General features: G+C 41.9%; 2 protein-coding genes and 1 non-coding gene across 4 annotated transcripts; 1 reads left to right on the top strand and 2 right to left on the bottom strand.

Annotated features, from left to right (window-relative positions):
- The first annotated feature begins 6,801 nt into the window (after positions 1 to 6,801).
- Positions 6,802 to 92,236, top strand: WASF3 (WASP family member 3). Its single transcript, XM_019736523.2, is given in 11 exon segments — positions 6,802 to 6,945; positions 20,464 to 20,558; positions 48,236 to 48,378; positions 69,962 to 70,096; positions 72,541 to 72,694; positions 76,018 to 76,135; positions 80,594 to 80,769; positions 84,870 to 85,136; positions 86,572 to 86,780; positions 86,783 to 86,938; positions 88,974 to 92,236. Coding segments are annotated over 9 exon segments (1,506 nt in total). The 5' UTR covers positions 6,802 to 6,945; positions 20,464 to 20,558; positions 48,236 to 48,245; the 3' UTR covers positions 89,132 to 92,236.
- TRNAS-ACU (transfer RNA serine (anticodon ACU)) lies at positions 38,467 to 38,540 on the bottom strand. The gene has a single exon. It is a non-coding gene; the product is annotated as a tRNA-Ser (tRNA).
- Positions 92,237 to 133,589: 41,353 nt separating the features above from the next.
- GPR12 (G protein-coupled receptor 12) lies at positions 133,590 to 137,674 on the bottom strand. Of its 2 annotated transcripts, none has more exons than XM_074330055.1 (2): positions 137,154 to 137,674; positions 133,590 to 136,030 (listed from the first exon to the last, which is right to left on the bottom strand). In XM_074330055.1, exons 1-2 carry the CDS (start codon positions 137,429 to 137,431, stop codon positions 135,415 to 135,417), a joined length of 894 nt encoding a protein of 297 aa, XP_074186156.1. In that variant the 5' UTR covers positions 137,432 to 137,674; the 3' UTR covers positions 133,590 to 135,414. The 2 variants fall into 2 exon arrangements, with proteins under 2 accessions (XP_074186156.1, XP_074186155.1); XM_074330054.1 differs by having other exon boundaries at positions 133,590 to 136,437; positions 137,154 to 137,666.
- Positions 137,675 to 144,179: the final 6,505 nt, after the last annotated feature.

A 144,179-nucleotide genomic window follows, 5' to 3' on the forward strand; every position in this document is an offset into this window, starting at 1 on the left:
CAGATGAGATCACCAAGGAAAAGGGCCAAATATATAAATATATCTAGAATCTGGTAACCTCATAATTCTCTAGTTTCTGCTATATAAAAAGTAGAAATGAAATGCCACAGAAACTTCATTCTTTCAGCAACTAGTTATTGAACACCTATGTGTCACGTACTATTCTGGAGTCTGTGGATACATCAGTGAACCAAATATTAAAACATTCCTGCCCTACCTTCACAGCTGACATTTTAATGGGAGAACTAGGCAGTGAAAGAGAGACGTTTTAGTCACACACACACACACACACACACACACACACACACACACACAGCATATCAAGATGATAAGTGTTATGAAGAAAAAGAAGTCATTGAAGAAGGGCAAGGGGTAGAGGAGTTACAGTTATATTGAGGTGGAGTTGGAGAAGATAATATTTGAGCAGAGATCTGAAGGAGGGGTGAGGGACAGAGCCTTCGGGGTGTGGGGCTGTGTGGGGAGGAACATTCCAGGAGAGGGCATGGCGAGTGCCAAGGTCTTACTGTGGGGTGCTCCCTGGGGGGGTAGGGAGAACAGGGAGGAGACCTGACGTAGAATGAAGGAGAGAGATTGAGAGCAAGAAATGAGGACAGAGGGGTAAGAGAAGGGAAGGACATGGGTCACGTAGCTCTTTTTGGTCATTGTAAAGGTTTTGGCTTTTACCTGAGGGAGCTGAACAGCCATTGGAGGGTTTCAAGTGGAGGAGAGACGTGATCCGGCTTCCTTTTGGACAGAATTGCTCTGGCGTCCCTGTTGAGAAGAGGCTGTTGGGAACACAGAGAAGAGGCAGGAGACCAGGTGGGAGGCGAGTGGAGCCTTACTCATCAGGTGAGAGCTGCCGGTGGCCAGGGCTAAGGTGGAAGCTGTTGGGGTGGGAGGAGAGGTCTCACGTTGACATATTTGGAAGGTAAAACAGCCAGTAGGTTTCGCTGGTGGGGAGGCATGTGAGGGACAGCAGGTAGAGCTGTCCCAGGGGTTTTGACCTGAGCAGCTGCAAATGTGGAGTTGCCATTAACTGAGGGAAGACTGAAGGCCAGATTGCAGGTGGAGATGAAGGGTTCACCCCTGGGCATGTTGAATTTGGCGTGTGTGTCAGACCTTCCCGTGAAGATGTTGAGTTAGTTGTTGGGTCCACACACACTGGAAGTTCAGGGGCATGGTCTCAGCTGGAGATGGAAATTTGGGAGTTGTCACTGTCCATTTGTCGTCAACACCACGAGACTGGTTGAGATCCTGAAGGGAGGGAGTGTGGGTAGAGGCGAGGAAAGGTCCCAGGACTGAGTTGTGGCGCTTCCGATTGGGGAAGTTTTAGGAGCAGTGGGGCATTGGTGACATTAGCTCTTGGTCACTCCATGACGTACTTGCTTCTCTGCCTGGTTCATTGTGACATTTTAACTCCTGAGTACTCAGTTGGTACTTCAGAATGGACGTCTGACTGAAGGGTATTAGGTAGTAGTTCTGAGGGGCTGAGAGGGAAAGAGGAAGTTGTTTTTCTCTTTTGCTAGTTGTGTCAGAGTGATTCTAGGTTTTTCTGAGCTCTGCTTGATCTCCATACTGGTAAGCTTTGCTGTATTATGGCTTCAATCAAGTTTATGATGTCACCAATCTCTGCAAACTACTTTACTTAATCATCCTCTAATAACACAGTATCGCATTCTGACAATTGATTTTTTTAAGTAATTAATTTAAATTATATTTATTTTTCAGGAAATATTCCAGAATACTAGGAATATTTTTGTAGGTTTTTTTTTTTTTTTTGGTGGGCAGGTTTGGGGGGGATGTGAATCCCAGGAGTTTTCTTCATAGAATTATGCAGTACTTTTACTTTACAAGGGTTTCTCAGTTTATCTCTGGTATGAGGACATTCTTATCAGTTATCTGTAAAGTAATATTTTGAGAATATTTAGCTGTGTATGTATGTATGTGTTTTAGATATAGATAAATTATTTTCAAAGAGTGTTTTGGTAGTATGGTGTACAATTTGGGTTAGTATTTTCAGTGCTTTTCCTCCAGTTTAGTCCTTTCACAAATTGCTTAGCAAGCTAACGTTTTGCATTATGGGAACTGGTCCTTAAGTTTCATAGCGTTTTGAGTACTGTTTCTAGGAGATGTTGTGATTTTTAAGGGAGTCCCTGCCATATAATATTGGTTCAATGAATGAATGGCCTTAAGTGAATGAGAGAGAGAGAGAGAGAGAGAGAGAGAGAGAGAGAGAGAGAGAGAGAGAATGTGTGTGTGGAATGGGGCAGAGGGTTGTACTGTAATGAAAATGGAAATGTAAACAATACCAGCTTAGCTTATATATGGAAGGATCCCTTATCTTGTGAAGTTTTCTACTCTTGGTGTTACTGAGGAGTTCATTTTGGTTCAAAGCAACTCAGAAGCAGCATGGGCCTCCTTACACATGTTGCTTTCCTATCCTTCCTGAGTTTTTGGGTTGAGGGCGAGAAAGATTAGAGGTCGTCAAAGTTTTGTGTCCTGAGTATGCTGAAAGACAAACTCTAAAGAGCCCAAGAACTTTCCATTTATAATTATACCTTTATTTTTCTAGATCATTTACTAAGCCACTTGCTATTTGCTTTGTTTTTAATTTTTAATTTTACATAATTTTTTACTGTCAGCCTTGCAGTTCATTTATTTTAAGTCAATTTGAGATACTTTCACACAATTGATAATATTCTCGTGTTATATTACCTGTTATGTTTGTCTTATTAGTATTTATTTCATACAAGATTCTCTTGTAGATTTATTTATTGCCCCTTTCTGGTTCACTTTCCAGTAGAATCTAAACTCCACAAAGACTTTAGCTCTTTGGAACAGTCCTTTACTGTATTTTATTCCTAGTACCTAAGTACTAGTATACAGTATTCAACAAACAGTCATACATAAATAAATACTGTAGATACTATTTTGTGTGCTTTTCCATTTAATGTCATAAGAATTTTATCACATAATTAAAAAGTTTTTTAAAATGGTACATAAATGTTGTTTAACAATTTATTTTATCCATCGGGCATAATTTGCTTTGAATAAATTCTTTTGTTTGGCATATTTAGTTTCTGCTGTGTTTTATTATTATAAGTAATACTGAGGGGAATATCTTTGTGTATAAATGTTTGCCCACATTTCTGTTTATTCCTTTAGGATGATACATAACTAAAAGGATTTTTAGTTGAAATAGTTTAATAATTTAAGTCTCTTAACGTGTATTGACAGCAAACGTATAACGATTTATCCTCCCACTGACATTTGAACAGAGGCCCTTTCTCCTAGAATTTGATCTGTAATGCTGATTTCTTTCCATTTTGTGTTCACTCCCTGTGGCAGTGCCCTCTGTTGCTGCCCTGTTTCTTTCCTTCAGTTACAAACCAGTTGATGGTTTGTGGCCTCTCACTCCAGGCTTTCACTTTGTATTTACCAGGTATCTGGAGGTGCCCCTGCACCTCAAGTTCACCATTCCCAAGAAGATAATTATTATCTTTCCATAACCGTCCACTCCCTACTGTTCTGCTCCCTTTTGAGGTAAGTGAAGGTAAAGTCTTTTCCGCATCCAAGTTGGACGTGCAGGCGTGAGTCTCAGTTCTTTCCTTTTCCTCTTTGTCCTTAGCTAGTTTCTGTATGTCCCTTTATTTCTCTATCTTTATTTCTCCATCTTTATTTCTCCACCTCAGTCTCAGCTTATTTCCTGGACTATTATTGCCCTCACCTACCTCCTTTATCACTTGTCTTTAGTACATCACTCTCCCTGCTAAAGTTATCTCCCTCAAATGCCCCTCTTCTGTTGCTTCCCTCAATGAAGTTCCTTCAGGTTGTCCCACTTGCGGAAACTCTGCTCTGCCTGCCCTCTCTGCAGTCTGCCCTTCATCATTTCCTCGGGCTTTGTTTCCCTCCTGTGTATTCTCCCGCTGGCTGGGCCCTTGCTGCTCCAGAGAGTCTTGTCTTAACTCTCGTGACTTCTGTGGCCTCTGGCTGGATTCTGCCTAGAAGTGCTCGCACTGTTCACTTAACATTCATCTGCAAATTCAGCTCCAAGGAGGCTTTCCCTGCAGACCGTTTTCCAGTGACAGCTTTCTTCTCTGTTCACGTACTGCTAGGACAGGATCTTCAGTATCACCTGTTGGCAATATTTATTTAGAGGTTTGTATGCCAGTCTGTATGATTATTATTTATCTGTGATTTCATGGCACTTACCGTAGACACTATTGTAGAAAAGATACTTAACAAATATTAGTTGAGTGAATGAATATCTCAGCAGAAACATACTTTGAGTTGATGTCTTTTTGGTGGTCTTTCTTCCTGCTTCTGTCTGGTATCATTTCCACTCAGTCTGAAGAACGTCAACATTTTTTGTCGTGGAGATCTGCTCTGCTTTGGTTTGTCGGAAAATATCTTTCAATTAAAAAGGAATCAAACCTTTTATTTTTAAATAATTATAGTCTCACCAGAAATTGCCAAAAAATTAGTGTCCCATGTACACTTTACCCACCTTGCCCAGTGGGGACATTTTGTATATAGCTGGTAGTACAATAGCAAAACCAGGAAACTGACATTAATATATTACTGTTATTAACCAGGCTACAGACCTTATTCGCTGTTGACTGTAGTTTAGATTGCATTGGTGTGTGTGTGTGTGTGTGTGTGTGTGTGTGTGTGTGTGGTTCTGCAGTTTTATCACGTGTAGATTGGTGTAACCCCTGACGCAGTTGAGATGCAGTGCTATTCCATCATTGTACAAGATCCCCCTCGTGCTGTTTCTTTGTAATCTCATCCAGCCTACCCCAGGTACCCTGTACCCTGTTCTCCAGCTCGATTGCTGTGTCATTTTGAGAATGTTACAGACATGGGAATATGCCGCGTGTGACCTTTTGAGATTTAGCTTTCTCATTAGGCTAAATGCCCATAAGGCCCTTTCAGGTGGTTGTTTGTATCAATAGTTCATTGCTTTTTATTGCTGAGCCTGTACATCATTGTATGGATGTACGAGAGTTTGTTCAGCCATCCACCCAAACAACAGTTGAGCTGTTTCCAGTATTTTCATATTATGAATGAAACTGCTATGAACGTTTGTGTATAGGTTTTTGTATGAATGTAAGTTTTCATTTCCCTGCGATGATACATACCATGAGTATAATTACAAGGTTGAATGGCAAGTGCATATTTAGTTTTGTAAGAACTTGCCACACCATTTTCTGGAGTAGCTGTGCCATTTTACATCCCTACCAGCCATAGATGAGTGATCCAGTTTCTCTGTATCCTCAACAGAATTTGGTATTAATCGCTACTATTTTTTTATTTTAACTCTTCTAATAGGTGTCTAGTGATATCTCATTGTGGTTTAATTTGCTTTTCTCTATAGCTAATGATGTTGACTAACGATGTTGTCCATGAATGGTAATGATTGGCATCCACGTATTCTAGATGGGAGGCCTTTGTTGCATAGTTGGTTTCCAGACATTCGCTCCCAGTTTGTTCGCTTGCTTTTCATCCCCTTCACAGTCTTGCACAGCTCAGGAATTATAGACTGTGATGCTTTTGTTTTTGAAAGTACTTTTGCTGGATAAAAGACTGTGTGTGACAGGGTTTTCTTTGTTAGCATTCTAAACTTGTCAGTCTGTTGTAGTCTGACTTTCATGATTTTTTACAAAATATAGCCTTCTTAAATGTGGTCCTTATTGCTATTCCCTATATCCAATATGGTTTTTTTCCCTCTGTTTGCTTTGAATATTTTATTTTCTCTTTATCTTTGGTTTTCAGCAGTTTGGCTTTGATGTGTCCAGGTGGGGTTTTCTTTGTATCTGTCCTCCGTGGATTTGAGCGAGCTTCCTGGGTCTGTGGGCTGAAATCCTTCAAGACATTTGGATCAGACATTATTCAGGTATTTCTTCTGTCCCATTCTCTCCTTCTTTACCTTATGGGACTCCAATTACACATGTATTCAAGCCGTTTGATACTGTTCCACAGATTTTGGGAAGTTTCATTATTTGTTTTTAATTGCTTTTCTTTCTTAAAATTTGAACCTCCTCCTGTGTCCAGTTTGCCATTAAGCGCATTGAAGGAGTTCTTTATTTCTAAAGATGTGATGTTTATTTCTAGATTTCCTATTTATTTATTTTAAAAAATTCCCACATGTATGAGAGTACCTTTCTCCCCAAATCTCTTCAGCAGCAGGTATTTTCACTTTTAATTTTTGCTAATTTAATGGCTATGAAATGATATGTCATTGTTACTTCATTTGCATTTAAGCAAATATATTTAGCTATCTAGTTCTGATTTCATTCTGCGGAAATTCTTCACTGTTCATGGTCATCTGCCCATCTTTTCCACAAAATCCTTTAGTACATTTATCCTAGTTATGTTTGCTGATTGCAGTATCACGGTTATATATGGGTCTATCTCTGTTGACTGTTTTTTTCTCTTGTCTTTGAATTATGTTCTTCATGTCTCAGAATTTTTTATTGCGTGCTGGACATTGTATATAGAAAACAGGAAAGACTGGGGAATATCTACCCCCAGAAAACGGCCTGTCACGCTGCTAATGTGGGGCACCGAGCTGGGTCTGGACTTTGTAGCAGCTGTAAATTCAGTTCATCATTAGCTTCAGATATTTTGAGAGTGGGGTCAGGACTTTATTTTCAGCAGAGCTTCAGAATGAGCCCCAGCCAGACCTTGGAGATCTCTTTATGCTTTAGACAAGCTGCCAACTTTCTGAGCAATGGGAGATCTCTCTTTGTTTTATAGCTTGGCTGCTAGTTCTTTTTGGACACTGATGAATTCTCTGCTCTCTACGGTCTGTGGTTTTCGGTTCCTCAGGGGATCTCTCTTTGCTGTACTGTTCTTTAGAGGGATTTCTCTCAGTGCTGTTGCCTTCCTCCTGGTATAGGTCTGCTGCTCTGCATCCAGGGAAGTTCACAGGTGCCTGAGATGGTAAGTCTCTCAGCTCTTCTGCTTGTCTGTTCTTTCTCTGTGTGCACTACCCATGTGTACTTGGTTAAGACCGTCGGGAAAGAGTTGGCAGGTAGGTGCAGACTTGCTGTGCTTCGGGGGCTCCTTGAGATTCTGACTCATCATTTTAGCTCACATGTAGACATTGAAAGTTTAACAGTTCAGTTGGTATTTTCTTACCCTTACCTATGGCAGATTTTTCTTCCTGTCACTCTGCCAGGGATGAAAACAACTGTGGATCAGTTCTTTCCTAGAAAGGCCATGTCAGTATTTGGTATTTACTTCACTAAGGTTTCTTTGTGTTCTGAGTTTTCTTATGGGTCTTTTTTCCCCTTAAGTCTTTGGTTTTATGGCTTTATTCAGCGTATACTCATTGTTAGGGAAATTTTCTTTACTAATATTTTTTCTTAGCTATAAGTATGTTTAACATTTTGTTACTGAAGCATTGATGGTATCTGTATTAATTTCTCATCCTTAGGTAACCCGCTGTCTGAAGCAGTGGTCTTCAAAACCTTTTGATTACGTGCCTCACCATAAAGAATATGAGCACATTATTAACCAATGTTACCCCAACAAATTTAATGAAAAAGTAATTTTAAAAATGAGCATAGACCCCCAAAGTATGTATATCCCACAAATTACATACGTTAGCTTATTGAACTGTATTTTCACATTTAAGACATGCATTATAATATTGATAAAAAAATTTTAAATTTATTTTGTTTTCATGTGATACTGTTGATGATAATGGATATAAATATTTCAGTTCATTGTTTTGATGATTTTGAAAAATGTTAAATTGATTTTTTGTAGATCTACTTAGAGCATGATTGTTTTTAATGCATCTGGCTGACAGGAAGAGATCATATATGGACAAGTGTCAACCTTGCCATTTTCCTGTTAGCTTATTCTTGTTTATCAGGATTGCTTTTGATCCTTTTGTTGTTGTTGTTCTAGGAATCTTTTCTTTATTTTTTTTTTAACTCCTCCTCCACTTTGTGAGGCTTAGTTTCGTTAAAACTGGTTAAATTTGTAATTCCACTTGCCTGGGCCCTGTTGCCTGCAACCCTGCAGAATGTCATAACCTGCTGACAACTTTTGGAACGAGCTCTATTTCCTGACAGGGTAGTTTTTTACCTTGTGTGATATGTGACTGCTGACCTATGGCCCATATGAAGACATGATGTCTTACATATATTAACTATGAGTAAACTTCACTTCTTTCTCTCCTCCCATTCAGTCATTGTGTCCCCATCCACCCCACCCCCACCCCCACCGCACCCCCGCTGGTGCCCTGCACTTTCTAGACGGTTGCCCTAGAGAACTAGAGCCAGTTGGGAGCAACTCCTCCTTTCACATTCTCAGAGATTTCATTGCCTTTGTTCAGGCAACTCTTTTATTAACCCTGATAGAGTAGTTGTTCCCTGGGATCCTTAAGGGCCCCGTCTAGGGATCCTTCTGGAAGGATCCATCTGTGTAACGTTATAGAATGGACATTACAGTCATCTTATAGGATTTGCTTTATTTAAATAATGGAGACAAAATATTTCCAAAGGTACCATCTACTATAAATGGACTGAGGACTTCAAACCTTGCCTTTGCCACTTAGAAGCGTGTGGTAATAGTCAGTTACCTGCTCCTTGAAAAGTACTCATTTGTTAATTGGGGGTTATAACTCCCACCTCCACCCTCCTCGGAGGATTAAATGATGTACTCCATGCAGAGGGACACAGTGGACTTCCCAGGGCTTGCATGGCTCATCTAGGTTACTGTAGAGAGAGATTCTGGCATTTACCTGTCGTGTCGTGGTGGAGTACACAGGAAGGTGAGTGGAGTGGATACCTGATAGCTTTCCATTTCCTGAGTTGTCTTTAACAGTGATTATTATTTAATTTCAAATGAAGGAAGATGGGATAGACTACTTCCAGTCTCCGGAAGCAGGTTTTCTAGGTTTGAATCTCAACTCCATTATGTACTGTGGGACCTTGGACGAATCACTTAACTTCTCTGTTCCCTAGCTTCTGCTTATATTTTAAAATGGAGATAATAATAGCGTCTCCCTCAACAGGTTTGTGGTGAAGATTAAGTGAGAGACGAAAGCACATCAAGCACTTAAGCAGAGCACCAGGCTCGCTATGGCAGGCTCCATAAGTGTTAGCTGCTGTGCTTCTCACGTTCTTCTCTTTTAAATGCCTTTCTGTGTGGGCAGATTTCAGTCCAGCAGAGAGTACATGCTACAAATCCCAACTAAAAAGGATATTTTAAATAAGAAATCTCACAATGTTCACAGGAGTTGGGATGCTTTTTCTGTTGTTGGGTTGTTAGTTTTGGAGGCCAGAGGTGTTGGGCTCCTCTTTTGATGCCTTGAATCTCCTTGTGTTGGCGTCATCAGCAAACGAGAGCAGGAGTATCCACCCTGTTCTTACTTCCATCACCTGTTACCTCCCAGAAGGAGCGGTCCACAGGTCTGGTGAATCTGAAGGTGGTTTCCCCTCCTCAGGTCCTCTCCCCACCTTCTCACTTGTGCCTTCCTCCCTTTCCTTAATTGTTACAGGAGCAGGGTGTCTGGTGGTGGTGAGTTCTTTCTTGGCAGCAGGGTAGAGACCATCAATATATAGTAGTTCTTTGAGGCTGACAATGCTTCAATTTATATGTTATGAGGTAGAGAGGACCATAGTTTGTTGAAATGGCATGATTTTGGTGTTTAATTGTAAAGCCTTTTCAGTATTTTTAGGCGCAATCACTTATTCACTTGCTTTCAGAGTGAATTTTTAAATTGCTGACTACTTTTTGTTAAAAAAATTTAAAGGGTCATTAATTTTAAGCATTGAGATTGATACAAATGGTATTTAATTTCTATATTTGCAATACATCCAAATAGATACAATTATACATCTTCGACATCTGAACTATATGGTATTTATTTTATTAAATGTCCTCAGTGGTTGTGAGCGGAGAAGATACAATTGGATATAAAACTTGCTAGAGTACGTTTCTATTTCAAGTCTAGACTATCCCTGTGTATACGCTGGTGCCACTTTAATTTCCTCAGTTTACTTGGTATGTGGAATCATTCAGTTATTTCCTCGTGACCTGTGCCGAAAGGCTCTAGAGAGGTGAGGCTGACCTTTGAGAGAGTGGGCGCTTCTCGACTTAGAGAGCCGGATGCTGTTGACTACTGGGGATTGTGGTGGGTGAAGGAGAGAATAGAGGCAGAATCTGGACCTTTGATACCTTCACGCCTTCTGGGGTGACAGGTTTAGCTAGCGTTTAATGCAGAATTCAAGCTATTAAAAAACTGCGAAAGTAAAAGCATGTTTCCTTAGTTAACATGAGGATTTCAAGTATCAAAATACCTACTGTTCGGCACATTTCTGCCCTTTCTTTGGTGAATGGGCCATCATTCTCTTTACCTGTAGAAATCACAGAAAAACTGGGTCAGGCTCATCCACTCAGTTGGCCACTCGCCACAGCATCTGCTTGTCATTTGGAGATGGCTGAATGCGACGACCATAACTCGAGAATGAGAAGGCACGTGTCCTCTGTATACACAAATGCGACGTATCAGGACTTCCCTGTGGCTACAGCAGCCCAAGTGACACTGCCTATTGGTGGCAAATGTGCTTCTCACCTCCTTGTGTGAGGGCAGGTGCATGCTTAGCTGTGGCAGTAGAGGGTTAGCAGCGACCATGTACTAAGCCTCTGCCGGCTCACTGGGTTCCTTGCCCGTAATCGCTCGTCCTCCCCTTCTCGTTATACTCTAAGGGGAGGCGTGAGGCCTGTTTTACAAGTGGGGAGGTTGAGGGACTAACTTGCGCAGAGTCCAAAGCTTTTGGGGGTAGACCCAGGTGTGGAACTCAGATCTCTGATGCTCACACCTGTGCTTTGCCCTTTCCCATGCAGCCCCTGCCCCGGGAAAATGTTTCCTACAAGATCATAGTGGATGCCACTAATTAAATGACTATCACTTAATCACTAGGAGACGGAATTTCATGTTAGAAATGTTGTAGTTACTTTCTGGGTGACTGAAATGTTACTCATTTCCGGTTGGTGACATTTTCCCACTGTTTCTGTTCTTCTCGTCCATAAGCTCTGGCGTCTCGTGACGCGGTAGTGAGCCACCGTCCCTGATTACTTTAGATATAGTGTACCTTAGGGTTTGACCAGAGGCTCAGGAGAATTGAATGTAGACATGTCGTAAAATGTTCCTGCTCTGTTTGTTAGTCTTGCTTGAACACACGGGGTCCCCTGTGGGTGGAGGTTTGTGGACCCATTTGTTAAAGTGGTTGCTGTTATACTTCACCCTGGGAGGAAACAAATAACTGAGTGGCTTGTCAAATTGCACATGAAATCTTTATGTCAGGCTTTGTATTACATAGCTAGCTTTGAAATGTATTTTGATTCTGGGATATGTAAAAATTGTCATGGTAATGAAAAAAAGAAACCTCTGCAATGCAGCATTTACATCTGCTGTTTCCATCTGGTAATGTGCAGATTCCTAAGTATTTTTGTTCATTTATATCATCATTTTCTTTGTCCAAACTTCAGACTCAGCGTCTGTAATGGAGCCAAATGGTAACCCTCATTTAGTTCTGATCCGTTTGCTGTCCCACAGGGGTCGATTGCTGAGTGTGTGGCATTTTAGTCTGGCTTGGAAGAGGAAGAATATGGGGTCCCAGGGAGTACGAGTGACTGCAGCTGGTCCCTGTGTTACATTTGTCTTTCTCTTGAAATAGCTTTGGAAATGCTATGTGAGCCGAAGGTGAGGCAGAAGGTAGCACCCCTCATGCGGCCAGTCACACAAGGCTCGAAGGGGCCTGAATGGTACCCGTGGTAGGCGGTGGACTGCGGTGGCGGTGCGGGCAGCTCGGAAAGTCAGGGTCAGGAGCACCGAGGTGGGGCTGGAAGTTCCAGGAATGGGTCCTGACATAAACAGAACCCAGGTGAATATCAGAAGTAAGGCAGGTCATATCAAGGAACAGATAACAGTGGATCACGTTCTTGGGGACCAACCATCGGAAACCATGGAGAGTGGAGTGGGAGAACAGCAGAGACTCAAATCATTGTTAAAAAGACATCTTTTACAGTTACTTATAATGGCTTGGGGACGACTTCCAGGGTTTCCTAACCTACTTGCGGCTAGAAGGTGGGGCCAAAGCTAGGAGCAATGCCACAGTCTGGATTCTGACATTCGGAAAAGAGACATTTGCCTACTTGATCCTTGGAGAGGTGGCATCATAAGCAGTAATTTAGTGTATGTCTGTCATGTACATGGTATTATTCTAAACATTAAGAAATATAAAATTACATTTTTACCCTCAAGGGGCTTCTCATGGGTTGAGAAGACAGAGCATATCCATCCAAAGATAAAGCACAGGGGAAAGGAGATGTGTTGGCAATTGCAGAGATGACACTCACCGTGAGTTCCGCTGGAGTGGGAGGGAAGGAGTGATCTGGCTGGGCAGGGAGGTCCAGAAAAGGTGCTGGAGAAGACAGAGTGCGTCATGGAAGGAGCTGAGTTTGGAATACAAGGTGGGACTTAAGGTGAGAGGATGTACGTGTGTACCTCTCCCACCTTTACTTGCTGTTTCACTCTTTCAGCCTGTTTCCTAATTTATAAAATAAATTTTTACCTTTCTCGTTTGTGTCGAGGCTGTTGTGGAGATTAAATGAGATGATGTATGTGAAAGCCCTTTGTAAATGGCATCATGGATTCAAATGTAAGTTGTTAATAATTTGCTATTTGCAGTGGAGAGCCTGTTGGGTTACAGCTTTGTTTTAATTAATTCATCATATGTAAATGGAATCGTACTCTTGCAATCAAAGGTGTTTAATGAAGGTCATGATTAGATGTTAGAGGGAAAGAGTCAAGAGACTTTTTAAGTAAGGTTGTTCTATGTCTGAGATTTCACTTATAAATACATAATTAGTATTGAAAATTAATGTTTAATATGTATCTGAAGTTTTACATTTTTGGTTAATACAAAGAGGAAATATATTTGAAAAGTAAGTTACTGAGCTGTGAAAAAACTAGGAGTCCATTTAGTTAGCAAAATTACATGATGTTTTTTCATTCTCTATTCAGACTATTTTTAGCATCTCTTTGAATCAGTGATGAATTCTAGTTGCAGGATTCAGTAATTAAAGCAGAGAAAAATATAACATCGTTTAGACAAGGAAACCTTTTTCCTTGAGTTGGATCTGTTTCAAGGTTTACACTGTTGTCTTCAGGGGCCTCCCAGAAATCATTGGTCTGTCATCTCTGTGGGGTCTCAAAACTACAGGAAAAGCGTCAGAACGTTAGCCAGGGACACAGCGTCCCACTTCTGAAGAAGGGAAGTTGAGAAAATTCTGGGATTTCTTACCAGGTCAGCTTGTTGCATCTGTATAATCTGCAGAATTCTGGAGCACATTCTTTCGAGGCTCCCTGGGCCTGCCCTTGTTTTCCAGTCCCCGAGCCCTTCCTGTGGGTCAGTTCACCCCCCCATCAGGACCTTCGTCTGTCCTGCTCCTTTCTGTTCTCCATCCTCAGGCTGCCTCTTGAGCATTGCATAAGAAACTGCCGGGAGGATGACTGTGGCTTCCACATTTGTCTGTACATTGTAGCTTGTTCCATAACGTTGCTAAACCGCTTTTTAAAAGCTTGCTCCTAGTCAGCAATCTTTCCACAAGCTGGAAGCCTCATTTTATCTTGAACAAGTTATTATTAGCTTGTCCTTTCATGCCCATTGCACAAAAGCTTATTAACTGTTTGGTTGAATGGAAATGAGTGTTTTGTTGACCCATATTTTCCTGCTCTTTGCCCGGGTGGAGCCCAGCACTTAAAGTGGTGACCGTGGGGCCACCACGAGGCTGCCGGCCACAAGGCAGGTCCAACTTTTACAGTTGAAGTAGGTCAGGAAGATGCAGTGTGATGTTTTTCAATTTTCAATCCTCGCCAGTCAAGAAAGTTATTTGACAGTTTTTTGTGTTTGGCATTGAGCCAGGTACTAGGAATTAAAAAGGAAAATGAAAAATGTATTTCATAGTGAAGAGAGAGAAGTTAGGAGTCAAAAATAATAGGATTCCTAGGGGGCTGCCCAGAGCCAAACCTCTGTACCACAAACATTAAAAACGTTAAAAAAAAAAGAAAAGAAAAAGAAACAAAAAAGCTTAACAGTCTAGCAGAAACATCATATAACTAGGTAATCCATTTTTCCTTTGATAATCGATCCTGTTTGCCACGAATTTCTGAACATTTTCAACCTCTAAATTCTTTGATCGCTTAGCAGGTCAGAACTTTGTTGTGGATGAATAGCTGGGCAAATTTAAGACCAGAAGTAAATCTGAATTTCTTCAGTCACCTTGGTTTTAGTTTGTTGTGTGCTCATTATTTGTTCACTCTGTTTTGTCTGGGCCCAGCATCGATGGAGCGTTCACTGTGAACCCCTTTCTGTGCAAAGCCTTGGGGAGCTAAAGACGCGGGTGACACTGGCCCACCCTGATGGGTGTCGTGGTGGGGACAAGTTGGAATGCCGGTGGTAGAGTGGTAGGTAATGGCAGCAGTGGTCGAGGCCAGCTTCTACCCATGGATTAGCTTAGTTAATTTTTGTGGTTTGGGGAAATTTATACTGAAATGACCCGTCTGGAGTCTTCGAGTGTGTCAGTGGAAAGGGCAGTTTGACCTGGAGTCTGGCTCTAGAGCTCTCAGCACTGTGGTATTTTGTTTCGGCCCTCTGGTTACTAAGGTGGGCATAGAGAAGGGGCACATGGACCCTGCCAAGCGGCTGAGCAGTGCTTTGCAGCCGAAGTGGCCTTGGAGTCCACTCACTAGTCAGAAGGGGCCTGGAGGCCTAGCCAGCGGGGAATGGCAGGTGGAGGGAAATGCAGGTGTGGGAGGCAGTCAGGATGTGATTGCAGCGTGAGAAGTGGTGGAACCCACCCTGCAGTGGCAGCTGGTGCCAGGAGGGCAAGTCTGGGATCGTGTCCCCAGGAATTGGCCTTGGCTGCCCCGCAGGGGGGCAGAGAGGCGTCTTTCTAAGCCCCAGTGTGCCCAGCGTGCTGGCCGTGTCAGGCACCGGCAGGCTGGCTGCGTTCCTGGGAAGATGTGCTGCTTCTCCCAGCTGCATCTGACGTGTGCGGTTCCAGCTCTGGGTCTCGGAAAGCACAACCTGGAAGGCAAAGGCCGGAGGGACCGCAACGTGCGCCCCACCGTCACACACCTGGAAGCTTGTAGAGTTGGAGGGTTTGGTAGACTGATTGCAGTGGGTAGCGCAGAGTGCATTGTTTAAAGTCTTGAAGATGTAGGCTTTACCTGAATACCCAGAAAGCCTCACTTCAAACAGTGTTTCTCGACAAGTGGGAGTGCGAACTCCTGAATTCCGCCTCCCAGCAGCGTGTGCAGGGATGTGGTAGAGCAGCCGGCACTAAGTGGGGCGGGGCTCGGAGCCCCTCCCGCTCTGGTCAGCGCTGCGCCTCAGGCCTGTGGGGAGACTGGCGGGCAGATACACACTCTCCGTTCAGGAGCAGGCTCTGGATCTGGGAACGTCCTTCCTCATGATGTCCTAACGTCCAGGGGGTGATATGGCATTTATCTTTGTAATAACTTTGCATATCTGTGCATCTAAAGGACAGTGATGACCCTCTTGGTGTCCCCTTGTTCCACATGCAAGTTTTAACCTGTCTTGTTTATTGCACCGGAGCTGCGGAGCCTGCTCTTCTCGCTTGGCACTTTGCATGTGTCTCCGTTGTCACTGAGCATTTTCTAATTTTGTCTCATTCATGGTCATCTCTCTTACCCATGGTAGGAAGGCAGTAAGTGTTTGATGGATCGATGAGTGGTTGTAACTGGGCTGTCAGATTCTCTGACCAGGGACTGTTCGCCCAGAGGTATTGGCCATCCATGGATGGGGTCAAGTCATATTATGTCAAGAATGGATCATGCTCTCACCATAGTTTACTGAGCAGTTATTGTTCATTAAGTGAAGGGGAAGAACATGTTGTTTTATGACCCTTGTATTTAAGTCTGTGATAAATAATTTTTAAATGAACAAATTACTCAAAACTGGGAGACTTTGTCTTCCCCTGCGCTCCCCCAGAATAGTTAATGTGCTTTTCTCAATGACTAACAGGAAGTGAACCCGGCAGATGGGCACCCACTGCGTTCAGTGACTATCGGATCACTGACACAGTTGTGCTTTACTTGCAGCAGTGCCCCTCTGCTGCTGGCTGTGCCTTTCTTGGGCTTGTTTACTGTTACCCAGCAGCTGGAGCTTTCTGGGGGCCAAGACCTTGTCTTATTACGTAACATAGTTTTCCCCCTCACCTATGTAAGAACTCACTTACAGGTTGAATTGAATTGTGGGGCCAGCTAAGTGTGTTCCTATGGCTCTGAACACAATGGGAATTGAAGCTCAGATAACTACCTGAGAGGCCGAGGAGGGAAGCACAAGGGTTGCTGTTTTATCGTGGTGTTAGACGTACACTTTCTGCTAAAAACATTCATGTTAGACGTTGTGATGGGATGTTTCTCTGAAGCTAATAGAGGCTGCATGTTCTAAAGTGTCTAACAGTGTTGTAAATAGAGCTTTATAGGTGAATAGCTAAGAACATTAGTGGCACAATCTCATGGGTAGAGAGGAACTTAGAATCTGAGTCTGGTTAAGAAGGTAGCACTGGAAAAAATGGGGAAACAGACATCTGGAATATGTGTGAGTGCCAGCTCCTCATTTCTAGAAAACTGGAATCTGGGAGCTTAAGAGAGATGACAAGGACCAAAATAGGAAGCAAATCCCAATACAATCAGATTAGGGTAATATTGGCAGATTAGCAATGAGTCATTTAGACAACTGGTTCTCGGGCTAAGTTGTTTCGTATCACAATTTTTTTATTTCATACTGACTCTGCATGTTGTGGATAACTAAGATTAAAGGGCATATTACTAGGGAAATTTTTGTTGACCTTTTAAAATGCTCTATAGAACAAAAGAAGGTATTTCATGAGATAAATTTAGTCATTTTTCTTACCAGAGTACAGAGGAATGTAAACTGAATGTAAACTAAACTGCATAGGCGGTGAGTGGTCTGTAGTGTGTTTGAAGTCATCATAAAGCTGTCCGGTCCCTTTCCCTGCCCTCCCCTCCCCTACTCTCCCTTCCCCACCTCTCCCCTTCCTTCCCCTCCCATCCCTTTCCCTCCCTTTCGCTCTTTCTCTCTCTTTCTCTCTTTCTCTCATTCTCTCTCTCTATCTCTCTCTCTGTCTCTCTCTCTCTCTAAGAAAAAGACATATCTACACAGTTACTTATCCTGGCTTGATTTATTATCATTGGTTTATGATTAGTTCCTAAATTACAACTTGCTATGGTTTCATGATAGCGTTTTCACGTTTTGTTTTTTTTCACTGAGTAGCATAAGGAATTTTAATTTAGTAGTACTATTTTAAGAATTGGATTGAGATCTGGAGACAGCATGAATACATTTCAGTGCTACCATACTGAGGGCCATATTCGAAACCCGAACGAGCAAGGATAGGTACCCCTTTGATGAGATTTTAAAGGGAGGAGTCCTGAAAGATCACCCAGCTTCTTCCTCTGTTAATTGACTTGGTCATTCATTTTTTTCCAACAGTTATTTGGGTGTCTATATGCTCTTCATCTTCTCGGGTACTGGTAATAACCCCTCAGCTCATCCTCTCAAGCCTGAAACCTTAAGAGCTGCACTGTCCAGCCACAGGTTGCCATTTAAATTAACACTAATTAAAATGAAATAAAACAAAAAACTGCGTTCCTTAGTCACACTAGCCACATTTCACAGGCTCCATGTGGCTGGAGGTTGCCATACTGGACGGTGGACAGTGTCCACTGTGAACCTGTGCGTCACTGCAGGGAGTTCAGCCAGACGTCTTGCCTCGGTGTTCTTGACTCCACCCTCTGACACATCTCAGCTTCCCATCCCCTCCATCACCCAACACGTTCATCTCAAGTTTGTTCCCCTCCTCTTCTGCCATCTGAACAAAGGCCCTCATGTTCACAGCGCTGAAGCCTTCCCTGCCTTCCGTCTCCAGTGGCAGCTGCTCCCTCCCCTGTGCTCTCTTGATACGATGTAGGCATCTTTGACCTCACTGAATGCTAATCCCTTGTCTTCTGGTGGACCAAGCGGTTCTTGAGGGTGCAGGACTGGGCTTTGGTTCCCAGGGTAGGGCCACACACAATGCCTGACACGTTACCACAATAAATACGAGTGTATTGAGCAGGTGGGTGAAGGAGGCTGACCTAGGTTGCATTCTGAAGGTGAGGGACAATTTGGTGCTTGGAGACCAGGAGAGAAGAGGACATTCACGGGGGAGCAGGGAGCATCCTGGACGCGAGCCCAGTGATCGGAAATAGCAGGGCAACTCGGCTCCTAGACTGAAGCCACAGGGGAGCGTTTTTAGCACCTCTCAGAGCTTCACCACGGCACATGAACAGAACTTGAATTCCGGTGTTGCATATAAATGTGTTTCCCTGGGCTTGCTAACATTACACCTCTTAGTAGACATGCTGGGGTGCTGGGTTTCAACTTAGTAACCTTAATCTGTACCTTCAGAGGAGTGAAAAATAACTTTCCCCTATAAATTAGGCAACACTCTCACAGAATCTAGTTAATTCTTCAAGATCTTTATGGTTATAGTTATAACTATAAACTATATAAACATGTTTGTGGCTTATGTCAGACATGTTAGCAGCGCAGTAGGAAAGAAAAATGCATGTGTACGTGTCCAAAAGGAAGCGGTCGAACACAATAATGAAAAAGTGTGACTGTGGCCAGACAGACCTATCCTAACCCCGCCTCTTCCAGCTATGTCATCCTGGGAAAGTCACCTGCCAGTCCTTCATTTTCTCATGTTTAAGTTAAAGATATGTCACATATTAGCACTATGCTTAGTCCTGAGTTAGCTAGTAACACAATAAGTTACACAGTCTTTCACAAAACGGGAATGGTCACAGTTGTGCCTCCCAAAGGAGGAGTTAACATGTGATTGGTAAACACAACTGGTCATGCAGAAAACACATATACCAGACACTCTTCTGGCCCTTCTGCTCAGTCAGCTTGATAGAACCATCTCTAGAGTGAAGTGTGTCGTGCTGATTACTTTCAAAATTGTGCAAATAAGATGATCTGATAGAAGTCAGATTTGCCCCGGATAATCTAAAACCCAGGGATAATTCTCCGTATTTGGAAATAAGGTGAACACGTGTGCAAATCACTTAGGAAAAACTCACTTTTTTTCCTTTCACTCTGTAATCAAGAGCTTGCTGTACAGTACAGCTTCTACCGACGGGGAAGGAAATCATGTGCTGCTTTTCATTTTAAATAAGCCACCTCGTAGGACGTCTGTAAATTGGAGTATCATTGATCTTTTTATTTTTCCCCCCACACTTTTAAAAAGATCCTGACAGTCTTGACTGTGTAGGTTCTCGTTATCTACTAGCCTACATATAACTCACGCGTACCCAGGTAGTTCTCTGTAGTAGGCTTAAAGTTGCTTTTCTTCCCCATGCAAATGGCACCCTTCCCCCTTCCTCTGCCGGCCTGGCCTTTCCCTAATCTCACTCTTCACCCCTGTCGACCTCCCCCGGAGCTGTTTGATAAACCCCACCCCACTTCTGGGTGCCATGCTCTTGCTTTTGAGCCTGTACTTGATGACATTATAATTAGTCACCTTCACTAGACGGTGAGTTCTTTCACAAGCAGGCATTTCCTTATTCATTCTTGTGTCTGCAGTCTTTAAAGGGGAGGGCTCACTCCTACAAGGTGCTTGGTAAAGTTTTGCTGACTGAATGAATGCTTTATTCACTAAATTTTTCCTGTATGTGTTCTTCCTCAGTCAACCATAGCTCTGTTTGGGTAGGAAACTGTATCGTACTTTTTGGTCCTTCCAGCACACTGGTACACGATGTCAGCTTGTTCTGTACACTTGCTGTTAATAACAGTTGCCCTGCAAACACTTTATAGGGTCCATCATGCAGGCGTTAAATCTTTGTTACTATTTTATCCCCATATGTGCTATTAAGATATGTATAATGTGATCACCAAGATTTTTACTGAATTTAAGTATTTTTGTGTGAAAAATTAATACAAATGCTCATATCTGATAGAGTTCTTATGTGAGTGATCAGTCGTGAATTCATTATGGGCAGTAACAAAACCTAAAATGTATGCATTGTTGTTGGGTAATTGAATTGAGCAGTCCAGTGGAATAAGCCTATAATATACTTGGCTTTTTGTTTTTCCGTCCGTTAGCTATTATTTACTATGATTCCTTGAAGTTAATTTCAGAGCTTATTCCAGGATAGGGAGTTGGAATTAATACAGGAATTCACATACCTTACTAGCTTCTTGCTCAAAGTAATTTAAAAAGAGCTACTACTGGGACTAGAGCTCCCTTGATGAAGTTGTTGAAATGTGAAATTTGAATTTAAGACATTCGTGAAGACTTGAATGCACTTTGCTTACCAGTATTTAATTCTTGTTTTCTTTTTAGCTCTAATTTTGATTGCTGTTACTCCTGATATCTGAGCCAAAGCGGTGATGCTACCTGAAGGAAATTTTGGCAACGCATAAGTCACCACTTACACGGTAAGTGTGTGTGTGCACCTTTTACTCTTAAAGCCATTTAATTTCTATAATGTTATACTTTAGAATTTTAATTTGAAATAGAATAGGATAAACTATTTTAATATTTCAAAATATTAATGTATTTTAATATATAAGTATTAAGACATAATGTTATAGAGTATTTGATCCTAATTAACAGTAAGAATTTGAAAGAGAAAAAAATTTAATTTGGTGTGTGCATTTCATCCTAATTTTTGGTATGAACGACAAATATGGCTATATAATGTATTTCTTATGAAACTGGGGTCTCGTTTTCCTCACTGTATATTTTTCCTATTTTCTTTTTATTTCCCGGGGTTTAACCAGTTCCTTAGTGTCTGAACCTTGCTAAATAATGAATGGGTATGAAAAGTCAAGATGATAAAACTCAGGCCTGGTCGGTTTTTACTATAACTTACTCTGAACTGAAGTGGTGGCGATTCCAACAGTGGCTAATATGAGGTTTTTCATTATTTAAAGATTTAAATTATCTATATTCTTCTATCTTTGAGGGATGATTCAGGAGTAATGAGACACTGCTGACTAGTAATACAAGTTATTCCTTTGAGCTTCACTTTCCTCGTGTACAAAGTGCCAGCATTTATCTTACATGTTTTTAGAGCTGCAAAAATCAAATGAGATGATGTATGTGAAATTGTCCTTTTCTTTCTTTCTTTCTTTCTTTCTTTCTTTCTTTCTTTCTTTCTTTCTTTCTTTCTTTCTTTCTTTCTTTCTTTCTTTCTTTCTTTCTTTCAGAATAGAGGGAAAATAACAAAAGACTTTTTGGTTTTGAGAAGAGTACTGAGAGAGAACATATTGCTCTAAATACCCTTTAGAGGAAAGGATGTTGGAAGACTTGATATCTAATCCTATCTCACCTTGATCTTGGGCATATTATATTAATTTACTATCAGAAAATGGATTTTGATTCCCATACTTTCCCTTTGCAAGTACTTTTTCAGGGGTATATCTCTCTTCTTTGACCACAGTGGAATTAAGCTAGAAATCAGTATCAGATATCTGGGAAATCTCCAAATATTTTGAAACTAAATACCACATTCTGAAAATCCCATGGGTCAAAGAGGAAGTCACAAGGGAAATTAGAAAATGTTTTGAATTGAATGAATATTAAAATACAACATATCAAAATGTATGGGATTCAGTACTTCAAGGGGAAAATTACAGTGTTAAAGGCTTACATTAGAAAACAGAAGTTTTGAAAGAATAATTTAAACTTTCACCTTAAGAAATTAGAAGACAAAGAGCAAAGTAAACCCCTAAAAAGCAGAAGAAAATAATAAAGAGCAGAAATCAATGAAACAGAAAACAGAAAAACAATAGAAAAAAAGATCAGTGAAACCAAAAGCTGGTTCTTTGATGAGATCCATAAAATTAATAAACCTGTAGTCACACTAATTAGGAAAGAGAGAGACGAAGAGGGAGGGGAGAGAGAAAACGAAATTGCTAATATCAGAAAAGAGAGGGAGCAGAAATTTCTAATATCAGAAAAGAGAGACCATCAATGTAGATCCTACAGATACTAAAAGGAAGATAAGGGAATATTATGAGCCACTTAATACATTTGCTAACTTGGACAAATTTCATCAAAGACACATCTACCACACCTTACTCAAGAAGAAATGGATAACCTATATAGCTCTTTATTAAAAAAATTGAATTTGTAGTTACGAAAGGAAGTGCTATGCCCTGATGGACTCACTGGTGAATTTTACCAACCTATTAGGAAAGAAATAATACCAATTACATACAAACTCTTCAGAAAATAGGAGGAAGGGCACACTTATTTTATGAGGCTAGTATTACTCTGATACAAAAAAGCCAAGATGTTTCTCAAAAAAATATTAGTAAATTGAATAGTTTATGTAAAAAAGATAATACATCATGCCAAAGTACCATTCATTCCAGAAATGCAAGATTGGTTGGTTCATCACTTGAAAATCAATCAGTATCAGCCAACTAAACAATGGAGTTTTTAAAACCCACATGAATATTTCCGTAGATGTAGAAAAAAACATTTGGCAATATTCATTATCATTCATGATTAAAACTCAGGAAAGTAGGAAAAGGAGGGAGTTCCTCAACTTGCTAAGAGATATTAATGACAATATTATAGCTAATACTATTGGTGAAAGACTAAATGCTTTTGCCTAATATTAGGAGCAAGGCAATTCCTATTTAAAATTGTCCTAGTCAGTGGAGTAATGTAAGGAAAACAAATAAAAGGCATGTAGATAAGACAAGAAGAAAAGTCATATTCAGAATTCCCATGACAAGAAACCTGAGAAACGTAGATTTTAGCCTTCTAGTCTCTGTGATATAGGGGAAAGGACAGGAGATGGGAATAGATGTTGAATGCCAGTAGACAATATCTACTATATTTTGGTTTCTGTGAGTGTGATCTGAAAATCATAAAAAGCAAAGCAATGTTTATATAACTTAGCGTTTTAAGTTACTGTTTTCTTTAAAGTTTAAAGTCAGCATAATCTGTTGGGATAGTTTTATTTCAGCATTTTCTTGTTTCTACTGATATATCCAGAAAGCTGTGTGTAGTACTTCAAAGTTATGTATTGATTTAAACTTCATTAAATAGCTCTTGTTTTTTTAATTTAAAGAAAAAGGCTATCTGAAACAATGTCAGGGTGTCCTCTTAAATCTGAAGAGGGCAAACAGAATTATTTGTTAAATCTGTCAACCATCATTTAGTTTTGGATGAGTTCAAATTGTTTTGTATACTTGCTGTTTGTATCTTAGAATGCATTGATATGTTCTGTATAATAATATAAGCCACGTATTATGCTCATTGGTTTCTGTTAAATAATTTCCAAATTCTGGCTTATTTTTACCATGGTTCGCAGTGTAGAATGGAGGAGATCTTGTGTTCTAGTCCCAATTGCCTGGGATAGTTATTTGACAAGACAGTGTCTCTGGATGGTTTTGCTGGAATCATTTCTAAGTCTCAGAATAAAATAGTTTTTCGGCCTAAGGAGAATGCTTACAAATTTACACAAATATGTAATTTAATAACTATGCATTGCTACTTTAATTACATATTAGTGACCATATCCATTAGTGCTGAGTACTTGGTATGGCAGAGTGGTGTAGTAGAGGGAGTGTAAATTTAGGAGTTAATAGGCAGTCTTGAGTTCAAATGCTGAAAACATACAAGCTTCAGCTATTGAGCAAAATCTACTTAAATCCTTGATCCTCATTTCCCTCATCTGTAAAAGGAGGATAGTAATCTTTTTATTTCCAGTTTTATTGAGAAATAATTGACATCCATCACTGTATAAGTTTAAGGTGTACAGCATGATGGTTTGATGTACATGTATTGTGAAATGACTACCACAATAGGTTCGGCTAACATCCATTTCCTCATATAGATAAAATAAAAATAAAAGAAAGGAGAAAAGAAAAAAAGGAAAAATTTTTCTACTTTTCATGTGAATTGTTAGGATTTACTCTCTTAACAACTTTCCTATGTATATCATACAGCAAAGTTAGCTATAGTCACCATGTTGTACATTACATCCTTGTACTTATTTATCTCATAACTGAAGTTTGTGCCTTTCGAGGATAATCTTGACGAGCTGCTGAAAACATAATACTCAGAGCATCGAGCAGACAGAGGGTATTCAAATGGTGACACTAATAGAGAATCTTCTTTGGAGAAACATTGTAAGACTTTGGCATCTGAGAGATTTGGTTTTGAGTTGGCTTGGAAGAATTAATATTGTTAAAATGCCCATATTACCCAAAGCAATCTACAGATTCAGTGCAATCCCTACTAAAAATATTATGGCATTTTTCACAGATATAGAACAAAAAAATTAATGAAATTTGTATGGAACCACAAAAGACCCCAAATAGCCAAAGTAATCCTGAGAAAGAACTAGAACGATACTGCAAATAGTAATCAAAACAGTATGGTATTGGCATAAAAACAGACACAAAGATCAATGGAACAGAATAGAGAGCCCAGAAATAAACCCACACATATATGGTCAATTAATTTATAGCAAAGGAGCCAAGATTACACAATGGGGAAAGGATAGTCTTTTCAATAAATGGTGTTGGGAAAACTGGACAGCCACGTGCAAAAGAGTGACACTAGACAGCTGTCTTAACACCATACACAAAAATTAATTCAAAATTGATTAAAGACTTGAATGTAAGATCTGAAACCATAAAGCTCTCAGAAGAAAACATAGGTAGTAAGCTTTTTGACATCAGTCTTGATGAGTTTGTGGATCTGACTCCAAAGCAAAGGCAACACTGCATTTCGTATTTGAAAGTTGCTAAGAATAGATATAAAGTCCTCGTTACAAGAATAATTTTTTTGTGTGTAACTATGTGTGGTGACAGGTGTTAACTAGACTTATGTGGTTATCATTTCACGGTACAGCTGACCCTTGAACATTGCGGTCTGAGCTGTGCAGGTCCACTTACACACAGGAACCCAGGTTGTTCAAGGGTCAAATGTGTTTTCCACCCGAGGTTGTGAATCCGGGTGTGCCAAGGGCCAACTTAAGTTTTATGAGTATTTTTGACTACAGCGGTGGTCGCCGCCTTACCCCGTCCTGTTCAAGAGTCAACTGTACATGCAGATACCAAATCATTATGTTGTACACTTGAAACGAGCATAATGTTGTGTGTCACGTATACCTCAAACAAACAAACAGACAAAAAAACTGACATCTGACTGAGTGGGTTTTGAATTTAAGTTCTTATGCTTACTAGTGAAGTCGTTTTGGACAAGTTATTTTTGAGCCCTGATTTCTTTATCTGTTAAGTGGGGGCATTACCAACCTATAAAGTTGTAATGGGACCTAAGTGATGTAATATATATAAAATGCTTATGTTTGTAAGATGTTTCCATTTATCCTCTTTAACCAGTGTACCACCATTAGCTGTATGATTTAGTTTCTTTGGTGATTTTTCTATAAAGTTACCTGGAAACGCTGACTGATCTCTTTTTGTGGGTGACCATACATAGTTTGTTGTTGGAATGTGTTCAGAAGAAAGGAGCTGATAGGATGCCCGACTTGATGTTTGGAGATCAAGGTCACAGGTTGCAAATCTGAGTTATTTTACTATTTAGTAGCTCTCTTCCTGCTTTCATGGCTCAAAAAATTGGGAATAGTTACCTAAAATAACCATTTATCTTAACTTGTTTTCATGAGCATGTTTTCAAGTTGCCCAAAATATTGGCATCAAGATGCTTTTTGTTTCTAAAACACAGCTACTCAAGTTTGGTAGCATGTGTGCTACAGAACAGTTGGTAGATTCCACAGCTTTAATGCTGTTTTGACTTTATCTTGTTTTGTTCATTCATATGAAATTGACACGATTTGGCGATTTTTGACCAACAGAAGCTGTAATTTCATATTTCATATTCTCAGTTTGATATTTCAGGGTACAGTGACTGTTTTCTTTACACACTTGGCCAATCATCTAATTTTGTGTCTTATAATTTGTTTCTTCTAGGAACTTACATTTATTTTTTATGCATTTTGGACTTTCCTTGTTAATTTTTTTTGGTGAATGTCATTCTCAGATAATTGAGGCAAAAGAATAAAATAGAAAACAATATGTGCTATGTCTTTCTTAACAAAAAAAGAAGCTAACTAACTTTTGAGAAGACTTAATTTATGGTTAACTAAGTAATGAGAAACAAAAACTAGTGCTTTTTGAGAATGAAATCTTGCGGGTCATAGGTCATAACAGGTACTTTTGAGTACCTAAAAATTCGTTTTGAATTTTTCAAATTCTTTGAGATCAGTGTTTTTCAGAAAGTAACATCTCCCTAGCAGATGTTAAAATACTGTTGAGGTTTTAGCTTCTGAGTGTTATATTAATGTATTTTATATTACAAAAACATGCAGTGTTAGCTTAATTTTAAGGTTCTGTTCGTAGGTCATATGTTTATTGTACTTTGAGTAAGGAGCTAAGAGTTTTAGTTTCATTTAAAAGGGCATTAACGTAACACATTTTTAGTGTGGATTATAAATAATAATAATGTAGTAAACAGCTTATGAGCTTTTCATATTGATCGCAGTGTGAATATTGGCTGATTGGGGTGCTGATAACTGGCTTCTTATCCAATTAAAGTGAAAAGGTAATAGTTAATTGTTTTTAATTCTTCGGGTAAGCATTTATTTTTTCATAGGAATACTGTCAAGTGTTTGAGTTCCAATTTAGGGTTTTCGGTGGGTTTTCAGGTGTATCATCTCATCACAGCCCTTTGAGGGCAGCGCACAGATATTATTGCTTCCGTATTTTAAGTAGGGTCCTGGGTGTAGTGGGACTGAAGGACCCCCCCACCCCCAGGTCTCAGCTCTTGAAGAACTTGGGGCGCCCACTTGCTGTTCTGTCCCCACCCCTTGGGCTGCTCTGGGTGGGGTGCTGCTCTGTCCCCACCCCCATCGACTTGTCGGGCTGCTGGGCCAGGGTGTCAGGCCCCTGAAAAAGTTGTTCAGGCTGTTTTAAGTGGTACCCTCTCTGATTAAGTTGGTGGGGGGGCACATTCCCTTCAGATGAGGGAACGCTGTAGGAGGAAACCCTTTTCTTAGGGATTAAGTTAGCATTTCTGTTTGCCAGTTTGATTATGCCATTAACTGTGGCCTTTTGTAAGTATTCTTTTGGAGCTGTGCCTGGATAATTACTAATTTTTTTTTTTTTTTCTGTTTCTTCTGTTGTGATATTTAGTTCTATGTCTGAGGCTAACAATAGAGTTTTCTACTTGGCTGTCATGTTAGACTCTAGATAGTCAATAAATGTTTTATCATTTATTGATAAAATGATATCCCAATTTATCTTCTGCTCTTACCTCTTACCCACCTCCACAGATCCATTTTTAAATAGCTTTATTAAGGCATAAATGGACATGCAGTAAACGCTGCATATTTAAAATGCACAGTCTAAGTTCTGACATGTATGCATATACGCATGAGACCATGGTCACAAATAAGATAGTAAGCATACCATTACCCACAAAAGTTTCCTCATGGCCCTTTGTCATCCCACCCCCAAGTCTCTCCCCCACCTCTAGGCACCCACTGATCTGCTCTCTGTCACTATAGATGAGTCTGCATGTCCTAGAATGGAATGTTATTGTAAAGGAAAAACACGCTTGTGTCTCGTGTATTCTCAATGCTTCACTGCAACACTGTGTTACTTCAAATCCAGGTGTGTGGGTTTTCTACACATCAAGCAATTTGGCGACACCAGCTGGGTGTCCTGCAGTTTTCCTCAATTCTGACATTTATCTACCTGGGGATAACATCTGATCCCAGGTGTTTTCCCATAAGTCTGCTCCGTGCCCCACCCAACTTCCATTGCAAGTCCAGGTTGTTACCTGGGTTTCTGACCGACTGGCTACAAATTAGAGGTTCCCATGACTCCTCCTGGTTTGATTAATTACTTTCAGCAGCTCACAGAACCTAGGAAAGGAATTTACTTATTAGATTACCTGTGTATGACAAAGGATATTAAATGTTACGAATGAACAGCCAGATGGAGAAATACTAGGGCCAGGTCTGACAGGGTCCCTAACACAGGAGCAGCTTCTGTCCTCGTGGAGTTGGGGGTACACCACTCTCCCGGTATGAGGATGTGTTCTGGTTCACCAACCCGGAAGCTCTCTGAACCCTGCTGGATTTTTATGGATGCTTGTAATGAAGCCTCCATAAAAGGCTTCACTGGTTAAAGGCTCCCTCCATAGACTTGATCGATTAAACAGTTGGCCATTGGTGACTAAATTCAATCTCCAGGGCCTCTCCCCTTCCCTGAGGTGGGGGGTAGGACTGACTGTTCCAAACCTCTGATCACATGGCTGCTTCCACTGGCAACCAGCCACCATCCTTGGGGACCTTCCAAAAGTCGCCTCATTAACATACTTAGGTGAGATCGAACAGGGATTATTGTGAATATCAAAATTATAGCTCTTAGCACTATTCCAAGTTTGGAATAAGAAATTCCAAGGGTTTTAGGAGCTCTGTGTCAAAACGGGGATGAAGACCAAATACATATTTCTTATTATAAATCACAATATCATAGTAATGTAAATGGAATCATACCGTATACACTCTTTTCTTTTTTTTTTTTTTTTTTTTTGGTCTGGCTTTCATTCGGCATGACTATCTTGAGATTCATCCATGTCGCTGCACGTATAACAATTCATTCCGTGGTATTGTTGAGTAGTACCGTTGGTTTATCCATTCACCTATGGGTGGAATTTTGGGGTTGTTTTTGGCTTTTACAAGTAAAACTGTATGAACGTTCATGTACATGTCTTTATGTGGGCATATGCTTTTGTTTCTTTTGCATAAATACCTAGGAGTGGAATCGCTGGATCGACTGGATAAGAAACTGCCAAACTGTTTCCCAAAGTGATTGAGTTATTTAACATTCTCTCCAGCAGGGTATGAGTTTCTCCACATCCTTACCAACACTTGGCATGGTCAGTCTTTTTACATTTAGCCATTCAAGTGGGTACATAGTGGTACCTCATTGTACTTTTGGTTTGCATCTCCTTAGTGACTAATGACTGATGGTGTTGAGCTTCTTTCAGGTGTTTATTTGCCATCTATTTTCTGTGAAGTGTCTGTTCAAATCCTTTGCTCATAAGTTTGTTTTTTACTGAGTTTTGTGGGTTTATATATTCTGCATATAAGATCTTTATTAGATACATGATTTGTACTTTTGTCCATTTTATTAGCCTTTTTTTCCCCCTTTTACCCCAGAATGAAATTTTGGGGAGTGATGTAGGATTTTTTCTGTTTTTATTTTTGATATTTTCCCCAACCTCCCCCCAAAAGAAGTTGTTACTCCCTGACATCCTCTTCATTTTTTTCCTACCTTTTCTTCCCCTTTATGTCAACTTTTTTTATTTATTTTCTCTTTGATTAGGGCCAGTTTCTCAGCTAGCTGTACAAGAGTTAATCCCTTTCAGGGTGTTGCCACCTCTTTGCCATCCCTAAATTAGTGAATGTGTTTGTTGTCTATGGGATGCTCAGTGCATTGTTTCTTGAGTCTGGAGAGCTGCCATTCCAGTTTTGATCAGTATTGACTTGGTGTCCCTGGGGCAACATCAAAGCAGCCTAGGCTTGGCCCGAAGTACCCCAAGGTCCTTGTCAGAAGACAGAGCAGGGGTCTAGAATCAATGGTGAACACGCTGGAGACAGAACTTAACCAACATCCCCTTTTTAATTAAATGTTGTTCATTTCTAATTTAATTGCATTGTACTTACTGAGTAATATCAACTTTTTGGAATTGGTTGGCTTTTTAAAAATAATTTTTTAACTTTTCAATTACAGTTGTCATACAATATCATATTAGTTTCAGGTATACAACATAGTGATTAGACATTTATACAATTTACGAAGTGATCACCTCCCTTCTTATCACCCTGATAAATCTAGTACCCATCTGACACCATACAGTTGTTACAATATTACTGACTCTATTCCCTGTGCGGTATTTTATATCCCCATGACTATTTTGTAACTATCAATTTATACGCCTTAATCCCTTCCCCTTTTCACCCATCTCCCAACACCTCTCCCATCTGGTAATTATTTGTTTATTTTGTGTTTTAGATTACACATATGTGAAATCATACAATATTTGTCTTTCTGTCTGACTTATTTCACTTAGCATAATATCCTCTAGGTCCATCCATGTTGTTGCAAATGGTAAGATTTCATTCTTTTTTATGGCCAGGTATTATTCCATTGTATATTTGTACCACATTTTCTTTATCTAATCATCTATTGATGAACACTTAGGTTGCTTCCATATCTTGGCTACTATATATGAAATGTCCTTCTTTTTCTCTTGTTACAGCCTTTGTTTTAAAGTCTGGTTTGTCTGGTATAAGTATTGCTACGCCAGCTTTTTTTTTCACTTCCATTTTCATGAAATATCTTTTTCCATCCCTTTACTTTCAGTCTGTGTGTCTTTGATCTGAAGTATGTCTCTTGTAGGCACCACATGTAAGGGTCTTGTTTTCTTATCCATTCAACAACCCTATGTTTTTTGGTTAATATATTTACATGTAAAGTAATTATTTATAGGTATGTAATTATTGCCATTTTATTATTCAAATTTTTATCTTTCCTCCTTCTCCTCCTCCTCATCCTCCTCCTCATCATCCTCTTCCTCCTCCTTCTTCTTCAAGGATTTCCTTTAGCATTTCTTGTAATGCTTGTTTGGTCGTGATGACCTCCTTTAGCTTTTCTTGGCTGGGAATCCCTCCCATTTCTTAACTCCTACGCCGTGGTTGTGGGACCAGCCTGTTTCTCCTCCCAGCTTCTCCTACCCAGCTCAGTGTGGCTTCTTCTTTATATCTGTAGTTTTAGGCGTTCTATTCAGCTAGTCTTCAGGAGGTTTTTCAATGACCGTTGTACTGTAATTTAGTTGTAATTTTGATGTGGCCATGGGAGGAGGCTGAGCACAGCATTTATCTACTCTGCCATCTTGACTGGAAGTCTTGTTGACTTTTTCTGTTCGCTGATTTATGGCCATTTTAAAACAACTTTTCTGATCCTATTGCCTTTTAGCTATTGGAGATCATGTCATTTATACTTCCCTAATATTATTGCAGATATTTTAAATATAGATCTTTTTGTCATTTGGAGGGGATTTGAAACTTAAGGAGAAACCTAGACCAGATGTTCTGTTTATTCTCCTTATCTAGACTTGTTTCTTTAGTTCTGCTGTCTAATTATGTAGCTTTTGAAATGATTTTCTATAGATGCACTAACATCACACATATAGGCACACACCCTAGTTCTTACAAATGTCTCATTTTAACTGAGAAGTATACTTAGCATTGCCAGGGCCTAAAAAGAACAGTAAATTACATCTGATCCCAAATTGAAGGAAAAGGAGACAGTTCCTTTTCTCTTAGCCCAAAGATCATGTTAAACTGTAATTTTCCTTACCTTATGCATACACAACAGCACTTCTCTAAGTTTCTTTAGAGCCTGGGTATGTACTCATAGTCTTACACACACAGCTTCCAGCCAGACATCAAGTGGGATTTCAGTTACCAGGTGTCATGCTGAATCATGGTCAGCAGAATGCTTCCCTGGCCTGGGAAGTAGGGCAGGACATACAAATCTGGAATTCCACAATGGTTAAGCAAAGGCCAGCTGTGATACGAAAGTCATGTATATCAAAAGTACAAACCAGAATAAGATGAGGGGGGCTAAAGTTTATGCACACAGCAACAAGGAGCATCAGGAGTTGAGGGGCCAGACAAAACCATCTCTTTAATAAAATAGTAAAATATCTTCTATAGACGGAACCTTGGGAATGTAGACATTTTACAGAGTCGACTACTCATGATAGATGGTCAAGTGCTTAGACAGTACAGTATTGGGAGTGTAGAGGGAATAGAAGCATGGTTCTGTAAGTCAAGGATTACTTGGATCCCGAGGCAGACAATTTTTGCTACCTTGGCTGCCTTTATATCCTGAGAAGACACAGAAATGAAGTAGCCTTGGTTTGTTAGTATAGTTACAAATGGGACTTGGAGAGGGGACATTTACAAATGGGAATGTGATGGGTAGAACATGGGTGGAAGTCAGAGATTGAGATTCTAGTATTTATTCATCCTTGGCAAGTCTCCATAATCCGGGAGGTTTGATATTTCTTTGTCTCACTCTGACTGTAAAATGCAGAAGTTAGTCTAGATCTCTCCAGTTACATTTATTTAAAACAGTTTATTATTTTATTAAATAGTGGGTTTTATCTGGGTGGTCAAAACAGGGAAGGACAGATAGTTCCTGGTAAAAACATCTCCGTAATTCCTGGATTAGTAAATGCATCAGAATAAACTTTTATTTGTAACAAAGGAATATAAAGTAGTTGTAGGCTGAAATATAAAATCTACAGTCCCAAATGTGCTGAATATCTGGTTATATGGATACCACGGCCATAAAGGGACTTGTAAAATATTTAAAATATATATTCATATTTTATTTCCATCTAATTGGAGCTCAGTAATTTATTTAAATTTAAAACAATCCAAAGTAAAAAAGAACATAGAAGCATAAAAATCAATTTAAGTATAAGTAAATAGAAATAAATGATGGAAGGTTCTAGAACAGCAGCTTTTTTTTGAGCCTCCATCTTCCTCCCCCATGATACCAAGAGAGAAGGGGGGAGAGAGAGAGAGAGAGAGAGAGAGAGAGAGAGAGAGAGACCCAAGGATTGTTCTTTAGCAAACACCCACTTTGCTTGTTTATATTCCCTCTCAGGATAGATTATTTTTCTTCACATGCACTGGTTTTGAGGTTTCCTATCCCAGCAGAGAAACTACAAGACAGGAGCCAAGGGTGAAAAACTTGGTGGAGAGAAATCTCAACCTACATCTAATCTGCATTTTCCATTAGAACCAGATATTAGCTTCCACCCGCAGTGTCTTGAGGCGCCATCTTGTAGCCCTCAAAGGTGAATTATCACTTATCTCTCAGTGTCCTCCAAAAATAGGTTAGGTACTTAACAGAGGTTTCAGATGTATCATTAGGTTATTCCATAGACATAAATCTGCGCCCCCCCCACCCCCACCCCCTGGGATAGTTATTTTTTAGTCGTTGGGGCTGTTTAGCAAAGACCAGATGATTTTTTAAAAATAATGGAGTACTACTTCTTAGCCTTCAGTAGGAACTCTGTTCTTCCATCTCTGATGTTTATTGTGTAGCTTCCGTTGCCAGACCTGCTGCTCCTGTCTGCGACGCATCCACACTCCCAAGGGGGTCTTTCTGGTTGTGTTTTAATTTCCCAGGTATGAGAAGTACCTTTAACGTAGTGCTCATCACACTGGATTGTAACTTTATTTATATGTCTGTCTGCCTCAGGAAACCATTAATTCCTTGACGGAAAGGGATTTTGTTTTATTTTGTATTTCTACCAGCTGAAGCATAATAAAAAAGTGCAAAATGTTTGGAGAGCAGGTGAATCCAGTATGGTCGTTTCTGAAAGCCAGCTGAATACCTAACTGAAAGGAAGCAAAGCATATCAGAGCTGCAGGGAAACTGAGGGAGAGGAAACTGAGGCCCACCTTGATTACGAAACTTGCAAGGGTGGAGCAGTGTTAGTGGAGGCCTGGGACTAGAGTCAGGTCCCCAGCTCCTAATCCAGCCTTGCTTCACTTTGCCTTTCTCTCTCTCATCATGCAGAGGTGTATGGCCCATGTTCTAAACAGCAAAATGTAAGCATTGATCTCAATGACATGCTAGTGATTAAATTTTAGGCAGTCTTCCTCCCCTCCCCCCAGATGCATCACAGCTTTCCTCTAAGGCTTAACTGTAAGAGGGAGTGAGGCAGTGTCGCTCTAGAAGGTAGAGTAACAGGTGGGAGTTGAGGAAGCGCAGGCTCTTCTTTGGCTGTGGGAATGGGGCATTGTTGGTGAGGAACTCCTGGGGAATGTCAGGAGGCAGGCGGGTGCCACGAAACTGAGTTAAGCAGACATGGCCCTTGCTCTGCAAGATCAAAAGGGCACAGCGGGCAGTCAGAGGAAGAAGCTTAGGCAATATTGTGTCTCTCAGCTCTGTATGGGCACGGGGACAGGACCACTTCTGCTTGGATCACTTGCATTCTCATTACAAAACTGGTACATACAAATCAACGTGATTAAAACGCCAACCATCTGCAGTCGACACACATTTAGTTTGGTGTGTATAATATAGTGTCGTGTGATTTAGTTCTGCCACGCACTGCACTCTAATTGCCCAGCATACAGCAATCAGAGCAAAGGTTGCCAGCACATCAAGAAGAGAAAAGACAGAATCGTTAACCCTGTCAGGTTCTGCAAACTGTGCATGTGCTCAAAACTCAGGATACTCTCTATGGCTGCAGAGTGAAGAAAGAAATCCATCATGAAGCCTATTCAGTCAATTTTGTACACTCCACTAGCTCTATCAATAATACAGTTTTAAACTATGTAATAAGGACTTGTTGTAGTTAATATAAGTTTCTCTGCATCCCATCAACCCTTTTACAATCGCAGTATAAACTGGGAAACAATCACAGTTGTGGGTTTCAGTTTATACTGCCCATTGAAGTATATTCTATACATGAGAGCTATTACCTGTACTAATATTAGTAGTAGTGTTCTTTTCTTTCCAAAATAGTTTGTTCACTTTGGGGTCTGCGCACACAGATACTCAAATGTTTACTCATCAAGAACGTCAGTTTACTTTCTTTTCTCCTTTGTGACCACACTTAGCAGGTCAGCGTCTTAACAAGAAGCTGATCTGTTCACCTTGTTGTGACTATGATGGCGGAGTTTCTCTTCCAATTAGGATGTAAAAATTGCAAGAGAACATTGTTTCCAGCAGTAAAGAGAAGAAGCCAGATCATCGAAAAGCAGTAACTTTTCTAGACTTCTAAAGAGGGACACGCCCTCCTGAAGAGGGACAGGATTCCAGCTATTTTCTGTTCAGCAGAGCATGGGAGGAACAGGTGACCACCACAGGAGTAGGTAAAATGAGTTCTTAAGGGTGAATGTGAGTCAACACATCAGTTTAGAATAACCAGACGAGTTCACACTCACTCAGTTGTTTTCTACAGGCCTCTGCTAGGTCCTCATAAGAAAGAGTAGAGCCAACCCTGGAGATTAGACAGAACCCCCTTTATTGGTACAGCCACACAGGAGGTGATTGTACTGGGGGACATGCACGATACAACACCTGCTTCCCCAAATTCTTCTTCCTATGACACAGATGTTGCCGGGAAGGCAGCAAACCCTGCAGGCCCCAGGACCCAGGCAAATATTCACTGCTTCTGGTGGAGGGCTGGGAGATGCTTCTCCCTGCCCTTGGCAGCCAACAAAGATCCTCTGCTTCTGGGTCAAAGCATGGTACAAGAGCAGGACAAGCTGTCAGGCCCACGATCTTTCACTGATACAAAACAGAGTTCTGCTTCTCCTGATGAGGGGCAGGACACTTCCTCGTGCCTGAGACAGGGACAATGACAAGGCAGAGTTTAGCTTCCATGGTGGGGAGAGGCACAGATGCTGAAGCAGCCTCACCTGGAGGTCCAGGTTCATAGAGCCTCCCTAAGATTCAGGCTGGACCAGAAGAACTGAGAACTTCCCCTGCCCTCACCATGAGCCTTGCACATAGAAACAAAGCAACAGCGTCCTCTGCTGGGAGACAAGAGTGTGGGGAAGGGTAACCTTTGTGACATAAATATGAAGGGACTGTAGGCACGCTAAGAAAAATCTAGCATTCCAGACCCCACACAAGGCTAGGGGATTTTCTTTTTTTTTTTTTTTTAATTTTTATTTATTTATTTTTTTAATTAGTTTCAGGTGCACAAGACAAAGCAAAACTTAGACGTTTATCATTTATATCCCTCACACTGTGTGAACCCCCCTCCCCCCATCCACTATCCCTCTGTACATCACAGCAACACATCTGTTCCACTGAGTAGGTTGACTCAATAGCTGATAGGAATGGCATGCCAGAAGACCATTTCCTGGAGGAAATACTGTTTGCCTCTGTTGCTATTGTTCTAGCCTTCAGCAAAAGTATTATGGCACAAGAAAAAACAGAAGGAACAACTCATCGTTAAGGAGATAAGGCAATCAACAGGAACAGACTCAGAGATAACCCAGACGTAGGAGGTTTCAGACAGGGACTTGAACGTAACTGTGATTAGTGTATTCAAGGATGTAGTGCGAAAGACGGACAACGTGCATGCACCCATGGAGAACATTAACAGAGATGGACACTACTAGAAACAAAACACGTAAGTTGGGTTTGTTAGCAAACTGGTCATAGCTGAGGAAAGAGTCAGCTAATTGAAGCTTAAGTCAACAACATAAAAAGAAACAGAGGCAGGGAGAGAGAAAAGGAGAGTGTATAAGAAAAAATTACATTCCTCCTGTGTTTTCCCTCTACTCTCATTTTTTTACTGCACACATAACACATCACTTCTGACAACGCATGTGTGGGTTTTCCACACATCAAGTCTCTGCGACGCCAGTTGGGTGTCCTGTAATTCAGTTCAATTCTGACACTAATTGGAGTTAGTACAGACCCCACAGATTAAGGGCTCAGTCCTCCAGTTGTAAGTCCCAGGTTGTCACCTGAACGTTATAAATCAGGTTTCTCACAATCCCCTCCTTGGGCTTGCTCATTTGCTAAGACGGTTCACAGAACTCAAAGATACATTTGCTTATGTTTACCAATTTATTATATAATAAAGGATGTCATAAAGGATATACAGATGAACAGCCGGATGAAATACATAGGATGAGGTCTGGAAGGGCCCTTAGTACAGGAGCTTCTGTCCCTGTGATTTGGGGTATGCCAGCTTCCCAGTATGTGTTAATCAACCTGGAAGCTCTCCAAATCCCGTACTTTGGGGATTTCTATGGAGGCCTCATCATAAAGGCATGATCGATCATTAACTCAATTTCCAGCTTTTCTGCCCTCTCCAGGCAGTAGTGGGTAGGGCTGAAAATTCCAAGGTTCTAGTCATGGTTTAGTCTTTCTGGTGCCTAGCCCCAATTTAAGAGCCCACCAAAAATCATTTCATTAGACCAAATGACATTCCTATCACCCAGGAATTTCTAAAGCATTTAGGAGCTTGGTGTTAGGAACTGGGGTCAGAGATCAAATATTAGAACAAAAGATGCTCCTAGTGCTCTTATCACTTAGGAAATTACAAGGGTTTTAAGAACTCTGTACAAGGAAACGGGCAGATGTATATATTTCTATTATTTCACAAACAGGAAAAGGAAGGAAGGGAAGGCAGAACAGAATATCTGATAGCTTTGGAACAATATCAGTAGTCTAACATATATGTCATTGGAAACCCAAAAAGAAAAGAGCAAGTACGACAGAAGAAATACTTGAAGAAACATTGCTGAGAATCATCCAAAATAATGGAAGGAAAAAACAATTAATGAAATATGAACAGATCCAAAAATCTTGAACTCCAAGCAGGATTTGAAAAATGGGAATCCTGCTGCCCCCAATTCTAGAAACACTATAACCAAGTTGCTGAAATACTAAAGATAAAGAGGAAAAGTCTTAAAGGCAGCCATAGCAAAAAGAAACATTACAAGCAGAGGAACAAAGATAAGAATAACAGTGAAATACCATCTTTAAAGTAGCAAAAGACCAAAAAAAAAAAAAAAAAGACAAAATCCTGTCAATCCAGAATTCTATACCCAGCCAAAATATCTTTTAAAAATAAAGGCTTTTTCAGACAAACAGAAGCTGAGGGAATTTATTGCTAGGATATCTGCAGTATAAGAAATGTTAAAGGAAGTTCTTTAGGCAGGAATACTGCTAGCAATTTGGATATACACAGAAATAAAGAGACCCTAATATGGTAAAAATGAGGGTAAATATAAATGTTGTATTTTCCCTCATTTTTAATTGCTTTAAACAATAATTGTCCAAAGTAAAAGCAATAACAATGCATGGGGTTTATAACACAAGAAGTAAAATATATGATACCATAGGACAAAGCACGGGAGGGAGAAAACATATACTGTTTTAAAGTTAGTGTTTGCACACTATGCTTGAAGTACTTTAGTAGTATTTGAAAGTAGACTGTGATGTGGTAAAATGTATATATAAGTACATATATGTATATGTACATATGTATGTATGTGTATATTTATATATAAATATATATGCATATGACCTGGGCAACCACTGGAAAAAAAGTTTAAACAAAAAGTGAATAAAATCTAGTTATAGAGATTAAATAATAACATAAAAGTAATCAAAAGAAGGCAGAAAAAGAGGCAAAAAGGAACAAAGAACAGATGAGACAAATAGAACACCACTAGTAAGATGGAAGGTTTTTTTATTTCTTTTTTAAGGAGGGCGCAGCTCACAGTGGCCTCTGCTGGGATTGAACCAGCAACCTTGGTATTAGTAGCACCACGCTTTAACCAACTGAGCTAACTGGCCACCCGTAAGATGGCAGGTTTAGATTCTACCATATCAACAGTTACATTGAATGTTAATCATCTAAACACACTAATTAAAAGTCAGAGATTGTCAGATTGGATAAAAAAAGCAAGACCCAACCACATACTGTCTCAAATAAACCTATTTTAAATATAAAGACACACAAAGGTTAAAGTTAAAAGGAAAAAAAGTTATACTATGTAAACACTGATCAAAAGAAGGAACGACTGAATTAATAGCAAAGTAGACTTTGGGACAGCAATTATTACCAACAGCGGATGGAACATCACGTAATGATGGGGTCATTTCACCAAGAAGATATAATCTTAAATGTGTGTATACTTTCAACAACAGACCTTCAAAATACATAAACTAAAATGGATAGAACTCAGGGGAGAAATTGACAAATTCACAGCCAGCAGCTTCAGCATTCCTCTCAATAATTCATAGAACAGCTATACAAAATATCAGTTAAGGGTACAATCACATTGTCAATCATTGCAGGTGAACATACATTCTTTTGAACCGCAAGTGGAACATTCACCAAGACAAACCATTTTCTGGGCCATAAAACAAATTTTAACAAATTTTAAAAAATTAAAATCAGATGGAGCATGTCCTCTGAACATACTGAAATTAAACTGAAAATCAAGAAGAGATCTGGAAAAATCCATCAGTTATTTGGATTGCTAAAATGATTGCTCATCTCAGAGACATCTCCTAGATGATTCATTATGGACAGGCATGAAGATGGAAAGGGACATTCAGAGAACTTCATCCTATTTTCAACGTTTGTTGAATTCTGTAACTTTTTTAGAAAAAAAATTCCAATTAATCATGCTACAGGAAAACTTAAGAGTTTCAGTATATGGAATTAAAAAGATAGAGATTAAATAAATCATTGGAAGATAGGAAAGTTGCCTTAAAGTAGAAAGCACATTGATATGATTTTGAAATTCTTTAATCATTTGACTTTAATTTGAAGAGTACTGCTTGGAGACGTTAAATGCCAGTGTTCAGGCATTTAGTTGCATAATAAATAAAATTCCAGTAAAAATTCAGGTTTAGTTTATTTGTACAATAAATAAAATTAGAGGGAATATATTAAGTATCCCATTTTTGTAATGAATGTGATATTAATATTAAAAGTAAAGTAATAATATCATTAAGTATCTTTAGATTTTTTTTGCCTAGCACACATTTTCATGTGACCATCTCAGAAACCTGTAAAGAAGGCAGGGAAGGTGTCATTAGTATACACAGGAATTCACGGGGTTAATTTGATAAAGTGGTACATAAGTCAGAGTTGAGTGTACATTTTTGCTCTGTTTTCTGTAATATCCACTTTATGTCATTCTCCACTGGTCACCTGTTGTCCTTTATCAGTTTTTCATTGCACCTAATCAACTGTTGATATGTGTCACTGTTCATCATTCAAGATACATTTGAGGACTATACTGGGGAGGGTCACGGGGACAGTGAAACATGACGTGTGACAGTAATGAAGGGAGAGTCAGAGCGGAGGCTCGGGATTCTTAAGAGATTCCTCACAAGCGCCATTGTGAAGTGAAAATAGCTCTTCTAGTTGCTGTGAACGCATACATGTGCCAGATAAAGTATAACAAGTGTGTGCATTTACATCTTTTTAAAAACACCACCGAGCTAAGAAGAACGAATTGGTACCCCCTCCATGGGTGTTAGAAGCTAAGGGAGCTGAGAGGGGCTGGCTTCTGAACCGGGCACTGGAGGCTCGGTTTTCCTGCTGCCGTGAGATGGGAATGTGCCTTGCGCCAGCCTGAGGCGGGAGCTGGAACTGAGTCCTCAGAGTAAATGCTGGCATTTTCAGAGGGCTGTCAGGTCCTTAAAAGTGAAACAGAAAAGCTGCTCACCAACCCTGTGAAATAATAGCTTGTCATCTGCCTGGGGCTCCAGGTGTAAGGAAGAAAACCAAACTCTTCAGTGAGAAATTGGAACCCCAGTCCTGTGCCAGGGTCTCAGTAGAAGCAAACCCAGAATTGCTCTATATGTGATATCAGTATTAAAAGCGATATCATTCGTATCTTTAGATTTTTGTTTTGCCCAGCATACATTTTCATGAAACGGTGCAGAGAACCAACCCCGCTGTAAGAAATACTAAGTTTCCAGTACTGAGTATGGCCCTCTGGGGAGTATCAGCGGGAGCAGCACACGCACGCACACGGGACACACAGCACACTGAGTACTGGACATCAGTAAGGGAGCCGATCCTCCCGCAGCAGATGCCAAGATGGGATCGCACAGGCGTGGATCCCAATGGGCCAGCTGGTGTCCACGCACACCTCTCCCGGGCCCCTTGGTGGCCTCCTGGTGGCCACAGCGTTCTCTGAAAGTATGGTGACCCCTCTTTTCACTTTCTGCTCCCTGGCAGAGTGAGTCCAGAGAACCGTCCAGAGCCGAACTTGCAGATCAGTGGGACCTTGGCTGTGACCCTGGCAGGAGTCCCTTTTGGGACGAAGATGCCCAGCCCTGCATAGTCTGGTGGGCATGGATGGAAGCACAGGCCCCTCGGGGCTCTTGGCAATGATAAGTGGCACTGTTTCTGCATCCACCACTTGGCTCTTAAACCCAGATGTCCTCCTTGGGGATAGTGCCATACAGAGGTCTCTAACTTTATAAGCAGACCGGATCACGGAGTGTGGCACCTGTACTTTCAGTCTCTCCAGCTGGTGCTTCAGTGTCCCTTGAGAATGCCATTTATCTATTGGTGGCATGGTGTGTGATCCCCCTGCGGTGATGGGCCCACTTTTGAACCCCCCATTGTGTAATGGGCCCCTGGTCAGATGCAGTGACGTATGGGCCCATCAGCCAGTTCTGGGGGGGACCGGTGCTGTAGGCGGGCGAATCTTCCTGTGTCCAGTGCCTTTTCCGTGGTGGGATACTTAGCAGTGTTATTAGCATATGATCCGAAAGTCTTTACACTATGCCCACTTGCAAGTTTCCACTCACATGCCACTTCCCAGCCCTCCTTGTCACTGATACTCCAGTCCCTTCCTGTCAGTCTCCTGTCCACACAGCCAGGCTGTTGATGGCTGTCCAGGTATCTTCAGCTCCGGCTGCTTCTCTTCTGCACAAAGTGGGGTGAACGGGTGGACTGCTCACAGCTCCACCCATGGGACAGACTTTCCTCTGCATTGTCGTCAAGGGCCACCCCTGAATGCTGTTGTAACAAGCTCTGGGCCGTATGTCAAGCTGACCTGTCTGTAAACCACGCTCAGCTGGATGTATGAGGCAGCTTGTCGCTGGTGGTACGAGGCATGGAGGGCACAGCAGCACGGTGGGTGACTCGGAAGTCTGAGCTTCCTGCTCGTGCCACTCGCTGCTCCTTCCACGCTGGTTCCATCTGGGATGCACCGTTCCATCTCAGGGTGGATGCTGCCTGTCAGTAACTTGGCTGACAACTCTGCTCATTATGGGGAGCCTTGGATGCCTGGTCCCTTGTGTTCCCTGGTCTCTACCAAGAGCTTTTTCTCAAAGGGCGTCACGTTCTCTGCTACGATGGCATGGCCTTGCTCAGAATCCCCGGGGCATGCATTTGATTCTCCCCGTGGAGCTTGCCATGGCCCCATCTTGCATCTTTTCCCAGCACTGCCACCTCTGCACCATCCAGGGTCCACAGCCAAAGCAGCCAGGCTGCTCGCCCCACTGCCTGGCCCCACTGCAGTCCTTCCTTGCTCCAGACCGCTCTCAAAGCTGGCAGCTGCTGTGTCTCCCAGTGTGTGGGTCAGAGCACTATTCCCAGGTGTGTTGTTTCCAGGACCCCACCTAACAGGCACTCTGCTTCCTTCTTCATGGTGGAGAATGCAAAATGTGTCTTTTACTTAGGGGCTATCCCAGCATGCCTCTGACCCCAGGGCCCCTAGAAACTTCACTGTCGTCACCAGACCCTGCGTCTTCCCAGGGTTAATCTCCCCCAGGAGGAGCATGTGTCTTACCCAGGACTCCCGTGTGTTAGCTGCCCACCACTTGTTCCTTCTGTGCAGGCAGCATGATGTCAGCCTCTTGCCTCCCTCATCAGGGCCGGTACTAGTTATCAACCTGGGAAGAGATGGGTGCTGCTGATGCTGACTTGTGGGGGCGAGGCTCCTGCAGCGTCTTCCGGCTCATTGGTGTGCTGACCACTCCGGAGGGGCCTGGCGGGGTGGTGGGGAGGTGCTTGGGTCACATCGTCATGCGCATCCACCAGAAGCCCCATGATCCCGGGTTTTCTCTACCTGCCACAGCCCCGACCTGCATAACGGGCCTGTCTGACTGAGCATTCACACGTGCTGAGTTCTCCGGCTCAAACGTGGGTCTTTAGCCTGCAGTTGCTTGCAGGTCATGATGAGACCACTTTATACCCACCAGGAAGGCTCTCAGCTTCTCACACTCAGCTCCTGACTGCTTGTTAACAGCTTCCAGTATCTCATTATCCTTGTGGAGGCATCAGTACTACCTGGCAGTAACGAGCCGACTCTGCTGTTTCTGTAGGTGTTTTTCCTTGTGTCTTCCAAGTGTGTGCATTATTATGCCTGTCACAGCGTTTCCCTCCACCAGGAGTTTCCAGGTCATTTACCAGTGAAATCTTTCACAGTTGAACCACGACCTTGAGCCAGGACTGTCCGGGCCCCACCTACCAGTGACGATGGCATCCTGGTCACCTGCTGAGTGTGTAGAGCAAGTCCCGAATGCCATCTCACTACTTGTTTTCTCAGACTACTCGGTGCCACTTGTGTTAGTCTGGGTCCTTTGAGAAACAGACACCAAAATGGGACCTCACCTGCAAGGATTTGATTAGGGGAAGTGCCGTGTGAAAGGAATTAGGGAGGAAGCTAGAAAAGGCTGGAAGAGACATCCATCCACAATGTGAGTCTGACACTTAGTGCAGGGGAGAGGGGAGAAGATTCCTCCTTCGTCAGCTGTTCAGTCTTACGGTTAAGCCACTGGGGAGTCCTTGACTTTCTCTTGTCTTTGCCAGTGCGTCTCAGTTATTTCATTCTAATTTCTTGCTGCTGACTAACTTGGTCAATGTCCACTTCATGTGACAGAAGAGTTCCCATCTCTGCTGTTCAGGAGAGCGACTAGTCTGGATATCTGGATATCATGGTCGCACTTCCAGATTCCTAGGGAAGGACTGGCTTGGTTCCAGCTGTGTCTGGAATTTACCATGTTTCCCTGAAAATAAGACCTACCTGGACAATCAACTCAAATGTGTCTTTTGGAGCAAAAATTAATATAAGACCTGGTCTTATTTTACTATAAGGCCTAGTCTAATATAATATATAATATAATATAATAATATAATATAATATAATTAATATAATATAATACCAGGTCTTATATTAAGTTTTGCTCCAAAAGACACATTAGAGCTGATTGTCCTGCGAGGTCTTATTTTCGGGGAAACACGGTAGTTCATGGTTGTCTCTCTCTAAATTGAAACATTTCCCAGAAAAGTTGGGCAAACCACAGGTTTAACAGTAGTACCTTATATAACCTCTAATAATCCTTAAACATTTGATTAGCAATTCTTTGATTTTTTTTTTTTTTTTAAGCATAGAGAATGACTGAAGAATGATTCAGAAGGGTGACAGTTGTCCCAGTGAGGGATCCAATGGCATACTTAAAGTAGTTCATCAGTGACTAATTGGGTTAGTTCATTACATGTTTGTTTTTATAATGGCAAAGCATTTTCAAGAGTAGTGACCTGCCCAACATTTTTTCCTTTAGCTCTCCCTTTCTGTTCAGTTTATTCAAGCACGGATTAGCATCAGATAAAAGAAAGGCTGTCTGGGGAAAAAGTACATCCATTAGAGTACTTCACACTGAATGGGAAAGCCATGAAAGTCATTGCTAGGTGATTAGAACTTTAAAAAGGAGCTATGAAACTCTTTGTAAAACTGTAAAGACAGTAGCCTGTCTTCTCTCTGTTGTGTTTTGTATGTAGACAAGTGTGGGAGCTCCAAATAAAGGTGTCACGACAGTGAGCAGTGTAGTCATAGCTGAAATACTGCAACAACAGGCCCAGTGCTGAGGTGAAGGCCGAATGAAATATGGACGTAGGCCACGTGGGGGAGCATCAGATGGCAGAGGGAGCGAGGGGGGACTAGGGCCTGAAGGAACAGGTGAGGCGTGGTAAGCGAGTTAGGGTAGGCTGGCTTGAATCATTTCAGCAGGTGCGATGTTCCTAGTTGTCAGTCACTGGCTGTGGGAGGCAGGGTATGGTGGCCCTGAGTGTGAGAGCTCTGACCGAGGTCAGGTGTAGGTTTGCATGTGAAAGGCATGCTCCTGGGTGACTTGTTCACTAGCTCACGGAATTGGCTACTCCTGGCAGGGGCAGTCCTGCAGGGTCAGTAAGGCCCCGAATGTCAAAGCATCAGAATTCGGAAAGTAAGACAGGGTGCATACACCCGTGCAGAGTTCAGCTTTCTCTCTCGTGTTCCAATGCCATCGCAAGTCTCCACGTGAGCACTTTAAGCAAGGCTGTCAGGTGTGCATGGGACCTTCCAGTGCCTCACATGTTATTCAGCAGTTCCCTGGGGCACAGGGAGGGGATATCTTAAATAGACAAGTGAGGGCCTTGGGCAGGGCTGCGGGTGGGTGTCAGAGCAGGGTGTGGGCACTTCTACCTGAGAACAGCAGGAAAGTTCTGTGAGCGTTTTCAAGATTCCCCGTGTGGGAAACAGCCTATTCTAGCTCCCGGATGTGCCTTAATGATGCCATGTCTAATATTTGGGAAAGAGGGAAGGAAGTTATTTAACTAGCGACATGCTAGTGGGGCCTCTGTGTGGTATGTGTATAATTAGGATTCTGTGCATTCGAGCAATTACAGGTTTGATGTAAGGCTGGGGAGATGCTGTGCTGGCATGTTTCTGGGCACGTCACAGGTTTAAAAATAAGGGGAAAGGGTGACATTTCGTCCTGAATAAATACAAAATGAACGTGGAGGGAGAAGAATATTATATACACAGTCAGCATTCAGCTTCTAAATCTCATGTGTATCCCAAACCCTTGCAGAGCCCTCTTTTGAGAAATTACTTAGAAGCTGATTCATGCTTGGGCCAGTCTCACAAACCGGCGTCACAAGGTGACTGCTGATGAATTCAGGGCCTGTGGTCCGTCCGCTTCCTTAGCTTCTTGTGCCGTCTTCAGATGCCCCCCTGCTCTGTGCTGCTTTATGGACGTCGTGGTTTTGTGGCCTCATTTCCTTCTAGTCCTCGTGGAGTGAGTTCCTGCTGATCAGTTCTCAGTATTTTTCTTTCCCACACTTTATGCTTTAAGCTGATTAATGGTTTTTCTTTTTTGTGTGAGGCATCCTGGTTTGTTGTACTGTGATTAGTTACCATCCTATTATCCTAGTTGATTCTCCCCGAAAGAAGTGACAGCTCACAGTAAGTCTTGCACTTCCGCCTGGAGACTGTGTATCTAGACTCTCCCTGTCGTGCCGCTCCCCCCGTGGTGTGCACCTCTTCTTTTCCGTAATTTTTATGTAAATATTGTTAGCTATTTGCCATGGTTCAGTTTTATCCTCAACCAAGTGAACCATTCCTTTTCTATTGTTATAGTCAGAATAATTAACATTATAACAATATATAAGATACATTAAAATTAATATCAGTCACAATTTTTGAGTGTTACTATATGCCAGGCACTGTTTAAGTGATTATGGATGTGCTAACCCATTAACTCCTCACTCTGTGAGGCAGGTACTGTTATGATCCCCATTTAACAGGGAGGAAGCATAGGCACAGAGAGGTGCAATGATGTGCCCTAAGCAATGGGTGAAGGAGGATTTGAATCTGAAAATATGGTCAATATGTTTAACCCCCACCTTAATGGACATGAGGCAGAAATTGCTAATGAAAATATTGGATAATTGAACAGAACTTTACAGCTGTCACCCACTTTGCCCCTCTCTGCTTCCTTCTCCGCACTGCCTCTGCCACAGGGCCCTTTGTGAGTTAGTCCTTAGTCAGCCTTCAGATTTCAGTCCATCACGTCCACAGAGGGGCCGCCCCCCAGCACACACATGGCTTCAGAACCCCACACCCATGAACCTGAGTGGCTGGGCCAGGCTCTCCCTTCCCCACTAGAATAAAGCCCCTTTGGGTCCTCATCACCTCGCATGCTGCCAGCTATGTGGCAGGTGCTCAGAAAGTGCTTCTTGGATGCATGAACAAAAGTTACGAAGGAAGGAGGAAGACAAGCCACGATTTATCGTATGCTGACCGCATCCTAGCTCTTCCAGGTACAGGTGTACCTCAGGTACAGGGTACAGTGATTGTACCAGGGAGGAGTCGGTTTTCCTTCATGTTACAGACAGCCCAGCTACAGCAGCTTAGACACAGACAATATGATTTGTCTCACACAACAAGAACTCCAGGTTGGCGTTTCAGGGCTGGTTTGACTGCTAACAGATGTCACCAAGGTCTAGGCTTTTCTGGGTTTCTGCTCCTGCAAGTTGAGCAATATGACAGTCTTGTCAAAATGACAGTCATTGGATTTCCTACTGTGGTATGAGCAGTAGCTTGTTGTATTTAAGTAGTAGGTTTGAAACTTTGTACCTCCTTAAACAAAAAGTTTTATTTCATTTACAATGTACTTTTTGAGGAAAGAAGTGAAAGAATTCCCAGGATAATGGGGAAGACTTTCTTGCAGTGTGTGGTGAGCCTTCACTGTTTTCACTTAAGTCTTAAGGTATTAAAGCTGATAGGAAACTGCTGGGCGAGACTATTGACAAGTGTTACTGTAAGGCGACCTGGTTGGCAGTTTCAGCAGGTGGATGCCCTGCCTTAATGTCGGTGTTTATGGATCTTGTCTCTTCAAACATTTTCCAGAGAAGAATGTTCTGGTCTGTTTGGGTGGGGAGTAAAAACCAAGCCACCAGTGTTCTGGGAGCCAAGTGGAGAAGGGTGCTGGGCGTGGCGGGGAGCAGATCTGTCTTACCATCCAGAGTCGCCTTAGATTTAATACTCCTGCTTTCGGCACATTTCCTACCTCAACCTTCAGCTACGCCTCGCGCCTCAAGTCCAGATCTTCAAATTTACCTTTTCCGGGAGTAAAATGTTCAGGGTGAGGTGGAGGAGGGGCAGCCCAGGAAGGGAGAAGGGATCCATAGATGGATTTTTAAAAGCCAGTCCTCCTGTTTTCATACCCCCCAGCCCGTTTCATAGGTACCTGGCAACTCCTGTTCCCGAGCTTTGTGGAGGAGGGTGGGCGAGGTTCTGTGGCACGGGTGGGCTTACTTCCTGCCTCCTTCCACTTCCTGTTGCCTAAGTATGGCTTCTTCTGTGTCGTGATGTGGTTAAGCTCTGCCCACAGTTTTAGCGCCTTTGTGTCCTGCTCTTAGTGCTTCTGGGTTTATGCCTTTTCTATCTTGCCATTTCAGTGAGAGGGAGGGAAGGTAAGAATCATGTATTCATTCATTCCTGCTTAACTGGAAACGGTGCATGTATTATTTTTCTACAAACTAGGGTTGTACTATACATCTGTCTTTAATCTCTATAAGATTCATTTAAGTAATTTAACATCTGTTGCATATTTAGCTGGTTCTCTCATGTAAAAATGATAGGATAATGAAAATTTCTCGGAAAGGGAATCAGTTTTCAAGGGAAGGAAGGCTCTAGATTTGTTAAAATGTGCAAAGAGCCTTTTTCAAAATATGTCCGTTTAATTTTCAGATTGTGAGCCATGCCTTTAGTGAAGAGGAACATCGAACCCCGGCACCTGTGCCGGGGCGCCCTGCCCGAAGGAATTACCAGTGAACTTGAATGTGTCACCAATAGTACCCTTGCTGCTATCATTCGCCAGCTAAGCAGTCTGAGTAAGTCCTCTCGTTTCTAGGAACAACTTTCTTCTGATTACCAATGGCATTTTGTTAATTTTAATATTAGTGCATTGATTTCACTTCAGTAGTTATGTGATTGTCCAAAGACAAGATTGCAGTGAAAACTTTGAACTACTGAAGTGAAAACTTTGAGGGAAGACCGCCTTCCCCCCTCCTGCATGTCCCAATATGAATGAACTGGCACCCTCTCTGGTCTTGTGACACCAACTTTATGTGATGAAAACGTAGTTAGAATTGACCAATTCGCACATTATTAGATGAGACCAAATGTGTGCATTTACAGCAGTGTTACACACATTTTAAATGTGGATAAAATAATTAGTTTTTTTAAAAAACTAGTGAACTATTTTGTTAAACTTGGACAGGACTGTTTTATTTAAAACATAATTATAGTGAATGTCAACTGTAATTGAAAAATAAAACAATTTTTCAGAGTTAGGAAGTGTATATTATAAACAACTTTTTCTCTAATAAATTGAACAGTTTAGATTAAAAAAATAAAATAAAATGTAATAATGAAAATGAATTCATACATATAATACAGCTGGCGCAGAAGATACTCAATAACCATTTGTTTATTCCAAATGAATCAAAGAATAAAGCCAGAAAGTAGTGAGAGTTGCTGATTTTAGCCTACTAAAAGTAACAATGGAGGTACTGACTTCCAAATTGAAGTCATATGTGATTGTGACAAACATACAGTACCGTCTGTGTATGTATTATATACATAGATTATATAAATAAAAGCAAATCAAACTTAAGGAAGGAAAGACTTTCTCTGTTATTCTGATTTTGAACATTAATATGAAATACCCAAGGAATATTTCATGTTTTAAGACTCAAATATGTATGAAAATGGTTTTTCCATTAAAGCTCTTTGAAGTTGCAGTGTTTTTTCCCTAACTTTTCCATTTATACCGTCATCTGGTTTTCTCACTTCATCCCACTCCTTTTTGGTTTAGATGGTTTATACTGCATTCTGGGTGACAGGTTTTCACAGTTAAATTTTTCAGCAACTCGGTTAATAACTAGAAAATCCTCCACGAAATTTCACGTACTGGTAGTCTCAACGACAGTAGAACGTTTCCTTAAAAAACTCAAGTACTTTGTTTTTAAGAAGAAACACTCCGGATAGATAAGTGTGTTTTAAAAGAATTGTAGTGCATTATTACTCATTAATTTTTAATATATCTATAATCATTGGCTAAGGCACAAATAACTTGGAAATTACGTTAATGTATTTTAAAATAGATTTCTTCTGGAATCTAAACTAATTACAATTGATTTTTGGTAGTGGTTGTTGATAAAATGTGTAAATTCGTATAATTACAGGAAGATACCTTGCAAATTATTGAAGAGTAAAATGTTTCTGTTTGCATTCATGTATTTTTGTAAGAATGCTTTAGTATCCTGTTTTTATGGCTGAAATATCTATTGGCATAGAGTATAAGTGATGAAAACCCACACAAACTGTTAAAGTTTTAATAGTCGAGCTGTGGCTCATACTGAAATACCCAGCATTGTGTTACGTGGGTCATGTTTATGGTGCCTGCTTGGCCACTGTCACTTGTAAGTGAGACAACCCACACAGTGTATTTGTTCCTCCACACTGCACTTGTAGGCAGGATAATAACAGCCCCTCCAGACATGTCCACATCTTAATCCTGGAACCTTCAGATATGCGGATATACATGGCAAGGGAATTAAGGTTGCTAGTCAGCTAACCTTAAGAAAGGAGATTATACTGAATTCTCCAGGTGGGCCAGTATCATCACTGGGGTCCTTTAAATGTGGAAGAAGCAGGTAAAAGAATCAGTGTCAGAGTTGTGATGTGACAGACTCAGTGGGCCATTGCTGGCTTTGGCCACGAGCCAAGGCATGCAGGCAGCCTCTGGAAACTGGATTCTCCCCGGAGCCTCCAGAAGGAACACAGCTCTGCCAACATCTTGAGTTAGGCCCAGGGAAACCCATTTCGGGCTTCTGACCGCTAGAACTGTAAGATAATACATGGTGTTATTTTGAGCCACCAAACTTGTGGTGATTTGATGCAGCAGCACTAGGAATGCAATGCACCGCTCAAGCCTTGGTTGTGTTTTATCCACATCGTCCACTGCAGCCTCCCTCACGTGAGGCTGGCCCCGGGTCAGTCAGCCTCCACCAGGCTGCCTCAGTGGATCCCACCCCTGTCTCCACTAGAATTACTTGGGAGCTTTAAAACAAGATGCTGGGAATCCCTCCAGAGATTGTGACTGAAGTGTGCCCCAGAGATGTGGCCTCCGAAATTAGATACCGTGCATCTGGATTGAAGGGGAGCTGGATCGGGCATATTCTTTCAGGAGGTTTGAACTAAGAAACACAGTGAACTTGCTAGTTTATCATGGCCCTCCTGCTGCAGTGTCATCCAGGACTGAAGAACTCGTGATGGCACCTGCAAGCCGGAGTTGTGGAGGAGGCAGAGCTTACAAGTAGGCAGAGGAAGCCGCTTGGTGAGGAACGTGCAGAGAGAAACGGGACCTGAGCATGAGAGAGACCCCAGGGCCCAGCGAGGTGGAGAGCACCTGTCCTGCTGCAAGGGACACCTTTCCAGCTCCCGTTCAAGGGGCCGTGCTTGGGTGTCTTCAGAGCAAAGCCCCTTCCTTCACGTTCCTCGAGTGCATCTGTGCACCTAACCCAGAGAGCCTTTCAGAAAAGGGAGTCTGGTGACATGTTTTAGACAGCTAGGATACTAGGTTATTCATTGGTGGTAGAATAGCAAATTACTGGTCACCAGGTATTCATTTATTAGTGTTTACTCAATATCCCTCTAGGTGCAACATACAGCAAATAAAATCAATTTGGTGCCTAGTTAGAAGTTTAAAAAGCATATACAATTTGACGTGAATATGGTCATAAAATAGGAAATGTATGAAATTATTATGACCTGCTACAACATGGCACATAATAAATGACACCTGCGTTTTGTTTTGTGTTTTTGTGTGTGTGTGTGTGGGGGGGGGTGGTTTCCACTGAGTAGAAATATAGTACAAGAGATGAAGTAAGTTATGTGCAAAATTTTTTTTATGATCTAAAATTGTTAGGGAGATTAAGAATTTAAACGAATGTTTTTGTTATTTTCTAATTTTGTAATTACCAGGTAATTTTAAAGTGAAATTGTAGGAATGCATGACTCTGTCATATTAAAAGTATTTTACTGAGTATTAATCCCCAAGATAATATCAAAATAGAATCTATTTTTTCATTCTGTTGAGTATCTGGAACATTAAGGATATGACCCTAGACTGGTCATACTTGCCTGAGCAGCTAAGACTTGCCCTGGGAGACCTTCTGTGGAATCCAGAGTAACTGATTCTCTGGTGGGTCTAGGGAAGGAAAGCAGACCAGGAGGCCAGAAGGAATTTCTTTGGTCTTTTTTACAAAGGAAGACTAACAGTTGAGGCCCTGGATCCCCAGATCATTCTCTGTCTCATCTAGGGGCAGTTCAGGGTGGTGAGGATGGAAATGAGGCATAAAGCCAGAGAAGAATCTGGGCCTAGATACCAAATAGACCTCTAACGGCCCTACGACTCTACTTAGTCTTGGGGGAATCTATAGGGTTTTTTGTGTTTTTTTTTTTACCAATTACCATGTTCACATTACATCCAAGTTAGATGTTTGATTTTAAAGGGCCAGAAATTTTGTCAGCATTAGACTTTTACCCGGCTTTTTAGGTAATTGAAATCTTTTCAATGAGAAAATATTGTTTGTTGGTAATGAGTTTAGGAACAGTCGTTGAAATAAAGGAGAAAATTTGTAAATTTAAATAGCCTTACAGTTAAAGAAAAAGGATCAAAAGCTTTCAAAGCTTAATCCTATAGGAAAAAAATTAGTCTTCAGTAATTTTCAGATTTTTTTCTTTAAGTGTTACTAACTCCTAATATGAGTGATTTTCAGGGACTCAGAGGGGGAAGGAAAGCCGTTTTTTAAAAACAGTTTTGGTTAATAGCGTATTAAAAAAATCCTCGATTTTATCGCTATGGAATATTGCTATTTTTTTTCTTCAAATAATGACAGTTTAACATAGCAATTAACATTAAATCAGGAGTGTTTTTTCATCATTTTCTTGATTAATAATCTGAACGTTCTCATTCCTATCAGCTAGTTGCTCAGTTAAAATTATAGTATCTTGCAATCACATTCCTACTGATATTATAATGTAGTTTTAATGTAATTTGTTTAAAAAAGGAAATGAGAACAGGGCATTTGCGCAAAGGTTCACAAAAGTTCTTTTTAATATGTCATAGATTGTTTTTTACCCTTCTCTAAGTTCTTGTAATAATAACTGCCTTCCTTTTCCCCTCTGAAGTCCCCCAAGATGTCACAAAGGAAGGAGTTGGAACTTTAGTGCATCCCAAGGTTTTTGGTTATATTTGATGGTACTAATAAGAGCATATAGAGAACATATAGAGCACAGGGAAACACAAAGGAAACAAATTACAAAAGTTTCATTAATCAGAGAAAATCATTGATAACGCTTTGTATATATTTTTATAAAATTGGTATTTCCTTATATATACACTTTGTAGCCTATACTCAATATGTAGTAGACATGTTTGTTGATTCTTCTAAGACACATTTTTTAATAGCTAGAGTGTATAGTATTATATTGATATGCCCTAATTATTTACCATTTTCCTATTGTTGGACATGTACATTGTTTCTTTATTTGGGAGGGGAACTATCATAAATTCTTGTATAAAATTGGCATACACAGATACCTCTGGTTCTTTCTGGCATCTTTTATTTTTAAGATTTCTTATATCTTACAAGTCATCCACCTTCCTCATAAAGAGCAAAGGTAGTTCTTATAAATGGTCCAAAATTTTGAGACTCCATTAATTTTAACTATGCCTCTTTATTGAAAAAAATTATTACAAATTTGATTTTTCCATTAATTTTCATGTTTCAAGTAATTGTGTAAGAGAAAGGAAGTCTGTTTTCTTCTCACAGATTTTAATAAGTGATTAATATTTTAACTAATACTCCTTCTGGTGCACATTATGTTTCATATCAAATCAAATGCTGAAAAAACATAAAAATGCTTCTTTAACAGACTGCACTGTAATACATTTGCTTTATGTAATTGGATCAGAAATTGGGAGTTGTATGAATTGATTGTACTGAGTACAGTTCTACTCAGAATAGAGATTTAAATATTTTTAAGGCATGCACTGAATAGATTTCGTGGATGTTTTCAGCCCAATGGGATTTGGGGGCGGTGGAGAGGGGAGATTCAAAGAGATAGATCACAAGTATGTTCCCGTGCAGGTTAAGGGTGTGTTAAGAGGAAATGTATAGATGTTATCTGGACAGAAGTTTACTGGAAGAAGCAGCAGGAATTTTTAAAATTTTAATGCTTCAAACTGAGATACTTGTATTTCTCATGAACAAAAATAGAAAGAAAGTGAAGGGGGGTAAGAAGTGATGTATACATAGGAAACTATAAAAGTTCTGTCAGCAGGGGAGTTGGAGACAAGTGTCATAAGAGTGCCGTCCCCACCAAAGGCAGAATTGTTGGTAATGCAAGCACTTTCCCAAGCCATTGATTGACCTATAATATCAGAAATACTTCCTTACAGGCTCTATAGGAGTAATTATGAGTTAAGTTGTTTTTCATTCCTCCCTTCCCGAGATAGGTTTCAACATAGCAGGATATAAACATAGAATAATTCTTAAGAGCACAGGTTGGAGAATGTTCAGTCCTGCCTTAGTGGTAAAGTGTCTTAAGTGATTTATAGATTTTTTTTCTGCTTGTTTTGATTTACACTGTTATTAAAGTAGACCATCTAAAAACTTTGAAGGAAGATTTTAAAGTTTTTTAAATATTTTTTCTAGAAATGTACTCTGATCATTCTCATATCAGGTACACGATTGTGATTACCAGCAGCCTAAAGTAGTATTCTTCCGTAAAGCATGCTCTTTTATAGGAATAAACATTCTCTACTTCAGTCTGAAACTGTGGAAAGCGAAACCATAGGTAAGGGGGGAACTACCTGTATATATGCCAGGGGTGCCAAAAAAATGAATATACATTTTAAGAGATGTTATCTGTGTATTACTTTTCGAAGTTGAATTGAATTACGGTAACAATGTGTAGTATGACGTTCGCTCAAAAGATGGCTTTAATCAAATGAATGCTAGCGTCACAATGCGACAGACAGGCAGGACGGTCAAAGAAAATGGCGGAAACACGTTTGTCATTTGAGGAGCACAAGACCATTTTGAAATGCTATTTGAAATTTGAGAACGTTGTAGAAGTACAACAGTGGAGGCGTGAGTATGCAACAGAACCTCCAACTTAACACCCCTTGACTTCTACCTACGGGGAACTTTAAATGATGTGGTGTACTGTAGAAAACTGGCTACAATGCCAGTACTTCAGGAAAAAAATTGAAGCAGCATGTTCAGTGATACAAGTGGACACTTTGGTCAGCGTTACTCAAGCAGTAGTTCACCGTAATCAGAAGTGTCTAGACACTGATGGTAACCACTTTGCGTACCTCTTGTAATGCAAAAGTCAAACGTGACTAGTATTCATCTTTTGTTCTTGGTATATATTGAGTATTACAATTTTAATACAATTATTTTCCTTTCTTAAAATATGTGTACATTTTTTTGGCATCTTCTGTATATGCACGCATGCACACACATGCACACACAGACACAATGGAATATTCAGCAATGGGAAAGTAGGAAATTCCACCATTTGTGACATGGATGAACGTAGAGGGCATTATGCTAAGTGAAATAATTGAGACAGAAAAAGACAAATACTGTATGATCTCATTTATATGTGGAATCTAAAAATAAGTTGAACTCATGGAAACAAAGAGTAGAATGGTTATTACCAAGAGAGGAGCTGAGGGAGGTGGGGGAAATGGGAGATGCTAGTCAAGGGTAGAAGTCTTTAGCTATGATATGAATAAGTTCTGGGGATCTAATGTATAGCAAGGTAACTATAGTTTAAAATACGGTATTGTATATTTGAAATTTGCTAAGGGAGTGGATCTTAAGTGTTCTTACTGGTGATGATGTGTTAATTAACCTAATGACGGTAATCATGTCACAGTGTATGCATATCAAATTATCACACTGTACATTTTAAATACATACAATTTTATTTGTCAATTATACCTCAGTAAAGCTGGAAAAAAGTCATATGACAGTAGAACACCTCCCTTTCCCCCACACCTTACCAATACATCACTAAAGGCCTGCATACCCCAGGTTCTTTTACCCATGTGATGATTGGCTTTCAATTAAAAAAAAACAAATTAAAAAGCATATTACAGAGCAAAAAGCAAAAAAGTTTCAAGAGACAGAATAAGCATCAGAACCAAATTGAGATATGTCAGGGATGTTGGAATTATTAGATCATGAATGTAAAATAAATATGATTAATATGCTAAGGGCTCTAATGGTAAAGTAGAGAACTTTCAGGAATTGATGGGTAATGTGAACAGAGATATGGAAATTCTAAGAAAGAATAAAAAAATACATTAAAGGAAAGCATGAACGAGGTGAACAACATGCATGAAGAAATAAGGAATTTCAACAAAGAAATTGAAAACCCTTAAGAAAAAGAAGAAAAATACAGTATTAGATATAAAGAATTCACTTGATGGCCTAATAGCAGACTGAGCATAAGCAGAAGAGATCAGTGAGCTTGGAGACAAATCAATAGGAATTATCCAAACTGATTCACAAGAGAAAATGAATAAGGAAAAGACAGTAACAGAACATTCAAAATATAGGCCAATATCAAATGGTTTAATACATATGTAATTGGAGTTCCAGAAAAAGAGGAGAGAAGGAGAATAAGGCAGAAGAAATATGGATGAGAATTTTTTAATATTGATGATAGATATCAACCAGCAGATCCAAGAAGCTCAGCAAATTTCAGGAAGTATAAATTAACGAAAACCACATCAGGTCACATCATAATATTTCTAAAAGAAGAAAGATAAAGAGAAAATCCTAAAAGAAGCAAGAGGACAAAATAGGGCGGGAACAATTTTAGGATTGACAGCTGACTTAATCATCAGAAACAGTGGAAACCAGAAAACAGTAAGTAAAATGTCAAAAGAAAAAAAATGGATGTACGTCATCAAAATGGCGGCATGAGGTAAGCCTCTGTAAAGCTCCCCTGGAATTTACAACTAATTGAACAACAATAACTCCACAAAGGACTCACTGCACAGCAGACAGGCAAGACAAAGAGGCCCACTACTGAATTCACCTAAAGGTGGGCGAATCGCACGAGCGGGGGAGTAGAGACAGGAGAAGTGCGGAGACGGAGCCGTGCAGACACAGACCTAGCTCAGTGCTCCGAGCTCGCTGCATCCTGGAACTACCGCAGCTGTGGGAGAGGGAAGAACTCGGACTGCTAGGGCTCCATTTATGACCCACAAGGCTGAGGGGACAGCATATAACACAGCTGAATGCAATGCTCACGGCAGAGACCTCGGAGAAAAGACTGAGGGAAGAAGGCTGAAAACGGTGGTTTAAGCCCTCACTGCCAAGCAGAGAATGGAAGCCTTAGGCACTGAGACTAGCCGCCCCCTCCCTACCCTCCCAAAGCTCTCCCCGCCCCCACCTGCCCGGTGCTAGAAACAGAACAGTAGCAGTGTCAGATCAAAAGAACAGAATATTTGCTGTTTTGAGAACTGTGGACCGCAGACACAGATTTGCAGCCCAGCTAGTTCCGGCGAAGGGGAGGGAGCTGTGGAAACAAGACCAGCTGTCATGGTGGTCACCGCCATTGCTCTAGGTCACCTCTCACAACTCACCCCGCCCCTGGCCCCACCTGTCTGGGCAGATCCCTGCAGGAGTAAACAGAACTGCTGAAACATACGGGCTCTGCATCTGATGCAGGAAGAGCTTTGGAACTTCAAAAATTCTCCTCATACCAACACGGACACTGTGCCCTGTGACCCAGGCGAACTATTAACAGAGGAGAAGCCCATCTCCCAGGGAACCCCCCCCCCCATTGGGTGAGAAGCTGGAATAGTGCAGAGAAAACATAGCACTACCATGTGAGAGAGAAAAAAAGGCTGTAGTCGGAGAGAAAATAAAACATTCTACCAACAAGTGCTAGAAAACGAAAGATCTCTTCCTATCAACCTGTTGCAGAAGCCACTCCTGTAGATGTCTAGGAAGAGAAATAATAAATCAGTAATTGCCATGAATAACCAAGGCAACAAAACAACTCAGAAAGAAAGTGAAAAGTCTCCAGAAAAGGAACTTAAAGATATGGAAATATGTGACTTAAATGACAGAGAATTCAAGATTGCAGTTATGAAAAAACTCAACGAGATGCAAGAAAACACAGAAAGGCAGTTTAATGAACTCAGAAACACAATCAAAGAACAGCATGAGCATTTTATGACAGAGATTGAAATTTTTAAAAAGAACCAAATAGAATTTCTGGAGATTAAGAACTCAATAGAAGAAATTAAGAATGAAATAGCCAGCTTAGGTAGTAGAGTTGACCAGATGGAGGAAAGAATCAGTGACATCGAAGATAGAAACATGGAAATGACAGATGGAAGAAGAAAGAGACTTGAGACTTAAAAGAAATGAAAGAACTCTATGAGAACTTTCTGACTCCATCAGAAAGAGCAATATAAGAATAATGGGCATACCAGAAGGAGAAGAAAGAGAGAAGGGAACAGAGAATATATTCAAACAAATTGTCGATGAGAACTTCCTGAACTTGTGGACAGAATTGGATCCTCGAATCCAGGAAGCAAATAGAATACCTAATTACCTCAATCCCAACAGGCCCTCTCCAAGGCACATTGTATTGAAGCTGTCTAAAATCAACGACAAAGAAAAAATCCTCAAGGCAGCCAGGGAAAAGAAGACGGTAATCTACAAAGGAAAGCCCATTAAATTATCATCAGATTTTTCAGCAGAAACTCTACAAGCCAGAAGGGTGTGGAACCAAATATTCAAACTATTGAAAGAGAGAAATTATGAGCGAAGAGTCATATATCCAGCAAAGATATCCTTTAGATATGAAGGAGGAATAAAGATCTTTCCAGACATACAGAAGATGAGGGAACTTTCTAATACACGACCTGCACTATAAAAAATACTACAGGAGGCTATTCAACCACCGTTGACAGGTACAATTTATGGTAACCAAAATATAAAAACGGGGAGAGTAAAGGCCTGAACCGGAATATGGGAATGGAGAAAGTAAGTGTGCTGAAGAAAATGGAATACTCTAAATATCAAACTTTGTTTTACATAAACTTAAGGGTAACCACTTAAAAAAAAACCAGAACTGAAATATATACTGTAATAAAAGAAGAAACAGAGGGAAACATCATAGAATACCACCACACAGAAATAATAGACAACAACAAAAAGGCAAAGAAACAATGGAGACACAGCCTTACCAGAAAACTAAAGATAGAATGACAGGAAATCCTCACATATCAATAATCACCCTAAATGTAAATGGACTGAACTCACCAATAAAAAGGCACAGAGTAGCAGATTGGATCAGAAAACTAAACCCAACCATATGCTGTCTCCAAGAGACACATCTCAGCTACAAGGACAAGCATAGACTCAAAGTGAAAGGGTGGAAATTGACACTCCAAGCAAATGGTACCAGAGAAAATCAGGTGTAGCCATAATGATATCAGATGAAACAGACTTCAGGGTGAAACAAGAGACAAAGATGGACATTTCATAATGGTAAAGGCGACTATACAACAAGAAGACATAACAGTCATCAATATTTATGCCCCCAATCAGGGAGCACCAAATATACCAAGCAACTACTAACAGAACTAAAGGGAGAAATTGACCAAAACACAATTATACTAGGGGACTTAAATACATCATTGACAGCTATGGATAGATCATCCAAACAGAAAATAAATAACGAAATAGCAGCCCTAAATGACACATTAGATGAAATGGACATAATTGACATATAGAGCACTTCATCCTAAAACATCAGACTATACATTTTTTTCTAGTGTACATGGAACATTCTCAAGAATAGACCATATTTTGGGACATAAAATCAGCCTCAGCAAATTTAAGAAGATTGAAATCATACCAAGCATATTCTCTGATCACAAGGCTTTGAAATTGGATATCAACTGCAAAAAGAAAGCAGGAAAAAACACAAATACATGGAGATTAAACAACATACTTTAAAGAATGACTGGATCAAAGAAGAAATTAGAGGAGAGATCAAAAGATACATAGAAACAAATGACAATGAAAATACATCCTACCAAAATTTTTGGGATGCAGCAAAAGCAGTTTTAAGGGGGAAATTTATATCATTACAGGCCTATCTCAAGAAACAAGAAAAACCCAAATAAATAACCTCATGTTACACCTTAAAGAACTAGAAAAAGAAGAAGTGAAACCCAAGGTCAGAAGAAAGGAAATAACAAAAATCAGAGCAGAACTAAATGAAATAGAGAATAAAAAGACAATAGAAAAAAATTAATGTGACAAAGAGCTGGTTCTTTGAAAAGATTAACAAAATTGACAAACCCTTGGCTAGACTCACTAAGATAGAAAGAGAGAAGACACTAATTAACAAAATCAGAAATGAAAAAGGGAAGTTATCATGGTCACCACAGAAATACAAAGGATCATCCAAGAATACTATGAAGGACTATATGCCACCAAATTCAATAACCTAGAAGAAATGGACAAGTTCTTAGAAACATATAGCCTTCCAAGGCTGAACCATGAAGAACTGGAAAATCTAAACAGACCGATCACCAGTAACGAAATTGAATCAGTCATCCAAAACCTTCCCAAAAGCAAAAGTCCGGGACCAGATGGCTTCACTAGTGAATTCTACCAAACCGTCAAAGAGGATCTAATACCAATCCTGCTCAAACTCCTCCAAAAAATTGAAGAAGAGACAGTACCCCTAACTCATTTTATGAGGACAACATTACCCTGATACCAAAACCTGGTAAAGACAACACACACAAAAAGAAAACTACAGACCAATATCTCTGATGAATACAGATGCAAAAATCCTAAACAGAATTCTAGCAAATGGAATACAACAATGCATTAAAAAGATTAGTCATCACGACCAAGTGGGGTTCATCCCCAGAGCACAAGGATGGTTCAACATCCACAAATCCTTCAATGTGATACATCACATAAACAAAATAAAGGACAAAAATCATATGATTATATCAATTGATGCAGAAAAAGCATTTGACAAGTTACAACATCCATTTATGATGAAAACACTTAATAAAATAGGTATAGAAGGAAAATACCTTAACATAATAAAGGCCATATATGACAAGCCCTCAGTTAATCTCATAATTAATGGTGAAAAACCGAAGCTCTTTGCTCTACGTTCAGAAACACAACAGGGCTGTCCCCTATTACCTCTGCTTTTCAACATAGTGTTGGAAGTCCTTGCCAGAGCAATCAGGCAAGAGAAAGAAATAAAAGCCATCCAAATTGGGAATGAAGAAGTTAAATTGTCACTCTTTGCAGACAACATGATGCTATGTATATAGAAAACCCTAAAGACTCCACCAAAAAGCTATTAGAAACAATCAACGAATACGGTAAAGTTGCTGGCTACAAAATCAACATACAAAAGTCCATTGCATTCCTATATACTAACAATGAAATCTCAGAAAAAGAAATACAAAAAACAATTCCTTTTGCAATTGCAGCAAAAAGAATAAAATACCTAGGAATAAACTTAACCAAGCAGGGCACGCAGGCAGAGGCACACCAGAGAAGGGATGTTTTGTCCTCCTCTGACTACTTTTCTTTCCCCAGTGAAACGAGAAGCAAGGTCATCAGCTCAGTGGGGAAGTTTGAGGTGGAAAGAGATGATATGAAATAGGCACTCTAAGAGCAGGAAAACTAATTCCGTAACAGGAATCATAGCAGGACTGCTGAGCAACAGAAAGCTCACCTGAGACTTCCAAATTTGTGTCCTCAGTTCAGACCTGTCCCCGAGATTTCAAACTTGCACATACAACTGCCTGCTGGCCATCTTCACTTGGATTTCTAACGGTCATCTCAAACGCAACATGTCTAATAGTGAAGTAATGGTTTCTTTCCTCTCTTTGCCGCCCCTCTTTTCTATTAGCAAATGGGAACGCTACTCTTCCACTTGCTATTGATTTGTCTTTCCCTTCTGTCATACCAGCTATTTTCAAGATATGTACCAAATCTGTACACCTGTTAGCAACCCCACTGCTGTTCTTCTAACCCAAGCCACGAGGTCTCCCACTGCTCTGCAGGAGCCCCTGTCTGACCCCCCACCCGCTTTGCGCTAGTCACCTACCCCTGAAGGGGAGGGCATTTATTTCTCTGTCCTCTTCTCCCACCTGTCCCTCCACTCAATGGGCTCCTTGGGGCTGCTCTCCACCCAAGCGTGTTTCTGCCTTCTGCCTCGACGGTGTCTCCCCAGATACCCACATGGTTCCCGTATCACTTAGGTGGCATTTAGTGGCCAAGTACCAACCTCTTTCTACCACTCTCTCTTCCCTTCCTGTCATATTCTCTTCATAAGGCTTATCATCACGTGACACATCGTCTGCCTGTTTGTTGTCTGTGTAGGATGCAAGCTTTGTGGCCGTATTCACTGCTGTATCTTTAAGTGCCTGGTAGACAGTGGGTGCTTAATAAATATTTGCTGAATAAACTGACAGCAAATATTTAATAATCAACATCTTTTATTTTAGATCTTATAAAATGCTTAGAGTATTATAAAGAAGTATATTAAAAAGTGCACTGTAGTTAACTATGGGTCACATTTTTTACTTTTTATTTTTCTGAGTTTTCCAACTTTTCTACTATGAGCATGTATTACATTTATACTCAGAAAGACACTTCAAAGAATTAGGGTGTAATACTGTGTTTTCTGACTTTTATACAGGCTTATAAACACAGCAAAGACAAAAGAAATCAAAATGTTAGCAGCAGATGTCCTAGATTGGACTTTGGGCCATTTTTCCTACTGTTTACTTTTCCATATTTTCTATACATATAAGCATGAATTGCTTTCATAGTAGAAAAAAACAAAACTTTAAAAACAAAAAAACAAACTTAAGGCCCACTAATTATGGCTTGTTATTTTGTGGATTTTATTACAAGTACTATAATAAAATTTCTTTTTTAACTTTTTATTTTGAAATGATTTCAGTCTTACAGAAAGCTCAAACACAGTACAAAGAATTTTCATAAACTTTCACCCATATATTATTTTACCACACTTTTTTTTAACTCAGAGACTCCTCTTTTCCACCTACCCTCCTTTCTCCTCCTGCCTCTTCCCCAATGTGTGTGTGTGTGTGTGTGTGTGTGTGTGTGTGTGTGTGTGTACATATATATCCTTTAATCTGGAACAGTTCCTCAGTCTTTGACTTTTGTGACTTGATATTTTTGAAGGGAGTCAGCCATTTATTTTGTGGAATGTCCCTTGGTCTATATCTTCTGATGTTTCCTCATGATTAAATCAGATTTAGGATATGGCAGGACTATCAAAGTGACGACACAAATTGTCTGCTTGTCCCATAAATGCCCGTGTTAATTTGGATCACTTGGTTAATGTTTTGTCTGTAGGTTTTGCTAATGTGAAGTCCTGTCGTCCAGTCCTTCCCCCACCCCAACCCCGCCCCAGTGTAATTAATTACTAAGTATCTATGGGAGACACTTGGAGACTATGTAATATAACCTGTTCCCATCCCACCTCTACCGGCTAGTCTGAGCATCCATTGATGACTCTTGCCCGAAACACATTATTGCAGTAGTGGCAGACTGGTGATTTGTGTCCTTCCCTAATTTCTTCTACATTTACTACTTGGAATTCTGCTGTAAGTGCTTTCACTTCTTTCCTGATTATTCATTCATTCATTCATTTATAGCCGTATGGACTCGTGGATTCTTATTTTATTGTATGAGTTATAATCCGTTATCTTTATTAGGTATTTTCATGCTCACATTTTCCCAGATTTGGCCAGGTGGAGCCCTTTCAGGCTGGCTCCTGTGTCCTTTTGATATGTCCTCACCACTCTCTGAGTATTTCTTTACTTTTTCTTTTTTTTAGAAAAGCACCGTAAGACATTTTAAGCTCATCATGTACTTTTCCACCTTCAGCCCTAGAACTAGTCATTTTCCAAGAAGACACATTTCTTTTAGTGGAGAATGAAAAGCCAAAATCTTGACAAACCGAGATCTAGGTGCTAGATGTGTGTGTTAAAATTTCTGAAGGACCTTGTTATGACTGGTTTCTTGTTCCACAGGAAGGGACTCATAACAGACACACTGGTTGTTTCCACTGAATCTTAAATACAATTGAAAATCCATGCGTAATTTTATGCTTTGGTAGTGTGGAGGCATACTTCTCGACCTGACATACTTGGACACAAGTTCAAATGGTCCTAATAAATCCACACAGGATTCTTTGTCACTAAAGAATGAATAAATTGCACTTACCTGAGTGTGGTCCTTAAATCAATTCAAAATTATTGTAATTTAGTTATAAATAGACTTGTCATTGAAAGTGAGTAAAATCAAGCTTTGCAAATGAGTTGCTGTTTGCAAAACCGAATACTGTAATTGCAACATTTTATTCTTGTTCATCAGTAAATATAGTTCCTTCTACTTTCTTCTCTTTAGTCACTTGTCAGCTTTCAGCAGCTGGCGAAAGCTTTGGTATGCAAGTCCTTAATTTCTGTTTCTTTTTATAAATCGAGAACTTCTAATGGGAGTATAGTATCAATTGCATTTTTTTTCAAATAAGGTTAAGCCCTGAAGGTAGAATGCACATACTATTTATCCTTTATAACTTATATAGCATATCGCAGAGGGTGGGTTGTTTGTTTGTTTGTTTGTTTGTTTTGATTGATTAATTTTAAGGAGGGCGCAGCTCACAGTGGCCCATGTGGGGATCAAACCGGCAACCTTAGTGTTAGCAGCACCGCACTCTAACCAGCTGAGCTATTCGAGTGTGGTTCTTAACAATAGTTTCTGTGGTTTGAGAATGCTGGAGGGATTTTTGTAAGAGACTGTTAGTTACTCCCATATGCTTGGTGGTATATACTGTCCTTATTAACTAGATTTCTGCATAGCTGAAGGGAAAAGAACGGGATTTTTTTTTGGAGTGGCACTGGAATTTTTTTTTTTTAAACTATGAACGGTCAAGTAGAAAAACATAATTTAGTGGGTTACATTTGGCTATGTCTGACATTCAAAATCAACCACTGATGGACTTGGATTTAAAGCATTATGGAACGCGGTGTTTGTCTACAGATCATCCATTTGACGGGGCAGACTTTTCCCCAAATGGGCTTCATAAGACAGTAGTTATTAGGTGTTTCCAGGCCCAGTCAGTTTGAAAACATGGTACGCTAGATGCTTCCCTGGCATTCCTAATGCACATTAGCACAGTAGAGATTTTGTGATGCCCCAAGGCATAGAAACACATTTAATCTTTTTAGCCCAGCATTTCCCAGACTTTACTTGAACAGGGAGCCTCTGTTGGGTGTGTAACCTGTTAACAGGAAAACGCTGGAATATACCGTGTGTTTCAGTGAAGAGATACTCACCAAGCACTGGCTCAGCACAGTGCCGAGCTAACAGGCAGAGTTCATACCTTCAGAGAGCTTAGGATTAGAGTTATATGATGAGGTCTGTGATTGGGGTATGTGTAGGGTATTGTGGGAACACGGAGAGGGGCACCTGACCTTACAGAACTCAGTCCACATCCTGAAGGATTGATTTTCAAGTTAGTGCATTTTTATTCATTTATTCCAAAATCTTTTTGAGCCTCTATTATGTATAAGCCAGGCATGCCCTAGACCTTGGGGATTGATACAGGACCGAAGAGAGCCCTTGTCCTTTTGGATCGTGCATTGTCGTGGAAGGAGACTGGAAATGAGATGAATAAGTACAAGTGTATAATTTATTCCATGTTGGTAAGTACTAAGGCGAAAAATGCAGCAGGGAGGAGATAAAGGTGTGTGTGTGTGTGTGTGTGTGTGTGTTTTAAGGTGACTGCCATTTAGCTAGGGTTGCGAGAGAAAGTCTCACTTAGAAGGTGACATTTGGGTAGACCTGGATGAGGTGAGGCAGCAAACCATGTGAATCTCTGGGATTAAAATGGTCCAGCAGCAGGAGCAGGAACAGCAGAAGCCTGAGGAGAGGGGATGTGATCGGCATGTCTGAGAAACAGGAGGAGCCAGTGTCTCTGGAGTGGAATATGCGACGGAGAGGGTGATGGTTGACGAGGCCGGCAAGGTACGTGGAGTTAGAGCACAGCACCTAGGACATTACAAGCTGCTACCTGGCCCTTGGCTTTTATGCTGAGTGAGATGACAGGCATGGAAAATTTGATCATGCAAAGGTGTGTCAGGATCTTTGAGAAAGTGGGGAGGGTTTAGGGACTGCAAGTGATTTTTCTGATTGGAGCACAAAGAAAGGGCAGAGATGAGGTGCCCAGGGCCTTCTGTATCCCACTGAGAGGCTTAGATTTTTATCTTGAGATGATGAGGGACAATGGGGGATTTAAATAGAAAGGACCCAGTCCAATCTTGCTTTTCGAAGGAACAGTTAGCAGCAGTATGAGAGTGGGAGGCGAACCTGAAAGCAGAGAAAACAAAACTGCTGATGTAATTCAGGAGGGAAACAAGGAGGGTGTGAGCTAAGAGGGTGGCGGGGATAGAAGTGATGAGATTCGGTGTTCTGTGAGCTGTAGAGGGAGGGGGCAGTCACAGGTGGCGCTGTTTTTTGCTTGGGCTTCATTTTGGATGGTTGATGCCTTTCAACATGGGCCGTGCAGGTTGGAGTCAATGTGAAAATGAATTCGTACTAGAGCTTGTACAGGATTGGACATGGACATAACATGGGAGACCTCCATTAGCTAATTAGATACACAGGTCCAGTGCTCAGGAAAGAGTTTATAAGGCAGCAAACATTAATTCCGGATAGCACATCTAGCTCTAGTGTTTAAAAACATATAATTTGAGTGAAGACTTTATTTCTTTGCCTTTTTGGAACTATTTTGTATATTGTAGGGGTGGGAAGTGTTGGCAGAATTTTAAACGACTGCAGGGGACCATACTATAGATACATCGCTTTAAGGAAACAGCTGAAATCTGGAGTCTGGGATTTTTCCCCTATTTTTGGCAGAGGATGGAATGGGTTGGTGTTTTTATTGGTGTATTTCTTTGTTGCTCTTATTTTTTTAAGAGAAAGTTCCGTTTGTTAACACAGTTACACAATTAGAATTTATAAAATCATGCTAATTTTAAATTCATAAGAAATGCTTATCTAGTGTCTATAAGACCACTTAAGCAGCAAAATATTGTAGTTCATTTTATTAAGTAAACAGGAAATTACCAAGTGTCTTGTGGCCTGAAATAATTCCTGGAAGTTGCTAATTTCTAGCCAAGGAAGTTCATGGAAATACATGATAAAAGCGAGGAATGAGAAGTTAAAAGACCAAGTTTTTGTTTCTTCTATTTCTCCCACTTACTAGTCATGAGGTTTGGACAGGACACCTTTCTGGTGCTCAGTTTAGCCATCTGGAAGATGAAAGCAGTAATTCCGTGTTTACCTCATGAGCTCACTCAGTCCTTGAACACGTGTGTGCCAGGAGGCATTGTTCTAGGGCTGGGCTACAGCTGGGACAGACAGACATGGTTCTTACTCTCACAGAGGGTGTGGTATGTGGATTACAGCAGAGTCTGGAAAGTGGAGATGAGAGTACTGTATAAACTGTGAAAAAGCATTACAGTTATTCTGGCTCCAAGGAAGTTTTCTTCCTAGAAGGTTCAGGTTCTCTTTTCATTTGAGAGATAAATTGATACAATACGCAAATAAAAAAAAATGGTAGGTCTACACATGGACCTTACACCCTTCACAAGAGTTAACTCAAAATGGACCACAGACCTAAATATAAAACTATAAAACTCTTAGAAGAGAACATAAGAGACTATCTGGATGACTTGTAGTGATGACTTTTTTAGATATAACACCAAAGGTGTAACAAATGAAAGAAATAATTGATAAGCTGGATTTCATTAAAATTAAAAACTTCTGCTCTGCAAAAGACACTGTTAAGAGAATAAGAAGACAGCCACAGACTAGGAGAAATATTTGCAAAGGACATAATCTGATGAAGGGCTATCCAAACATAGAAAGAACTCTTAAAATTCAACAATAATAAAATTAAGCAATAAGAAAACTAACAACATGATTAAACAATGGGGAAAAGACCTGAGTAGACACCCCGCCAAAGAAGATATGAAAATGGCAAAAAAAAACATAGGAAAAGATGCTCCTCCTCATATGTCAGTGGGGAAATGCTAATTTAAAAGAGAACACTGACAACACCAAATGCTGGTGAGCGTGTGGAGCAACAGGAACTCCCATTCATTGCTGGTGGAAATGCAAACTGATACGGCCACTTTGGCAGACAGTTTGGCTGCTTCTTATAAAATGAAACATACTCGAACCACATGATCCAGCACTTGTGCTTCTTGTTGTTTATCCACACAAACATCTGCCCCCAAATGTTTATTCACAGTTGTGACTGGAAGCAACCAAGATGTCCTTCAGTAGGTAAATGGATAAATGAATGGTGGTCCATCCAGACAATGGGCCATTATTCAGTAAGAAAAAGGAATGAGCTTATCAGCCATGAAAAGACATGGAAGAAGCTTAAATGCATGTTAAGTGAAAGAAGCCAATCCAAGAGGCTCAATACTACGTAATTCCAATTATATGACATTCTGGGAAAGGCAAAGCTATGGAGACAGAAAAACATCAGTGGGTGCCAGGGGCTGAGTGGGGATGAGGTGGAGCATTGGGGATGTTTGGTGAAACTGCTCTGAGTGATACTATATAAAGTCAGACAATTAAGTTCACGAACTCATCCTAGAAAAAGTGCTGCACACCTCATTGCTGAATATCACTACAGTCACCTTCGAAGTACTGCCCTTCGGAAGCTATGCACCGATGCCAGTGCCTAGTCCACCTTTCAAAGCAATTTTGGAAGTCTTTTCTAGAATGGCCATCAAAGCTGTCATCGTATTACCCTTGATGTCCTGAATGTCATCAAAATGTCTCCCTTTCATTGTTTCCTTTATCTTTGGGTAAAGAAAGAAATCATTGGGGGCCAGAGCAGGTGAGTAGGGAGGGTTTTCCAATACAGTTATTTGTTTACTGGCTAAAAACTCCCTCACAGACAGTGCCATGTGAGCTGGTACATTGTCGTGATGCAAGAGCCATGAATTGTTGGCGAAAAGTTCAGGTCGTTTTTGTCTAACTTTTTCATGCAGCCTTTTCAGCATTTCCAAATAGTAAACTTGGTTAACTGTTTGTCCAATTGGTACAAATTCATAATGAATAATCCCTCTGCTGTCAAAAAAGGGTTAGCAACAGCGTTGCAACAAGTTCGCAAACTTAATTGTCAGACCTCGTAAAGGTGGGATCACACCATTCTGCATATGTCCAGACCCACAGAATGTACGACACCAAGAGTGAACCGTAGTGGAAGCTGAACTTTGGATGATAATGATGGGTCAGTGTGGGCTCATCAGTTATAATAAATGCACCACTCTGGTGGGGACGTTGACAGTGGGGGAGGCTAAAGGGTGGGGCAGGAGGTATATGGAACTCGCTGCGCTCTTTGCTGAGTTTTTCTATGAACCTAAAACTGTTCTTAAAAATAAAGTTTATTTTAAAAAGTGGTCGCTCTGTCAGAGGAGATAGGATGCAGAGGTGCCTGGCACACTCAGAGTAGGCAGTTATTAAATGTTTGTTGAATGAATAAAGGAATGGTGTTGGGATGTGGAAAGTCAACATGAGCAGATATAATGCCTGTCTTGCTGTCAGATTTTCAGAAATGTTACCAATTACACTTTAAGAAAAGTGATTGTGTCCAGCATTCACAAGAATGTAGAGGTGATCCATACAGAAAAATGTAACTAAGCGTTCAAAATACGGATTTTCCCGGAGGGCCAGAGTCAGTGCTATTTGCCTAGATTTCCGAATGTGAATTAGAACAATTTAATGCCATTGGAACGTGTTAGGCACAATGTAAGACATCTAATGTTTCCAGTCGTGAGATAAAAACACTGAAGTTAGAAACTAACGTGATTTATTGAATTATCTTGGGAAGAAAGAGGAAAGTTTAGGTCCTGAGATCCTAGTTAGACATAAAGCATGCAAAATGAGAGTTACTTTTTTTTTCCCAAAGAAGTTCAGTTTAATGGAAAACAACTTGGGTGATGGCGCATTTAGCAATTAACTAAAATTTCTATACTATTTGGGGTATTTTTAAATTCTGCAACTTCAAGTCCATTTCGGGTATGTATGAACATCCCTAATACATTTTCAAAAATTTCTAAAGGCTGTTGACTGTGACACTATTTTTATAATCATTTGACAGCATTCCGTGTGTTGCCAGTAATCAGCTTTAGTGAGAAGGTGTGAAGGCCATTGCAGCAGTTAACGCATGGCTTTCTCCATTCGTTTTCTTATATAGGCAAACATGCTGAAGACATATTTGGTGAGTTGTTCAATGAGGCTAACAACTTTTACATCAGAGCCAATTCTCTTCAAGACAGAATTGATCGCCTTGCTGTCAAAGTTACCCAGCTGGATTCAACAGTGGAAGAGGGTAGGTAATTGCGTGAAAGCAATGAGTTAGAAGTGATGTTGACAAGACAGTAGTAATTAATTGCAGGGTAATTACTGCTTTTTCCTAGGGATAATATGCTGATATTTCATCTAGTCTTTCACTAGAATAATAGTGGGGGTTGGGGGAACCCACAATATTGGGTTAATTAGTGATTAAAAGAGTCATATCTTGTGTATCTCATACTCTGTTTAAAAAAAAACCACACATATAGTGTTTGTTTTAAAGAATTCTTTGAATGCATTCAATATTAGAAAACATAATGTAGGTTATTGGTAGTTATGTTAAAGATTCTTTGTTTTAACCTAAAAATAACAGAATCACTCCCGAGAGTCCAACTAAAAGGGCGGGTTTTGCATGGAGAGCAAGGGAATGGAGGCTTCCCCCTGTATTCTTGTTAGGGTTAATGCCTGTGAATAATCGTGGCGATACTGCTGACTTAACTTCTCAGAAATAGCATTTACTGAAAGCCTTTAGACTTCGGAGTCTTAAAATAATGTTAACATTGGCAAGCACTGTGTAGTTAACTGTAATCATTTTGGTGATAAACCCTGAAATTGTGGCCATTTCAACAAAGTTAAAACTCCACAATTCTGTTTTAAAAGTTTCACTTTCTGTATCTTTTGAATAAAGGCTTGAGATTAGATGGGGGGGAAAAATCTGTAAAAAAGTACAAGAAATGCCATTTCATATTTACTTTAAGAAAAATGTTCAGATTTAAAATTATTTTTTCTTTTATATGTTAGTTACAGTTTCTCTTACTGAATTAAAATGATCCTAGCATCTGATTTTTCCATCTATAATAATATTAGTAAAAGAAAATAAAAGTTTTATTTTTTTTAATGTGGTTATTTATGGAATTCATCCTTCATTCTAAAAAATGTCTGCTTATGTTCAGGACTTTTTCAAAGCTCAAAATTAAATTAGTGAATTAAAAATTTAACAAAAATGTATAACATTGAAATTTTAACATTCATTATAAACATTCTCACTGACTTTTCCACCAATAATTGGGGAGCGAAAGACATGCTCTTTTTAATGTGATGTTTTAAATTACGTTTTATTTTTAAAAATTAAAATCTTAATAACTACTTGGTCTATTCAGAAAAAGAATTTGTAGCATCTTAAATCAATCATTCACTTTTCAAATTTGTATCACAAGTGATTTTTAAGTATTTATCTTCCTTCAATTTTTTTGCAATTGAAATGCTTGTGATAAACCTTACACTGGAAAAGGTCAATCCGTATATTAAATTTCATGGATTTTGCGGTACAGTTCATATCCTTAAACTCCCTTTCCAATCAAAATGTTACCTTATTACAGATGCCCTTTGATTTACAATGGGGTTACATCCCAACAATCACATTGTAAGTGGAAAATATCGTTAAGTTGAAAAGCATTTAATACACCTAAACTACCGAACACCATAAGCTTAGCCTAGCCTACCTTAAACATGCTCAGAACACTTACATTAGCCTACATTTGGGCAACATCGTCTAGCACAAAGCCTATTTCATAATTAAGTGTTGAATATTGTTGACCATCTCGTGTAATTTATTATAAGTATCACTTTTGCATCATCATAAAATCGTAAGTCACACCATTGTAAGTTGGCGATCATCTCTACTTGGCATGGATGTTACAGTTAAAAAAAAAAAAAGGAAAAAAAAGAAAAAACGCACTTGACTAAGGTAGGAAATCTCTATTCTACTTGGGGCCTGCCACTTTTTTGCTGGGTGATGTTGGAAAAGTCACTTAACACCTCTGATTGCATTGGTCAAGTAGGACAACGAACCAGTGGGCCCACCTCAGAAAGTCTGTCAGAGTCAGTGGGTTAATACATGAGATGTAAAGTTTGTACAAACACAAGAAATAAGCATCATCAGCCCTGAGTTTCTCACTCCTCGGTATAGTTTCATATCGTGCTACTTAATTTCTCGGACTGTATGTTGAAAAGTTTTGCTATCTTTAATGTTTGTATCAGAAAAACTTAATGCCTTTTTTTTTTTTTTACAGTTTTTTGTATGTTTTGCAGAAGGCTTTCCTACATGTATTATATTTAAACTGGTATTATCCTCCCCCCAGGATACCCAAATCTATGTGTTTACATGCCTGTTACACTCATAACTATATTCCTATGTGGTTTCTGAGAAATGCTATTTAAATAAAGAATGATGCTCTAATATTAAGTTCAATGAAGTAATGAGGTCACTACAAAAAAAAAAGACATCATGTCAGAGATAATTGTTACTTACAAGAAGGAAGGAATGTACATGCTACTTCAGCATGGTTTTAAATGAAAAACAAAAAAAATATTATTTGGTTATTCTAGGAGATGTTTATGACTGTGATTCAAATTATACTTATTTCTAAACAGTGAAAATCTTTCCATATAACTCACCTTGGGGGACTTTTCTCCAAATAGTGTCACTACAGGACATCAACATGAAAAAAGCTTTCAAAAGTTCCACAGTCCAAGACCAGCAGGTGGTTTCAAAGAACAGTATTCCTAACCCGGTTGCTGACATCTACAACCAGAGTGATAAGCCACCTCCCCTGAATATTCTCACACCCTACAGGTACGGCCCCTCGTGTTCCCAGAGCCTGGTCAGTATCGGTGAGTTGAGAGCAGTGGGCAGTGCTGTGAAAGTATCTTTCTACCTTGGAAAATAAGAATTGCAGTATCTCACACAAAATGAGAGTAATCATTGCTGCAGAATTGTCAAAGTTTTAGTATTTCAAAATACAGATAAACTTATCAAGAAAGGTGTGAGCTCCAACTTCAGCTTTTAAAAATGTAGACATCTTAAAGTAAAAGTGAGCACCTTACATAATGATATTGTGTGTGGTTATACTGTTCCTCGTGTTCAAAGTCAATTTTAAAAGGAGTTGCATGATTCAGTTATAATGCAGCAAAATAACCTCTCTCAGCATTTCAGCACTGCAGAGACATTTGTTACTTAATTCAGAAAAACGTATTCTGCAGCGTTAGTGGTTTTTAAGAGTGAAAATACAGTCAACAAATTAACCTTCTGTTATCGTAAAATAGTAGAACGCATTATGAAGACCAGACTTCCAAGAAAAAGAATGAAAAATACATAGTGCAAAAAATTAATATTAAGAAACTAAAAATGCTTTTTTAAAAACATCTGTCCTACCTCTTAGCACATCAGTGCTTTCTATATTCTCTGTCACCTTCTTTTGCATCTTCCTTTTTCATATACTTTCTCACTGCACATTGAGTTCCTCTCCCATCTCCGTACCCTTCTGTGGCACTTCTTCCTTCAGCCTCTGCTGAGCACAGACTGTGGTGGGGAGCGGTCCTCATGGCCCCCAGGGTAAGCCCCGCCTGCTGGTCCCGTCCCCTCCACCCCTCCAAAGGCCTTTTAGAATTCAGTGTGTTGGCTTCCTTTCCTGCCTCTGGGGAACCCCTGGCCCAGAGTTTTTCTTGCTCTGAATTCCTGTCCCTTCTCAGGGTCCAAAAGTCAATGTTTGAGCCTACAGCTCTGCTAGTAAAGCAGCAGTTCAAACTACATCCCTTTCAGCATGGACAGAAAGGGAGGTTCTCTCAAAAAAAATGTAATTGAGAACCAATAGAAACTGATGGGCGAAGACCAAGATGCCCCATTTTTCTATGAACAGGTATGCTTTTCTGGAGGTTTTAGCACTCATTTAGAATTAATGCTGTAAATGAATAGTGGTATTTTAAACCTCATGTTTTAACTTGTGATTTTGCTTGTTCAATATGTATTTTTCTGTGGCAATTTCAGTTTTACTTAGCACTGGGAGCTATGAGGACTCGCTTAGTAAAATTTTCCTAAGAAACTTCACTAAATATTCGTTCTACAGGGAAAGAACTCAGAAAAATCGGTTAACCAATTACCGTGTTTCCCTGAAAATAAGACCTAGCCAGACCATCAGTTCTAATGCATCTTTTGGAGCAAAAATTAATATAACCGGGTCCTATATTATATAAGACCCGGTCTTATATTACAGTAAAATAAGACCCGGTATTGTATTGTAGTATAGTATAGTATAGTATAGTATAGTATAGTATAGTATAGTATAGTATAGTATATTAGACCTGGTCTTATAGTAAAATAAGACTGGGTCTTATATTAATTTTTCCAAAATACACATTAGAACTATTTCTCTGAAATACCGTATTTTCAGGGAAACACGGTACATTTGATAAATCAAGATGAATTACTTGTTTGTGATAATTTAAAATTTTAATTACATAAAAAATGAGTTGACTTTCATATATATTGTGTGTATTCAGTATTATGGAAAATGAAAAATGTCTTTGACTTTTTAATAGTGTATTTAAGAATAGCAGTGCCAATTCAAATCTTTTTGTTACTACAGTAATATTTGGGGTATATAAAGCACAAACTTTTGCATTTGAGCTTAAGTATGACACAGCAGTCAATATACAAGAAGTACAGTATGACTGAAAAATCAAGTGTTTAGTTGCTATAAACATAGGACATTTCTGCTTATGTTTTTATATCAAGGTTCACATTTGTTTATGTGAGTTTCAGCCTTCATTTAAATATTAGCTCCATTTTTTTTATGTGCATTTTATCTTAAATTTTGCAGCAAGTTCATACTCAGATTTTCTATATCTTCATCTATATTGAAGGCCTAGTATTTTCAGGAAACAAATTATATTTTTCACAATAATGTTATTGATTTTATTAATATATAGTTTTTAGCATATAATATATATTTTATTAATATATAGATTTTATTAACTATAGTGCAGGTTGCTTATCGGGAAATTTGGAAAAGAAAGGAAGGACTTTATGTCATCGAAGGTTGAAGCACAGAGTGCATGGCGTTGGTTTGTTAGTGCTTTTCAGAGCAGCCAGAGTAGCCCTCATGGGCACTGGGCCTTACTATCTGATGAGGAGACGCTTACAGCACATGGCTTAGCAGGAGCTTCCCAGACAGACAGGTTTACCCGCTGGAACACGTCATGTAGCTTTCTTTGACTATTTGGGCATAAATCGTCCCTACACTCATTTCACTGGTTTTTGCTTCCTCTATGTACCTTAAATGACTTACTGAAATACTAATTTGAAATGTCAGTTTTCTGCTTCCTCTTGCAAGTAATCTACAGGCCAAATACTTTCTAAAGCATTAGTAGAATAGAGTGTTTTCTTCATATCATAATTATTTTAAGGTTTACTATTGATTAATACTACAACTTTGGATTCATGTTGTCTGTGTTGTTATTGGTTTATGATAAATGAGTAACATTGGTTTATGATAAATGCAAGTCTTATATAAAGACTTGCAATATTCCCTAGACCATAGTAATTGTAATGGTGCTTGAAAATGGAATGGATACAAGTGAATTTTCTTTGTGGGTTACTTCCACATTAAAAATAATTCATCACTTTTTGTCTTAGTCAATTACACACCATGACTGTTTTACTTCCTTTATAAATGAATTTTTAGATATTGGGCAAACCTGATTGAAGAAAAGGGACAGAATACATACAAATCCTTATCCTAATAACACTGACACTCCAGAGTAGAAGTGAATGTCTATAAAGAACCCATGCATTTCTGTGTATGGCCCTGTTGGAATAAGCAAAATATTTCTTGAAACAGGTATTAAAATTTTGCTGTGTATGAGCCATACTGTGATTTTTAGTAGTGCTTTTCTATACTTAAATCTAAATTTGCATGAGTACTTTGTACCTAATTATTCTAGAAAAGGTTACTGTTCTTTAGTGTTTTGCTTTATTTCAAATAAGGAAATCTGAGAAACTTAATAATGTCCAGGACAGTTAAAATGCCCCATATAGGTGTTATAATCTCATGAGTTGAAATTATGAAACTGTCTAACAATGTTTTCCGCCCCCATAACTTGCAATACCTTGATTTATAGAGATGATAAAAAGGACGGGCTGAAGTTCTATACTGATCCTTCCTATTTCTTTGACCTCTGGAAAGAAAAAATGCTACAGGACACGGAAGATAAGAGGAAAGAGAAAAGGCGTCAAAAGGTAAATAATTCCAGGAGGGGAAATGTGCATGTAAATATGTAAATGGGATTCTTTTATAAATAAAATAGTTTATAAATAAATCAGTAAGTTCTTTAGTTAAATGGTTGAGAGGTTAGATTTAATGCTGCAGTTCTTCAGAGACTGTATTTTTTACATGAAGATACTGATAAGTCAGTGTAGCAGAGGAACACTATTTTTCAATAAATATTCTTGATGTGTTCTGTGACCCTTGCTTTGCTTTCACAAAAGTAGTGGCTAAAATTTCAATTTTGTCTGTAATCATGTTTTAGAACTTCTCTCCTACTGCTCTTCCAAATTTCATAAAGCAGTCAGCATTCCATACCAGAAATCATTACCTGCTTTTGTCTTTCTAAAGCTTTCTTCGTTGTTGGGTTGCCCCCTAGTAGTAATTAATGCTTTGGTGAAATGTTCATATGGGATTGAAAAGCATGCATACCGTCCAGAGGACGGTATTTTCTAGAAATGAGATGCTTTGGTAGGTGGCAGTAGGAGCGGTCACTGCAGGCCTGAAGGTTAAGGGACCCGCATGGTAAGCACTCTGGGACAGATAGGCCCGCTCCGCTCACATTTTGAAAATGGTCCCTTTTGGGCCCAGAAATTAGACTGAAGCCACTGAGAAGAGTGAATGCCCCCAAAGACTTCTGCATGTGAGCTATGTTTTTAAAAAGTGCCACCTGGTTTGCTTGGCGAATATTAAGAGTGCTTTAGTTAAGAGAAATGCTTAGCTTTTTGTGGGTCAGTGGCCTTAAAGTTTTGAGGCATCTCGGTATATTGGCCCAGTAGGAGTGACAGTTTGGGGTGGAAGAGAATTTGAAATTTGGAAACAGGGTTTAAGAAAGGGAACATGGAAACAGTTTGCACATGTAAGATGTTACCCCTGAGTTCTAGGAAGGAATTCCGAAGGCTTGGTTAGTCATCCTCCCTTCTTGTGCTGGTGGGTTGGGGAGATTAACTGGGAAAGCTTGGAAGCGTTGCTGAGTGTTCAAGTGGAGAAAAGGAAGATGCCATTCTCTTAAACAGAAAAGAAACGTGTGGGTCTTAATCCCCACAGCTCATAGTAGTAATGGGGCAAAACCCCAGGCTTTTAAGAGTAATTTCCTTTACAACATGCCTGTCCTTTTAAATTACCTTCTAGGATTCCCTTCTCTGTGGTACTTTGGCAGAAATACTTAATTTTTCGCCAGTGTTCTTCAGGGGAAAACAGTCTTAATCTACACATGATTATTGTGTCTTCAAAATTATTTGTCATTTCCTTGGCTGTTTTGTCTCCTTCCGCTTTCCTCAAACACAGAAAATTCTGATAAGAATTTCTTATTCATTCATTTATATAACGATTCTTTTTAAATACCTTTAAATGCTGGATAAACTGGTGAAAATGATAGGATTGTCACCCTCATGGTGATTGTAATCACCATGGGAGAACAGTGGGAGAAACAAGCATTAAATAATCGTGCAGCCTTCTGGAACTCATAAGGAGGGGAAGAAATTTGGAAATTGTACTACAAATCTGCTTTGTGTAGGAAGAGAGAATGAGGCAAGATCTCCTTCATTCTGGAAAGCCTCCAGGATTGCAGAAATGCAGGTTGCTTTGAATTGGGAACTGACAAGTCTATCTGAAGGAAAAATTAAGTTAGAAAATTTGGGGATGAGAAATCCATTGTTTGTGAACTTTGATTCCTTAATTTGATAGTTTAAAAACAGTTTTTAAATTACGCAAATAAACATGTAAGTCTGTAGTTACCATGCTGGTAAGTGTTCTGAAGGAGAATTATGGTGTGCTGGGGGTGAGATGACACAATGGGGTGACAGTGAAAATGAAGTGGGGTGTCAAGGGTGGCCTCTCAGGGTGTCACTCACTGAGATCCAACCATGGGCAGTGGAAGTTAGCTCAGGTCAGCATGTGGGTGCGTGTGTTTGGACGTGTGTAGGTGAGAGGGGTGCTGGAGGAGTGGGGGAGCTTCAGAATTGGGGAGCCTTCTGAGTGGAAGTAGTTAAGATCTTTCTGGGCTTGGAAACAGTTTGGCATTTTCTTGGGATGTTACTGTAAGTGTAGTTGGAGTATGGTTGCATCACTGTTACCATTTTGTCATAGGTAGTTCCCGTGTGCGTGTGTGTGTGTGTGTGTGTGTGTGTGTGTGTGTAGTGTGCATGTTGGTGGGTAGATTTGGAGGCTGAACCATTGTAAAGAGTTATTATAACACTTAATCATTAAGTGTGTCAACATACATCTCTGAAAAGTAAGGGGGATAGTCTAGTATAATACAGTGGTTCTTAATCAGGATGTGTATTGGAATCCATTGAAATCCCTCTCCGTTTTTTTCTTTTGGTTTTTAAAAGTATACTAACAATACATGTTGGTTGTAAAATGTTCAAAGGACACTGAAATAAATACTAAAGTTTAGAAAATTTGGGATGTTTCTCCCTTGCCCGGCATAACTAACCACTGTTAACATTTACCAGTTGGGTGTGCATATTTTTAGATTTAGCTTTTTTATTTTTGAGCTTTCATAAATGTATGCAAACACATTTCACAGAGTATTTTTATATATATAGGATTGTACTACACAACTTACACACACACACACACACACACACACACCCATTTACAGACATAATTGAAGATGTACTTCTTTTTAACAGTTGTATAGTGTTCCAACATGTGGATGCTTCATAAGCAATTTGCCCGTTGCTGTGTTAGTAAGTATCTAGGTTGTTTCTAAACTGTTGCTATTACAATACTGCAGTGGGTATCCCCGTACTCACGTGCAGATATTTCTTTGGGGTAAATTCCTAGAAGTCAAGTGTGAGTTTTAAATTTTGAAAGACACCGTTCCCCGACTCCTTAAAACACGACCAGTTTATACTCGTAACAGTCCTAGATATTATCATTACTATTATTTATTTTTTTGATGAGCCTCCCTCCCCCCAAAATCTAATTTGCATTACACATCTTTTCATATCTTTATTAACCATTTATACATGTTCTGTGAATTCCATGTTCACATTCTTTGCCAATACATTCCCTCTGCCCTGTTAATACCTCTGAAAACAGTCTAGTCGTCTGTCTTCACTACCACCCGTGAGCCGTCTACCATCCTTTCACGTAGCCCCTGCATAGCTCTCTAACTGGTGTCCCTGCCTTTCCCCTTGTAGTCTGTTCTCCACAACACGGAGGGATCTTTCAAATGCTTCTTCCTTTTCAATAGTCATCCCCTCCCTTCTCACTTCTCAGTGGTTTCCCATTGCTCTTAGAACAATGTTTTTAACGTAGCCCTTGAGAGCTCGGGAGTCATTCACCCTCATTCCTCACTCAGCATTTTTCATTTCTCTTAACGTGATGCTGTCGCTCCTCAGAGCCCTTGCGCACTCTTTTCCCTCCGGCATGTCTCTGACTCAGACTCCTGTGCAAAATGAATGCCACTCACGCTACAGATCTTGTCTCTTATTCTAGGATGCTGTCCCTGACTTCCAGACAATACCTTCATGTTGTGACCACATTGCATAATTACACATTTATTTGTGTGGTTTGGGAGGCTTCCCTCACTAGACTGCAAGCTCCACGAGGGCAGACACCTGTCTTTTTTTTTTGTTGGTTTGCCATTTGTATCATCAAAGCCAGGCATGGGCTGCGACCTGGTAAGCTCACCTGGATTTGATCACGGATTGAATGTGCGTGCACTCTGTGTAAAACCGTGTGTGGAGGGAGTGTAAGAGGGTATAGGACTTAGAGGCACACAGTTCTTGTCCTTAGAGATCATAAAACATTATTAGGGAAGCAGGAAATACATAAACACACAAAGAAATAACTGTCCTCGCCTTCAAAGAAGCATGTATGTGGGACCCAAGTTTTTTTGGACACAGTTTTGCTGGCAAAGCAGGGCTGGAGCAAGAATGAGTCTTTGTATGGGAAGGTAAGTTCTTAACCTTGCTTTTGTTTGGGGTTAAAATTGTTGCAGGATTAGCTTAAATATTCTGTAATAATCTTTTAGAAACTGGAGATAGAACTTTTGAATTATTTTTTTTAATGTTGATTTGCTTGTTAACAAGCCAGTCAAAATTGTGTAGGGGTGGGAAATGATATGGTGTTGTCACATATTTCATCTGTATAGTATAGCTCTAAAAGGTATATGGTACATTTAAAATGTGCTGAAAGCCTAGTAATGTGAGAATTCTTCACTAAAAAATGATGGTAACCAATTCTGGTAGTTGCAGTAGAGTAACTTTTATTTATGTTAAATCGTTGAGTATCAGTTACTTTTGTTGGGTCTGTTGGGTAAGAGTATATGCTGTGTTAGAATTTTCTTAACATTCGAGTGATGGAAGGGGAATGTCTCTTGTCTGCACATCAGGCTTGTTTCCTGAGCATTATGACTGCATTTAACCTGTTTTCCTTTCCCTTCTGTCTCGGCATGCTTGCTCTCTTTTCCTGGACATCAGGAGCAAAAGCGTATAGATGGCACAACTCGTGAGGTGAAAAAGGTTAGAAAAGCCAGAAACAGGCGCCAGGAGTGGAATATGATGGCATATGACAAAGAGCTTAGACCCGACAACAGGTTGTCTCAGAGTGTGTACCACGGAGCGTCTTCCGAGGGATCTCTGTCCCCAGACACTAGGTGTGTGTGTGTGAGTGTGTGTAGCAAAGCCTCTGGGTAGAGCTGGGTCATTTTATACACTGAATATGACTAGTGGCTTTGGTGTTTATGTGACTAGTGGCTTTGGTGTTTATGTATCCCATAGTATGTCTCAAATCTTTCCTGAAAAATTAATTGTATATATTTTGTTTCAGATTTTGAAATAATACTTTAAAGCAGTTTTATTTTACATTGGTTACGTTGTATGATTTTCCATATCTCTGACTTAAGTTTATTTTCAGTTAATCTAGATGTGTTTTAACATCGATTCTAAATTTGGGCTTAATAACCACCAGTGACTTATGTTTTTATTTCAGTAATCATTTAATTCTTTCTCTTCCTCGTTAGCTTAGCATGCTGAATTTCTTTTGCCATTTGGTATTAATAAACGATTGGTTGGTGGTAGCTGATGTGATCGAGGATACCTTCATCGTTCTTTTTGATGACTTTTTCAAAAAGTGATGACCAAGAGATATTTATTTCTTCAGTGCACAATCTTCTGTGGTCTAATTTCAGGAGAAGAATTCTGTTGGAGTTTACTTTAAGATGTGTTACCAATTCAGTAAAAATATTTCTTGCAGGTGTGAATGTTATGGCATTTAAGTCACATGTTTCAGAATGGATTCACTGAGCAACAGGAACTGACTAGTCAATTTTAACTTATGGTTTAATTGCCTATTTCTACTTTTTTAAAGTTGTTATCTTCCATTTTCATAAACTTTCAATGTCTCCCATCAGCATTTAAATAATTTGAATAAAAAATCTTTGTATGATAAAAGAATGTTTCAAAAGGGGCAACAACCAGGACCTTTCCTTATATCTGTGTCCTTTTTAAAAAAATTTTTATCTTTATAACCTCAGTGTTTAGCACAGAAACTGCTTACGGAAGATGCTTTATATTTGGTAATAGCTGCCTGTAAATATTCCCACCCCAGAAGGGCTGTAGGTTGGAGACGACTTACAGTTCTATGTAATTTTCTGTACAGGATGTTATCTGTTAAATATTAGAGAATTATTGAAGCGTTAATGAGCTCTCGTCTCAAGATTGAATCTTTATGTCAGTTTATTTCTATAGAGAATAAGCATGGTGATACAATTCTGCCCGTAGTCCTTTGGGTGGGGAGGAGGGAGTACTAAAACTTGATAGCTCTCAGGATGTCAATGTGCTTTGTGTTTTTTCCCAGCTAATTTAGTTGTGATTGTTCACTCAGGCGAAACATACACTTTATTTTATAATACTCCATATGTACTCTTCTATCTCATTACGTACGAATGGAAAAGTGATTTTTTTAATACCTCAGTTTGAATGATTGATACTCATTCTAGCATTTGAGATTAGATTGCTCCACGCTGGGTATAAAATTGGTGGTCATTAAGGTGATTTAGTGTTCTGCCTTTGGATGTATGTTATTTAGATATATCTTCATTTCTTTTATTTTTCAAAAGGCAAATGGAATTATAACTTTTGTTTTTTCAACATTTCCTTTTGTCTCATACTGTTTCCCATGGCTTCTCACTATATGCATGCACCTGATAAATATTAATAGATTGTAATTTACGATTGTACTTGGCTTATCTCCCTTAATTTAGAAATTTTTATTTTACTAAAGTGTATCACTTTTTTTTATGATAAAATAAGATAAATTTTTTTTGTATTTGGAAATTACAGAAAAAATAATTATTATTTTTCATAATCCTATTATCCAAAGAAACCACTGTTCATTTTAGTGTATTTCTTCTTTGGTGTTTTTTTGTACAGGTATACGTTTTTCTTTTACAGAAATTGAAATCATGCTCTATGTTTTCAATCTTGTGACAATTTTATTTTTTATATTCATGTTTTAAGTATTATTTAGAAACATGGTTTTTAATGGGTGTAGTCATGATAACTGAGGGAAATTTGAATATCAAGTTTCATGCCACGAATATAAGCTGTTCATATATGTAATATGTTTCACCCACTTCACATAAGCTGATAATAAATTTTTGCTCTCTCTATAGATCATCAGGAATGGTTTGTTTATAAGTGTAAATTTAGGATGAGAACTGATGAGATGCTTCCCCCCTGCTCTCTTTCACCATCATTCAGGAGTGTGGTACCTCCATGCCAGCCGTCCTTGTGCTTTTTCTCATCTAACCCTGGGCCCTGTGTTACAGCTCTCCAACTGCCTGCCTGTCTACCCACCAAACTCTGGGAGAGTCATTGGGTTCTCCCACTGAGGGTCCACTGTTTATACTTCTTCTTCCTGTTTCCATATCGTCTTCACTCCTCCCAGTTCTCTTTTCTGTAACAGATCATTGCAGGACCGCCCCACTCACCTCCACATTGGTACAGTGTCTTCTGTGGCTGATTTTTACCTTCCTGCAGGGGGTCTTTGTATCCCAGCATCACCCGACTCCTCTCCTCTCCTCCAGCCACTGGGGTTCCCGTTAGATGGGCCGTCACTCTTCTACTGAGCAGCCCTCTCTCCTGCCCACCTTCCTCACAGTCCTGCCCTCCAGAACTCTCCTGCTGTCATTCTCGGATTCAGATGTTTCCTTACACCTTTGTCAATCTGGTTACCCGTTTTTTATTGGCTCCTTTTGGCTCTGAGTCACAACCCTCCTTTGTAAGGATAGCACTCCAAATGATACCAGAATGTTTTCAATTCCAGGCTCCTTGTCTCATCAGAAGCACTCCATACTTTGCTAGATAACTTTCTTTCCTTTAGCAAGTTTTACACACCGCCCATGACATAGTCACACCACACACAGTCGAGCACATGTCACCAGTAACTCCAGAGTTTTAGGTATTTACATAGTAAAAATACGCTAATTCTAAATACAGGTCAGGTTCCTCCCCCTTTAAAAATATTTTTAACTCACTTGCCAGCAGTTTGCATAGTTCAAAAGACATAATCACGTGTGCTCCATAATCTAGAATTTATACTGCAATTAGGGAAGAAAAAAGTGAGTTATTATTATACTGCAATTAGGGATGAAAAAAGAAAGCAGCAGCAGTCTCTTTAGGCAGAGGGCTTCGCTGTGCCCTGCGACGTTCCCGTTAAGAACAGCTCGTGAATTCCGAGAAGGACATTTGGTTGGTGTCTGCCCTGCCCTTGCACGTCCCCATGTGTGTCTGCCTGTTTCCTTCAGAGAGAGAAGCACAAGCTGAATCCTAACCGAAACCAGCAAATAAACGTGCGAAAAGTCAGAACAAGAAAAGAAGAGTGGGAGAGGAGGAAAATGGGCATTGAGTTCATGAGTGACGGAAAGACACTGGAGCAGGCAGGGAGCACGAAAGAGGACAGAATGCCCAGAGGGTTTGTCGTTTTGCTTTCTTGGATTGCCAGCCTCGGGCTGCCCACCGCTTCGGCCGTCATGCGAGGAGGCGCAGTCCCTCGCTGACGTTGTGTCCTGTAACCCGGCCAGGAGCGCGCTGTCTGTTACTAACGCCATGTGCAGCTGTGACGTTCACGAGCCCTTGCGCCCCCTCACCAGGGCCTCGCTGGCGTTTCCCTGAACTCTGTCAACTAATACACGGTTTATTCCTTCAGAGTTTCACCCGCAACTGGGCAAAGAAAACAGGAAGGCCTTTCCGTACAGCCCCACATTCTTTCTTTTGCGGCTAAGTGCATTTGTTGTGTTCCAGACAACTTTGATTCAGTTTTGCAGTCTTGTTTTACTGTTCTAACTGTTCATATGTATCCAGTTCACCTGCCATCTTATAATGTCTAAGTTCATGCTGTCAGTTTCATCGCCACTGAAGCCCTCTGTCTTCGATGGTGTTTGTAAATCAAATGGAATTGGTCTCGTAGCCTCCTCTCAGAGAAAAGTGCGCTGACACTGAGATGTCTCTGCCGTTTCCTGCTTGCCCGTCTGTCTGACTTACTCACCTCAGAGCTGTGAATCTGAACCCACGTAACACTGGGGCTCGCTGCTAAAGTAGTGACGTTGCCTGAAAGCTCCCACGGGGCTCGACCTGGGTGACAGTAAAGGAAATAAATGTGTGGCCTGTGTGCGTTGGCAATGTTGTTATTCTAAGAGATGCGTAAGGGACGTCTTTTTAACTTACATTTCTCCCCCCTTCTCTTGAACGGCAGGTCTCACGCATCGGACGTGACAGATTACTCTTACCCGGCCACTCCCAACCACTCTGTGCACCCGCAGCCCGTCGCCCCTCCGTACGCCGTGGGCGACGCGGCGCCTCTTGGGCCCGCGAACCAGGCCCCGGAGCATGAGTACCGAGCGGCCGCCGCCTCGGCGAGGCACATGGCGCTGAACAGGCCGCAGCAGCCGCCCCCGCCGCCCCCGCCGCAGGCCGTGGAGGGGTCCCAGGCCGCTGCGCCCATGGCTCCCGCGGACTACGGGTAACTCGGCGTCCTCATCGCTACTTCGTATTGCAGTGGAGTCTTGGTCTGTGCGTGCGGGCTAAGGATGTGAAGCGAGTGGTCACCGAGGCCACAATGACAGACAGACAGATTATGGGTTATGACAAATCTTGTGTTAGAAAAATGCAGTGTCATGCGACTCCCCTTTTTTATTACACATGAGTCTCAGGGCGTGTGTGTATTCCTGTGTACACACTCCCTTTACACACGTGCCCCTGTATGTGGCAGTGGGGCGGTAAGCTAACACATTGATAAAGGGTGGGATGCCAGTTTTGTGAACCTGTCCCAAATCTTCAGTTTGCTCCATGTGTCCTGGGGGAACCACGGAGAATTTGGGTCACAAATGAGAAAGCTGTACATCGCAGCCCTTCTTACACTTGGCTGTGTGACCCCCTTACTCCACTTCGGTGCCCAGGTGTCGTTCTACCACCTTGTTTTCTGTCATGTGGGTAAAAGCCAAACACCCCCTAGAAAAGACCCTCATGTTCATGTGGTTAGTAATTTGAGCACCCGCCTTTGTTTTGATGGGCTGCCCTGGCTCTTTTTTGTTGAAGAGTTGGGCCCCTCAGAGTCAGCGCCCAGGAAAGTTGAGCACTCATATGTGAGTCCGTTTGACAAGTGCATTCTTCATTCTGGAGCAGCTTGTATCACTTTCTAAATATGTCTCCCTCAGCGTTCAGAGGTCTCCTTCCTGACCACAGGATCGGGTCCTGGATATTTCCCATCTGTGGGTTCTCTTTAAGTCAGGAATCCCAGAGTTTGTTCTGAGGCTCTAAGTGTTGGGCACAAAGAGGGCCTGGGGTCCAGGAGCTTTGGAAAACCCTTGGCTAAATAGAATTCAGCAGATTTCTTGGCTGTAGGAGTTTCAAAGCTTTTGACAGATATTGTAATGGGCATTGTGGAAATTTCCATGGGGATGGGATATAAAACACAGAATTTTCCAAACCTGATTGGACACAGAACCCTTGCAAGACAAATTTGTAAATCCACCTACTTTTCAGATTCTCGATATAAAGGATGCCTTTGTGTTGCTATTCTTATCTCTGCAATCAACTGTTTTACTCCAGCATTTCACAGAAAATTACTTTTTTGAGTGGTTCTCCTTTGGGTGCCTCTGGAATTCAAGTAGATCTTTGGAATTCAAGTAGATGATCTTGAATTCCATCATAATGACTTATGTAGACCTATGAAAATAACTGACCCAAATGCGCATATTTGCGTCCTGCAGTGTTTTGAATCCCAGTGACGTGCTCGCTTAGGCAGCACATATTGCCTAGGTCCACATAATAGCACATAACACAGATGGCAATACACACAGTGTTGTGTTTGGGGGAGGCCTTTCTGTTTGGCATGTCGGAACTTCGGGTGTGTCCCTCTGTTGCTGTTTTCATGACTCTGTTTCCTCTTTCCTTAGGATGCTCCCAACCCAGACCATGGACTATTACAACCCCTCAGGACCGCCTCCTCCCCCCCCACCCCCCATGATTCCTTCAGCACAAACTGCGTTCGTTAGTCCCCTCCAGATCCCCATGCAACCCTCTTTCCCAGCACCAGCTGGCTCCTCCTACACGGCCCCCCCTCACCCCCCCTCCACTGGGCTGGTGGTCACAGCCCCGCCTCCTCCGGCCCCCCACCTCCCCCTCCAGGCCCTCCTGGCGCAGGCTCTTCTCTCTCATCCTCCCCCATGCATGGCCCCCCAGTCGCTGAGGCAAAGCGACAAGAAACTGCACAACCACCCATAAGCGATGCTCGGAGTGACCTCCTTGCTGCTATTCGAATGGGTAAGTGAACCCCCCAAATTCACCATCTTCTGCTCAGAAGGAGAGTTCTGTGTCCAACCAGCTACAGCCTGGTCTTCAAATGACTGCTCGCTACACTAAATCGTTTTCTGGAGTACGGTTAAAAGAGCCTTATTTGATTGTTTTTTTAAATAATAGATGTGTCTCTGCCAGTGTGAAGTAAATGCGTAATGATAAAGAATTGAGAATTTGGGAAAGCTTTACTTGACTACAAATAGATAACATAAATGATTAGTCGACTCTTTTCTCTGCATTCTACTCTAAGGGTAAAAGTATAAATGAAAGAAAATGATCTCATATCAATGATACCATTGTGTTTTTTTTTAAATCTGGGGTATGTCCTAGACTTTCCATATTTTTAGCTTGATGTGCTAAGCCAGTATTGATGTGCTAAGCCAGTAGTTTTCACCATTTAGTAACAGCAAACTTTTTATGAAATGAAAGTCCCACACTCCACCCAGAACATGAGACACCAAAGTAGAGCATCTCTGGTCAAATCAGGGTGAGGAAGCCTGGACTGTCACCCACGGTCGCCTCCTCTCTCCCCCACGTTCACCATCTGTCTACTCCACACCGTGTATTCTTCACGTCAGGTCACAGCCCAGGATTGGGAAATATTCCAAGAGCTTCTCTCTCAGACAGTGGGGAGCTGCACAGGCTCTGGGTCCCATCTGAGTGGTTTCAGTCTGCAAGTGACTGAGGGAGTCTGGCTGCAGCATCAGTGACGTCCGTCACAGGACAGCTGGGACGTCACAGCCTCTGCTCTCCACTTGAGCTCCCACAGATCAAGCCTAAGTGTGGCACGCGTACCCTCCTACAGACCCTGGGTTCTATTCTATCCTGAACGTCAATGACATTCTTTGATTTTTGCCGAGAAAAATATGTGGGGTCATAGGTGGACAGTGTTTGGCTTTTTGACACCCGTGAACCCTGTCCAGTAATACGTACAGATACCTAATCATGAGGAAACCTCCGAGGAGCCCACATCGAGGATGTTTTAGAAAAACATGAAGGTCATAAAACATCAAGGCTGAACAACTGTGAGGGATGTCAGTGAAACACGACAGCTAACGGAACGGGGGTGATCTGTGTTGGATCCCAAACCCAGCGGAAACCTTTTTTTATTTGCTATATTAGGTCTCTTGGCAAAATTTAAATAAAATTTGTATAGTAGATGTGCTAATAGTCTGATTTTGATACATTCTTTTTTTTAGGAATTATAAATGAAGTAGTTCAGGGGCAAAGAGCAAAGTGGCAAATTCCATGCCACTTATTCGCAAATGGTCCAGAAAAAAGTGTCTGTGTGTCATCGACAATGATAGAGAAAGACTGCTGAAACAAATGTGATCAAATGTTACCAGTTGGGGAATGTGGGTATAGGTTATATGGGAATGTTTTTATACTAGTCTTACAGCTACTCTGTAAATTTGAAATTATTTCAAAAGAAAAAGTTCAAAAAATTACACATTAAATCATCACATCCCATTTTGTTTCTTACTAGGTTAAGAGCGCAGGTGGTTGTATTTTATATCCATTTTCAACAATAATGGTTTAAACAGAGGTTCCTCAGTTACCTCCCCAGGTTAGCCACGAGCTGTCCCAGCCTTTTGATTACAGTGCTGTCCAGAAAATGTTCTGTATTTACACAGTCCATTGTGGAAGCCACTCCTACAATCAATTTACCTTTAAATACCACACGTGGCTAATGCAGTGCAGCTCTAGAATTTTCTTCAATGATGTTCATGTGCACTGAAATTATAACTAACATTTCCCTATTTCAATGTATTACTTTGCTATAAAGAACGTTACAACTTGGAGTGACCATTCTTTTTTTTTTTGTTCCATGAAACATGAAACTTCTTTTTCCAAGCTTTTCTCCTCTCAAATTCCCAAAACTGTTTATTTATCCTTAGTGTCAGTAGGAAAACAAAAACATCAAGTAGACTTATTAGTTTGTTTTTCTTTAATTTGAAGGAAGCAAAGGGATTGAATTCTAAGCCATATATTTTGTCTCCAGGAATTCAGCTGAAAAAGGTACAAGAGCAGCGTGAACAAGAGGCCAAGCGTGAGCCAGTTGGGAACGACGTGGCCACCATCCTATCCAGACGCATTGCCGTGGAGTACAGTGATTCTGACGATGACTCGGAGTTTGATGAAAATGACTGGTCTGACTGAGGTGACAGGGCCTGTGGCCCACCAGGAGGCCGTGTGTTGAAAGTGTATTGAAAATTTTAAGTGGTCTCGACACCCAAATAGTCGTATTATAATCCTGTAGCGTAGCAACTTTTGTATTAATAATGTGACATTGCTTTTGCACATCCAAAAATTCTGGGTTTTTTCAGTATTTACTGTGTAATACTTAAGTGCCACTAAACATAGCTGCACATGGGGAAATATGCTGTAACTATTGCATTGTCCTAAAACAGCATTTTGCTTCCTTTTTCTTGGCCATGAAAGTGTTTAGTGCAGTCTGGGTTTACTCGTTCGTACCAATCCTTATAATTCTGCAGATTTGCTGTGTGTTTGTGAAGCGGCTTGGTTTTAGGCCTTTGCAAGATTAATGACTGTGTGTCAGAGTGATGTCTTCCAATCAGTAAGTGATACTGTTTCAACTTCTTTTGTGTGTGTTTCAGAAGTTGGTTCTAAAGAGAACGCTTTAACGAGTAAGGAGAATCGCGCTTCTGCTTTCATTTTCTTGGCGTGGTAGCCTCTGTGAATCTGAATGTCCTGTTGAATAATTTCATTGCCTTTGCACGCTCTTGTGAAATGTGAAATTGAAAGGGCCCTTTTCAGGCAGAATTCGCAGCAGGCATTCACTTAGTCAGTGCTTGCTGATGAGTTTTGTAGGAGGTAAGCAGCTTAGCAGTAATGAAAATGAAGACCAGGGTCCTTTTCCCTTTCGGGGCCATTGGTGATGACCCGCCAAACACTCGCCAGCCCTTCAGCTTGGGCACTAGCCAGGCAGAACAGACATGCACAGTCTGGGAGCTGCAGGGTCAGGATGGGCAGACCTGCCGAGTGTCAGCCCTGGAGGAAAGGAGGCCTGTGCATTGCGTTTCCCGGGAGCCATGTCCTGCGCGAGGCCAGTGGGGGGGTCTTAGGTCCCCGGCGTCCCACAGAAAGTGCCCCCGATGGCGCCCACTCCAGCTGGTCTGAACTCCAGCAGCCTGGTATACACACGTATGGACGCTGCCAGCTGTTTGCTTTTCCTGGTGCTGTGGCCAGATTAGGGACCCATCACCGAGTAGGGCCTTCGCTCTATCCTAGAAGCACACAGTTCTCTTCTCACATTGTCGTCAGCACATTAAATTTTAAAAAGCACCTCAGATGAGATCAGACGTGTAGCTATAGCAGATCGTGTTCCCTCACCTCTGCCCTTCCTGTTGTCCTTCCCACGCGGCAACATGAGATACCCCTGGGGTCATATTCCTGGCGAAGGCAAACCATGGGGAATCTCGTGAATGAGAGCTTCTGTTTTGTAATTTGGGATGAAGGATAACTGCTTATCTGGAATGAACAAACAACCCAGGCTTTGCTTATAGATAGGACTTCGCAGATACACTAAGACACTTTACTTACTAAGGAGTTTGTACGTAAGTCCAGCATTTCAAACAGATGGCAGGTACTAGTGACGCTCAGTCATGATGAAAGAATCACACATTAAATCACCTTTAGCTAAAGACAGAGTTGTTTGGTTTGATGGTGGGAATGTAAACAGGACTTAATGGAGTTTTGTTAATGAGTTCACCTGAGGAAATCAGCCGGCCCTCAACATCACGTCCGTGTGTCCCTGAGTGGACACTTGCTTGGTTCGGATAAAGCCTGTAGATTGGGTTTTAGTCACATCGATGTTGAAACTCTGAAAAGCCTCCTGTCTGCATCCCCTTTCCAAGACCGTGCTTATACCAGGTTGTCACGTCTTTTCAGCTCTTCTGGCTGTTTTGCCGTGTGCTTCTTGGGTATCTGTTTCTTGGAACCAGTCACCATTTGGCTGTCACCATAATTTTGTTCAATATAAGTAACAGTTATTAATGAACTTTTAAACTTCTCTTTAATTTCTCTTTTTCTTTTTTTCAATGTAGAAGCCTACTCTGTTGGCATTATTCTTGGGACTTTTACCATTTTTCAGTCTTATTTTGTCTTGATAACAGTATTTTGTCTTTATTACAATATTTTGTCTTTATTGTTACTTTTGGGTTAGGAGTTACTGTATAATTCTAGAACATTTTTGGTGATGCTTCTTTGTTTCTTATGTCCCTTCTGTTCTCAGGATGGAGAGAACACATAAAGCTACTATCCATGTCAGGATTTCTCCTATTTATATCTTATTACCATAAAATCAGTGGCACTTTATTCATAAATATTCATAAGCCTATTAGTTATTAGTTTTCTTCCTGTAGTTTAATCAACAAGTTATTTTCAACTTGATTTTCTGACTAGTGAAAAAGCTTTTGCCCTGATGTGTTATGTAGCCTGTAAAAGAGTAGAAAAAGGACTAAAATCCAATTTAGATTATTTTTGCAGTATTTTTCTCAGCAAATTTGATTTATTCAAAAATTTTAATCGACTTTTTCTAATATGGTATTATATAAAAAGGAAAATGTGACTATTTTAAATTCTCCATTTTCATTTTCAAAAGTACCAAAACAAATGGAGAAAAACATTTAAAAGCATATTTCATATCTATGAATTTTACCTTTTGAAATACTTATATATTGCAAGGTTATTTTAAATTGTCCTCAGTCTTCTCCCCTGTGTGTATTTTAGTTTAATTTCTTACAAGCTTTTTTCTCATATCATAGATGAGCAGAGAGATGAGAAGGTCACACCACATGTTAGCAACAGAAGCATGATGTGGTTGATTTTCTATTGTTAGCCCCAATCCAAACCATAAGACTTGGTACACTTACATTGTTTTCTTTAGTAAAAGTATACTGTTAAGAGAATTAACATTTTCATTTCAGTAAATTTTTAGAATATCCAGATCTCTTCAGAGCACCAAGTGGCTGGGTTGTGAAAGTTTTGTAATAATTTGCAACTGAAATACATGACACATCCTAATCCATTAAAGACTAGTGGGAATGTATCAGCCAGAGTAGCAAGTACTTTTTGTTTTCTAAATCAGAGTATCTGTCATCTTGCAGTATTACCAATGCTGTTGTAAATTGAATTTAAAGTGGTATTAAAACACCTGTTAAACAATTTTTATCTGTTTGTATATCTTAACTATAGATTATGTACAAGTCACATCTAAATAAAATTACACTTTTACCCCTAAAAGGTTTGCTTATTTATAACAGCGTTGTGAATGTAAGCCATTGCTGTTGTCTGCAAGTCACATGCCGGAGATGAGGTAAGCCGGTCTCTGTCCTCTAAAGAGAAGGAGAGATGGTAAATGTTGTCAAATAAGGAACTGAGATCCTGTGCTTTAGTTGGGGGTAGGGTGGGAGGTGCCCAATCTAGTCTATGGGCCAAGGGAAGCCGAGGGCTAAGAATGAGCTGGGGAACAAGGGGAGGGAAAGGAGTTTCCTAACAGCAGCAGCCACATTTGCACCTCCTAAGGTAAGAAGGACAGTATGGGTGATAATGGAACCAAAGGATCAATAAAATGGAAGGAGGAAGAGCAAGAGGAAGTGTCATGAGATGGGATACAAAGATGGTGGAACCCTTCCCCTGCCCAGCACTCAGGATGGAGGGAGCTTATTGAGCCAGCAGCCACCGCCATAGCTGCAGCTACAAACGTACAGAAAATCTCTCCATATTTGCAGCCTGTTGGTTATTCATTGGTTATTCATGACAGCTCCATGCCTTGGACGGCACTAATATTCTATTTAGGAGGCATCTTAATGTTCAGCTAGTCCCGCTCCCTGGTGTTAAAGATAGAGTAACTGGCCATCGTTTGCATTGGTTGGCTCTCAAAGCTTTTTCTCTTTAGCTCTTGAATTTTCAAACTATAATCGCCCTGTGTCACAGTAGACCTTCAAGACTTAGGTAAATATCCTTCTGTCCCAACATTTTATTATGGAAAATATTGAAACCTACAAGAAAACTATTCTATAAAATGCCCATATACCCATATCTGTCTCTCCATACATCAATCCACCTTATTTTATGCATTTCAAAGTACTTCCGGTATGCTTCACCCCTGAACACTTCAGTGTACATATCATAAATAAGAGTTTAATGTTTGTATTTAATGTTTTTAGGGTAAAAGATACTTAGAGTGAAGTACACCTTTAGTATGCCATTCAATGCGTTTTAACAATGTAATGCTCGTGTGACAAATCCCATCGAGGTAGACATCACTGTGACCTCAGAATGTCCTGTCAGAGTCGAGTCTCTTCTGGTCCCTAGGGCAACCACTGCTCTGAGTTTTTCGTTTTGTTTTTTTACTACAGATTAGTTTAGCCTGTTCAAGAACTTCACATAGGTGGAATAAAACGGTATGTATCCTTTTACATCAGGCTTCTTTTAGCATACTTTTTGAAATTCATTTATATCATTGCATATCTCAATTCTTTATTCCTTTTTGTTGCTGAGTAGTGGTCCATTGTAGTATAATATACCACAGTGGGTCTATCCATTCTCTTGGATGAGACTTAATACAAGTCCTTTCTGGACATGTATTTCCATGTCCTATCTTGGATAAATACCCAGGAATGAAATTGCTATGTCATGGGTCGCTGTATGTTTAGTTTTATAAGAACCTGCCAGACTTGTGCAAAGTGCCTGTGCTATTTCACACTCACCAGCAATGTTGCTTCACATCCTTAGATTTTATTTCCTTTATATTTATCCTGCTTGGGATTTACTGAGCTTGACTCTGTAAATTTATGTCTTTCATCATATTTGGGAAATTTTTTTTTGGGGGGGGGTATGTTTTTCAAATATATTTTCTACCCCTTTTGTTCTGTCCTCTCCTTTTTATACTCCTATTACGCACATATCAGACCTTTTGAAGTTGGCCCACGAGTCCTTGAGGCTCTTTCATTTAAAATTTCTTTTTCTCTCTGTTCTGCAGATTGGGTGATTTTTATTTATCCATCTTTAGGTTCACTGACTCTTTATTCTGTCATCTATAATTCATTCTTAAAGCCCATCTAGGAAATCTTTTATTCAGATTTTGTGTTTTTTTTCCATTTTGGAGTTTCCTGTTGGTTCTTTTTTTATTATATATAGTTTTGTCTCTCTCTGCCAAAATGTCCTACTTGTTCATTTTATTACAAGCTTATTTTCCTTTACATCTTTGAGCATAAGTACAATCGCTCTTTAAAATCCTTGCCTGTTAATTCCAACATCTGGATCTTTTCAGGATTAATCTCTTGCCTACCTTTTCTCTTGAGTGCATGCCTAGTAGTTTTGGATTGTATCATAAACATGGTGAATCATACATTGGACAGATTGTGGATTTTGTTGTGTTCCTCTGAAAAATACTGACTTTTTCATAAGGGAGACAGTTAACATGGCTAGAATTAAGCTCCCCACCTCTACCCCCACTATGGATAGCCGTAGAAATCACCTAAGGTCTTGCCATGCTGCTCTGAGTTTGCCTTGCTCATGTCTGGTTACAGGATCAACCAGAGATTTGGGCAGTTTTACACAGAGTATTTGGATCCCCCTCTATGGCTCTCCTTTCTAGGATCCCCCTTTACCTTCTATCTGCTCTGGTCACTCTGTACTTAGTCCTCCTTTTTTTTTTTTTTTTTTTAAGTCAGACTGTGAGGTAATCCAGCAAGATGGTGGGTTTTCTCTTCAAGTTTAGCTGCCCTGCTTGACAGCACAGAATCTGTTCTTAGGCAAAATGCCATTAAAAAACTGGAAATGCACCCCCCAATTTTTTCCTTCCGAGTGTCAATTCTCCTGTAGTATCTTTCTGTTTTTCATTTCTCTCCTTTGCCTTCAGTAGTTATGTGGTGTTTTTGTTCAGTTTATAATTATCTGTAAAGAGTTGATCTGGAATGGGGCTAGTCCTTCATTCCCAATAGCGTCGTTCTATAAATATTTGCTGCAATGTTTATTTTTAAAACGATTTTAAATATAAGTTTTAAAAATGCAGGTTGTTGTTGAATACCAAGTTATAACAGATGACCAACATTTCAGTTTTTCTGCCAAGTGAATTTGTTTTTGCAGGGACCCTGCAATAAAACCTGTGACATCTTTTCTTAACTAAGTGGTGCCCAGGGATTCTGTGGTGTGCTTTGCACCAACTGCCCTTTACATTGCTTTGTGTCCACGAATCAGAATATTCTCGAAAATGCAAGCAAAACACCGTACGTGAATAACCTGGAGATTGAGACTGCTCTAACAATAGCCAGCCTTAATCCTAGTCATAAATTTTCAGGTCCACCAAATAACAGTGTTTCCACAGAGTGTTATCAATTGAGGAATAAATCTGTACAAATAAAATGATACTTCTATTTTATTATTGGGGTTCGTTTGGAAAAAGAGTCCCAGTCACTAAAAGTTTGAAAACCCCTGCTTGATGTCATCACTCCCTGATTTTCTTATCTTTAGACTAAGATACAGATACAGCACTGACACTGTGTCTACTTTTGTATTCTGGGAAGACGCCACTAACACAGAGGTGTGTCAGAAGCTTGTGAAGACTTACATATTTAATTTGGAGGTGTGAATAACTTGTATTTGGAGGTGTAGAAGTATCTTGACAGGGACTTAGATATTAAAGAAACTTGCTTTCAAGGTATGCTTTCTTCACATTGCTGAACCTGGACATTTATTTGCCAAAACACAATAGCTCTCTATTGTGGATATTTGCATCTGTCACCATTCTAAATCCCACACTGCCTTCATCCTTGCACTTGTGAGCTGAGTAATTAGCTTCAGATATAACACCGTGATTCGTTAGAGGTGGTGAATTGGTAGACGGTTTACCATGAAGAAAAATTAAAATATGCCCATGGAGAGTCATTTAAAACCTACCAAGTGGTACTTGCCATGAAGTGACATTTAAAATCATTTAATATTCTAGGATGTGCTCCAGCTCTTCTGGCCTAAAATCAGTTTAAACAGAAATCAAGCAATTTGAGAGCACGTGGCTTACACATCCTGTAAATGTGAGTAACTCAGGTTTACGTGGGTAAGACGTTGCCTTTCGTGTGTGTACTTGAAATGTACCTTCTGCCCTTCTGAAATCAAAACTCAATCTTGATAATTAAGTTCAGGTGTCAACTTTCCGCTCCTTTGAAATGTCTTTTAATATTTCAGAGGCTTAGGCCTTCATTTGATTTGCAAGTTAGAGAGTTGCAAGGACATGTGGCTCCACATCTCGGGCCAAGTGGGTCACCCTGGGTAATTCCCCATCGAGAGCCCCTGGGTCACTCCCACCCACAAGCGCCCACGTGGCAGCTGCTCTGTCACAGGCCGACCTGGGTGTTTGGCGACATTTCCACTGGGACCAGAGGCAGCACTGGTGCGGCTCCAGCCAGTCCTACGCCCTTTCCTTCCCCGTTTGTGGTGGCTCCCATGTCACTCTGTTGTAAGTCGTCCTCCGCCTGCACCACTCTCCTGTCAGCCAGGCTCTGTCCTCTCCGTGGCTGTCCATCCATGAGCCCTCACACCCCCACCCGGCATCATCCAGCCTTACGTCCCCCACTTGCACCCCCCAGCTGCTAGCTTATGGCTCCTTCATCCCCCCATGGCCTCCGTTTCCTGCCCGGCCAGACCCTGCCACACTGGGTTGGAGGCAACACAGGGTGCGGAGGAAGCCCAAGGAAGTTAACAGAGGGGTGAGCCCTGTCAGCAACGGCCATGAAATATGTCTGAGTTGAGATGTCCCTGAATGCCAGGAAAGGAGCGAGGTCAGGCGCCCCCCACGTTGCCTCACCAGGTGAGACACCACCCACATCAGAGGTGCGCATTGCAGTTCAGATCTCCAGGCTCCCTCCCAAACCTGCTGACTGAAACCTTGAGCGTGGGGCCCTGGAACGTACCGTTTTTTCTACCACCCAGCGTGACCCTTGGGAACACCAAAGTTGAAGAAATGCCAGCTCAGTGCCTGACTCTGTGTAGCTGCTGTAAGCCCAGGGATGCCACCTGCAGCCATCAGCCAGCTGGGCACCAAATGGACTGAACACTGGGCCCCAGACCACCTCCCCCCCCCCCCCGCCCAGTCTGCGGCTGTCCATCTCTCGTGCCTGGTTGGTGGAAGTTGAGCAGCCCTGCTGCTCACAAAGGTGAGCTGACCTGTGTCCTGGTCCTTCCATCTTTGGCCCTCAGGTGCAGGCATGCAGAATTGCCACCCTTCGTTTCACATCTGGTGGTCCACGTCCAGGTTCCTGACAGCAGCTATCCCTTCATTTCCAGACTGTCCACCTCCCCTAGCCTCTCACTGGCATCTATCCATGGGTCTCGGTGATACAAAGGACCTGAGAGACTATGGTCCTGGACCAGATGGTTTACAAACTCCTTTTAGCTCTTGTCCTCAGTTCCAGGGACGAGACATGTTGGGCCCTGATCTTTGCTGTCCCCATCGATGTCACTCACTGGACAGGCCTTTATTTTTCCCTGGCTGGAGTGGGAGATGTATCTGATTCTACCGCTGTGGGGTCCTTGGGGCAGGAATAGGGCATGCTTGACCCCCGGCAGCTGGGGATCGCCAGGGCTTTTCTTGTGGATGTCACAACACGCACTCTCAAAACTTGCCTGTCTTTCTCCATGGCCCGTATTTCCTTTCCCTGACATCTTCCCTGCTCTGTTTGCTTAATGGATGTTTCTCCCAATCTAGCTGCTCCTGGCTGCACGGTTCCTCCTCCCCAGGCAGCTGAGATGTATGAGACGATAAATGACAGTGGCAGGAACTCTGACCCTTGGCCCCTATTGGGACAGGCAGCATCAAAAGAGGCATGAAAGAAAGCAAAGCACTTCATTGATTTTTGGGGGGTCACGCACTTTACAAAGGTGCCGTGGTTGGGGGCTGGCAGTGGTTTGTCACGCTGGGTGGTGAAGGGGGGAAGGACGGCTCCTGTCCCTCACATGCAGTCTGGAGCTGCCAGTTCCCTGCAGGGTTCCCTAAGGGCTCTCTTTGCCCTGTAGTCAACTGGGAAACAAACCTTCTTGGATTGACCCCACACCTGGTAACCATGGTTATCTACCCTCTGCTAAGATAAATGGCCAAAGAGACTGATTTACACCCTGGTGGGCCCTCAGCCTCCCATGAGAAAGACACATCTGTATGCAGCCTGGTGACCCAGGGACGGCACAGGGAGCTTGTGGCCGAGGGGCCTGGAGCTGGAGCCTGCCCACCACACCCCCCTTCTGACCTGCTGGACTCATTTCCAGCCACGCACTGAACCAGAGAGCAGCGCTGTCTATTCTGAGGCCCTTTCAAGAAAGAGATTTTGAAAGTAGGTTAGCGCCAATGTCTCCCCTGGGACTCTGAGGCCAGGAGGTGGGGCTCCCTGTGTTTAAATTCCTTAGTGGGTGTTAACTAGGGAACAGTGTGAGGTCAGACAAGGGGAGGAAAGGAAAGAAGGCCACCCCTCTGGCCAGGGTGAAGCCAGCGTCGCATGTAATCAGGAGTCACCCAGTGATTGGCCCTAATTGGAGACAGCACTCAGTGCCTGATACGCAGACCGCTACCCTGAGGGACAGGTGACACAGTGAGCCATCACTGCATTCCCCCCCACCACTCCAATCCACATCGCTGCAGAGAAGTGTACCTGGGCAGCTGGAGGGGCCCGTGACCACCCGTCAGGGTCAGAGGTGCTAAGTCTCAGCCCGACGTCTCTGCTGTGAATATGACCAACATGCCTGTGTTTCCTGTTTGGACCGTGTCTGGGCTGCAAGGTCAGGGAAGGGCAGGCGTGGCAGGAGCTGCCCATGGTGCCCCTCTGCGCCAAGCATCGTGCTGAGATGGCTACATTTGCACTCTCATTTACTTCACAACATGATTCTATGAAGCAGGAACCATGATCCGTCTCCTGGGTGAGGAAACTGAGGTGCAGTCATCCGGCCAGGGTCACAGAACTGAGGTTCAAAGCCAGGCCTTCTTCATGTGCCTCAGCCCCTCCCAGGCCACAGAGGGCCACCTCACAGGGGACGCCAGTGGCAGCTTGCAGACCTTCCCCACTGCTGTGCCTCCAAGCTGAGGCATGACCGTGACATGGAAAGTGATGGGTTTGGGGCCCAAATGGACTTCCACGCATCAAGGAGCTTAATGCAAGTGACAACACGACCTTACTGGCAGGCTGCAGGGCTAGCCAAAGAGAACTACTGGTCCGTTAATTTGGGCTAAAAGTAAATTGGTGAACATTCAAGGACCCTCCACTGCTTCCTGGGAACTGTCCCCGAAGTGGACCTGGACCTCAGTGGCTTCGCCCTGGACCTCAGTGGCTTCGCCCTGGACCTCAGTGGCCGAGGTAACATCGGAGATGGGTAGGGGGACATCTGCCTTCTGCCATCTCACTCGACGTTTTTAGAAAACTCACATCCAGTGGAATCATTTTGACATCCAATCTACCTTGTCCAAATGTCCTGCTTCCTTCATGTCCTGCCGCAGGTGAGAAGTGGTGCTCGGCAGGCAGGAAGCTGGAAGTGGACCGGCCGGCCTGCCTGGGAAAGGCGAGCTGGCTGCTCACCCGGCCCCTCTGTGGGTGGGGTCCCCATGTGAAATGTGTGCCACTCACAGCCTGTGCACAGGCCACCTTTGTGCTGGGGGGCACTGGCTGTCTGCTGTGCACAGGGAGGGAGGGAGAAGGAAGGTGGATGTTCTGGAGAGGGAGTCAGCTCCAGACTGGGGGGCGGGGGGGCTGGGGGGGCGGGAGGTGGGGACGCAGTCAGGAAATGGGCAGCCTTGTGAATGGATGACCTGAGCGGGCTTGGGGGGTCTCAGGATGTGTTCCGCAGACAAACCATGTGGACAGATAGAGAAGCAGGGTGGGTCTGCACGATGGGAGACCTGGGACGGCAAAATCTTGCTTGATGTCTCCAGGTGCCTTTGGCCCTCCCTGGGCAGGGGAGACGAGGCAAGCAAGACGCAGGTCTTGGTAACTTTGAGCTGTCCCTGGAGGTGACCAAGGACGTGAAGGAGGGTGTGGGGAAGGAGAAACCGCCCCAGAATCACTCTGGGAGGTGCTGGAGGGTGGGATTCAGCCTCTCTATGGTCTCTGCAAACCAACTCCAGTTGTCCCAGGCATGCAGGCTCCAGCACTTGTAGCCTTAAAACTAAAACCTTTTGGAAATCTGCCTTTGAAAGAACTGCCGCAACCCCGGTGAGGCCCCTAAAGAAGACAGCTCCGTTCTGAGTTCTGGGCCTGTGGTTCTGGGTGGGCTTTACACAAAGATCCGAGGCCACCTGTACTGTAAAGACCAAAAGAGATGGAAAGCTGTGATCCTGTCTGCCTCTTCCAGTGTATCGAGGGCGTCCAATGAGGTACAATACCATAACACAGGGGACCTGACCTAGGGAGACTCGTGGCCTCCCCCTCCTCCAGCAAATGTCACCGAAGTGCTAGCAAACGTTTTTTCAGAGGGGGCCGCCCTTTGCTTCTGTGGGAGCACACCGCCCTCTAGTGGCGCAATGATTAAGTACTTATCTGAACGCCAGCCTCAGTACGTTCGTTCAGCTCACTCATTCACTCACTCATTTCTTCTTTCCTTCAGTCCTTTCATTCCTTCCCTACACAAAGATGTGTTTCTCATGCACTGCTACTGAGAGTGAATTTGTACCCATACTAGAAAGGGCAATGAGCAAACATCAATCAAAATTTAAACTGCATACCCATGATTATGGAGCAAGTCCATATCTAGAAACATATCCGTGGTACACTGGATTTTCCAAAAATGTGACAACAGTATTACTGGGCCCACATTCTGCTCCAGAAGGCTGCCATTCCATGTCAAGACAATAATATTTCTCTCCCCTTGAAGCTGGATGCCTGACTGTATGCCTTAATTACGAGGCTAGGTCTTAAAAGGCAGTGGGCCTGGGTCTCTTAAAATGCCACTTCTGGGGCCCAGCCACTGTTATGAGGAAGCCCAGGTCCCCTGGAGAGCCACATGCCAGGGTCTGGTTCCAGCCAAGGTTCACTGCTAGCCCTGAGTGGGCCAGACTTGCCCTGACTCCAGCCCCCACCCTGAGCGGCCAGAGCCCAGCCCAGGGCAGCAGACACCATCCATCCCACCCAGCCCTGCCTGCTGAAATTGCAGGTTTGTGAGCAAAACAAAATGTCATCGTCATTGGCGGTTTCTCAGATTTGGGGTGATTTGTTATACAGCTTTCATAATCAAGAGATATAGTTTCGTAACTGGGACAGGCGTATATTTCAGATTTATTTGCACATAATTTGTGCAAAAAATATGGGTGCACATGTGATATAGTCACCAGCATTGAAATAAATGATTAGAAATATCCTACTGTTCTATCAACATAATATTGATTAAATTATAGTATAGACACCATGAAATACTCTGCAAACTTTCCAAGAATGAGGATGTTTAAAATGAATCAATATGATCTTCAAGATTGATCGTTAAAGTGAAAAAAAATGAGCTGAAAAATGTGCATACGTGAGAAAAATAATGTATGTCTTTATTTGTATGTGCGTAAAATATTTGTGAAAGGATCCACAAGAAAGGGATAGCATTACCTCGGGGGAGGGCCCCTGGGTTTCTCAGAGTGTATGGGGGGGGAAGAGAGGGGGGCGGTCTCTATTGCATACCCTTTTAGTATCTGCAAATTTCAAAACCAAGTGAATGTTTACCTATCTTAAAAACTGACTATTTTTAAATGTGTGAGGCCTTTTTGATATGCTAGACATGATGGTACAGAGATGAAAGACACAGCTCCTGCTCACCATTATAAAATGTATCTTACCGCTCTACTCTCCAGGCAAAATAGCAAAGCAGGAGGGTGCAGAGTGAAGTCTCTAGAATTAGGCCTCTGGGGTTCACATCAGGGCCCTGCTCTGCATCCTTGGGCAAGTTACTCAAATGACCAATTCTTTGGTTTCCTCCGCTGCACAGTGGGGGAGTAATAGGGTTAATCTCAAGGGGTTGTTGAGCTTTGGACAATTCGCTCTTGAGCTCTTCAGATTTTCTGCTTCTTGTGGCAATTTAAGCATTTTAAAGTTTTACAGAAATGTGTCTGTTTCATCTTCTGTTTTTATATTTTTGCTTATTTGAATCTCCTCTCTTTTTCTTGATTAGTTTTACTACTGGCTTGTCTATATTGGGAGTCTTTTCAAAGAACCGGTTATTAGATTTTATTCATCTGCTCTATTGTAGTGTTATTCCCTATTTCATTTATTTCTACCTTTCTCTTTGGGTTTTTTGTTGGTTTGCTTACTTGCTTGCTTGTTTGGGTTTACTCTTACTCTTTTTGGAGCTTATTGAATCAGAACTTAACTCATTTGTTGTTTTCTAATGAATGTATTTAAAACTAATTTTACCTCTACACATCACTTTAGCTTTCTTGGTTCTATACATTTTGACATGCAATGAGTCATTCAATTTCAAATATTTAATAATTTCCTTTATTTCTTCTTTATTCCAAAGATTATTCAGTCATACTGTGTTTTGTTTTTATTTATATGGGATTTTATAAATTGATCCTTTGACAGTGATTTATTTTGTTTTATATAAGGTCAGAGAAGACCGTCTGAATGATGCTGATTCAATGCATTGAGGCTTCTCCCTCTGTGGCCTTATGTTGTCTGCATGTGTGAAGGTTCTGTGTGCAATTGAAGGCAATGTATATTCTTTCTCTAATACCTAATTGATCAAGCATAGTAGACACATGAATCAAATTTTCCACACCTTTCATTATGATTTGTCTGCTTGTTCTGTCAGTTTCAGAAAGAATATTTAAACATCTCTAACTCAATTGTTGGTTATCTTTTTATTTATTATAGCCTTTCTTTTTCTTCCTGATTTTTAATATTTGCTACCAAAATTGCCACATTATTTGTTTGGTTTATATTTGCCTAGGATGTGTTCAATAACTTTTTAAAAAAGACTTCCTGTGTCCTTTATGTTCATCTGAAAATATCTTTATTTTACCCTTTGATTCAGTCATTGAGTGACTATCTCTTATCTCCAAATGCACCCCCCAACTCTACCCTACCCCCCCCCCCACACACACACACACACACTCTGCTCTGTGCCCTGGAGCCCAGACTCTGCCAGCAACACCCTTGGCTCTGCCAGCATCTCCTTGTTTGGCTCTGCTGGCAGCTCGGTCAGTCAGGGTCCAATCAGGAGACAGAAACAATACCAGTTATTCGAACAGGGATATTTTAATATAAAGAATTATCACATAGAATAAGACAAGGTGGCTAATTACTAACAGGAGCTTGAGAGGCCCTCGGGGAGTCCAGAGGTAGGTGGTGTGGAAGGGCAGCGATTACTTCTAGGCAGAGCCCAGTGCACAATAGGAGCTAAGGACTCAGAGAGGGACACCTCCCACACAGCGGAGGCCTCTTCAAAGAGGGGGATGGCTGCCACAGCCTCAGGCAGGTTGCTGGTGGCAAAACAAAACAAAACAAAACAAAACAAAACAAAACAAAACAAAGCGTGGTCAGAGAGTGTGGGCTGGCGCTGGTCTGTAGAAGCAGCCCACCATCCTGGAGCTGACGTGCAGCAGCGGGCTGACCCAGCTAGAGGGTGTGGATGTGGGGGGACTGGCCCCCAGCTGCAGCCCGCTATCGGTAGAAGGTGTGGATGGCCAGTGCTGGTCTGCGGAGCAACAGACCCAGGACAGCCAGCAAGCGCGGTATTGAAGGAGAACCAAGACAGAGACTGACTCCCCGACTTCAGACTTATTATAAAGCTACAGTCATCAAGAGTGTGGTATTGGGAAAGATGTAGGCACAGAGGTGACCCGCTTGCACTAGGGGTGCAGGGACACTGGAGGTAGCATGATGGAAAGCGAAGGGCCCTGATCTTGGACCAGTCGCTGGTAGCCCTTCACTGATTGCACGGCCCTAGTTGTTAAGTATTTCTGAGCCTCGGTTTTCTCATCTGTAAAGTGGTGAGAATGACACCTACCCCATGGGGTGGCTGGGAGCACCTGGGAACCTAAATTCAGTGACAACCGAGTACCCTGCGATGCTAGACGTATAGATGTAGTTTTAGCAGCCGCTGTGCTTGGGGCTATGAGCTGAGGTCACTGCCACCCTTTCTGGGAAGGTGATGGATGAGAAATTCAGAGACTTTCCACCCAGTGTCTGTGGTCGCTCAGTGCCTCCTGTGTCTGAATGCCTTGGAAAGGACTAGGCGTCACCAGAGCCCAGGGGCCCTCAGCACCCCTGCAGGTCCCGGAGTGCTGCCTGTGGCCTTTCTACCTGCTCTCAGTTGCCTGGCCTCCTGTCCCCAGGTGGGTACCACCACTGGTCCTGGCCTCCCAGTCACAAAGCCAGCCCGCCTCCCAGCCAGCTGAGCCTGTTAACTGGAGGGCATGAAATTAGGGGGACCCATCCTAAAACTTCTGTTTCCCAACGCTATTTCCGCTTGAATATAGGCTCTTCTCACCCAATGCAATGTCTACTTGGCGGAACTTGGGAGAGAGAGATTGTGTGTGCTGGGGGAAGGGCGGAAGCTTTTGGGTTCTCTTTACCTAGTCTACCTGGGTCCCCATGCCTACCTGAGAAGAGCAGGTATCTAACAGTTGTCCTGTACATGTGAACGTCGTTAGTTCTGGATACAGACAAGCATCTTACTGGGCTCAGACGCCCTTGACTTCGTGAGGAACCCACTCTGGAGGCGGACGCTGTGTGCTTACTGGTCACTCTGGCTGGACAAGACGGCCTCCGAGGGGTGCTGGTAAATGTCCAATGACCAGGTTCCATAAAAACGGAGAATCACAAAAAGTCCTGATTTGTAGCTTTTGCCAATGACCGTGAGTTGAGTCCCACCCTGGTGATGTCATGTTCTCAGCAGGCATCACCCAACTTGGACTGGAGCCAGGCTGCCTGTCTCCTTGTAGGTGGAATGGGAGTGACCTACTCAGGGTGAACCTGGGGGATGAAAGAGTTAATACATGCAATGTGCCTGGCACAGGCCTGGCATTTACCGAGCGCTGAAGAGATATTGGCCGTTACTGCTAATATGGCCATGAATTCTGCCATTTCCACCTTGACCTCTGGCCCCTGGATGGAGCTTATCCTGGTTAGACCCCCTAAGCACTCTGCATCTCCTCCTTGCCTTGTGGGCACCTCCTTCCGCCCTACAGCAGGATTACGTCTCCCTGGGTCAGAGCAGGACGATGCTGAGATGGCTGTGGGCCAGGAGCACCCGTGGTTGGGCCCCAGCCCTGCCACTCACTGCTGGGTGCACTTGCGCAAGTGACTCCACCCCTTTGCCTTAGTTCATGCAGAACGCGCATGACCTCAGTTGGTGTGAGGGTTGTTGTGAGACTTACAGGAGTTGACACATTTCAAATGCTCACATTTGTGCCTGGCACACAGGTGTATCAGGTAGGAGCCGTCGCAGTCAGACGCAGGGTGTTGTGTCTCCATGGCCTGCTGGTGATGAGGCGTGGAGGACACTGCAGCGAGACGAGACCTGGAGGGAATGCAGGACTCTGTGGACAAGCGTGTTCAGCCAGGTGGCTGTCACTTCGGAGTAAGCAGCCAGGTTTGTGCAGCGGCCCCTCCCAGCTGGGAGCTTCTCTCCACAGCACCCTCTCAGTTCCCAGAAGCTGGGGAAGAGCTGCTGACTCAGAGAAAGAAGTCCTAAGAAGCACGTAAGTAAGGCCAGGGCTCAGGGCTGCCGGCCTGTTGTAAAAGACAGAAACGGAGGCCACCGGGCCCATGGCTGGGTGGGGATTGGGAGCGGGTGAAGGAGAGAAGTCACAGACCTGCAGCTGTGCTTTGGGACCCAGAAAGCGCTCCTGGGGGGCTCGGAGAGGAGGAGGAAGGACAGCAGCGGTGGCTCCTTTCCCTCCTGAACAGATGGTGATGGGAGGATCCAGCTGTGGCGTCTCTGCACCATCCCTGCCACTTCCCTCACCTCCTCTGTCCCCTGCACCCCATTCGCACTCCTGGGCCTGACAGGAGGAGGGGAGACCAGTTACAGATGGAAGCGTGGAGGTTCTGGGCGTGGTTACATCATTTGCTGCCTCCTAGACCCCAACTAGTTAAATGGCCAAAAACAGTTAAAGTAAAAAAATAAATCGGCTCCCACCTTTGTGTGCTACTGACTTGGGCCTAAGAAATCGTTCTGTATATGATATAATCTTCCTGTCAGCTGTTTCATTGGGGTTCCCTGGTTTTGTGCTTCAACTTCTTGAAGATTTGGGGTATCCCTCTTTCCTCCCAGAAAGAGAATTAAGCATGTATGTACGCCTAGGCAATCAGATGCTGGAAGTAAGCCGTATTTCTGTAGCAGGCAGGGTACTTCCATTTAAGGTTTTGGAGGATTTTTTGTTTCTGAATCGATGGGTTTGCTTCTCAATATGTGACAGTGTGGAATTCTCAACAGAGCTGCTTCAGTAGTAACACAGCTCTGTCTAAGGCAAGGCCAACTGAGATTAGCATAATTGTTTCCAAGTTCTAGTCTCCTTTGAAGCTAACCCTCCTGTGGAAGTCAGCAAACATCCACAGGCTGTTGCCCTGCACCCATCAGTTCTGAGGATTTCTCACGGTTTGGTTCTAGGAAGCTGACATTTCAGTTTTGCTCTTGAACGTGGTCTCATCAACTCGCCACAGGCACCCTCCCTGGCTGAGCACACTCCTGATGGCCCGTGTCAGCTCTGTATCCTGAGAGCCTGGACTCATTCACTCCCAGCAGTGAAGTCTTCCAACTGAAGCAGCTCTTCAGGGCCGGAGCTGGGGCTGTCTGGTGTCGTGAGAAGTCTGTGCTCAGGAAGACAGCTCAGGCAGTAAAGGCAGGAGCCAGGGGCCTGTTCCGCATCCTGGTCCCTTGTGAGACCTGACCTTGGCTGGCCCAGGAAAAGCAGGATTGGGAGTGGGGGGTTCTGGGAGCTCCAGGTCGATGAGGAGCTTCGCTGCGGACACATCTGCTCCCTCCTGTTGTCACACGGCAGCAGCACCGGCCGACCCAACAGAACTGAAGCAGTGGGTCCGTGATCACTAGCCAACCAAGTGAATGTTTGTAGTGTGAGAGGAGCGATCTTTCAGAAGGAAGGGCCCCCTAGAGCTGCCTGGAGCAGGTCTCCTGAGTCCTGTGTCTACTCGGACTTTGGCGGTTGCTATCTGACATGGGCACCTTCCCACCACCCAGAGAGGTAGGTATGTAACACAGCGTGAGCCTGTCCAGAATCATTGCTGGTCTCTTCATGTCCCCTGTTGGTCAGGCTTCTCCAGAGAGACAGAACCACTACAGCCTTGGAGGAGTGGTTGAGTGGTGGAGGTCTGGTTTAATATTGGAGGAATGGTTTAGCAATGAAGGAATGGTTTTAGTGACAGAGCTATGGTTTAGCATGGAAGAGAGAAGCCAACTTGGAGCTTATGGGCATAGCTTGACTTTCTGATAAAAGGAATGAGTTACTTGAGAAGTTAGTAATTCGCTTGTACTTTCTTCACTCAGGACTACATCAGTTCTCCAGCCCTGTATCATAATTAGCATGAAGAGACCTTGGACCTTTTGATATCATTGTGGGAAGGAGCTGTGGCAGCCAGTGTCCATGAAACTGACAGGCTGATGAGTTTGCAAGTCGGATAAAATATCAGACTCTTCCCAGTTCTTGACAAGAGCCATGTTCATGGCGCTTGTATTCACCCGAGCCACTGAATCCTTTAATCCTGCAATTGCCTCCCTCTGGACTACTTATTACACATAACAACCAGTGTCCTTACAACTTAAGCCACTTCCATTTGGGTAATCTCTTTAACTCAACCAAGTGCATTTTTGGAAGACAGCGCGGATTGACTCAGTCATCCCCATTTCCTGTCCCTGCTCAGTCGCGTGCCTCACTGCGGCCCGCAGCTGGACTGCCGAAGATTGCAGCCCTCAAACTCTGTCACAGCTCAGAGTTTCACATGGGGCTTCAGCCTGTACCATCTAGAAGTGCAAGGTTTTGTAAGAAAAAGTGAGCATGTCGAGACAGAGGCCGCTCTTCTGCTCTTTCCACGTCCCAGCAGGTGGTGGAGGCATTTAGTTTGCTCAGATGTGGCAGCAGAGGCCCCAGCCTCTGGTCCCCAGCTCCACGTTTGCAGGCAGCGTGCCGTCCTGTCACAGCAGAGACTGTGTGGAAGCAGCAGTGGCAGTGGCATTTTACTGACCCCGGCTTCCTGTAAGGGGCAGAGGCAATAGCTTTGTCAGTTGTGGAAGGGTCCTGAAAGCACAGCCTCCAGGCGGCTTCCCCAGCCTCTTGTGTGATTTTATGACAGCTAGCAATAACTCTTAAAGCAGAGAACCCCTCTGCTTGAGGTAGCCAGAGTGGGTTCTGGTTGTTTGCAACTGAACTCTGAGCAGTACAGCGTTATAATGGATACAGCATTCTACCAGATCACCACTGGGTCAGAGATGGAGTCAGAGCGGAAGTGGAGGCCATCAAGGTGTCCTGCCTCCCTCTGTCCCTGCCCCCACACCTTCACTTCTTCCCACTGCCAAAGGAAACAAACACGGATTCTGTCATATCCATTTTTGCTCCCTTTGGAGTAAGAGAGTTAGATAATAATTTGTTCCTGGACACAAAAATAATATTTATTTTAGAAGACTTGTAAATTACAGTAAGTGAAAAAGAAAAACCATCTCTATCTCTTAATATTTATATATATATTATTCCCATATTTTCTGCACCTGATTATGCATTTTAAATAATTGAAATCACACATTATATGCTGTTTCATACTTTTCTTTTATCACCTTAGATATTTTGTGCATTTTTTTCTCATGATCATATTATTCTGAAAAATTATTTTAAATTGCTCTATAGCACCATGTGGATATATTGTAGGACATTTATGTGGTTTCTAATTTTTCGTTGTTACAATGCACCTTCATGTATGTCCTTGTATAGCTATTCTGTTTAGACCATAGGCATACAGTTCCCTCAGGATAAATTTTAGGAAATACATTGCTGGGTAAAACACAACTTTCACTGCCGAGGCTTTTGATGTACGTATACTGCCAAAGTGTCATTCACACAGACCATGTCAACTTTTCCATAAGCAACGTGTAAGAATGTCATTCTGAAAACTGTTAACAATATTGTACTTTATGACTCTGCTAGTACATGTCAATATGGCAAGTGAAAAATGGTATCGAATATTTTAATTTGCATTCCTTGAGTTCTGATGCAGTTAACATTTTTTTCAAGCGTTGACTGTATTCCTTCTTTCTTGACTTGTATATGTTCTTTGCCCATTTTCCTATTGGTATGTTTGGGGTGGTATTTTTTTGTGGTTTTTTTTTTTTAATCTTACTAGTCTGTGGTAACTCTATCTATTATGGACATTAGCTATTGATGAACTAAAATTTTGTGAATATTTTTCCCCAATGGTAGCTTACATTTCCATCTTCTTAAGGGAATTATCTGAGGTGCACATTTTTCAAATGTAAAATATGCTAAAATTTTTTTGCATTTGTATATGTATAAAGGCCTTCCCAAACCTAAGTGATCTAATATTTTTTCCTTCAGAGAGAAAGTACATAATGAGAAGAATTCTGCATTAAGTGTCAGAAGACCTCAGTAGTATGTTCTGTGTGATAAATAACCAAGAAACGATTATATCAGTTATTTTCAAAGGAATGGTAAAATCTTCAACTCTAGTTTTGGATTTACCATCATATTTTAGGTGTGCAGTTCAGTGGCATTATGTATTCACACTGTTATGCAACCATCACCACCATCCATCTCCAGAACTTTTTCTTCCCAAACTGAAATTCTGTTCCCATTAAATACTATTCCCTCATTCCCCCTCCCCCAACCCCTGGGAGCCACCATTCTACTTCCTGTCTCTATGAATTTGACTCTTCTAGGGACCTCATATAGGTGGAATCCTACACTACTTGTCCTTTTTGTCTGGCTTATTTCACTTAGCATAATGTCTTCAAGTCTGAACTGGTTTTTGATCTCAGTGAGAACTGTTATACCAGAGTGATGTAGATCGAATAGAGCCCTGGCTTTGGACTCAGAGGGACCCAGCTTTGAGTCCTGCCTCTGCCTTTCCCGGTTGTGTGATTTTGGACTATTTACTTAATATGCCTGGGCCTCAGTTTCCCCAGAACCGAAGCAAGTCTTAGAATATTTACCTGATAGTGTTGCTGGGAGGACTGGGAGGCAGCAAAATAGGCACCTGGCCCTGTGCCCGACACCTGTTTGGTAGCGAGAGCCAGTGAGCTTCTTTCTGTTTCCCACCCCGAGGGAATGGAGGCTTCCTGGGGTTAGGCGGCCGTGGCACGCTCGCATCCTGAGTGACGCTGCTTTCTGGGCCTGCGGGTTCTGTTTCCTGCAAGCAGAAATCTTGTTCCTACAAATCGAGCCTGGGCTATACCCACGTCTGCAATGCTGGCGTGTGCTTGTGCCTTTTAGTGCATTTTAAAATGAGCTATCTGCTCTGTCCTTTTTTTTTCGTCTCCCTCTCTCATGTTTAAAATGCAGTGCTAACACAATATTTTTGGCATAGTAAGCATAATATATTGAGAGATTTTTATAAAGGATTACTGTAACTTGGAATCCAATTAAAATCAAGAAAGCAGTTCTCATTAAAATTCCAAATTATGCCAGGCAGTACAGTTGTATGATGGTTCGGCTAGGCATAATGGCAAGATAGCTGAATTCTCTTCGCATGATACAAACCTGATATTACGATCATTTAAAGCTGTCTATGGTTTTTTCCCTGTTCATCGGGCCTTGGTGAATAGGAAAGGGGTGTCCTCCGTGCCCCAGGATTGTGGTCACTAATGTTGGATGCACATAAAAATAACCTGGGGAGATTTTGAAAATCTTTAGATATTACTTCTGGTGTTTAGCATCCATTCCTGGTTCTCTGGCCCTCTGGGAGCTTCCTAATATCCTTTTTTTTAAAAAAAAAAAGTCTCCTTTCTTCTGAAACTGGTCAGAATTGGGCTTCTATTTTTGCAAATATGATGAAACTTGACTGAGAGGAAGTTACTAAGACAAAGACGCGGGCTGAGAGCAGAGACACGAGTCCCATTGCCAGGCCTGGGCCTGGATTGTCGCCAGGGTAGCCTGGGCTGGGTGTTAAGGCTTCATAGTGGAGACTGAAAGGCAAGAAAAGAGCAGAGGCGGGAAACCAGGAAGAGCCTGGCCTTCGCTTGTTAGCTATGTGCGTTTAGGGCCAATGAAAACCTATCTTCCTGGGCAGATCGCCCCAGGATCTGGGCCAGTGAGAGGCCCACTGCCCAGAGGAGAGGACACACAGACGCAGAGGCAGAGACTGTCTGTAGTGACGCTGCCACAGCCAGGGAACACCAGGAGCCACCAGACGCTGGAATCGGCGAGGAAAGGTCCTTCCCCAGAGCTTGCCGACACCTTGGTTTTGGACTATTGGCTTCCAGCACGGTGAGAGAATAGATGTCTGTCATTTACCACCCCACCGCACCCCCGCCGAGTTTGTGGCCATTTATATGGCAGCCCTAGCAAACTGAAAGATTGCCAATATACTCAAGTTTTCTAGGGCCGGATGGACCCCCAAAAGGCCTGGCAGCTGCAGTATTCCTTGCCCAAGCTGGCTAAAATAAGCCTACAAATTTAATTAAAAGGCATTATGCAAATGTCTTCTGACAGCTATCCTCGCTGTGTGAACAAGAACAGGGTGAGAAGGGTCCCCACCTGCACCCCCACCCACTCCCACAGTTGTAGTTTATTTAATTAATAGATTCAAGGCCTCCCCATTCTTAGGTCATTTCCTCTTGCAGGTTGGGCGAATGCTACATGTGAGGGCAGAGCTTTGTGGACCTGTGCTAGTAAGATTGAGTTCAGTTGTGAATTAGGAGAAAACCAAAAATATCAAATTGGATTTACTTTACTTTCAAGCCAGAGGTATGTTAGCACTCTGAATTCAAGAGCTCCATCTTCTCCCTCAGGCCCCTTACCTAGGAAGATAGTTTTTTCCAAAGGTCTCTTTCCCCCAAAAGATACTTGGTCTTTTCCTTGACAGCAGGGTAGGGAGGCTGGACTGTATTATTATTCAATGCTAGTGTTAAATAACAAGCATTCACCTGAGTAAATGTAAAGATCTAATAGGCTTCACTGAATGATTCATGAATCAGGCAGCAAACCATCTAGCAAATAGAAAAGTGCTCCAAAGGGTTGTACAACAGGGAAGGTTTTAAAGACAGAAATGAGGTGGAAAAAGGAAATTAGGAAAGAATGTGTTGTTTCAGGTGAGGTTGCCCTCCTAAGGGGCCCGGGAGGGGCCCATCAGCCAATTACCTCTCTGGTGCTGACCAGGGAGCCCCAGGTTCCATTCCTGGGTGGCTGAAACTGCGATGAGGGGAAGTATTAATCTTGGTTGGTTGGCTGATGTGGGGCTTATAGCACCAGTGACTCCATTTTGAGCCTGTTGCTTCTTTTTAACACTAGCAAGTATACAGTTCTCAAGGGGACTATTGAAATTTTTTAACCCAGTATTTTAAAAGCCTTACATTTTTGTTTCAGTTCCAGAAAATCCACTTGCGCCACCCAAAACTTCTTTCTGGGTAATGCAACGGCCACTTCTGCTTGAAACAAAAAAAGGCCTTTGGAAGGGCTGAGGGCACATAACGCCAGTGCACGAGCCTCCCACCACCTCCCAGCCTGACACAGCATGGAAGGGGGCAGAGGGAGGTCCGAGTGTCACCCGGAAGCGCTGGGACAGTTAGAGAAAATGGCTGCTGTCAGTGGCTGCTGTCAGGTCACATCAGCTTAATCATTCTTTTGAAAATAGAGACAGGAAGGAAAAACAACCAAAATTTATGGTGTGTTTGATTTCGGATGGTCACAGGTGGTCTCCACTGAGATCTGAGGACACTGAGACTCAGGCGGACAGGACTTTGCGAAGCCGCATGCTGGTGAGAGCGAGGGGTTCAGCCACCGCTCCTTCTGTCTCCTGGCTCCTGCTTTTGCCAGTGTAATGCCACGCCAGGGCTTCCCCACGGTGTGTCGGGGAGGCTCAGCCCTGAGCCCTTCCTCCCTCAGTCCTCAGGGCAAACGGCTGGGCCTGGGGCATCCAAAGTGCCCAGGCCCTGCAATTGTGTGTGTGTGTGTGTGTGTGTGTGTGTGTGTGTGTGTGTGTTCGTTCATGTGTCCGCACACATGCTGGGAGTAAAAAACATTGGGAGTCACTGGTGGACAGGGACGTGTTACCAGGAGGCAGGAAACTGCCTTGTGGAATTTCCAGTTGGGAATGGTCACATACTGATTTTTTTATCCTGATAAAAAGGTGGTTGTAAGGGACACTGGGCTTTGACCTGTGTCCTCAGGGTAACCCATCCTCACTAGAGACATGCACAGACCTGAGGCTGGAAGCTGTTTGAGGTGACTCACAAGGCCCTGCCCTCCCGTGGTCCCCATCCCAAGGTCCCCGCGTGTGGCCAGGAGAGGACCAGCACTCCGCTCTTGGCCGTCAGTGGTAGACAAACTGCTGACACACTGGCTGAGGAGCCAGCATGGACCAGACACTGCTGGGCCCAGCCCCGTCTTGCTCTGGGACTTGCGGTCGGTATGTACTTGTAGCAGTTTTTCTAGGATGAGTTCGCGAAATTGTCAGGCCTCGTATATAAAGACATGTTATGTACCATTTTGTATCACACAGAATAGTTTGACTGCCCTAAACATCCTCTGTGCTCTGCTATTCACCCCTGCCTCCCCCTAACCTCTGGCACCCACTGAGCTTTTCACTGTCTCTAGAGTTGTATTTTTTTCAGAATGTCATAGAGTTGGAATCATACAGTATGCAGACTTCTCAAATTGACTTCTTTTGCTTAGCAATATGCTGGATTCTCTCTCACACATTGGATGGAGTCAATATTAACTAAAATTAAGGTGATATGTGAGGGATGTAATCCCAAATACTAGTGGTTTAAACAGAGGGGGAAAAGCCCCTTCCATTATTATATTTATTTAAAGACTAGTCAGAAGCAAATGTCATTTGAGGGCTGTGTATACATGGCTGATAGAACTATAAATTGGTGTCTGAAGGGCAATTTGTCAATAATCAGGAATCAGCTGCATCAGTACAACCAGCACAGACTGGTGTGGTATGCTGCACAGTCAGCAACCCACATTCCTCAGCCCTAATTCTCAGCATGTGAATTGAATGTCATGGCTAAGATAACTGCTGTAGCTCCAGCCACCACATAAGCATTCCAGTCAGCTAGAAAAAGAGACAGGAAACAGGTGTGTTTCTTCCTAGGTAGTTATAGACACCAGTCTTGCTTATTATATCCCAACAGCCACCTTAGGTACAAGGAAGGTGAGTAAGTAGTTTTTATTCTGAGTAGGCATACACCGAGCTAAAATTTGGATATAATACTAACAGAAGGAGGGAGCGATTCAATATCTATTTGCATCATTTGGGGAACATTAAAGCCGACCCAATTCATGAACCCACAGCAAAACCCCAGGAAAGATGCATCACACATCCCCAGCTACTCCAGGGCTTTCCAGCCCCAAACCCCCACCTAACTCTGACTCATCACTCACAGCCATGGGTTTTTCCATTTGTTTCTTCCCCTACCTCCTATCTCTCCAGTCCTTCCATCCTCTCCCAAGAGCACGCTCCTGGGCTGGCAGTTGCAGGGACGGGGGAGTGGATATCGAGTCCGCAGCAGGCTGCGCCAGACGTGAGATGGGAAAGTCACGAAAAACTTCATCTCTTGCACATGCACAGGGTTTCACAGACAGTGCGTTAGTCGAAGGCATTAATTTCCACCTTCTGGATGTGGTGTCTGAGACAGCGCCTGAGTATATCCTCACCAGGATGAGCCCCATCTTTCCTCAGGTTCTGGTCAGCCATCCCGCCCATGAGGGCCCACCCCTCCAGCAGCAACGACAGACCCCTCTGCCCTCAGCACGACACTCTGCCTGCCCAACTTTTGTCTTGTGCACAGGGTCCTGTTTTCCTTAAAGTGTGAACTCTGTCCCTCCAGAGGGTTGAGAATCCTATCTTGTGTTTCAGATGTTCTTAACAACAGTGTAGCATCCCCCTGTGTGTCCCGAGCAAATTGTTACTGACTAGAAAAAGCTACAGCTTGAACTATTTACTCTTTCCAGCCCATTTAAAACAGATTCAAGGTTATCTCCAGTGTGACTGTCCTCCTAACTCACCTCCCAGTATGTTTTCTTGAGTGAAACCGAAAGGGGAGGAGTCACAGCCGCTGCGCGAGTGACTGGGGTGGGTCTCACTGGGACCACAGCCACCACGGGAGCTGAGGCGACCCTCTAGTTCTTTCTGTCCTCCAGACACAGTCTCATACGGTGCTCCCCACGTAGAAAATACTCCTCAACTAACCGAGAAAGAAAAAATCGCAGCAAGTGTGGACCGAGAACGGTCTGCGGCCCTGTGTAACCCACGTCTTACGTGACATGATGGCGAGAGGCCACCGATGGGTGTGCTCTCGCAAGTGGAACACCAACCAGAGGCCCGTGTGAGGGCAGCTCAGCTTTGACATTTTAGGGGGTCCACACTGCTCAACATTACACGTGTGCACTCTGCCCACGCAAATGCTAAGCCCACACTTGCAACTGAATTTCAGCCAAAGAGGATGCTTTTGAAAATAAAACTGTTTATCCTTTCTGATAGAAGACAAGTCTTGGCGTGACCTTCCACCTGTCCACAAACCAATCCTTCGTTTCCTCCTATAACGTGGGTACCCCACCAGCCATTTCTAAGCAAGGAGGGCGTTCCCGAGCTGTGCTTGGATGGCTCTCCCAGCTCCAGGCAAGCGTCTTCTTCGATGAATCCACTGACCTTCAGGATTTCGGAAGCGGAAGGCCCAGGCTGGTCCCCCATAGTGGCAGTTCAAGGGACCTGCTGGACCCACACTGGGGCTGGTGGTTAGAGCTGGCGGAACTGTGTGTATATCTTCATACCAGCTAACACGTTATTAAATCAGATGACTGGGGGAAACTTCATTTTCTCAGCAGCTGCTGTATGACTCTCCCCTGGATGAGACCTGCCCTGGGAGGTGAGAGCTTCCATCATCCCCTCAGGATGTGACACAGAGGCCTGGGCCCAAGACAACCTGGCAGAGCCGGGATGAGCCATCTGTACTCACTGTCACGTGGAAGAGGGACACACAATGCCTCTGTGCTGGGACAAGGGAGGGCAGAGATCAGATTTGGAGGCAAGGCAGGCCCAAGGGGAGTTGAGGGCAAGAGGACACACCGTGCCACGGGTTCTTCTCTTGACCCCACAAATATGGGGGAAACCAACATTTACACAATGTGCCCAGGATGAAGCTGACAACAAGGCCAAGGGGACAGCCGATATCTGGGCTACGCTGCAGCCTTGCAATGCATCCCGTGCTGACTGCACAGGGCACAGCGCCCCCCAGAGGCGAGGAGCAGGGCTTTGGGGTCCAGCAGATCTGGGGGCAAGTCATACGTCTACCTCCTTTCATCAACACTGAATAAATATATGGACACAAACTCTTTTCCAGGCATAGTGCTGTCTTCGGGTACACAGCGGTGATTGGAATATTAGCTGTAGGGCCTTTAGCAAGTTAAGTAACTTCTTCACGTGCTCTGAGGTAAACTGAAGATGATACCTGCATCAAAATGTTGTCAGCAGGATTAAATGAGATCATGCGTTTAAAGCATTTTCATTGTCTCCACCTGGAAAAGTCCTGTTTTAATATGATCTATCCTTCTTGTTCACTATTCCATTAATACTGAGGGAAAAAAACACTCTTTCAATTTCTTTACAACTTTAAGATAGTAATTAGGTCACTAGTTGGCCTCCTTTTCTTCAGGACAAATAACCCAATTCCTTTCATCATTCTTTACTGATTATTTCCTGACCTTTAATCACCTTTAACACTGACTTTATTCCCATTTTTCAATAACCATTTTCAAATGGACACAATGGACTATAGAAATGTGACTGGTGAGAGGAAAGACAGTTCTCAGTCCTCCGACTGAGTTTGCTTGCAGCCTCGTACCTCACTAGTCTCTTCTCTCCCTATGCTCGAGGTTGAAACGAAGCCACCGATAGCCACCATTGGGATATGACCTGCAAGGCAAGCCACTCACTCAACAGGAACCTCAGAGCCATGCTGCCTTGCCTTGTCTGTGCAAATGTGTCTAGAATAGAATCAAAAGTCTATCGAGGACATTTGCAGGCATTGCTGGTAGGACTGTAAATTGTGATCTGGAGAGCAGTTTGGAACTTTGCTGCAATAACTCCTAGGATTTTAAAAGAAAAGTCGTGAGTGTGGGCAAATGTGTGCATAGGAATGTTCCTTGAAGTATGTTTTCCATAATAAAATTGGGAATGGTCTGGCTAGTTGGTAATAAGAGAGATGGTTAAAGAAACCACAGCGTTTCCATTTGCTATGATTCTACAGAGTCATTACAAAGCATGTGGTAAAGAAAGACTATGCCATCCATTTAGAAACGTGTTCACTGGACATTGAGTGACCAAACTGCATGTTGACAAAATTATGTGATAAGACAGAACGCAGGTAAAGACTTAGCCCTTTGCCTGGCCCTGCAAGTGTTAACTGCCGCCATTTTTAACAGTATGACCTGAGGTGTTAGAGGAGCATTTATAAATAATGGAAGAAAACACATTACAACTTCAAGTGGTTATCAGTGGGTAGAAGTACAGACTTGTATGTCCTCCTCTGTGCTTTGCTGTACTTTTACTTTAGTGTTACAAAGAGTCTTGCTGAAATCTGCTCAGTTGTCACATCTCTAGCCCCTTAGAATCGTCTTAGACAAAGAGCCTTGAAGTAGGCGGCAGGAGACCCTCCCACCCCACTGCGTTTCCCCGAGCTGTGATTCTAAATATTTCCCTTTACTTCTCTAGGTTTGTTTACCCATTTGGGAAATAACAGCTGACTTTTTTAGGTTAGGGGATACTTGCTTATGCTGACATTCGGGAGAGTTTTCACTGGCAATAATAAAAATAGCTCCTCGTCTTGAGCTCGTACTAGATGTGGCTGTATACCTGTGATTTTAGTAGCATCTTACTAAAGATGAGGACATTTAAGCATAGACACTTGAAATTATTTACCTGAGGTGACAGAGACAGAAAGTGAGAGCTCTAGGATTCAGACAGGTCTCTCCAACTGGCCCAGGCGATTTATCTTACAACCAGTTCAAGAACATGGCTTCTTCCTAGGATGGTCTAAAAAGAAAAGCACGGGATGGGGCAAGGTGATGTATCTGGGCTGTGGCCCGTTGGCAAGAAGGGGGCCTGAGATAGCATGGCACTGAGCAAACCTGGTGACATGGGTCTGACCCAGACCTCGGCGTCCACGTGCGGGGAAAAGGAGGTGAGTTGGGAGGGTGGCCCTGTGGGGAGTGTCGACCCCCAGGGAGAGGTCCACACTGCCAGGCTGTGGGGAGGAAACACCACCATATACAGCAGCTAGATCATGAGGATTGGGAAGTTGTGAGGCCTGACTTAGTTGTCTGGGGATGGTGTGGTGTGCATATTTCCACGCCTCCCATGGCTCTGTGAGGTGCTTTCAGCCCCAGGGGATTGCTTGCTGTAGGATGTTTTCTGGGTGACCGTTCCTTAACCAGTATCTAGGATATTACCTAAGCTAGTTTCATCCTCAATCCAAAGTCCAAAGGCAGTGGATACCCCATGGTGTGAGGGCCACCCTCACAGGCACAGGGTCTGTTTTGGGGAAAGGCCTTGCTCCTCTGTCTCTGGCTGGTGGATGAAGAGACCTATTTGATTGACGAAAGGGAGACCTGTCACATGATTAGGGCCACCGTCACTCTGCATACAATTTTACAACCACCCGAATAATTCTACCCCACACTTGTGGGAAATGTTTCAAAACAGAGATCAGTAGATTTCTCTGCTGTTTCTTTTTCCCCTACCCCTGTGGTGCGAGACAACCCAAGGTGGGGCTGGCCCCCTGTGGCCACCAAAGACATGTTTGCCAGGAAGGGCCAGGCCTCGAGCCCCAGCCAGACAAGCACGCACTGACCACTGGGAGAGAGCCTCTTCCAGGGCACCCCTTCGTGTCCCCCCCAAATTTACCAGGCTCAAGAAAGCGGGCTCCTGCTGCATTCCTGTTGCCCTGAAACCTTTCCTCATCTGTAAGAGGAAGGAGGTGTGGACTAACTGCTCTAAAATCTGACTCTTGCCAGTCACAAAACGGTTACTGAAAGATCGGTGATGGGTGATGAGGCAGCATGCTGGCCCACATACCCATCTCAGCCCAAGTTTGAACTCATTGTCTGCCTTCTTTCATCTGACTTGGTCGCCTGCCCTGGAGACAGGAGAGCTGGGGGGAACCACCACCGGGAGGGAGACGCTGACCTCGAATCACTCTATGCACTGACAGGTGGTTGCTGGGAAAGGGACGAGGGACAGCAAATTCCAACCCACAGACATGTGTTGCCTGGGTTTTGTCTTTCTCCACACCCAGCCTCCCTGGGCTGAGCTGCTGCTGAAATCCAGGAGCTCCCCTAGGACAGGCTTGCAGAGATGAGGAAGGCTGGGACCCTCTGTCCTTGAACCCACAGGCAGGCCACAGGCTCTTCCCAGCCCACAAGGAAAGTGTGCAATACGTAGCCACCATTAAAATATTCCTAAAACAAGCTAGATCTGCAAAAACAAAAATCAGAATTCATTTTCTGGGACACAGGTAAATTTTATTTATTTCCTGCTTAATCTCTGGCTCAATCTTTGTTGGTTTCAGATCTTATACATTCTAAAATTGTTTAATTTATGCAAAAATCTAATCAGGATTCTGTAGAATCATAATTAAATGAAATTTTGTTACCCTTTGAAAAGGTTTTGTTTTTCTGAAACCTCAACTTCTAGAGCCACCCTCTGCATTCTAGATGCAGGTGACTTCCTATTTCTAAAGGGCACACTTAGATTAATTGAAAACAATCAACAAATGTGCCTATTCAACAGGAAGAGACACAACTTTTTGCAAAGCAAAGTTTGTCATACAAACCACATATAAAATGACATGAACTTCATAGACGTGTTTTGTTTTTAACTAAAGCTATTGCAACATGAACTAGAAAACCTTACATTTTCAATTTAGCAAGAGAGTTACCGCATAGTCCAATTGTGACATTTGAGAAAGAATTACTTGTGCCATTTAAAAACTTAAAATAAAGTTAATTCATTATCATGTGAATTACAGGGAGCTGATTTTAACCCACAGTTGCAACCTGAGGGCATTGAAAAAAGAACTTAATGCATTTTTAGTATTTGACATTTTAAAGATTAAGTTTCAAAGTGTCACAACAATTTTTTAAGAGATACTATGAAAGTTAATTACAGAACCTTCACATAATCAACCCGTAGTTAGCATTACTGTGACAAAGCGGCTGTCACACGGAGGAGGTTAGGCTGTGTGCTTTCGTGAGAGGAGGCAGGGCTCATGTGCTGTGTGGACCTCAGGCTGAAGTCACCCGCTCAGATTAAAGCAAATTAAATCTCTAGGGAAAGCTATAGCTGAAAAATTATATCAAAGACTCCCGTAAAGTATTTTGCGTTTTCTACCTTTTTAGCCCTCAAGAATCGGTGGGGTGGGCCGGCCCGGTGGCTCAGGCGGTTAGAGCTCCATGCTCCTAACTCCGAAGGCTGCAGGTTCGACTCCCACAAGGGATGGTGGGCTGTGCCCCCTGCAACTAGAAAAACTTCAACTGGACCTGGAGCTGAGCTGCGCCCTCCACAACTAAGACTGAAAGGACAACAACTTGAAGCTGAATGGCACCCTCCACAACTAAGATTGAAAGGACAACAACTTGACTTGGAAAAAAAAAAAAAAAGTCCTGGAAGTACACACTGTTCCCCAATAAAGTCCTGTTCCCCTTCCCCAATTTAAAAAAAAAAAATCAGTGGGGTGGAGGGAAATGTAGGGAATGCACAATTTCAAAGATAAAAGTATTTTATTAGAACCAAGAAAATGCATTCCTCATTGCAGGCGACCTGACAAGCAAACCTGAAGATGACTGTATTTGTGATGATGGTCATTCTTGTGTCTGTTGAGTGTCGGTGCCCCCCTCCCCCCAAGCAGAGAGAAACCTGACTATCCCACTTTTATTTAGGTCCCCCCTGTCTGCCCCAGCTCACCCAGTGGTCCTGGAACACAGATACTGCATGAACGAACGCACTGTTTCTATTCTAACCTAACCATGTGAAAAGCGACCAGTTTGTTGCTTTTGAAGCCACAGCTAACACCTCTAAAATCCATCTTCACGTTCTGTCATCCCTCCTGCCTTGTCTGCCTCTTAAGGCAGGGCAGGGAGGGAGGATAATTCACATATAAATGAATGTACATATATTTATGTTCTTTAAAATTTGTTAGAATTGGTGCAATACAGTTTATTTTATAAAAAAAAAAAAAACGACACTATTGAGCTATGATTAGCATACAAAAAGCTGTACAAAATTGAAGTATACAACTTGATGAGTTTGGAGATAAGTATACATCTGTGAAACCATCACCATATTCTATTCATTCCATAAACATATCCACTGCCTCCAAAAGTTTCCTCCCACCCTCTTATTATTATTATAACATGTAACATAAGATCTATCCTCTTAGCAAATGCTTAGGTGCACGATACAGTATTGTTAACTATAGCCTCCAAGCTGTCCAGTATATTTCTAGCACTTATTCATTCTGTACAACTGGAACTGTGTACCCTTTGGCTAATTAAATGAATTACATTTTAAAAGCAGAGGGAAGAAAAACTCCATTGTGAATCTTAAGAAGTAAAATTCTTGTCCAAAGTGATAACCACTCCTAATGTTTTAGTGTCATCAAATTAAAATCTTCACACATTAGAAAAAAGGGACAGGATTAAGAAATACAAATTGCCAGTTATAAAAACAGTCACAGGGATGTAAAGTACTGCCCAGGGAATATAGTCAGTAATATTGTAATAACTACATATGGGGTCAAATGGGTACAAGACTTACCGGAGTGGTCACTTAAGTTATATAAATGTCTGAGCACTATTTTGTACACCTGAAACTACTATAATATTGCATGTCAACTGTAATAAAAAAATAAAAAACTTTTAAAAAGAAAAATGAAAAATGACAATAAAATCAATCTCCACACATTAGAATTCTTTTTTTAAGATTTTTTTTATTAAAAATACAGCTAACATACAATTTTACATGAGTTTCAGGGGTACACTATAGTTTTTCAACATTTATATACCTAAAGAAGTGATCACCATAAGGCCAGCAACCATCTGACACCGTCCCACGCTATCACAATATTACTGACTATATTCCCTATGCTGTACCTTACATCCTCATGACTCATTTGTTTTCTACCTGGAAATTTGGACCACTTATTGCCCTTCACCTCCCCTCTTTCTAATTTTTTCGATTACAATTGACATTCAGTATTATTTTATATTAGTTTCAGGTGTACAGCATAGTGGTTAGACATTTATATAATTTGAGAAGTGATTCCCCCTAACTAGTCTAGTACCCACCTGGCACTATATTAGGTTGGTGCAAAAGTAATTGCAGTTTTTGCAATTACTAATATTTTAACCTAAACCGCAATTACTTTTGCACCAACCTAATACATAGCTATTACCATATTATTGACTATATTCCCTATGCTTTACTTTACATCCCCATGACAGTTTTGTTACTTCCAATTTGTATTTCTTAATCCCCTCACCTTCTTCACCCCGCCTCCCAATCCTTCCCATCTATAACCCCAACAAATCCAGCACCCATCTGACTCCATACATAATTAATAAAATGTTATTGACTATATTCCTTATGCTATACCCTACATCCCCATGACTACTTTGTAACAACCAATTTGTACTTCTTAACCCCTTCCCCTTTTTACACCCACACTCCCAAACCCCTAACCCTCCTCTCAATTGGCAACCACCAAAATATTCTCTGTATCTATGAGTATGTTTCTGATTTGTCTGTTTATTTTGTTTTTTAGATTCCACATATAAGCGAAATCACATTGCATCTGTTTTTCTCTGTCTGAAATACTCCACTCAGTAGAACTCCCCCCAGGTCCATCAATGCCACCGCAGATGGCAAGAACCCATTCCCTTCCATAACCAAGCAATATTCCATTGTATATATGTACTGCCTCCTCTTTATCCATTCTTTCATCAGTGGACACCCAGGCTTCCTCCACATCTTGGCCATTGTAAACAATACTGCAATGAACATATGGATGTACACGTCCCCTCAAAGTAGTGTTTTAGCTTTCTTCAGATAAATACCCTGAAGTGGGATTACTAAGTCCTTCTTTGTCTCTTGTTATAGCCTTTGTTTTAAAGTCTATTTTGTCTGGTGTAAGTATGGCTACCCCATCTATGTTTGTTTGTTTGTTTCCATTTTCATGAAATATCTTTTTCCATCTCTTTTCTTTCCATCTGTGTGTGTGTGTTTCAAACTGAAGTGATTCTCTTATAGGCAGCATATGTATGGGTTTTGTTTTTTATCTACTTAGCTACCATGTGTCTTTTGATTGGAGCACTTAATCCATTTACATTGGGTGTAATTGTTGATAGATATGTAGCTATTGCCCTTTTATTATTCATCATTTTGATCTTTTTTCCCCCATCTTAAAAAAGTCCCTCTAACATTCCTTGTAATACTGGTTTGGTGGTGATGAATTCCCTTCACTTTTTCTTGTCTGGGAAGCTCTTTATCTGTCCTTCAATGTTAAATGATAGCCTTGCTGGGTAGAGTAGTGTTGGTTGTACGTCCTTACTTTTCATCATGTTGAATATTTCCTACCACTCCCTTCTGGCCTGCAAAGTGTCTGTTGAGAAATCAACTGACAGTCTTATGGGAGCTCCCTTGTAGGTAACTAACTGCCTTTCTCTTGCTGCTCTTAAGATTCTTTCTGTGTCTTTAACTTTGACATTTTAATTATAATGTGTCTTGGTGTGGGCCTGTCTGGGTCATGGGGGCTCCTCTTCCCAGCACCAGTACACCAGGCTGGGGAGCCTGGAGTGGGGCTGGGGTCCTGTGCTCCTCCATGGGGAACATCTGCAGCTGACATCCCTCCCTATTTTCAACCACTACACAGAGGTTTGGGACCAGTCCAGTTCGCATTTCCTCCCGTCCTACCAGTCTCAAAGTGGCTTCTTCTCTATATCTTTAGTTATAAAACTTCTATTCAATCAGACTTCAGGTGGTTCTCTAGGTTGATTGTTCTATAATTTTGTTGTAATTGTAATGTGTTCATGGAAGGAAGCAGGCACAGTGTTTATCTACTCTGCCATCTTAGATCTCTCCTCCTAGAATTCTTAAAACAGGGTATAGTTTATAATTTAAATCTGGTAGGATAGTGAATAGGACTGACAGGCAGAAACTTGATTTCTAAAAGTAACACCTGTAGTTATTCTTAAAGTAATCTTTCTTATAGTGTCTTTATGAAAAATTTAGTGTATATCTAGAAATGTGCTGACCAATACAGTAGATACTAGCCACATGTGGTTTTTAAAATTTAAGTTGATTAAAATTAAAGAAAATTTAAAAATCAGTCCCTCAGTCTCACTAGCCACATTTCAGACTCAATAGCCACATGAAGCCAGTAGTTACTGTACTGATAGCACACCCATAGAACATTTCCATCAACACAGAAAGTTCCATCAGACAGCTCTACCCTAGAGTTTTTCTAGGTGATCAAAATAGATAGAAAAATACAGCTGATACAGCTTTTAAAAGATGTAACTGTTGATACGGCTTTTAAAATAAGTAACCATTTAGATTTGCTAGTTCTATACTAAATATTTACACACTAAAATTATACAATCCAAAATATGTAACATCAACATGAAACCTAATTCACTAATTATTGTTTTCTTTTTTTAAACTCATGTTTGGAAACATTGCATGTGCATTCTTGCCATCTTCAGTTTTGTCCTCTTCCCACTATTTTATTTTATATCTCTTGCGGAAAAAGCAATCTTGATTTTATATATCCTCAACAGGTTTTCATTGCCAAAACCCAAATGAGAATACATAGATTATATGTCTGTATTAATGCATCTACACACACACACACACACACACACACACACACACACACCCCACTGAAGTATACTTTTACTAGATGTTACTTGCAGTAAGGATTATTATGATTACTATTCTTGGGTCTCAAGTTTATGAGTCAGCTGACTGCTGTCCTGAAATGGACTGCTGAATTTCATTTTCATTGAAATCTTTTATCAAGTATAAACTATAGACCATTTTCTAAAAAAACTTGTAAACCTGGCAGACTAGGAAATAGCCAAGCTATGCTTTTCTCCCTCAGTTGAACTAAGAAAGCAACTGTCCTACTTTTAAAAAGTCCTGTGTTTGTTGGTTATCTTGTTCTGAAAGTTCCTTCAGGTTACCTTCTGTCATTTCAAATGTCTTCTATATTTCTTTTATTTAAAGTATTGAGACTCATGAAATAATCTTGTATTTAAAGGACCAGAACCCCACGGGCCCAGCAGAGTGGGAAGGTGGAAGTGGGTGTGGGCTCACCCTTTGTTCAAACATTTAATGCAGTTCACTTAACTTGTGCTCAGAGGCAAAGAGCGTCCCTCCAGCATGTGATAGAACATAGTTTTGTATTTACAGCAGACATTCTGAGAGTCCCTGTCTTCCAGCAATTACCTTGGTAGCATGTAGACATGATACATGTCTGTCAAAGACAGACACCCAGATTAATCCTCAAGACAGATGGGAAGGAAGAGTGTCCAGTGGCAAAGAAGGGCTGGTGGCATTGGACAGACCTGCCACGTCACAGATAGAAGATCTTGGGCACATTACTTAGTCTTTCAATCCTTAAACTGCTCACCCATAATGTGGAGGTAATGAAAGTGCCCTAGCGTCACTGGGTCATTGTAAAGACTGAAAGAGCTAATTTATGTAAGGCGCCTAGGACAACAATCACCCAATAACTTTTGCTATTTGTTGTCACTTCTAGTAACAGTTGTACTGTTATTATTTCTACAAGCTTGTCACCCTGCCACCTGCAGGATTTCCCTGCCCCCTAACTAAAAGCCTAGAAAAGCACACTTGTAATGTCTGCTGCACACTTTCTGGCAGGACAGAAACAGATTCTGGACTTTTGCATGTCCCTCTTTAAAGATTGCCAACCCTGATGTCACAAAGAATCACAGTGACTAGCATATTAGTCAAATGTTGTACTGATGTCGGGCATCGTACAATCTGTAATGAAAATGCAATGACTTCTGAAAGGCAGAATTGCTTATTAAGCCAATACATTGTTGGAGAATTCTGGCCCAGAAGCATGTTAAATTCCAAGAAGTAGAGAGCACAGGATTAACAGGTATGGAAGATGGGGCGCGGGCCTTCACTCAATTTGCGTGTGTAAACACCCCTGCTTTAAGGCTGGAAATTATGCTTTCAAATCTATCTTCAGGTTGTGAAGAGTAGGTAAGTAATACATGTAAAGCCCTTAGAATGGTGTCTAGAACAGAGTGAGTGCCCAGAAAGTGATGGCCCTTATAGCAATAATTACCATTGAAATTATCGTAATAATTTCTAGTTGTAGTCACAGCATGTTATTCAGTCTTGGGAGGAAACACTAGGCAAAGCTATCACTTCAAGCTTTTCCTCATCAATAAAAATCTGGCCCAGAATGAAGTTCTGGATGAGGAATCACAATTCTGCATTCACGTTCTGGGTCTGCCACTTCTAAGCCAATGACCTTGGGAAGGTCAGCCTGGGCCGGAGTTTCCCTGTCAGTGAAGTGAGGTGCTTGCAAGGTCCCTTCCAGCGGAGAACGTGGGCTCTGTGACTACCAAGACATGTAAAGAATCCATTTTAAAAAAACAGTCTGAGCTATGTTTTATGTTTGAAAAGTCTGCACATAAATTAGCTGATTTTTTAAAAATTAATGTTTCTAAAGGAATTTTTTATTCATGAGACTACATGTCTATACAAGTGTTAGCTTTGGGTTGCTAAGCTCTGTTTTTGAACATATACTTTGGTAGATTTCAATAAACATGAACACATTTCTTAAAAACTTACATGTACAAAGCCCCTAAATGTGGGCTTTTAGTGACAATGATGCTGGTTCATTTAAATGCAGTTTTCAGAATTGTTTTAAAGACTCGGCATCCCACCATCTCCATGAAGCTTGTCTCCACTCCAGGGCACACTGTCCAGCTGTGAGTGCCAGCAGTGTATCTGTGCCACTCCTGTGACCCTAAGCCCAGGCTACCTTCAGAGTCATCTGAACGTCTCATTCACAGGGTGGCCGATTCATCCAGCCATTTGACTGGGCATTTCTTAGCAGACACTGCTTGTTTCTAAGTATCCATTGTGCCTAGCAAAATGACCTACACAAAGGCTGTGTGATTTTAGACAAGTCACTTGACCTCTCTGTGCCCCAGTTTCCTTCCTTATAATGGAGAAAATCAATACATGCCTCATAGCATTGCTGAAAAGATGACGCGAGATAATGTATGGAAAGCTTTTATCTAGGGAGCTAGCTCACTAACTAGTGGAAGTCATGTTATTAGTAGCGGTAATAAGAATACTAATGAAAAGTAACATCCCAGTAGGTATGTGCCAAGCACTACCATACTCCCTTTGTGTGTCAGATCTCACCCGGCACCGCGAGGTAGGTTCTTCTATCATGCTCCTTTTCTAGAACCAGCATGTGGAGGTTCAGGGAGGGTAAGTAATGTTCCCAAAGCCCACCAACAGGAAGTGACAGAGAAGGGACATGAACCCAGGTAGACGATGGCCAGGGCCTGTGTACATAGTCCTTAATTGCTTTATTAAGGAAGACTATATAGCTATCGGTTTACACTTTTTCCTCTTAAAATTATAAAAAATAAAATTATATTTGTACTCCCATAGAAACGGCATCTATGGTCGGTGTTGTTTATTCAAGCTGTGTCAGTCACCCTGTCAGGTCTGCAGGCAGAGATGGGGACCCTGACGCTGATTGGTTTCCTGTTCCAAACCTCTGCAAACTCCAGGAGAGCCTCCTGAAATAAGTCAGTAAGAGCCAGCTTGTAACTAGATGAAAAACAAAGTCAGAAAAGCAGATGAAAGGATCTTCACACTATCAGTAACGCGGGGGAGAGTGAAATACGCTTTGAAACATACCATGTAAAAATATTCGTCAGGACTCGTCAACTTTTCCAGGACTAAGACAAGTACCTTATGCAGAGAGAAGACTTTTGAACGAGAACAGCCTGAAGCAGCCCCAAAGCCCAGGCCAGCTCAGCTATCTACTCTGTGCGTGGTTTGTTTGCGTTAAATTCTCTGGGGGTGGAGAGTGGGAAAGGAAGCTTGTCCCTTTGACAAACTTCGTGTGGGATAAAGGCATTCAGAGGGAGCAAGGTCCGCTGGACGCGTGGTGAGGCCTTCTGCCATGGCTGCTGGGTTTGGGGTCAAAGCGGCAAGACCAATCTTCTCAGCTACTGCAGTCATAACTTCTGGATTCACATGTTTCAGAAATATCCAGATTTTCACTTGAAGACATCCCACATCACCAAGTGGAAATGCAGCCACATCTGAAAATATTTGCTTACTGGGCTGGGAGAGCAGCTGCCTCCGTCCCAACGCCTATTCAGAGGGACCCTCTGTGCCTTTTATGGTGGGATTTGTGGTTTCTTACACTGGATCCTGTGTCTTAAATAATGAGCATTTTTGCACATTTGAAATAGGTTATGGTCTCATAGTTTCCAACGTCCCTAAAGAAAAGTAACCAGATGAATTTAGTGATCTGAAAGGATAAAGATCCCTCATCCTTCTCTGACAAGTGTCAACATACACAACCCAGTTCTAACCTCAAGTCAGTCCCTAGGATTCAGAAAAGTCCTGCTGAAAATCTGACTATTGCTCTTATTTCCTGATCTTTCTGGACTGTAAATCACAAGATCCTGAAGTTAGTGGAAGCGTGGGGTGAGACGTCAACCCACCTGTATCCTAGGAAGTGCACTCAGTCTGGAATCATGAGTTTTTGTCCTGACCTGGGCTCGCTCAGCCTTGCCGATTGGACACCACAGAACTAGCCTGAAGGTCCCACACTCAATCCACTGCCAGTCAGGCCCTAGTTTTCCAGACTTCCTCGCTGAAGACTTCAGATCTGGGTATTGGAAGATAAAAATGCATGTACGTACGGTGAGAGAGGAGGGAAGAGTGTGACAGTATGTAAGCATGCACATGTGCGTGTGCACGTGTCTGTGTGCAAATCACATGATGAGATGATGGGTGTAGCTAGACTGATGATGCATGTTTGGATGGCTGACTTGACTAGAATATTCTGGAAAGTTCACAGATAGGTCACACACAGGAAAAGGAACAGACTAGGAAAATAAACATCATCTCTCTGTGATGAGAAGTCTAATCGGACTTTTCCCTTTTAACTGAATTGTCTTTATGTCAAACTGTCATGTGTCATCTCATTGTCACCTACCTCAACACATGGTGGATGACACTAGTATGGTCCTAATAGAAGGGCAGAAGTTTAATTGAGCTTGACGAATTAGGAAATAACCTCAAAAACAGCAACAAGTGCAAAGCCCATTGCTACACGGCAAGCAGAGGCAAAGGACACTCAACCATTCTGCTTTGGGTGGTGCTACATCTAGCGTGTTATTGTATCCCAGTCTCTATTAGTAGATTTGAAGAGGTTGCAGAGAAATGAGAGATGATATGGGGGAAAGGTTCAGGAAAATGATCACAAGGATATAAAATAAAATAAATCAGAAAAATATAATTTAAGTAATTGGGATAATCTTATTTGAAAGAGAACAATATTGTTTAATCAATATTCGCAAGACATAAATGTTGCCTGTGACTAGGGCATTCTCTGTATCTCCAGGGGCTGGCTCAAGATAAATAGAATTAGAGTGTAATAAGAAAAACTGGGGTTAGGAATATTAAAACACGGCTGAGCATGGAGGGAAGGTGCAGAACTTTCATTTCAAAGATGTATTGACTTAGATGATTTAGATTTGATATAGAAAATTCCACTCCATAAGTTTGCTTCCAATTGTTAGATTCTATAGTAGCTAAGAATAAACTTGCTCAGAGTTCCAAAGGATCCTGGAAGAAGTAAGGATGTAGTTAAATCAGAACCAATTTTTCCTGAGGTTTTAGCCCTGTAACCATGATGTCTGTGAAAGACAGGCCATCCTCTCTCCTCTTCTGAAAGTTTTATGATATTTTCACCAACCCAAATAAGAATCCCATAGATTCAAAGCATGCTGTGTAGTGAGAAATACAAATTCAAGCCTTTCAGAGAATGCCAATACGATGTTCTTTTATTTTTTTAAATATTCAAAAAGTCAACTACCGGGGAAATCTGTGCCCTGGTAAATGTTTTCATTTCTGCTCCAAACTTATTTTCAATTGAAAAGTTTGTTCACTGGTGCTTAATACTGCTATTTGAATTTTTATGATTAGAAATGTCCTGGACTTCTGTAATTTCTTCTGTATATTTTACTCTATGGAGATATTCAAGTTATATATTAAAATCTACTTCAACTATGGATTTTAACATATTTCTATTGAATAAAAAAATGCTCTCACCTCCTTGGGCAGAAAAGCAGCACGGTAGATGTAATGACCATTGTAACTATTAGTATTTTTGCTACTGAAAAAAATCACAAAAGATTACAGATAAATGTGGAAATAAAGGTGAGATTTTTAAATTTCTCTGATGTGTCTGGCTAGAAAAAGGTTGCTTTAGGATGAGTTCAGTTGATTTTTAGAACACAGGGGACAAAAGTTTCCATCTCAATTGTCTCAAGATGAATTCATGCAAGCACGTACTGCTCCCCCAAATACAAACCACATGTCATAGAGAAAATAGTCCTTGAAAAAATGAAGGTGAAAACTGTGCTGCTATATACATTCATACACACATACAGAAACATATTGCATATATAGTATATCTTTGTAGATATACTATATATGCAATGTATATGTATAGTTTCTGAAAGAATTACCTTAAGATAATGGTAATTCGAATTTTAAAAAGTGAGAACATTAACATGGGAAAATATATTTATAGATCTTTGCTATATAATGAGAAATTCTAGGAAACGTTGAAAGTTCATTTCCATTGAACACAGACTAGTTATCTATTAGTTTCTGACAAGAATAAACTATATATATATTTATATAAGTAAAACATATATTTATGTATTTATATATGTAAAATATATGTTGTATATTTATGTATGTAAAACATATATTTTGAAGTGTTTATTCCTGTCAGAGGTTAATACATTATAGATATAAGTTTTATTTAGAATGGCTGAACAACTCCGTCTACAGACCACCACCATCAGAACACGCTGGGAGCTTGTTAGAAATGCACTGATGCCCCAGACTATTGAAACACAATCTGCATTTTAATAAGATTCTTAGGGGATTTGTGTGCCTTTTAAATATTTAGAATGTGAGGATCCTTGGTCAAAATCACCAATATTGTTTTCTGCATTGTTTGCTAGAGGACAGTAAATCTGTCTGCTAATTCGAACAATGTTTTTCCACCCTTAGTGTATATAAACTACATTTGATGATTCTAAAAGTTCTAACCAAATTTTAAGATTCCAATCAGATATCAAACCATCCAATAATCATTAAAATTTTTAAAGGGGACAAGAAGGCTATCTGTTCCTTTATTATACCAGGCATAGAGTCAAATGGGAAACATAAGCATTATTCAATATAATACCATAGTAGGCACTTATTTAATATGTATTTTAAATTTGAAATGGTAAGTCATCCTAATATCATATGATATCGAACCATATATATGTCCAATAATAAGTCAGTCAGGATTGAGCATTTCTTTAAAAAAAGCTTAAGAAGTCTCCAAGATACTTTTATTGGCATTAAATATCCTTATTTCTCATTTGTCTTCTCATTTAAACTTGTTTAAATCCTACTTTAAATTGTGGGGGACTCTTAGACCATTCCTGCATGTCAAGTCACTGAGGACATCTCCCTTCCTGAAGCTGGCTCTTGGCTCTAGGCTTGCAGGGAAGCAGATGCTCTGCCTCCTGCCTCCACCCGCCTCTGCCTCCAGGTACCGGGAGGGAAGACGCCCCCTTTACTACGACTCATACAAAGAAATCGAGTTATAGAGATAAAAGGAACCAAGTTCTAGAGAGCCACAACCTAGATCATTAGCCTCCACTAAAGTTCTGTTGCAGTAATTGAATTGTCCTAGTTACAAGGATAACTGCTTTACTGGAAATAATACAAATTCCTCGGCAGCTAAAATTTTTAACCACATGGAGTAAAAGATTGCCTGCTACCTCACGGCTGTTGAAAATAGCACTGTTTTCCATGATCTATTTAGTCCTGCTGCAAAGTTAATGTTATTGAATCTATATATGCATATATATGTAGACACACATATACAAACATAGACACATGTATCAAGACGTGCACATTTCTTAATATTTAACCCCATAGAAACAAACAAGCTTTAAGGGAAACCACATACACATCCAAAAATCTTCACAATGTAAAGCAAACAGTAAGGACATCTTATAGTGGAATTGAAAAATCTTAGCTGAAATCAGGTATTTTAAAAACTGGGGTCAAAAGCAACCATTTCATGAGTATTTATAAGCCTGTTGCATAGTGACATAAGTGTGTGATATGAAGTTTAAAATCATAAATGAAGGACAAATCCCTGTGTAGTAAGCGTGACCTCACCTCTTTGCACTAAAAGACGGCACAGTGCCTCCGGGGATCGGCCTTAGTTCCAAAAGGAGGAAATGCTTAGTGAAGAGGAGGATGTTAAAAACAGACCTAAAGAGGATGACAGTAAAGAAAGAATGGTTCGCGGTTTCAGTGTTGGTAACTTGTTACTGAGTTCATGTTAACAAAATCAGGTCCCCTTCGAACGTAATCATGTAAAATAGTTTCATTGGCTTGAAAGAGACTGTATTCTGTTAGATACAGGCAGCACTGAAAATCTACTTTGACATTTAAAAAGTCTGCTTTTAGCATCCTCTTCTCCACTAAGCCTTGATAGTCACATCACATGTGATTTTAAATGGCAAACTTCGTGTCTTAATTGTAGAACTAAAATGTAGTGACAGTACCATGTTATAAATCATTTCCCTCCACCCTCTCCGACAGCGAGGCATCAAGGCAGCCAGCGCATGGGAGCAGGTAAGCATCAAAACCTGGGTGCACTTCCTGGCTCTACTCTTGAAGCTCTGTGGCCTCCGGCCCATTTCTCAGCCTCCTTTAGCCTTAGTTGTCTCATCTGTAAAAATGTGTTTTTGTGAAGAAAAAAAAAGCAAAAAAAAAACACAGAGCAGGTAAAGCGCCCAACATGGGGAAATGACACCCAAAACATGGTGAAAAAAGCACATATTATTATTGTCATAATTTTTACTATGAGAGATATACAAGAGGAACCACTATTTCTACAAATACCTCATTTATTGCTTTCCAACCTCATGATGGATATTTCCCAGCCCATGACAAAACCGACTTACCTTTGTCATTTCTTCCATGGAATGCTATTGACTTTAAGTGATTAAAAACAAACAGGTTCATCATACTCAATCTACCAACTCAATCGCATGTTGATGAAATTCTTTCAAGGCATCAGCTTTATTAGATCGATCGTAAGATAATATGCACTGAAAATCCTTTCCCACTTCTGAAATATTTTAATCCGTCTCCTGCTTCAATAAGTAACCTAAGGGAGGAGACATAGGTTTGAGTAGAGGACTTACTCATACTTGTGTCACATTAGAAGGGGCTTTGGAGAGATGACATGAGCAGACAGGCTGCCACAATGGTCCTCACACCAACATAGGCATAATACCTTGGAGACAAACCAGTGAGGCTAATTTATCACAAATGATTCCTCAGGGACCCTGAAATACTAGTCTTGCCACCATCTGAATGGGCTAAGCCCAGGGGCTGTACAGACATTCTTCCACTGGTTATATAGATAGCTATAAACCCCACTGCCTCTGGAGGGAAGATGTCTGTGCCCAAAACATCTGTCTGCGCTAACAGAAAAGATGCTCAGACACAATGATTTTACAATATGTTTAAAACAAATTCTTCTGTGTAATTCCCTCACTAAATCCTTGCTCTCTAAAAACAAGCAATACAGTTTTTATTGCATTTAAAGTTTTTGTGTGAAAGGAAAGAAAAGGAATTCAAACTTAACTTTTTATGAACAGCCACGTGGTCACTCCACGTTTGAACTTACATGATACATCACAGTCAGATATGTGTGTTACACACTCACAAACTTAACCATTAAAATAGGAGACCACCTGTTTCAAACGCATTTACACCACAGACAATATGAACCAGAAATATTTGGTCTACAAAATTAACTTCTATTTGTCTCAATCAGGAATAACTATTAATACAATGTTAGATATAGAGAGATAGGAAAAGTGATGTTTTTCATTGTTCATGAATGTTTTACATTGATTTATTTTTCAGTATATACTAAAATAAATTTAATCTACTTTCAAAAGATGTTATTTTTTTTCCCTGAAAACAGACAGACTGTATCTTAAGAAATGACAATGGTGGATCTACTCAACCCTACTTCATATGTAAATTTTTTAAAATGTCATAATTCACTTTAGATGGACATATTGAAAACCTACGTTGAAAAATGACTCATTTGATTGTGGACATATGTGGCAACATTTGAAACTAGTGGTCTAGCTAACACAGGCAACCATGCAGAAAGAGTTACAACATTTATAGAAATACCAGAGTAATTCTTGTGAACAGTAATTGCTGAAAGTAAAGCAAGAATGAGTAAGCATGGCTCGTGGTTTCAGTGTTGGTAACTTATTACTGAGTTCATGTTAACAAAATCAGGTCCCCTTCAAATGTAATCTTGTAAAATAGTTTCATTTGGCTTGAAAGAGACTGTATTCTGTTAGATACATGCAGCATTGAAAATCTACTTTGACATTTAAGAAGTCTGGAAAAAGTAACTTCTCCATTTTCCTCAATAATTCAGTTGTATTTTAAAATCCAGGTAAAACTTCTGGGACCAGTTTACTTTTTAATAACATCATGGCCATGTCATATCCCTTGCTTTCCCACCCACCACCAACCCTCCAAACAAAATATAAAATAAAATCCTTGCCTCCAAATAAAATATAAAACAAACCCCTCCGCCCCTAAACAAAACAAAATAATATTGAGCAAAGAACTCAACAATTGTTTTCAAAGGGTGAAAACACTGGTAACATTATTTTCACTTCAATCACTTAACTCATCTAAATGAATGCTTCACGAATGCTAAGTGCTCCTGTGGCTCCAGAGAGAATCCAATATAAAGAAGTCACGGAAAGCATCTCAACCATTGGCCAGGCAGTGGAAGTGCTTGGTAAATGCAGCATCGAGTGTGCGTATCCTGTAAGTGGGGTGCTGCTACACATCGCTGGGTGACCGCGCTCTCTGGGAGAGACTGGAGGGGATGCAGCCACAGCAAATGAGGCAGAGGGCTTTCTGGATTTCTTGGTTTCTGAAAGCATATATGACAGGGTTGATGATGGAATTGTAGGTGGCGGGCAGGAGGGTGGCGTAGGTGTAGATGGAGGGATAGGTGTAATCAGCTATCAAGGAATAGAGGGTGAAAGGCATCCAGCAAGCAGCAAAAGTCCCCAGGATGATGGCCAGGGTCGAGACCCCTTTCTGGGTGGTCACGTAGTGCGAGGTGGCCAGGAAGTGGTGCTGCAGGGCTATCTGGTGGGCGTGCCTCATCACAATCTTACAGATCTGGATGTAGAGCTGAAGCATGAGCGCGAACATGAAGAGGAAGGAGATGGAAAGGATGGCCGCGTTGTTCTTGGTGAGAGGTCTGACCACGCTGCAGGTGGACTCGTCCCTGAGGCAGTTCCAGCCCAGGATGGGCAGCAGTCCCAGGCAGATGGAGGTCCCCCAGAGCATGATAAGCATGGCATAGGTAAATGTGACCGTCCTCTCGGAATGGTATGTCAGAGCGTAATACAGGGAGAGATAGCGGTCAACCGTGATGGCCAGCAAGCTGCAGACAGAGGCAGAGAAAGAGGCGACAATGAGTCCTATTGTGACCAGCTTGGTGGCTTCTGACTGAAGCAGGTAGGCAAAAACAAAATTGATGATGAGTCCAACGCCGGCCAGCAGGTCTGCAAGAGCCAGGCTGCCTATGAGCAGGAACATGGGCGCTCGCAGGCTGGGGTTATGGAAGATGATAAGGACCACGATGGCATTTTCACAGGAGATGAGGGTCCCTGAGGTACACAGGACAATGTCCCAGGGGTTGACAACCAGCGCTGTGTCTGGCTCGGCACCAGGAACCTGGGAGGAGACAGCAGCCGAGACGTTCTCCACAGCAGCACCGGCCTCTGAGGAGTCCCGAGGCGAGCCGCTTAAATTGACCTTCAGCTCTTCATTCATTTTAACCCCCGTCCTCTTCAATGAAAAGACAGGCTTTTTAATGGTTAGATACGGCAGGGAGACAATCCAAAATCATGCAAGACCACACAATCAGCAAGCCAGCCCCTACTCAAATACTGCTATCAAATGCCACAAGCTTCGGGAATTATAAACTGTAATGAAATAAAGCAAAAGCCAAAAGTCTCCGTGGTTTAAAACCCGCCACAAAACCTGTCATGTGGCGCTGGGGAAAGTACAGGAAAGGACTTCAAACCCGGGCCGCGAGGGAGGCAGGCACACGGGGAGCAGCGCGGTCTGCCTGCTCAAGTGCGGGCAAGACACGCTCCAACATTTCATTCTGCGTTCCGAGAACGGACAGCTGTGTGACATCTGGCTGCCGCGAGCACACCACGCGCCAGCCGCAAGTCGCGAGCCGGGCAGCCATCCCGGTTGGAATATTTAAATCGCGCGTTTCCACCCAGCTCCCACCCTTCAAAAAATCCCCGACGCGCGTGCACACCCCTAGCCAGAACAAAGAGGGCTCCGGACTTGCCCCGTGTGCACGGGAAGTCGGGGCAAGGCCACGAAAGGCGGGTGTGTGAATGGAGGTGTGGAGGCGGACAGACAGACAGACTGATGCTCAGGCACTGCCACCGCTCCCCTGGCGGCGAGGACCGGCAGCAGACGGAGGGGGGCAGGCAGGACGCCGGGACCGGCGGCCCTCGGGGGCGGGGGTCATCGAGGGGGGTCACCTTGGCGCGCGCAGGCCGAGGGGGCTCCTCTGGTGCGTCCGAAGCGCGTGGCTCTTCGTGTCGCAGGTGGGCGCGGGGGCCCGCGCGGTGAGGGGCGGCGGCCGCGCGGGAGGGGCCGGCAGGACGGGGGCGCGCTCGGCGCCAGGTGAGAGGCGGGCGCCAGGTGAGCGGCGGGCTGGGCTTGCGCGCCCTGCTCTCCCCTCCCGCCCTCCGGGCTCGCACGCTCCCCGCACGCGCGCGCGCCCGGTCCCGCGCCCGCCCCGCGCGCGCTCGCACATGGGAGCCCTGGGAGGCCGGCGCGCGTCCCCACGGGTCGCGGCTGCGCGGGGCCCCGGCAGTCGGGGTTCGCCTGGGCGCAGTGAGATCCCCACGCAGCCCTCGGTGAGGGAGCGAGAACCCCGAGGCTGAGAACTGCACAGTCACCCTCCCGGCCTGCCGCCCAGCATCCCACCGCAGTTGGCGGTCCTGGGCTTGCACCCGGGCGGGGGCGGGGGAGCGCTGCCTGGGAGTCCCGTGACCTATTTCATTCCTGAGGTCTCCCGGGGGTGTCCCAGTCTCCAAAGGCCGCTTCTCCCCGCCTCTCCCTAAACTGCTACATTCACGGTCAAAGAATTATTTCATCTGACACTCAGGATTAGCAGCACGGATGTGGGGTGAGCAGGTTAGGGAGATGGATTTTAAAGCAGCAACATGCCCAGCCAGCTCTTCTAACCACCTGGCATCCCAATCCCAAAAGGGCCCCCTTCCTCAGGTGTGTCCTGGACCTGGTTCATTATTACTGTTCCCAGAGCACATTTGCTTAATTGGATGTACGGTGCTGCTGTGTGAATCATCGTTAGCATCATCACATCGCACTTATTAAGTGTTCCTCCGGCGGAGTTTTCAAATGGAAATCATTTACCGAGTTCCTGCAGAAGCTTCCTGCAGATGCTGACCAAAACCCAGTACTTAGGTACTGAAATGGCAGTGTTAATTTTTTTTTCCATTTTAACACATCAATAGGTTCAAAGATTAAGAACCTGATAGCTGTTAGGAGCCTATGTCACCTCCAGATACAAAAATCAGAGCAGCTAGCAGATCCTAAGTTTAAAGATGACCTCGCACTTTAAAGATGGGAGAAGGAAAAAGTCCCTGTCGGCAATGAAGGTTTTCCCAACTACCTATCTTCGCCCTTGGTGAGGGGCTCCTGTAGGAACAGAGATGGTCTGCAGAACACCAGACGCTCCCATTATTCTCTGGCCCATCCTGCCTCCCCGTGGTGCTCACTATTATTCCTTAACCCAGCCTTGCAGGCACATCCACCCTTGACATCGTCCCCTTCTCCCTTCTCCTCCCCTTCTCCCATCAGTCACCTCCAGCCTCTGCGAGATCTGTGCCAGTTCTCAACTACAAATCAGTCATTCTGGGATAGGGCTCAGATTCTGCATTTGTAACCCTCTCTCCCAGCAATCATAATGCTGCTGGTGTGTGGACCACACTTTGAGAAGCAAGGTTCTATGGAGTTTTAAGAACCACTTATATCTGGTGGAGAGTCATCAGACACCTGTATACCTGCCGAGAACCATGCTAAGAGCTGGACATACCAATTCTGTAAGACGTGGTCTCTCTATTCACAGGCAGGTACGGTCTGGTGGTGACAGACACAGAAAGCCACAATAACACCAGGTAGCAAGTGCTGTGATAAAGGGATCATCTTCCTCTCAATTGCTATGTGACAAATCAAAGCATTTTTAGAATGGAGCCATGAAAAATAATTGTTTAAAATGCACACAGCTGTTTCAGCATGCTGCAGTTCAAACTACCTGCCAAAATTTTAGGAGCCAGCACTGACAGGGCAGTTTAGGGAAAGCGAAGGCACAGCTCCAGCCAGACACTCTCTCAGTCAGTAATACTGACACATGCCCTGACCTCAGAGCTTCCAGTAGGGGGATTTATTCCCTCTCTGATATGTTTGGGAAGTAAAAAGAAAGAAAGAGCTGAGGGTTGGGAAAGAGGGAAGGTAATGAGGTGGGTGGCAGAGGTGCGTGTGTTTCTGCAGTGAAATCTGGAAAGGCTTCAAGGAAGAGACAGGAAATCAGCTAGCTGTGCACTTGCAGTTCTACTCAGTTACCCTTTCCCCTTCAGTGATTACTGGTAACAAAACAAACAATTTCATCGTTACTGTACTCCTAATTCTGTGTTCATTGGTGTATTTGCTCATACTTCCGTTGCCAAAGGGCAAAAATCCGGTTCAAAATAGCTTAAGCAAAACTGGTTGTTACTGTCTGGCATGGCTGGGAAAGATCCTGGAGTGATTCATGGAGGAGAAGCTGCAGGAACAGGATTCTACCTGAGTGCCGAGGCTCTTGGTCAGTCCCAACCCTTGACTTATTTCTTGTCTTTGCTTCTCTGGGTTTGCCAGCCTCAAACTGTCGTTTCCTAGACAAACATTTCCCATGTAGCTGTGAAGGTGGCCGCAGGCAGACCCTGACTTGCACGCTGAGACCATCTTCCTAGCTGGTGAGAAGAATTTCCACAAAAAACTGGCCAGCCAGGTGTGCTCCCAGCTCTGACCAACCATGGGGCTAATGGGATGGGATGAACTGGTTGGCCAGGCCTGGGTCATGTGTAGGGTCCCTCAGTGGCATTTATGTATGAACTTCACCGAATGGGCATTTCCCCAGAAGGAAAGTGAGGTGGAACACCAGGCGGAGAGATACCAGATGTCCTCTGCAGCTTCAAATGCAGTAGTCAGAAAGGAACGTTTCCACGGCCTTCTGTAACATGGGTCATGAAGTATATGTCTGCAAGGCTGCTTCTCAGTTTATTCGCCACCCATTATAGGACACTGTAGCAGATGCCCTCAGTGTGTGATATTTACTGCCTTCTTATCACTTACCATTTTTGTCACTTTATATATATATATATATATATAACTTTGGCAAGAAATTGTAAATATTCGAGCATGGCCTGGCATTTGTACAGCCTAGGCTAACAATTACTGCTTGGTGACAGAAAGTCTGTGTGCCCATCTTAATGTACACACAGTGTCTTTGCCAACTTCACCCTGTAGCTGCATCTACTAAGGCTTCTTCGTAACTGAATTTGTAACTCGTGGGGTTGTCCCAGATCACCGACTGGGCCAAGTCTGAACCCAAGCCAGTGCTGTAGGGAATCCACGGTGTCTATGTGGAAATGTTACTAGTCCGCTTCTTCCCTGCTTGTGTTGACGATTACCTCTCCATTTTTCTGTATTTGGTTAACTGGTGCACTAATCCTGACCAGATTAACCATGCTTTCTTCTGCTTAGCCAAGTGTCTCTATCACACCTGAGAATAAAGCATGACTCCAAGTTTAACTTTATTTATTTCTTCATCTTACAGTTAATTTCATTGCAGAGTAACCTACATACAGGAAATGCCTATTTCACAAGTGTACAGTGTGATGAAGAGATACCAAGTGAATCTAACGCTCCTAAGAAATAGAATGTTACTGGCACACCAACACCTTCCTCTTGCCCCCTCCCAGTTACTGTCCCCACAGGGAGAAGGAAACCACTGTTTTACATCCCAACACCATAGATTAGGTTTGCCTGTTTTTGAACTATACACAGATGGAACCATGTGTGCTTCTGTGTCTGGCTTCTTTCACTCACTATTATTTCTGTGAGATTTATTTAGGTGCTGCATGGAGCACTGGCATCACCTTTTTCATTGCTGTGTCGTAGTCTATTGTAGAATATGCAGTTTTTTTTAATCCATCCTTTTATTGATCAACATTGGGTTATCCTCTGGTTTGGCTATTGTGAATAAAACCATGATAAAATCTACACCTGAAAGTAATATGAAATAATATTGAATGTCAACTATAATTAATGTATCTATGTTAATATATATTGCTGGTTAATATATTAATTAACTTATTAATGTATTAATTGTAGTTGACATCAATATTATTTTATATTTGTTATATTATTATATTAGTTTCAGGTGTAGATTTCATCATGGTTTTATTCACAATAGCCAAACCAGAGGACAACTCAATGTTGATCAATAAAAGGATGGATTAAAAAAACTGTGGCATATGACATATATGTATATGTCATACACAATATATATGTCATATTTCAAACTGTGGTATACTATATATATATATGTGTGTGTGTGTATATATATATATATTCATACGCCACAGTTTTTTTATATATATAATAAATACAGAGGGTGTCAAAAAATGTATACACATTTTAAGAAAGAAAAAAACTATTAAAATTGTAATACTCAATATATACCGATAACAAAAGATGAATACAAGTCACGTTTGACTCCTGCAATTACAAGAGGTGCTCAAAGTGGTTCCCATCAGCGTCCAGACACTTCTGATTATGGTGAACTACTGCTTGAGCAACGCTGACCAAAGTGTCCACTTGTACACATTTTTTTGGCACCTCTGGTATATATATATATATATATATATATATATATATATATATATATATATATAGTCACCAGATGCTGGATGTAAAGTACAGCATAAGGAAGAGTCAATGGTATTTAACAGTTACATACGATGTCAGATGGGTAGTAGACTTGTTGGGGTTATCACTTTGTGAGGCATGTAAATGTGTAATCATTATGTTGTTTTGTACACCTGAAACTAATAATAATAATAAAAAAGGAGACAGAAAAAAAGAACCAACACAGAATGAAATCCTTGTACATGTCATGTAATGCTCCTATGCATGTGTTTCTATTTGGTATGTCCCGAAGGGTGAATTGCTTCATCAAAGTACACTTTAATGTTTAATCCTCCATTTAAACAAAACCTGTCTGCAATTTAAGGACAGTTGGGGGCCCATGAAAAAATCCCTCTTTTCCCCTTTCATAAGTCCCTGTAAACTTCCCATCTGAATGGAGAAAGAATATATTTCATGGGAAAATCAAAGAGATAAAGAAAGGAAGGAAACACCACTGAAAATATTTAGTCTGAGATTTGGTATGAGAAAGGAGAGCTCTGATGTCAGTGCTAACATTGCCTCATTTCTCTATATATTTTTGTGTTTTTAAAATAGTATTAAATTTTAAAAACTGTCTTTTTCTGATTATAAAGTAATACATATTCATTACAAAAATTTGGGGTCCTGCAACTAAAATTAAAAAGTAAAATTGCCTGTACTCTCACTTCCAGAGATAGCCACTGTGAACGTCTGCTAATAAATATTTTTAATGCATTTCTTTGGGATTTTATTTTTGGCAATGTAACTTGAGGAATTACTTTCAGAAATATTTCATTCTCATTGTTGCAAGGAACAGCAGTTTTTCTTTGGATTTGAGCTTCTCATTAGTCTGGTCTCTATGTCGTATGATGCAGACGGCTAGGCAGGAACCGTTCTGGTCAACTTTACCTGTTCACCTGCCTCTTGCTCTTCTCCATCCCCTGCTCTGGCCTTTCTTCCAGCTCCTCCCAGTGCCTCCAGGCCTTTGTGTTCTGCTGAGTAATCACGTCCTAATCCCAGGAACCTGTGAATGCCAGCTTACATGGCAAAGGGCCTTTGCAAAAGTGTTTAAGACTCTCCAGGTGGGGAGATTAATCCAGATGAACCCTAAATATAATCACAGGGGTCCTTATAAAAGGGAGGCAAACTACTTAGAGTCAGTAGTAGGAGATGTGAGGACAGAAGCAGGGGGAGAAAGATAAGATTTGAAGATGCTATGCTGTGGCTTTGAAGACAGATGAAGGACGCCAAGAGCCGAAGGTCGTGGATGCCTCTGCAAACTGCAGAGGGCAAGGAAACTATTCTCTCTGGGGCCTCTAGAAGGAATATACCTCTGGGAACCCATTTTTGACTTCTTACCTCTGGAATAAATATGTGGAGTTTAAAAAAATGAATACACTATTATTAAGTAAAAATCATTGTTCCCAACTCCTGGCATTATACATTCTATGGTTTTGGCACATTCATAATGTCACGTCTCCACCATTACAGTATCATACAGAGAATTTTCCCTGCCCTAAAAATCCTCTGTGCTCTGCCCACTCATCCCTCCCCCCTCCCCCTGACCCCTGGCAACCACTGAACTTTTTACTGTCTCCATAGTTTGCCTTTTCCAGAACGCTCTATACTTGGAGTCCTACACTAATGGAGCCTTTCCAGACTGGCTTCTGTCACTGAGTAACACGGGCACAGGCACTTGCCACAGGGTGTGGAGAAGCCTCTTTATGGAATCCTGAGTCCTTCTGTGACCCTGACCATCAGAGGCGGGAGCAGCAGGAGACAGGCCCCAGTGTCCGTGTCAGGCCCCCATCCCACCCCGGGCAGGGCCAGCATTTCCACCTGAGCTAGATGGGATCAGGGGAGGAAGAAATGGCCGTGTGAAGATGAGGGAGGCTGAGCTTCTGACACCTCTTTGGGGACTCCCCAGATCACTAGAGGACACTCTCAGGGCATCTAAGTTTTAGCAGTCAAGCTAGTGGAGGCTTGGGCTGCTCTCATTTGGGTCTAAAAAGGAAGTATTCACCTAGGGTTTCAGTCAGGTTGTAAGCAGAAGAGAACCTGTTTTGGTCTGGCCTTGGAACAAGGACAACAAGTAGTGTGCTGCCAGCTCAAGGTTGCTGCACACCATTGGTCTGAGACCTTGGAAAGTCATGTTCACGGGCTTGACACTCTTACTATGTTTGCACAAGAGCTCAAGGAGAGAAGCAGAGTGATCAGGCTTCTACTGCTGCTGTGCATCACTAAGGAGTGAGCACTGTTCACACAACCGAAATCCTTTGGATTCAAGATGAAGAGTTAACAGGCTTTGCAGGCCAGCTCGACAACACACACTTTCTTTGCAAAGGAACGTTCCAGGGGATCTGTCACTTGATGCCCCGGGAGGCGTGTGTTTGTGATCCCTCTTTTCTTGTGACTTACATTTCATTGTACGTGATGGACTTCCCTGTGTGGTTTGGAGGAAATGTGTACTGTGAGCAAAGAGAAGGCCTTTTCTTCTAATGAGGTGTTACATTCGTGATGCCCTCCCATGGACGAGCTTTCTTTCAAAGAAG

This window comes from Rhinolophus sinicus, linkage group LG04, assembly GCF_036562045.2.
Source record: "Rhinolophus sinicus isolate RSC01 linkage group LG04, ASM3656204v1, whole genome shotgun sequence".
In the NCBI taxonomy this organism is placed as follows: Eukaryota; Metazoa; Chordata; class Mammalia; order Chiroptera; family Rhinolophidae; genus Rhinolophus; species Rhinolophus sinicus.

Bases quoted from the DNA above. Each gene is read 5' to 3' on its own strand.
- GPR12 (XM_074330054.1), bottom strand. From the start codon at position 136,422: ATGAATGAAGAGCTGAAGGTCAATTTAAGCGGCTCGCCTCGGGACTCC.